Raw genomic sequence first — 135,592 nt, 5'->3', positions numbered from 1 at the left:
GAGGGTGACCTCTCCACCCACATGGGCTTCACCCAAGGAGGGTTAGTACACCCCTAGTAAAGGGAAGTTACATCAAGGAGTAGTGGATAATTTTGTAACTGTAGGGACAGTTATAACTATCCCTAACAGCCAGTAGTAGTGGCCTTATCCACCACATCATGTTTTGAACTATCTTTTGTTTTTGACTGCTACCCAACTGAAGTTATAAGCTTATATTCACCTCTTGTATGAGGGTTGTTGTAATCTACTGGAATACAAACTACCAATAACATTTCTACTACACACATAGCAATCTCAGTTCTCTTTATGTTTCAAGTTATCTTTGCATCTTTCTGAATTAAGTTCGTCGACCCTACCATTGCTAGGTGTGGATATGTCGATTGTTGCTACATGGAAATTCTGCAAAAAGAGAGCAAATAGTAAGATTTACAACACCACACAAAAAATAGACTAGCAGATGTAACAACTTCCATGAAAATCAAGCGTACAACGAAGCATTATTGCAGTGACAACTTTGCGCAAAGCAGTAAGCCACAAAACCACATTCAACAAAAGAAATATATCAAAAATCACCTGAAGGCAGACTACGGTCAAAATTCCTTCAAGGCTTCTATTATCGACTTCATTCGAAGAAAATCAACTGGATAGTTGCCACAGACTCTGGACAAGTGCATACACTGTGATGAGTGGGGTGCCTACCAAGTTGTAGCTCGAAATCTGCAATCAGTGCCAAGCAAAGCCTGGTCTGCCGATAATATAAGGGAAGAACAAGCAGACATACATAATATTGCATTGCACAAAGCACAATCAACTACTGAAGACTGAAAGATCGAGAAAGTGCCAGCAAACTACTCATGAAAATGCACTAGATGCAACTCTACAATAGCCAATGATTAAAGTGCTCTAATTTTCTCTTACATGGCGAGTGCCTTGGTCCATGGCGGATAACTCTCAAGAGCAAACATCACCTCACAAAACTGGGTACGCCTACTTCACCAGAAACCGTGCTAGACTAGAAGCGAGCACACAGATGGATGATTAGGACGACATTTTTCACGATCCAGATTACACACCGAGTGGAACAAGTTTGTCTGACAATTCTGTGCATGGCATAGAAGTAAGTAGAGTATAGCTCAAACTTACCCAATTAACGGTGCAATCACCTGCTGAAGAATTAATCAAGAGGAGTATTGCGACAAATTTTACACCACACTTATTTGTACGAGATCAAAGGAAACTCGACTTCAATCCACTGCCTCCACTTCCAAAAAGAAGACAACAAGTTCCACCTCAAAGACAACAACAACAGCCAAGAATGTAGAATCCCTTGATGAAATCAGCTAAATTCACTGGCAAGAAAGGACAAGATCTCGACAATCATGTCGGACAGTTTGAGACAAGATGGGCTGCAAGCAAATTTGGAAAATTGTCAGACTTCACCAAAAAAGAGCAGTTTGCAGCAACATTTAATGGTAAGGCAATAAATTTTCTTATGCAATACGATGTAGCTCATTTTCAATCTTATGATGAATTGAAAACTGCCATTTTAGGTCATTTTTGTAAAGAAAAAACTCTGGAAGATATACTCAAGAAGCTTCGAAATATGAGGCAAAAACATATGTTAGTTGAAGACTATGCACGGATGTTCAGAATTCTGAATAGGAGGTTGACAAACAATCAACAACCCACTGATGAGCAGCTGGGAGATTATTTTTGTAAAGGAATCAACAAGGAATTATGGACAACAGTAGTTGGTAGAGATTAGCTTAGAGGAGTAAATGATTTCAACAACATGGTTGATGTTGGATAAGGAGCAGAAAGAAGACTTGGCACTAAGTCAAGGTCCAAAAAACAAAAGAAGAAAAGACATTCCAACTCTGAAACAGAAACAATAGATACTGATGCAGAAGAAGAAAGTGATGCAATAGTAGATGACACATCAGATGAAGAGAGTGATGAGGAAGAGACCTCAAAGAAGAACAAAAGACAGACAAAGGACAAAGACAAATCAAAAGGCAAGAAGAAAATAGACAAGCTCTCTAAGTTAGAGCAAATGATCAATGAGCAACTGGAAACTTTGAAAACGCCCCCACCTTCACCTAAAATTACTTGTGCATTTTGTGGGAAGGACAATCATGAGAAAGAAAGATGCTGGTATAATCCAAATTACAACGGGAGAGTTACTCATCATGTACAAAACTCAAACAACCAAGCCCCACCAATGGTAGCCAATCGAATTGCAGTAGGCAGCCAAGGACAACAAAGATTCAACAACCCACAACCAAGAAGACCCAATCAGCAAAATTGGGGAAATCAACAAGGACAAAACCAGAATCAACCATGCACATACTGTGGCATGGAAGGATAGGGTCCTCAGTGTGAACTTTGGTGCAAGCACTAAGGAGAAAGAGGAATCCCCATTATCAACTATAATGCATGAGGTAATCAGAATCAACAACGGCAGCCACCACCAGGCATGCATATGGTGTACTTGGATCCTATCAATGAGGATTACAATAAACAAACTCAAAGAATTCAGAGTAATATACAAGCACTGCAGATCTAAAGGTACAAAGCCCATGCCCGGCCTTGGAGATGCACCAAGAATGACAGCAAAGCCAATGAACTGGCCTAATCAGGCACAAGTCAGAAATCAAGCTCTATAGCAAATATTAGAGAATAATGCAGCATCAAAAGCACGAAGATCACAACTCCAAAATAAGGGTAAGGCTAAGCTCAAACTCAAACAACTCCAAACATAGTCCAACAGTCTTCTGACATCAAGCTACAGCTATAGTCAACTTTAGCATGGCAACATGCAACAATTTAACAAGCCTCTTGACACACAAACAAGAATACAAGCATCCTCCAATCAAAGATATATTCCAAAAGATAGACAAGATTTGGTGGCCGAACTCGGGCTCAAGTCAATAGCAAAACACTGGTGACAAAATCAAGATAATAGAAATCAAAGAGGAATAGACAGTTTCGATTCCAGACACCATGCTCAAAAACAAAAGTCAGATATAGTAAAAGGACAAGCATAAACATGAAGATCCCACAATCTTCTTTCAAGAGCTTTTGGAGTCCAAAGTGCAAATAACATTGGATCAACTTCTAAATCTTGTTCTAGCCTTTAAGCATCAATTATGTAAGAATTTGCATTTTACAGACCATCCTATACCCACAAATCAACCACAGAGTGACGATGAAGAGGAAACCCCCAACATCTATACATCCAATATTGAAGATGTGAATTATCCAAGTCCCACTCATAGATGTGGATTATAAAAGGCAAAGGATCCCTGAGGTACTAGTAGATGGAGGGTCAAGAGTGAACATCCTCTCCGAGGATCTCTTTAAAAAAATTTGTTGCAATGAACTTGCACTAGCACCACTTTAGGTCAGAATGGCTAACCAAAGGAGGATACAACCTCTTGGAATACTACAAGGATAAGAAATTACTATTATGGGAATCTCCTTCATAGTTACATTTGTGGTACTCGGGATGGAGGAAAGAGATTATGCATATTCCATGTTATTGGGCAGGCCATGGTTGAGAGTTACCAAAGTAAAACAAGACGGGGGTTCAAAAAGAATTACAATCAAGAAAGGCAAAAAGAAATTCAAAATCAATCTCTCTTCAAGGAGAATCTACCAAATGTGCATTTGCTATAAGTAGAGGAATTCTACTAGGGCACATGATCTCCCAAGATGGAATGGAAATAGATCCAAACAAAGTTCCAGCCATTCAACATGCTAAACCCTCCAAAAACATCAAGCAGCTTCAAAGATTTATAGGCCAAATTAAATGGCACTGCAGATTTCTTAGATACCTTGCTGGCATATGCTATCCTCTCACTCCCTGTTTGGGTGGAGCTTCCTGACCTACCTCTTTATTTATGCAACCAACTTCCCTTTTTATGCAGTGGGTTGGGAGAAGTCCTTGGACTAGAGCAAGAAAATTTTATCAATCCCAGGGGCAATCCTCAGATTGGCATCAAAATGGACATAGCTGAGGAGAAGCCTAAGACTCTTACCATTCTTAATAGAAATGGTAGTGTTTTAGAGAACAACCCATTACTTATAAAAATATCCCTCATTCCTATTTTCTGTGTGGACTGTCCACTCATGTGGTTAAAATCTATCCTCTAAAGAGATCCAAAGTCGAGCCAAAAGCCAATGTTGCCAAACAACCCTCTCCCACTGAAAAGTGGGTACCTAAAACCTAGAACCCTCCGACTAAAATCCAACCCACTGGGTAGAATCTCACTAAAAGTAGTGAAAAAGATATCAGATAGTCAAAAACAGTCAATAAGAACTTTTTTTATCTTCTAAAGGAACAAGAGGAGAGTCTGGAGAAGAGGGACAATGTCAATCAAGATGATAACATGGTTATACAGGCTAGTTGGTCCAAAGAATTTGAGGAGGATGTCAATAGGGAAGATGCAATGGGAAGAGGTAGAAGCTAGTGATGAAGAGTCAGAAGATGATCAAGGAAAGGCCACTCAAAACACTATACCTTCTCAGGAAGACACTAGTCAAGGCAAGACATTCACAGTAGTTCACAGTGCAAGTGAATAGCCCTAACCCCAGGTCTAAAAAGGGGCAAAAGAAGAATGTTAGATAAAACCATGACCTTCTTGACTCTCAATGTTAGAGGAATTATGGACCCTGGCAGAAGTGAAGAATTAGCCTTCTGGCTAAGAGCTAATTCTCTATCACCTCTCTTTTTAGCATTGCAAGAGGTCAAGGCAAGTAGGTATACCCTTAAGGATAGACTAAGAGTAATAGATAGAATAAGAATTTGGTCCTACGCTGCTCATGAGGATGGCAACGGAGGCACAAATTTAGGAATCTTGTCTCACCATAAGGATAGTATTACTCAAGTTATTACAGATGTCCATAATAGATGGTTAATGCTACAGTGTTGTGTGAAAGAAATTGATATCTCTGTCAATTCTGTTTATGCTCCTAACTCAGCTTCAGAAAGGTGGGGGTTATGGGAATCTTTACAGTGTTCAGATGGCAATTGCATCATAATGGGTGACTTCAATATGGTAGAGAACAAAACAGATAGGTGGATGGGAAAGGGCACATGCATCAGAGGATCTAAACTACTCTCTTGGGAAGAGTGTAAAGAACACTTGCAGGTGGTTGATGTCAGTAAAAACAAAGAGTTTACTTGGTGCAACAGTCAAGTAGGGGAAACCATAAGAGAGGCTAGACTAGATAGATTCTATGTTTCCCAAAGCTTGTTGAACAGACATCTTTCTTTAAGAGTGGTAACATAATCTTCCTTAAGCTTGTCAGATCACAAGCCTATTTTGTTGAGATGTGATTTTGGATCTGGTAAGAGGAGTCCAACCTGGTTCAAAGCTGACCCCTAACTTTTCTAATTTAAGAGTGTGCAGAACTTAATAAAGATGGCCTGGCATAGTGCTTTTTCAAAGCACACCTCAGCCTCACATGCTTGGGAAATGGCTACCAAGGATACTCAGAATATTCTAAGAGCAACCAGAAAGAAAAGGGCACAGATCAGGCCTCAAAGGATGGATTGCATTCAAGATAATATCAGCACTTTAGAACAAAAATCTAGAGAGGGTGATGAAGAGGCCCATGCAGACTTAAACAAGGCAAAAAAAGAGCTCAGGAAGCAAGAATAGATCAAACTAAATGACTCAAAAGTTTATTATAGAGACTAGTGGGCTGGAAATATTGACAAGCCCACTAAGGAAACCTTCAAAATAATCATAAGAAAAGAGGAGATTTCCCCCCTTAAGAGACCAAATGGCCCCCACCTAAATAACTATGAGGAGAATATTGAATACATCTAGAATCACTTCAAGGATCTACTCTCCAACACTTGCCCTCTAAATGAGGACACTCAAAGAGTAAGATAGCTCTATCAAATAATAAGGGATAAGGCTATTAAATCTTTTTACCTCCCCCACCTAGAGAGACCCTTTAGTCTAGAGGATTTGAAAGAAGCTGTGGCTGTCATTGGCAGATGGGAAGACGATGGTCTACCCATTGAGTTCTACAAAATTTTTTGGGAGCTAATTAGACCATACCTTTTATTGCTATGGCAGGAAAGTGTTATGAATGGTTTTCTTCCCCTTCACATAAATGGAAGCATTATAAAGCTGATTCCTAAGGAGGGCCCTAAGGATGAGATAAAAAATTGGAGACCTCTTACAATGTTGAACTCCAGGTACAAAATATTTGCCAAAGATTTAGCTCTAAGGATTCAAGGCAAAATGAAGGATTGGATTCTATCAGAGCAAAAGGGTTTTATCAAAGGATGTCACCTTCTTGAAGTAATCATCAATATTTGGGAAGGGTGTGAGTTTGCTAAGGAAACCAAGCAAGATATTTGTTTTATTAAGGTTGATTTCAATAAAGCTTATGACAAGTTGGAGTGGGACTTTATAATCCAGTCTTTGTAGGGCATGGGAATGGGCCCCTTTTTTGTCTCAAGTGTCAAGCTTCTGCTCACTAATGCTACAGCTAGGGTCAATGTCAATGGCATTATGAGTGACCCCTTTTTTCTCAAGAGATGAATCAAACAAGGCTGCCCTTTAGCTCCTCTTTTATTTGCCATAGCTACACATTCTCTAAGTTGGCTTCTTAGAAGTCAAATACAAGAGGGATCTTTGAAAGGGGAGTAAAATGAGATCTAAACAAACACAAAAATACGCATATTATCGAATGTAAAACAAGCTGTTGACTATCAAACACAAGTTAGAAATGTGGCACCATGTGACAAATTGTCATTGGGATTGTTCCAAGACAATGTAATGAAGAACTAAATTTCCCTACAATCTGATGTGGCTCTGCAAGATAGGATGCATATAGAAACCTATCATATCAAGACATTATCTAATGGGAGATCATGCACATAAGCTTGATCCGTGCCAAACCTATTTTTCAAAACTATAAAACTCCTAATCCATGTGGGGTACATTTAAGAAAAGGTGTTACAACATAAATATATATGTTGTGTCAAATATAAATGTTTAAGAAAAGGTGTTACAACACTAGAGTCCTACAATAACACATTGGATATGGAGACTTTGAGAACAACTACTAGACAATTTTCATTTTTCATTAAATTGTCATGCGTTGAGCATATGTGACACCCTTAGTCCTTAATTCTCACTTAGTAGACATCAATTAAAAAAGAAACATACATGTGTGACACCCTTAGTCCCCAATTCTCACATAGTATATATCAATTAAAAAAGAAACAAACATGGCAGCAAATGGAACCCCTTTTGTGAGCATTGATGCATTCTAGGACTTACCATCATTCCAAGTCACCTTTTCCTCCCCTCAGACCAAAGTATGGCTCTATTCCTGAAATTTGTAAATATTTCTCTTGGGAAAGGGACTTGGTTGACAAGACTAGCTTTCTGCCTCTAAAAAAGATGAAGGAATTGGACTAATAAGCCTAGAACACAATAGCAAACGTGGATATTCAAGGTGGGCATTGAAGATCAGAAAAAAGCTCTTTCTTCTTTCAAGGTGACCGTGCATGTCGAGGAGGCAGGCCTCCTTACGCACAGCAAAGATGGCTACGAGAGGGTTTTTCTCTCCTCCCCCCAAGTCATGAGCAACCGCTTCTACTAGCTTTGCCTTCCGTGGAGAGGACAAATTCACTCCCAAAGCAAGAGGATCATGTGAAATCTCTAGAGAAGGGCATTGAGCATCGCAAGCAAGAAGAGCAAGTCTTCAAGACTTCTATGGAGGAGGACATAAGGCATCAAAACAACTTGAGCATGGCAGAGGACTATCCACAACTAAATAAAGAACCAAGGAGGCCGCGACCATGCACTAGTTACTCCAAGCATTGAGAGAAGCAGTGTTGCTGCCACCACACCAAAAAGGTCAAAGCTCCTCCATTGACTGAGGAGACAAGATTAAGATAAGACCCAAGATGAAAGCACACCGCCCCCCCTGACTATCCCACTACTGGATCCGCTAATAAGCCCAGAATGAAGGAAAGAAAATAGCAAGTTGCTAAAGAGAGTGAGGACCTATGGGAACATCATCAAAATATGTGTCAGGTACTTGTATCTCACTTTTCCTAGATGATGAGTTATACACGGACTCAATAGACTAGCTGACAACACATTAGAGGGCTTTCTCCCAGGACCCCAACCCCCAGTCTCAATAGTAGAAACCTAGATTGTATTCAATTGGATCAATACATTGAGAATGTTAGATTCCTCAAGAAAGGGTATTTTGTCTTTCTCTTTGAAAAATAAAAAATGGCATAGAGAGCTATAGATCATGGTCTTTAGACCATTAGAAATCAGTCTTCGTACCTTGAGCGGTTGTTTATAGAAAATTTCCCCTAATAATCATAGATCCACCAGAATCCCAATTTGGGTGGAGTTGTTGTCCTTTGTCTCTATGTAACCAACTACCAGCCCTCTGCAGTAGGTTGGGTAAGGTCTTAGGTCTTGAAAAGCAAAACTTATTAATCCCAGGGGTAACTCATAAGTATGCATGCTAATGGGAATGGTTGAGGATCAGCATAACACCCTTGTGATAGTACTAGAAATGGCTCTATCTTTAGTGTACAAAAATCTACCAAATTCCTACTTTTTGTGTGGACTACAAAGTCATTGTGTCAAAAAATGACCTCAAACAAAACCAAAGCAGAAACCCATAGCTTCCAACTCCCCCTAAGGAGAAATGGGCACCCAAGGAAAAGCAATAGGTTACACCTCCTCCTGTATCTCCTAGTGGATCAAAGGATCCGGTAGGTAACTCACAGGCTATTATTAATTGAGGCAAGGGAAAATTTCCTACTAAGAATGCCTTTGATGCCTTGATTGACAAGGAAACTGAGCATTGGATCAGAGAGAATGAGAATAAAGAAGTTGACATGGAACTAGAAGAGGGTTGGTCAAAGAGTTTGAGGATGATGTCAATAGAGGGGATGATATGGTCACAGAGCTACTACAGGAAGAGGAATTTGAAGATGGCAGCCACCACTCAATTCCTGGAGAGAAGGATTTTTCCCTTGAGGTAAAGAATTTACCATTATGAAAAATCAAAGTAGACTATCATAGATTAAGGATGTTGTCCCTTAGATTAATAGACCTAATCCTAGGGCTAAGAAGAGTCAAATAAAGAATGGTAAATAAGCATATTTCTTTTGTGACTCCTTATGTCAAAGGTGTTACTGACCCTGGAAGAGCATATGAACTCTCTAATTGTTTGAGAGCCAACTCCCTTTCTCCCAATTTTTTTGCTTTAGAAGAGGTTAAGGTAATTGGTTACACCTTAGAGGATAGACTCAGACAGATAGATAGAAGAAGAGAATGGTTCTATACAAATCACCAAGAAGGAAGAGGAGAGGCAGTAGTAGGAATCTAATATTTCTTTAAAGAGGGTCTTAAATACACCTTCATGGATCCTGCTAGTCGTTGGATTTCAATATATTGTGAAATCAAAGGGCAAGCCATTAATGTAGCCTCTATATATGCTCCTACTAGTGTTTATGAAAGAGTGCATACTTGGGAGTCCTTGATAGTTTTTTGGAGGAAATAGTGTGGTTTTACAAGATTTTAATATGGTGGAAAATTTGTATGACAAATGGAAAAATAAGGGATCAATTTTAAGGGGTGCAAAAATGTAGGCTTGGTTTGAATTGAAAGACAATTTTCATTTGATAGATGCCTACTCAATAGGAGACTACACTTGGTACAATAATCACCCAGAGGTCAATAGAAGGTAAGCCAAATTGGAGAGAGTATCTCTTTCACAAGATTTGATCAATAAAATAGTTAAAATATCAAGTCAAACCTCCTCTTCCCTTTGCTTATCTGATTCACAAACATGTGGTACTTTTTTGTGATTTTGGTCATGGGAGAAGGGTCTCCTCTTGGTTTAAGGCAGATCCCGTTCTATTTCAATTTAATAGTGTATAGACATGAGTTTCATATATCTGAAGGAGTTGTTTTGCAAAGAGTAGCTCTGCCTTAGAAGCTTGGGACAGGGCTATGACACAGATTCAGAGAGTGCTGAAAACAACAAGAAAAAATAGAGCCAAGATCAGAGCTAGGAGCATGGATGCCATCCAACAATTAATTGTACATCTTCAAGAGAGGGCCAAACAGGGTGACTAGATAGCTCAAGAAGAGTTATTAAATGCCAAAGGGGGTCTGAGAATCTAGGAAAACATAAGACTCACCAAGAGTAAGGTCTATTTCAGAGAACGGTGGGCATGAAAAATGGACAGACCAACAAAGGATACCTTTAAACTTGTTAGAAGAAAGAGAGTGAATAAGGAAATACCTCTTCTAAAGAAAAAGTATGCGACAATGGCAGGGGACTTTGAGGACAACAAGCAAGCTATATATGATCATTACAGAGAACTGATATCTACATTCATTGTCCCTGATGAGGCTACTCAAAGCGCAAGGAAAATATGCTTGGAAGCTAGACAAAAGACTACACAAAATTTTGATAATTTTTACTTGGAGACTCCTCTCACATTGGAAGACCTTAAAGGAGCTGTGGACATAATGGTAGAGGGTAAGACTCCTAGAGAGGATGGTCTATCCCATTGAATTTTACAAGTTCTTTTGGGAGTTGATAGGTCTTTTTCTTCTAGTGCTGTGAAATGAGAGTGTGGAAAATCAACAACTCCTACATCACATTAATGGAGGAATTATCAAAGTGATAACCATGGAGGGGAACAAGGAGGAAATAAGAAATTGGAGACCCCTAACCATACTAAATTGTAGTTATAAAATTATTGCCGAGGCCCTAGCCATTAGAGTTCAAAATAGAATGGAAAGGTGGGTTCCAAAAGAGTAGAAAGGATTCATCAAAGGGAGACACCTTTAAGAGGCCATAATCAATATTTTGGTAGGCTGTGAGTATGCAAGAGAAACTCAACATGACATATGCTTCCTCAAAGTTGACTTTGACAAAGCCTATGATAGACTTGAGTGGGATTTTCTTATACAGTCTCTTTAGGACATGGGGTAAGGTCCTATCTTTTGTCTCTCAGACTCAACTTCTCCTAACTAATTCCTCTGCTAAGGTCTATGTCAACGGTGAAGTGATTGCGATTTCATCTAAAAAGGTCAATAAAACAAGGTTATCCTTTAGCCCCCTTACTTTATGCAATTGCTATTGATGCTCTTGGTTGGTTACTATAGTGAGTATTTGATCGACTTGTAATTTACATCAAAATTCCCTAAGTTGAATTTAAAAAAGTAGTTTCAATATCAATGACAAATATTTTCATGGAATATGATACAAAAGATTCATCATTTAGCCGTATATAAATGAGAAAATTTAGCCATAGATAGGAGAACCTTGTCAAAAATAGATCTTTGTATTTTAAATTGTATTACAAAGAGGCTTCATAGCCTATCTATCTTATTTTCTAATTCTAATACTCGAGTCAGTCTTACCAACTATATTGAATTTTACCAACTTTCAATTCTTGTACCGAAAGTAGGTCTATTCCTCAACACAAACCACTTTATAACATGTCTCTACCCCTCTAACATTCCATGTAATGCATGCAATAGCAAGCCCTTTAACAACACTTCTATTCATGAGCAGTAGAATTATCCCGATCCAACTCTTCATCCAAGGGGGCAACAACATTAACAAATCCTCCTTTCCTTGCTTTACCTTTAGCCATTCACAAAGACTCTTGCTTAGAGGCTCTTTTCCAACACCACCTCCTTTGTCAGGTTCCTTAGGTATAGAAGGCATTTCTTTCGACTTTCCATTATCAGCCTCACTCCGAAGAGGATCCATGTGCTTTTCTCTTGATGATGCCATTCTTCCACTTCCTTCCTAAGCTTACCAAAATTATCAAATACCTTTTATTTCGCAGCCTTCTAAGATCCTCACCTTGCTGACAACTCTTCGAGCTATAGTACTCGGGTAATAATTTGACCTCCTTACTTTCATCCATTGTTTTCTCACTACCTTTGCTCTACATGACTTTTGTCCCTTGCTTATCTTGCATGCACACTTCCTCCAATCCAAGCATCTTTTCAAATACATCTGCATGTCACACAAGACACTCCCTATCAAAATGACCAAAGGACTGGCATATGTAGTAAGCATCTGGAAAAATTCCACACCTAACCTCCACAAAGAGACTCCAGCCGTTAGATAGTGGTTCCTTCCTCCCATCCCACAACAAATAGACATTGGGTGACAATTTCTTTGTTTGAATAGGTGAAATGCACAACACCCTCCTAAGCAGAGATGCAATTCTCCAATTCAGCCACCAGCAGCTCATTAATGTTAGGGAAGATTGGGCACTCATATTGCAATACCTCCTTTGGTGTACAATATGCACTCCAAGGAATAGCATAGACTAGATTCCCCTTGTATCCAACTAAACTAGAGACCAACTAGTCCCACTCACCTGTCGCCTCAATGGGAGCTTGGAAGAATCCTCTGCCTATAAACCAAAAATCAACGAACACATATTTGTTTTGGTACGTGTTATTAAACCATCTCTTAAACTCCTCTCAAGGAAGTCTCCCCAAGAAGCGCATAAGAAAGCCACAGTCCTGAAGCCTATTGCACTCTCTATAAATTGTCTGGGATGGATATCAATAGGACGCTTCAACACTCTCCTAGGCTCCGACTCACCACCTTAAAAGGATTGCCTCTTTTTAAGATTAGTCTTCTACAAATCATTCTCCAAACACACCAAATCAATTGGATCAATACTAGCCAACGCAATCCTCACCACCTTGGGATTGCATATCACTTCACTATCGCATTGCATGTGCTGAGAACTTTGCGAGCCTCAATGTCTTCTTGAGAAAGGCATGTCTTACCTTATAACACCCTATGCTTATCGGCAAGCATCTCTCAACTAACAGTTGGACAACCTGAAAACTCTATCCACCCCTCGTCCCCTCTTAGGCAACTCTTTGATACCATAGTAGCATCGTGCGTCTAGCTCTTAGACCTGTCTTAGAGGCAAATATCAACTCAACACCCTCAACCAAAGCACAACTTAGTGGGATGAATGTTGAAAATCAATGCTCTATTCTCATATAACTACTTGGGTACTGGCTAATTAATCGATCTTTATTTTCAGGAACCAAATGAATTACATTCTAAACTATGAGCCATATTAACATTCTTGAATCAGCACCATCCTTTTTTTTTTTGCAAAGAAAGGAACCTTCTATTAATGCTTGAAAAAACCTCATACAAAACAGCAACCCTGAAGGTGTTGAATATGGGAAAAAACCGGATAAAGACTGAAAGAAGAAACCAGCCTAGAATAAACCAACTCACGGCCTAGGGAATCTTTGGTATAGGGGCTAACAAACTATACAATGAGCGAATCCCTTGTGGAGTGAATGTGTAGAGGCCAAGCATTACGGATGCATGTGCGCCTCGCAACAGTCGCCTTAGAGCTCGAGGTCCTGCACTCCTAGATTGAGTGCAGGGTGTAAATGATATCTTGCCGGATAGCGACCAAGGTAGTCGAGGGTGGAACCATATGCTCGTCCATCACCAAACTACAGTGAGCAACGCAAATGTTCCATGTTGTGACACTGGCTACTACCTCCCACCCACTATCATCCAGAGGGGAATGAGGATCCGTGCATCTGGTAAGCTAGGGAGACCTCATAAATCTAGAATGCTGACCTACCTTAGTCAACTAGGCCACCATCCCCCAAGTGTAGTCCCTCTCAAGGCTTTGCATGCGGGACAAAATCCCAAGGGCTCCCATCCAAATCCTCACTGCGCTACGACGACTCTAAAGGTAGTGGAGGATCATCTCCATAACTCTAGTAGAGTAGCAATGACACTGCCCCTCCACCCGCATCTACTCCAAACCATGGGCCTATGGGCAAGCCTCCATGGGCGGCCAGCTACTAGAAGTATGAGATCTTCCTTAGCCACAAACTAAACCAAAGGCGAGTCCAAAACCTAGAACAAACCTCCTGGGGCACCCTCTGGGCCACCCAATGCCTCTCCCTTGAAGGTGTCCACATCGAAGTGTCCATCTGGAACTCCTGTCAACCTGGGTCGTATAAGAAAAGAAGGGCACCTCGTCCACCCACTCTAGAGGCCGACCTTGGAAGGCAAAAACCACTCTCCTGGACCCCACTGGACCTCCCTCAAGGGCCTACCTTCCCAAAGCTAAAGGCGCCCATCCTACTCTAGAATGCTGTGGGGATCTATTGAGATACATAAATTAGAGGCTAAGGTATGGTGTAGAAAGAATTAAAGTAGCCACCCAAGGATGTGGACTACATGCTGTGAAGATGTGGAGCAAGGATATCCACTAGGAAAGATGTGGATGAGAGGATCGCACAAGTGTTGACTATTCCAAAGGCTCGCTCTATATAAGAGCCTATCTTTGTATTGTTCATATACACATTGCAATAGATTGAGTGTTGCCTACTTTATGTCTCTTTCATGGTGTTTTGATCCTCCTTGATCCCTCACTCTAACATGGTATCAGTGCATGGTTCTGCCTTTCCACTGAGGCACCATCCTTCTCATTGAGAGATTGTGAGTGATCTCTGTGAGAGATTCATATGTTCCATCCATTGTTATTGTGAGAAAGAGATAGGGAAAGAAAGAAAGGTAGGTTGAGAGAGGATCATACTTATTCGGAGAGAATAGTTCTCCATTCATTGTTGTGTGATAGAGAGATATCCTAGATCTTACTCTACTATGAGGGAGAGACAAAAAGGCTCATAAGGTTGAACTACCTATGGCGTCTGAGAGCTAGGCGGCCGTCCACAACAAAGAGGAACCCAACAACGCTTCATCCAAATCCCAACATAGGCGCCTCCACTTTGTTCCAATGACCTACACCACCGACGGACTCTCCAAAATGAGCTCCTACTAATGTTCCGCCAACGATTGCCTTCAAACGAGCTCAAAGCCCATGACTACCAATGACTCCAGCTCCTGAGGCGGAGCTCTTGTTTCATTGTGCGAGGATGCAACCACCCGACTTGCAGCCAACAACGACGACTACACAGTTGACCCAATTGACTAGTAGCAACGACCTTCAAGGGTGACTCAACTAGGCTCTCCAAAACTTAGTGCCTCCTCTGCATCATCTCCCGGCTGCATCTACTACAAGTTGTTGGGGCTCCTTCTGCCAGTACGCAATGTCCACAGTCCATGCACATAGGTGACTTGGCCAATAGCAACACGAGCTTACTATGCCACCCGCGACACCCTTTGTGAATTGCATGGCTCTTAGTTTCTCCAAGGTCTTCTCTCAACAGACTCATGGTAGACACAATGTCCATTGCAACTCTTGCATGCAAACAGCCACTCCAAGCCTCATGGGCTCACACTAGCAGCTTCGACTCCAGCTGCACCAGTAGCTCCTTCCTAAAGCACCAAAACACAGACCCATTGTCGACAGACTCCATCGATATCCGCCTCCATAGCTAGATAAAGGTCTCCTAAGGTTCTCCACAATTGACACGTGGTAATATCATAACTAACCATGGTTCAGTGTCTTTAACCTTGGATGAGTATGTTTGGTTAAGTTAACTCACCACCAGTCAAGTTTTCCACAAGCTGGGTTAGGTCAAGGATTCAGCCAACTCAGTGCCACTTAAGCACATAGCCCCTGCTAGGCACACTTTGTATTCTGCATGTGAATGCATGTGCCACATCATCAAGGGCCATTTTTTGATTTAAACTTTGACAAACCATAACTTGCAATCCAAAAAGAATTTGCACACACTCCAAAAAGGAAAAGTGATCGCCTTTTTGAGCTCTACATGTTTGTCAAGTCAATTTTGTTGTATGCAATTAGACACTGCTAGATATAAAAGTTTCATAAACTGGTAATACCTTTGCAATGGCAATACGCACCCCAACTGTTGAGAAATTCACTGGGGAAGGCTTTCACACTTGGGCTACATAAATGAGGTATCTCTTGATGCATCAAAAGATTTGGAAGACTGTAAAAGAAGACCTACCCACTGCACAAAATGAAGCCTGGAAATAAAAAGATGAAGCAACATTATCACTCATTGGCTTGCACTTAGGTCCAAACATAATTCATCACATAGACTCTAAGGATCATGCTAAAGATGCATGGGATGAGTTGAACACAGTGTTTGGTGCAAAAGCAAAGAACCAATAAATTTTATCTTAAGATTGAATTCTATGGTTTGTACGCGAGCTTCAATAAATCCATGGCATTGTCAAAAAGATCAAAAGCATTGTGACCCAGTTAGAAGGCATAAATGCAAAAGTAGGGGAAAACAATGCACTTGCAATCTTTCTTAAAAGCATGCCTGAAGAGTACAATGCACTAACAACCACCTTGAATCTTCTAGATCCAAAGTTTGAGGAATGTGTATCATCTCTTCTTGAGAAAGAAAGAGAGTTGAAGGCATCCACATCAACATGCATGAACAATCATAAAGAACAAGCATTGTTCGGCAAAGCATGAACAAAGTGTTACCATTGTAAGCCTTCTCAAATCAACACCATCATGAGGACCCTTTGAGGGCTTTGCAAACCATCCTACACATATAGCGCTTGTCCTTTTGGAAGCTGCCCTAGTACAACCCTTTCTCCCCTTTAGGCATCCATTTAGCTCCGTCCTTGATTGTGTTTCATTCATAGCCACTTTCTTTGGAAGCGCCTTGTACCAAAGAAGTTTCCTCTGGAGGAGGCCTTCATCGCGTACCCCAGCCCTTTCTTCTGCGATTTTGTGCGTTCCGAAGCTGCTATAACCGTCGGCCTTGTCGTCACAATTGCTAAGCAAAGTATCGGAGCTTGCTCCTTGATCGTATGTCACCTTCACAGCCTTGAGCTTGAGAATCTTGCGTGTTGCCTGCTAGAGAGAATTTTGTCATGAAATGCGTAAGTTTAATCTTTTGGATGGATCAGGTTATCAAACTTTGTTGATGGGAGACGATTGCAAGCTCGGCTCTGAGCTTCATGAGCTTTCTATTGCTGAAAATGGAGCTATTCAAAACGCAAGTTATTCTAAACGGGTGATTATCAAATCGATTCTTGGGCGCCATGATGGAGGAATTGGGCTTGTAGGTCAGAAGATGACTATTGGAGGGTGGGTTAAGACTGGCCGTGAACAAGGCAAGGGCACATTTGCGTTTCTTGAGGTGGACGATGGTTCATGTTTTGCCAATCTTCAGGTTTATGACTAAACAATGCCTATCTCTCTGACCGAGGATGTAACTGTCTCTACTCATCACGCCAAGCATTTAGAAGCGTGCATATAATAGCGTACTGCGGGATTAATAAGTCATTTACGTGAATTGGAATAAATAAATATTACATCCACATGACCATAAATTGAGAAAGCATTCAGATAAAGCCACATGGCAATCATAGGGATAGGGCATTGGAAATGAAAAGTACACAGAAACGGCTTAGGTGTGAATGAGGGCAGTTGTACCGCGAGATGTTCTGTTTTAGAACTGCTTATTGAACTTTCAAGAATTCAACAAAGTGAATTACATGCAATAAATGTGTCTATTGCTACACGATGCTAGAACTTGACAATTTTATCTAAGAGGGTCCTGCAAATAGCTCAAAGCTCAATATTTAGAGAAATCTTAGGTATATGAAGTAAGCAGGCTGCTGGAAAAGGTCAGACACATGCACACACGTGTCTATTCAAGAAGCTCAGTAAAGTGCAATCTGGAAATCACAATCCGAGAAGGCTGAAAAGCAAGAGGTAGTTGTCTTGTTGCAAGTGGTATTTGAATGGTGGTGATCGAGATGGAGTTATGATCAAAAGTGCAACTGAAGGACGCATGCAGCTGGGCTGGTGCAATTGCGATGCGGGCTGATTCTTGCCCCACGTTCTTTGTTTGCATGTCCTTGCAGGTCTGGGTTGTGCTGGAGGGGGGCCTTTGTTTGCAGGTCCGGGGCGTGCTGGAGGGGGCGCGACAGAGGTACAAAGGCCAGGATGGGCTGGAGCAGGTTCGACAGCCCTTTCAGAAGCCCTGAGGGCAGTGCGCCTTTCACACTCTTCTCAGCAGCAAGGGCGGGGCCTAGGGCTGCTCACAGCTGCAAGGCGTGGCCTGGGGACTGCTCACAGCAGTCCCACAGATAGGCATGCAGCCAAAATGGCCAAGCAGGGCCTAGGCGGGGCAAGCAATTGTCCCGCGACAGTTTCTTTGGAGATGCGACAGCAGGTATGTAGGGGGGGAGGGGCAGGGAGCGGGGGGGGAGGGCTGGGGGCGAGGGAGGGTGGCTGGGGGCTGGGGGCTGAGGGCTGAGAGAGAGAGAAAGAAAGAAAGATATATTAACGACTTCGGGAGGCCTCGTGGGCCTATGAGACAAACTACCCAAAAAAAGAGGGGAACTCTTACAAGCCACTATGGGCTGAGGCGCTAAGGCCCTTGTTGAGTGCTAAATAAATCCTAATACTAATAATCTCAAAACCTCAAAGCCTCTAAAACCTGTCAGCCACTCAAGACTAGTGCCGGGCATACATATCCAATTGCCATGGTGGCTCTCCGATGGATGCGAAAATGACTCATATCTGTGTCCGTCGAGTCGTCTCTCGTTGTGGTGGTGGGGGAGGGCATCGTCTCCGTGATCTGTATATCTGGTGGACCATATCGAGAGTGATCCCTCGGCTTGGGTGGTCCCCTCTGAGTGAGTGGAATGGACTGGACCTCGATCGTGCATTTATGGATTCATCTAGATGTATGTCCTGGTCAGCCCCTATGTCGCATGTGGCCTATGTGTCTCTGGTTCCACCGCTCCGCACCGTTTCTTCCCACTGATCCATGCTGCCCTCATGTTAGCTATCTCCACCTCCTCCACTCCACTCTGTCCTGGAGCTGACTCAAATGCGTAGAAGCTTGTGACATGTCTCTTTGCTCGCTCTTGTATCCTGTGGCACAATGGCTTCATGTTGCCTGATCTACTGCAATAGGGTCTCTCTATGTCGCCACATCTCCATCAGTAGAGGACAACACATACCTGGTCATGAAAGTGGATGAGTTGGGATAGTGGTCCAAAGCCATGCCCCTCTTGAAAGAGACAGTGGTATCGTTCTCAGATCTCATAGTAGACGAGATAGATAATAAGAAATGCTCCTTTGTCTCTACCTCTGCCATTACATAGCTTTTAGACCCGCTGCTCTCTAGATGTGCTTGTGGCTCTGCTGATGTGATGGAACACCGCATCTGTTTGATGGCAATCCTCAATGCATGTGGGACCTGCCTATCCTCCAGGTACTAGGGCGCAATAATCACTCCATCCTTTGATACTCTCAGGAAGTGGTCATGATAAAACTAGGTCTTGATGGGAAACTCTTGGTTCTCCCCCAAGTACGGGGTGTGTAGAGCTGGGGTAGATCCAACCGTATGTTACGATTGATCTCATCTTGCGGAATTTGGAGAGATGGGGCATCCAAGCTGTACTGAAAGGGGGCGAGGCGGTCCATCTGAATACCCTGATTGTGAAACCATTTGGATATGCTTGCATACCAAGCTGTGCTTGTTGGAATGGTCACCTCCCCATCTGTAAGCCCCTAAATGAGGAGAGCGTGGGGGAGGGAGACCTAGGGCAGGATGTGCCCCAAAAGAAGAAAGAAGGGTACCTGGCAAGTCGTGGAGCTCCTGATGTACAGGGCAGACACGTGGACATCAGGGACCTGCAGCAGCCTGATTGCGCAGGGATTTCCATCAAGGACAGATGGCGCAGCAGTACGGAAGGGTACGGTATGCATACGTGGCTGTACGGGGCTGGTGAAGGCCTGGCAGGAGGCAAGGATGCTGCAGCAGGAAGGCGCCTGCATGAAGAAAGATACGCGGCAGATGGCAGAGGCTATGGGCAGGAGTACAGCCTGCAATAGGGTCTCCAGCAGCAGCAAAGGGCAGCCTAGCAGCAGCCCAAAAGGGCCTGGCTAGGGCCCTTATATAGGGCTGGGACCCTGCCTTGATTGGAGGGGCAAAAGCCCTAGAAGTGTGGGCCAAAGGGCCCTAGTTTTGTGAGCCCTTAAAGGGCTGGTTGGGCTGAGCCAACCAGGTTGGTTGGGCCAGCCAACCTGGTCTGTCCAGTCGGCCCAGATTGGGACAGACTGGTCGGTTTTCTCAGCAGGCCTTAGGGCCTATAAAAGGAGAGGCTTGTGGCCTCATTTTACATCCAACTATCCAGCAGTTCAAGGAGCAGACAGGAGCAGCCAGGAGCCACTCCCTTGGGCCTCACACTGGGGGTGAAGGAGAGTTGAAGGTGAGCTGCAGACTGAGTTCCCTAGAGGCTGGACTTTGGCTTGCTGCACCATACCTTCTGGAGTAGCCATTCACAAGCAGGTTGGAGCAGTGGAACAGGGACTTGTGTGCTGTAAACAAAGCTTGGCAGGGGCTGCCCACCTAGGCTGATTCACAGGCAGTAAGTTGGAGAAGAACACACTGGACGGAAAGTCTACAGACGCTCGAGGTGGAGCACGCGGGCTCGAGTCTAGAGATAGCCGGCAGATAGGAGAAGGACCTTGTGGTTAGATCAGAGGACCACACCATTGGTGGGACCCTGGATCTATCTCTTTTGTATTGTGTCCATAGTTTTGGACGGAAATATATATTTTGGTGGTTTCTCTATCTGGCTGGTTCATTGTCTATTGATGAGTCTGCACACCTATTTTATGCACATTAAGTAAAGAAGTTTGTGATTCCACACCCCACACCCACACTGTGTGAGCTCTTGGGCATTACTATAAGTCTTCCGCTGCGTGTACCCTCTGTTGGGTATTTTCCTAACAGTGCTAACCCCGCTCTCGGCTAATTGTCTAGATGACTCTAATGCCACTTTTGGTAGTCTCCAATTGGGCAAGACTGAAACTATTTGAAGGTATGTCACCGTCTAGAAGACGGCATCAATCTGGAGTGGAGTCATAGCAAACTCAGCATGTATGCTCTAGGACCGAGAGCTTACTCTGAATCATCCTAGACCCCATAGTCACCTGCAGCCTCTTGAATCTCTGCCAATCGGTTGCCGATAGGTCTTTCCTCCAGAAAGGTGCTGCATACATGGCTGTCGGCCTCACAAGTGTATCAAAGAGCACTCGCTATCCCAAGCTCTACTGGATCTATTACTGGTACTATGCCCTGAAGTCAAGCAGGCCTACCTATCTACTCTCTATACGTGCATTGAAGTCACCTAGTAGGAGGATCTCTCCTTGCCTGGAGGACTTGTGATATCATCATATATGGGCTGTGACCTTGTGTGTTGACCTCATGTGAGTATGATGATATATCCTTGGGGGGGGAGGGGGAGTAGCATACTGCAATGAAGATAGGGTCGTGTGTTAGGTGGCTGAACTCGCACCCACATGTGGCGTTCGTGGTACTCTTTCGGCATCATAGATATGAAAGTACTGAGGTGTGATCTAAAAAGGGCTCACGTCCCCCTCCATGTGGGAAGCAGGTGAGCCCTTTAGATAACGCTCATTTGAGGAGACCGTTGTATATAATCAAATCATGCATTGCTCCCATGGCCATATCTCGTGACATGTGGTGCATCCTCTGAATGCCTATTGTCTCTCTGAAATGGGCTGACTCCGATGTGTATCCTGTCAGTGTGGGCAATCCCCTCTTGGGCTCTCATGGGTCTCAGTGTAAAAGAAAACATCTCTGTAGGTGTATGCTTCTGAGAAATGTCTTGGGTCAAAGCAGAGGGTACTATTACAATTCCACACAGCCATATGTAATCTGTTTTATACTCTCACCTCCAGGGCCTAACACCGTCATGTGCTATCCACTTTCCCTTCTTCCTTTTTTTATCATCTCTATATGCAGCCCATTCCCTTTCTGCCTTGCTGCGATCACCTTTACTGTTCCCTCCTTTGGTGTTCTTGTTGTAAGAGTCTGAGATCATCGTCCAAGAAAGTCGTGGTTCCCATCAATGTTGCCCTCATGCTCCTAAGGGTAGACCTGTCCGTTATTGTTCGGAATATCACAACCAATGGCCTTGTTGATGTGTCAGCCTTGCCCATCCTCCAAGCTGTCTCGCAAGTGAGGTTGACCCCGACCTTGGTGAACGTTCGCCATAGGGGTATCTCCTACTGTTGGGCCTCTGACCAAGACATTGAAGGATTTGCTGTCCCATCTCTTGTCCTCCTCAAGGGCATCTGATATGATCTCTTTCTTAGGGCCTGATGTGCTTTTTCTGACTACATCCTTTCAAGCCATCATCTTTGCCTCCCCCTTGCTGATTTGCTGTTTGAGTTCAGCGTGTTTCCCCTCCATTGTGGCTTGCAGAGCTGCAATATCTTTTCCAAGATTGGCATTTTCTGTTTTGCAAGTCCCTCTGGAGCCCCTTTTGTATCTTTGGTCTGCTGCAATTCAGTCCCTAATGCATGCATCTTGTCTTGGAGGCTGGTTTTAACAGATTCCCACTCTACTTTTTCCTTCTCCCATTCCTCTTTCTTGGCCTACTCTTTTCTCCAATCTTCCTGCACAATGGCATTCTGTAGTGCTTCATGTGTCTTCCACACACCCGTGTGTAGGCATTGTTCCTGCCCCAATTCCAAGAACAGAAATTCAGCAAGTATTACCTCCTAGGCTCTTGTGAGCACGTAAAAAATTGCAGGTATCTTTCTTGAGGGATTGGCCCTGGGTTCTCGAGTTCTTGTACTGGTTCTTGTGGCTTGTGACAGTCCAAGAGCCTCGAGTATGTGTTCTCAGCTCCCTTTAGTTGGTGCATCACCACCCAACAGCATTACAGGTAGCATTGATTTCTCCTGTGTATGTGTGTAGTCTCTGGCGGTGACTCAATGTCGTGGGGATCTTGAAGGAATGCCGAGGGAACCTCTTCTCGTACTGCTTCTTGTGGGAGCAATGCAAGCACGAACCGTCCTCGATTGTCACTTTCAAGACTCCTAGATTGTTGCAATGTGTTTCCACGAGAGATAAAAGGGGAAGGGGAGATGGAAGAAGAGAGAGGGGAGGACGGAAGAGAAGTAGGAAAACAAAGGGGGATGGATTGGCAAACACAAGGGCACTGCAATGGAAGCAAAGAGAAGACTCAAACACTTTGATGAGAAAGAGAGAGCTCTTATTCCAAACTTGTGCATACAACAATGAAGACCAAAGTCAATCATTTGGTCTTTTATACATTCCATCTTTTGAAGGGAGGACCAACCCTGTTCTTCTCTCTCTCTCTCTCTCTCTCTCTCTCTTTCTCTCTCTCTCTCTCTACAAGTACTTGGGCCCATACGGCTCCAACGTGGATCTCCTATTGTCTACCTCTCATCCTCTCATTCTTCTCTGCTCTATCTTGCAAAACATCCGGTCGCTTCTGCTTGCATAGACTGTTAACCGTGGCAGCTAACATGCCCCTCTTCCTACTCCTGATCCATCTGTGGATCGGACTTGGTGCATGATGTCGGACCTAAAGCCATTGTTCATGATGCAATGGTGGCCAAAGAGTCTGTGGGAGATTCGGCGAAATGGATGGAGAGGCTTCCAAAAATGTGTTTTAAACATATCTTCAAAGGTCTGGATGTGATGACTGTAAAGATTGTGGACACGTAATATAGGCGCATAACCTGCAGACATTGTGGGCCGGGGTTGAGGTCGAAGACTATTTCGGAGTGCAGCCGTTGAAGATTCTCTTTCATAGTGGGCTCTTGAGTAGGAGTGTCTCGCAACAAAATGATAAGTAGGTGGAAAAAGCACATACACTCCAGAATCAAAGCTCCTAGTTAAGCTAGAAACAATGAGCAATGGGTGGATAACGAGAGAAAGCTTATGCATTGCAAAAGCAAACCTTGAACCGGCAATGGTACAAAAAATGTGGTCTCCGGCGGTGACTCATGTGTCGTGGGGATATTGAAGGCGATGACTCGTGTCGTGGGGATATTGAAGGAATGCCGAGGAACCTCTCCTCCTACTCCTTGTGGGAGTCCTCGATTGTCACTTTTGAGACTCTTGGACTGTTGCAATGTGGTTTCCACCACGAGAGAGAAAAGGGGAAGGGGAGATGGAAGAAGGGAGAGGGGAGGAGGGAAGAAAGAAAGAAAGATGTATTAATGTCCGCGGAAGACCTCACGGACCTATGGGACAACGTACAAAGTACACCAAGTGATGATCTCATACAAGCCTCTGTGGGCTGGAGCAAAGGGTGCACTAAGGCCCTCGCTGAGTGCTAAGATTGTTAAACTTTGGAAACAAAACATTGGAAACTGAAAAACTGATAGCTCTACAGAGCTCAATGGCTCGAGCAAAATCAGGTATAACCCAGAGACTAGCAATTATCTGAGAGCTGTAGCATGCTGAGATCTGAGGTTCAGGCTGAGAAGCCAAAGCCTGGCACCATGGTGGATTGCATGTGAGCGGTGAAAATGTCTCAGATCTGCATGTGTCGGGCTGTGCCATGTTGTTGTGGCGGAGGGGGACATGGTCTTCTCGGGATCTCTGAACTGGCTGGACTATGTTCAGAATAACCCCTCGCCTCGGGCGGTCCCCTTTGAGAAAGCTGTGATAGGACGGACCTTAATAGAGCGTGCTTTGGTCACTCTTCGTGTTGCAGGTGGTCTCTGCATCCCTCTCTCGGTAATCTAGGCTACCCGCATGTCAACTATCTCCTCCACCTCCACCCCGATGTGTCCTGGAGTTGACTCAAATGCATAGAAGTGTGTGACGTGGTGCTGTGCTTTATCAGGCTCCCTGTCCTATGGTCTGATTGCCTCCCGTTGCTCTCTGATCTATTGCAGTAGGGTCTCCATGTGTCGGCGCATCTCAAGTAGATATAGCCCAATGCAAACCTGATCCTGGAAATGGATCAATCGTGAGAGTCGGCCGAAGCCGCTCCCCTCCTAGTAGAGGCAATGGTATTGTCCCTTGATCTCATAGTAGGCTGGGCAGATACATAGGAAGTGATCCTCTATCTCAGTCACTTCTAGTGTGCAAAGCATACATAGCCGCTGCTCCTTGGGTATGCTTGTTGCTCTCCCCGTCTCAATCCTCAACTAATGAGATGAAACACGGATCTGTCCAGTGGCAATCCTCAATGTATGTGAGACTTCTCTATCCTCTAGATATTGGGGTTTGATGATGAATCCCTCCTCCGATACTCTCAGGAAGTGGTCGTGGTAGAATTGGGATTTGATGGGGAGCTCCCGTTCTCCTCCCCAAGTCGGAGACGTATGGAGCTGAAGGAGATCTAACCGTATGATACGGTTGTCTTGCAGGATCGACTTAGGGGAGGTGCGTCCATGTTGTACTGGAAAGGGGGGGCCTGGTCCATCTAGATACCATGTTTGGTAAACCGTGTGGAATTGAGGGCTTACTTTGAATCATTTTGGCCCCCATAGTCACCTGTAGCCGCTCAAATTTCCTCCACTTGGTCTTTGGTAAGTCACACCCCCAAAAGGGTGCTGCATACATAGCCGTCGTTTGTACTAGTGTGTCGAAAAGCCAGCTTTTCGTTGGTGGGTCTTGAAAGTGTGCCTGGAAGCAGTCTCTCTCTAATCCGGCCAAACCCGTCCTCGTGTGAGTCATTCCTGGGCTGCGTGTCATTGTGAAAGGTCCTGTGAAGACTGCTCCCAGATATGTATAGGACTGCACTATCTCCTCTAGCTTGTTATAATAGGTGAAGCTGAGTCGACGAGTCACTGCATGTGAGGTATTGAAGACCATAACCTTGGTCTTCCCAAGGTTGACTATCAAGTCTCTCTTTTTGCAAAACCTCTCTAGTGCCTCCAGATGTCTTTGTAGCCCATCCGCTGAGGATGATATGAGGACTATGTCATCAATGTATAACAATATCTGTATCATGAGGTCACCCAAGAGTGAACCTTTGCCTCCTAGGCGATCTATGAAAGATGTGATCTCATTGATGTAGAGTCCGAAGAGGGTCGTGAGAGCGGACAGCCCTGCTTCACTCCAATCGTGCTCTCGACCCAGCCCGATAGACCACCTGGGGCACGTACTCTGCCTTTGACTGACTCATATAAGCTCACCACACCCCAAATCAGCGTCTATGGAATTTGCATCTCCTGTAGTCTCTTGACCATGGGGAACGCGGGACTGTGTCAGAAACCTTCTGAAAGTCTACAAAGCATGTGTAGACTTTCTGGTGTTTGGCTCTCGCCTCCTCAATGATAGCTCTCAGGGTGAATATGTGGTCTAAGGTAGAATGCTGCATCTGGAATCCTGCTTGTCCTAGCGCTCGTTGCCCTCGAATCTCTGTATGACTACTGAGTTCCCTCTCTATAACCGATCCATAAATCCAGAGTATGACCAATCATGAGGGTGTGGTAATTCCTAGTCTGCATATGGTCGCCGGCTTTGTGTATCGGTACAATAGTGGTGGTGGTCCAGGTGGGTGGGAAGCCCTGACGAATAGCCTAGTTGAACATGTGTGCAAGCACCGGAGCTAGGACCTCTTGCCCATGTGCAAAGCGTTCAGTCCGTAGACCCTCATGATCTTGTGCTTTCCGGTTGTGTACTCGACGGAGTGCAGCCCGCACATTCTGTGTGGTAAACAAGCGACAAGTGGTGGGCCTGGGCATAGAGGACATATCTAGTGGTGTCTACATCTTGACATCATAGAGGGAGCATGCATACGTGTGCCAGACATCTGGGTCAGTGATGGGGATAAGTGACTTCCCTTCCGTTAGGAAACCCCCAGTGGTTGGGTCTTCTCCTCGAAAAGATCTAACAATCTCATCCATCCTGTGTGTGAGAAAGGCCCGCCTCTTGCGGCATGTCAATCGTGTCAAAAACCAGACTTTTTGAGAATGCAAATTTGTGCAATGCATGTAGAACTTGAATGCCAATTGGCCCTCCAATGGGAAGAGCGCCCTCGTGAGAGTACTTTTTTCTATTTCGACCTACATGCAAGGTGGGAGAGAGATGGCAGATGAATGCAATGTGGTAGAGAAAATGCTACGTGAGATTCACAATGAAAGGGTGATACCCTTTCGTTAATGTCCCTTGAGATCACTCAAGTTCCATCTTCCCATTTACACGTACCCTTATCCTATGACCCATGCACCTACCATTCAATGCACTCTAATGCACCCCTTCTTTTTCCTATTGCCCCTAGGACCTAGACATGTGTGTGCACATCTTTATTACTAATCATTGGCCAATGTTACATAGTTTTGGCGGTACTATTTACACCGCTTGATCGATCATAAATACAAACATATAACCGCACCATCAAATTGGCGCGTTCTAATGACTATTAATTAACTAAATAATCATTTCTCTTGTCACGACACTCCCTTTTGCTTGAATGAGCAGAAGTCCTCTTTTGGATTATTGCTTGTCTCTTCCTCTTACGTGGACTTTCTCTTGTTACTTCTGCAATTGGATCGCCTCTTCATAATCTGCGAGTATCTGTGGAAAATCTGTAAAGAACTCTTCTTCCATCCATTGTGCATCACTAGCTGGCTGGTTTTTAAACTTCAGTAAATACATATATCTCTTCTTTCCACGAGTACTCTTCTCTTTATGGTACACGATCTGTTCCGGAGTAAGAACTTCAGTCCCATCTTCAAGTTCAGGTTCTTCTTGGTGCTGAGTATCCAAAAACGCAGAAGTATCGCCATGGTATCTCTTCAAATTTCTCACATGAAAGATATTCTTCATACGCCAGTGGGCTGGTAATTTCAGCTCATACGCTCTGGATCCTTCTTTTGGATATAAAGCTGCTGAAATCTGAAATGGACCATAAAACTTCGGTGCTAACTTGACATGTTTTGTACTTCCTCTCACTGACTTGATTCTGCTTTTATCAATCTTCAGTAGAACCCAATCATCCTCCTTGTAATAAACTTCTTTTCTTTTTTAATTGGTTGCCTTGGATTGTTGAACCTGGGCCTTCTTAATATGCTCTTTTACCTGCTCAATAACTTGTGATATATCCTCAGCAAACTGGTCAGCAGCAAAAATTTGCTCCCCCAAGTGTGTTATTGGAGTGGGTAAACATTGCCCATAGATGATTTGAAATGGGGCTTTCTTGATGGAAGTATGTACAGTGTTATTATAAGCAAACTCTAACATGGGTAAGAACTCTGGCCACCTTCTAGGTTGGTCATGGACATAAGCTCGAAGTAAAGTAATTATGGTTTGATTGTCATTCTCGCTTTGTCCATCTCCTTGAGGACGGAGGGCTGTAGTAAATGTCAGTTTGGTTTCGAGATTCTCTAATAGGGCTGTCCAAAAGTTGCTAATGAAACGGCCATCATTATCGAATACAATAGATTTTGGTAACACATGTAACCTAAAGATTTCCCTAATGAATAACTTTGCTGTTTCAGGAGTAGACTACTCCTTTTTACAGGGAATAAAGCTTTGGAGTCTGAAGGATGTACCTAGACGGGAGGCTCATATAAAGACGTGTACGGCACTCTAAACCCTTTTCTTATTTCAGTTCATTACCATGGCCAATAGATGCCAGATCCTACACTTTGGTGAGACAGGCAAGCTCCACTGGACCAACTATTCGTTGCGGAAGATGGAGGTCGGGAGCCACTTAGGGTTGAGGGAGTAGTGGGGGATTGCTACGGGAATGAAGTTGATACCTTGGGCCACCATGACTACTCCAACAACATCAACCTCGGCGGCGGTGACAATGCCTGCAGACCATGCCTTAGTGAGAGCATGGCATATCCAGGATGTGAAAGCCTTGGCTATCATTGTGGGTATGATGGCGGTTGCGGTGTTGCTGCATATCTAGATGGCAGACACTTCTTTCGAGACCTCAATGACTTTGAGGGATATGTACAAGATCGACAATGAGGCGAGAATCTTGGACCTCGAGACAGAGCTGTTTAGCATGAGTATGGATGAAGGGGGGAAATCGGGATGCGTACCTTATATTATTGCTTGGCTCCTATTTTCTAATCCGTACGACGTCCTTGTGAAGGCTCCCCAATCCCAAGAAAGGCCGTACGTACTACAGTCTACGCCCAAATTCCAATCACCGACTCTCTGCCTGCACACCGACCTTGCTACCTCAAGAGACTATTTAGGCAACCGTTTGCCCTCTATTTAGGCAGCCCTTTGCCCTCTTCTTCAACACCTTGCTACCCTCTATTTAGGCAGCCCTTTATAGAGAAACGATAGGGTTTGCAGTGGAGCGATAAAAAACAGACGATACTCAGACACAACTGAAGAACAGAACTCAGAAAACATAGTGCTTGTCGGTAATATGAAAAACTGAATACAAGAACCTCAAGCTGTCGTGTCTCAAGGACCGTGGCTGAGGTGAATCAGATTCCATGTAGAGAAACTGTAGAAAAGATAGCAGCAGAGGGAGCGTAACGCAGTCCTCCGTGTAGCTCGATGATGATGAAGATAAGGAGCAGATCTGGGGCAGAAGGGGCAGATCTGGAGCAGAGGAGCAGAAGAGACAGATCTGGAGTAGGAGGGGACAGATCTGGAGCAGAGGAGCGTGGGGGGCAGATCTGGAGCAGAAGAGACTGCAGCAAAGAATGGAGGAGATGAGGAGCAGCTGCAGGTCCTGTCCTGTACTTAAGAGTGTGGGGGGCTAGTGCCTTTATAGGCCTGACCTAGCTGGTCGGCCAGACCCCTGCTGGCTGACCTTTTGGATGGCCTGCAGACTGGTATGTTTGCCCGAGAAATTGGGGATTGCTAGTTGCTTAACACCCCCTCTCAATTGCCAATTTGGAGGGGCAGACATTGTGTGCTTGGAGCTTCGTGTAGGGATGTCGACGGTGGTGGTGGCTATCTCTGTGAAATGCCCAAGAGATGATCACAAGAGGAGTGCCCTTGCAAGGGAATTGTTCACTTCCTCAAGTGCCTGAGTTACACGTATGATCAGCAGAAATAAGAACACTGTTAAGCTCGAGAGAATAAGCCACCCCCTCTCACCGCCGAAAGGTGGAGGGAAAAACAAAGGTAAAGAACAAATATGTCGTAGCAGCACTGATAATCCAGAGATGGTAGGATTTTACCAAAGGAAGAGGTCGGAGCTGAACAGTGAGCCAGTGTGTGCCCGATCTTGAACCTCGGGAGAGAGGAGTCTATCCCCGCCTCCATGAATGTAGAAGAATTCGAAACAACAGTCATCAAGACACATCTGAACAGAAAGTATCCCGCCTAGGGAGAACTTGTAGATCTTGGAAGTCGACGCCAATGGAGATTTGGTAGAGGTGAAGGATCATGACCTCCTTGTTCGAAGGAATGGGGAGTGTCAAGCCTGAAACCGAAAAGGGAGGGAGGGATGGGTGTAGAAGATGGAGGTAAGAAAGGGAGGGAGGGATGGGAGTAGAAGATGGAGTTCTGAAAGGGAGGGAGGGATGGAGTTCTCTCCCTTAGTGCGCAGCGGAATGAAGAGGAAACTGATATGTTCATAGGAGTGATGCTCCCCGTACCTATGGCCTCCTTGAAGAAGTAGGATCTTTAGCTCACCAGAGATCTGGGGTCTTTAGATCACCATGGCTCTGATACCATATAGAGAAACGATAGGGTTCGTAGTGGAGCGATAAAAAATAGACGATACTCAAACACAACTGAAGAACAGAACTCAGAAAACATAGTGCCTGTTGGTAATATGAAAAACTGAATACAAGAACCTCAAGCTGTCGTGTCTCAAGGACCGTGGCTGAGGTGAATCAGAAAGATGATTCCATGTAGAGAAACTGTAGAAAAGATAGTAGCAGAGGGAGCGTAACGCAGTCCTCCGTGGAGCTCGATGATGATGAAGATAAGGAGCAGATCTGGGGCAGAAGGGGCAGATCTGGAGCAGAGGAGCAGAAGAGACAGATCTGGAGCAGGAGGGGACAGATCTGGAGCAGAGGAGCAGAAGAGACAGATCTGGAGCATGGGGGGCAGATCTGGAGTAGAAGAGACTGCAGCAAAGAATGGAGGAGATGAGGAGCAGCTGCAGGTCCTGTCCTGTACTTAAGAGTGTGGGGGGCTAGTGCCTTTATAGGCCTGACCTAGCTGGTCGGCCAGTTCTGGTCGGCCAGACCCCTGCTGGCTGACCTTTTGGATGGCCTGCAGACTGGTATGTTTGCCCCAGAAATTGGGGATTGCTAGTTGCTTAACACCCTTTGCCCTCTTCTCAAGAGCCTATTTAGGCAGCCCTTTGCCCTCTTCTTCAGTCTTGACTCCTGAGTCCCCTCAGCCCTTCACTCTTCTTCAGTTTGCCCTCTTCTTCAGCACCTTGCTGCCCTCTATTTAGGCAGCCCTTTGCCCTCTTCTACTTGCTTTGGAGGTCAGTGGTCACCGTACAGTTGCAGCCCGCAGCTTGCCTCTACGCTCTACCTACTCCAAGCGTCAAGGTAATTGCAATGGCTGCTCTTTTTCCCTGTTTTGCAGCAAGTGCTCTCTCTTTAGTTGATGCCATCTAACAGGGCAGCCTGCAAGGGCTTCAAGCCCTCTTTGGAAATTGTTCCTTTGCCCAATGCCTTATTTGCCCTCTTTTGCAAATTTGCAGCTTGCAGATCTGCAAATGGGAAGACAAAAAGGACCAGAATGGGAATTTGTAGAATGGGAATTTGTAGAGGCCTTAAAGCCTTTGGGGAAGGGCCAATACACTTGTAAATGTAAATATTGCGCTCATTCATGGGATGGAGGACCGACCTGTATAAGTGCACATTTTCTTGGGCTCGCAGGCTTGTGGGTTGACAAGTGTACCACTCCTCCTGAAAATGTGAAAGATACTTGTCGAAGATTGCAGGCAAAGGCGGCCCTAAAAACTGCTGCAAAACAGCTTATTGAAGATGTGGCTGATTTGGGAGATGCCTTAGTGAGTGGTACTACAAGTGGAAATGCATCTGGCAGTGCATATGAGCCAAAGCAAAAGAAGTTGAAGATGTCAAAGGGAACCTTGGAAAAGGCATGGGAGTCACAAGCACGGAAGGATGCATACATTGCTCTCTGTCATTTTTTCTTTGCAGAGGATATTCCTCATTGGAAGGTGAGGAGCCCTTATTTTTTGGAGATGGTTCGTGCCATTGGCCAAGTTGGGCCTACCTTCAAGCCTCCATCCTACAATGTTTTGCGTACAACGGAGCTAACTAATGAAGCAGTATGCATAGATCAAGAGATGCTACAGTTCCAAGATAAGTGGAAAAATTATGGCTGCACCATAACTTGTGATGGTTGGTCTGACACTCGACGCGGGCCTATAATCAATATTATGGTCTCATGCATATTTGGTTCAGCCTTCTTGAAGTCCGTGGACACAAGTGGGCAGTATAAGTCAGGGGAGTATATCTTTGGGATACTGAAAGATGCCATTCTTGATGTTGGGGCTGAAAATGTGGTGCAGGTGTGTATGGACAATGCATCTAACTGTGTGCGGGCAGGAGAATTGGTGGAGGAAGAGTGGCCTCACATTTTCTATACTAGATGCACATGCCGTTTGGTTGTTTGATTGCACCAGAGTTCAGCTGTTGAGGGCTTTGTCTTGTAGTTGTTCAGCCATGTTTGGCTGGTTGGGCACTTGGATGTGCAATTGTAGGAGTGGTTCAGACAGTGGATGCTATTGGGGTCTCTGTTGCATACTTTGGTCAGCTGAGGATATAGGATTGTCTAGTGATTGGATGTTGTTCACCGTTTGAAGTTGAGCAAGGAAATTACAAGGTGGGCTGGACGGGGAGTTTGAGGGTGTTGGTTTTGCTTCCCAGAGACCTTTGTAATCAGCCGCTTGGCTTCAAATGAATGTTAAATCAATACTGCAAGGGGGGCCAACGTTTGGGGCCAATCGATGTCTTGTTTTTGAGTAGGAGCGCTCTAGCTCCCCTGTGATTTGTTCTATGGTGCATATTTACTTGTCTATTTACTGTGTATGCTGTATTTAAGTGGATCCTACCACCCTTTACGTTGTTGAGGCTGGTTTCACTAGTATACCACGTACATTGGGCCAATGATGCACGACATAGACCACTTCCAGGAATTGCGCATCCGGAACCAAGGTCTAGGGGAATCCATTCTCTTTTTGTCGAAACCACATGACAAAAAGAGCATCCAAAGTACCAGGGAAAACACCATCATGTAGAATCGGATGCCAAAAAGAGTGGCAGACTCTGCCATACAAGATTCTTTTTACAAGTACCTGTATACGGTGCCATACAAAACCAGCCGTAAACAACCCACTGTGGAATTAGGAACTCTTGTCTTTCGGAACATTTCGTGGCTCATCCGTGTCACTAGCCGGCTCCTTCCTCTTACGGTTGGGACAATCTCTAGACCGATGTCCCTCCTCTTTGAAAATAAAACATTTGCCAGCTTCATATAAAGCGCGTCGTTCCTCTGGAGACAAACGATTACGTTCATCTCTTTGACAATTAGCTTTTCTATCAGACTTATCCCCGCGAGATCCATTCTTCCTCTTGTCTTTTGAACCCATAAGTCCTCTTCTGCATCAAAGCATATGCCATGCTAGGATTCTCGATAAGCTAAGACATATTGGAAACTTTAGTCTTTGTGCAGTAGTCTCTCAACTCCTTAGGCAGTCCGCAACAATATTTCTCAACCTGCTCAATGAAAGGCAGTAGTCTCTCAACTCCTTAGGCAGTCCGCAATAATATTTCTCAACCCGCCTCTCCCTACCCCCCCGCTGCCCCTCCCTCCTTACCCCCTGCTCCCCCTATCCCGCCCCCCCTATCCCGCCCCTCCCTCCCTACCCCGCTGCCCTCTCCCCTCCTCTACCTACCCCGCTCTGCCCCTCCTTTCTTCCCCCTACTCCTTCTACCCCCCGCTACTCCTCCCCTCCCTCACTCCTACCTTCTGCCCCTCCCTCTGCCCCTTTCTCAGCCTCTGCATCACTACCTCCCCCCCTCCCCCCCCCCCCCTCTTCAACCCCTGACGGAACAAGAGAGAGATTTTCTCTCTCTGGCATCAGGAGTGTCGGACGGACAGAGCATCTTCGTGTTCGTGTCGGCCATTCCACCTTGATTGACGAATGGGTTCCCATTCAGCCAATCCTCGACCACTTCCTCCAGCCGCAAAAACAGTTACCTTTTCCAAAGACTAGCTTCAGCAGCTTAAGACAGACTCAGAGCAGGACGTGTTGGACGGACAGAGCATCTTCGTGTTTGTGTCGGCCATTCCACCTTGATTGACGAATGGGTTCCCATTCAGCCAATCCTCGACCGCTTCCACCAGCCGCAAAAACAATTACCTTTTCCAAATACTAGCTTCAGCAGCTCAAGACAAACCCAGAGCAGGAGTATGCCACCTCACTTTTTGCTCGCATCCATGGTTCCTACCCTTTCAGGCTACAGGCTAGGGATTGGATGCTTTCGGCTTTACTTGGAGACCTCGCAAGGTACCTCACCGATGTTCGTCTGCTCGGACGAGGGTTCTTCTAGGTGGTATTTGATTGTCCAGAGTCAGCAGGTTCAGTACTCAAGGCTAGTCCTTTGGTATTGAGCTCCAGGAGGATCTTTTTGACACCCTTCACTTTGGGTTTCGATCCAGTAGAGGAAGATAGGAGGGTTACCTCACTTTTCATCAGGTTCCGCGGCCTTCCTCAGGTCTACCATCGACTCTTACCGTCCATAGGAGCTACTTTTGGGTTGGGCACAAAGATCTCCCTCCTACCTGGCATGCCCTCTTCAGCGGCACAGGCTGTCAGATCAGATGGGGTGCCACGTGTCAGGGTCATCGTCTCTGACTCTGATATTACAGATGATCACATTATGCTTTAGCGACCAGATGGTTCCTTTTTTTGACAGAGAGTCGAGGTTGCTGGGAGACAGGATCAGTGCAGGATTTGCAGGACCCTTGGGCACTTCGCCAGGGATTGCCCAAGGAAGAAGAAAAGGCCCAAACGGTTTATTCCACCTTCTCGTCCTACTTCTTCTACACGTGCTACCGGAGCCCCCCCTTCTTGCCTAGGTTCTTCGGGACGAGCCCCTAGACCTGGACCCTCTTCTTCAGAGCACATAGTACGATCAGTACCCTGTTGGATGCCTATGAGGGTTGTTGACACTCCGTCACCTCTACGAGGCATCTCGGATCATTCTTAATTACAGGCAGGTAATATTGCTGCAGGTGTAGATGTGGTTGCCCTAGTCCCCCCACCTGCTCATCAGGATGGGCAACCCATTTTTGTAGGTCCTATCACTGATGTTCCTGATCAGCCCCCTCCCTCGGTTAGTCACACTTGACCTCTTGATAGAGGTGGGTGCAAGGATTCTTCGCACTCCTATGCCAGTTCCCTCCTACAGGAACTCTTTTGCAGTACTGGCAGATTTGGTAGAGTTTGAGACAGAGGAGTTTGTACCCTCTACCTTGGGGGAGCCGGTTATTGGGATTCCGTTAGACAAGGTTTCCTCCTCTGCTGGAGAGGGTTTTCTTTCACGAGTTGATTTCCCTCTGCTTGACAGGAGGACGCTTTCACAGCAGAGGATTTTCTCCACCACCAGGTTGGGTAGGGCCTTTCACCCGGCCTCCTCCTCCCATCGATGAGGATCGTTAGTTGGAACATTCAGGGCCTCGATGGTATACCTCATCGCCACCGAAGGTAGTTGATTCGTAACTAACTCCATCCAGGTGTTTCAGGTGGCCCTATTGATATCCTTATGCTTCAAGAGCATAAGTTGGATGGTAGAGATTGTGCCAAGTCAGGTAAGCTTCTTTCTGGCCATACGTTTTGGTCACCTGCCTTGGGCACCAGGGGAGGCATTTGCATTGCTATCTCTTCTTTGATGCTTCCCTTGGTCATTGGACACGGAGTCATAGTCCCTTCTAGAGCACAGTGGGTTATTTTGATGATTGGTGGGCTAAGGTTGGCTTCCTTAACCTTTATGCACCCAACTTGAGAGGGGATCGTGTCCTCCTTTGGAAGGAGTTGCTCTCTTGGTCACATATTGCAGATTCTTGGATTATTGGGGGCGATTTCAACATGGTTGAGATGCCTTCAGACAAAAGAGGAGGTAGGGAAGGTGGCATTCACTTCCTGGAGAGAGCATCATGGGATGCCTTCCTTTGGCATTCACTCCCTGGAGAGAGCATCATGGGATGCCTTCCTTTTTCAGTTCAGTGGCAGAGATGTTTGGTATGATGATGCTTTTCACACTTAGCCACAATCTCTTTTGTTTTCTTGGTCGAACAAGAGAGTAAGGATGCCTATCCACGCATGGATTGACAGATTTTATGTGGATGATTGGGCACTCGACAGAGGTGGGACAGTATGCATCAGCGCTGGGGTGTCTACTTCAGATCATTTTTCAGTTGTTTTAGTGGTTTTTGAGCCTTGGGCGAGAGGCCGCTCTGCTAGTATAAGGATTCCAGATGCCTTCTACGTAGAGGAGAGCCTCACAGAGGCAGTGCTACGGATTTCGGTTTCTCACCTGTAGGGTGGGCAGTCGTCCCCGTCAGATGTGGCTGCAGCCCTCACTGACATTAGCAGTTTTTATCATTCTGTTGCTAGTATTAGGAGAGATGAGATTCGCAGGAGAGAGATTGCCATTTGACAGCAGCTGGCAGCTCTTCAGAGAGGAGTAGAAACGGCCTACAGATGCTTGGATTCAGGAGCGCCTTGCAACAGCAAGGGCTCATCAGCAGACACTTTTAGATCAGAGAGCAGAGTAAGTTGTCTAGGGTCAAATGGGCTTACACCTTCTTTCTTGATTATTTTTTGGGATCAGATTGGGGATTACATCACCTCAGCCCTGCAGGGCGTTTGGGACTCGGGTGAGATGTCGGAGTCACTCTCAGAAGGTCTCATTCATCTTATTCCAAAAGGAGATTGCAGAAATTTAGTGTCTCAGTGGAGACCGATCATCTTACTGGGCACTTTGTATAAGATCTTGGCAAAAGCCATCAGCCTACGATTGCAGCCCATCCTGCCAGATCTTATACATGACACACAGACAGGCTTTGTCCATGGCATAAGCATTTTTGATAACATATTCTCATTTTGGGAGGCTTCTGAGTGGGCTATGCATGAGGACCATAGAATGGCAATTCTACTCCTAGATTTCGAAAAAGCATATGACAGGCTAGATTGGGGTTTTCTAGAGGGAACTCTTGATCACTTTGGATTTTCAGATTTGTGGATTAGAGGGGTTTCTGCTCTTTACAGGTCAGCCCATAGCCAGGTACTCATTGGTGGAGTCAGGGGAGACAGGTCTCAGATATCCAGATCAGTCCGTCAGGGATGCCCTCTAGCCCCCTTTCTATTCTTATTTGTGGCTGAAGCTATGAGCCTCTATATTAGAGCTCAAGCTGATATTTTTGGGCTGACACTTCTGTTGAGACAGGAAGAGGAGTTGCTGGATAGTGAGCTGGCAGATGACAGCTATTTTTCTAGATGCCACTCCACAGACACTCACCTCTTTCAGGACAGCCTTGGATTTATTTTGCATTGCAGCAAGGGCTCACATTAACTGGAACAAATCCAATGGTTTGTGGATTAGTGATGAAGACACTCCAGATTGGGGTGCTGATATTGGCTTTACTTGGATTCAGAGGGGTGTCTCCGTCAGGTATCTTGGATGCCAGGTTGGGGTGGGCATTTCACCAGCACATCAGTTCACTCCCGTGTTGGAGAGCATCAGGAGGAAACTCCTATTTTGGAGTTCGGCCAGACTTGACCTTGCATCTAGAGTGGTGGTTGTAAACCAAGTACTTTGGCTACAGCCTGGTTTGTTTTCTCTTGTTGGTGCCGATCTACAAGCAGTATCACTCAGCTCAAGAGACTTATCAGGAATTCTTTGTGGAGTGGATTAGACAACACTTCAGACGTGATAGCCAGGGTGGCTTGGGAGACTCTCATTCTACCCACTGAGGAAGGGGGCCTCAATATTATTGATCCAGACTTGCAGTGTAGAGCCTTGCTCTGCAAGATGGTGGTCAGAGTTTTGATGCCTAGTCAGGAGCCTTGGAAGGATTTTTTCTTACGCAGTATAGAGACATGCACACCTTCTTAGGGAGGACATTGGATGGACAGCTCAGATCTCCTACTTCCCCTCTCATGGCTGCCATTCTAAAAGCTTGGGACAGCTTCAGTAGTACTCTTCAGAGAGTTCCACCCTCCTGCCCGTCATGTGGAATGATTGCATACTAGATGAGCATGGCAGATCACTGGGCATGTCACCTTATATGCAGTGGTCTAGATGGGAGTTGGGACCTGCATCCACGGTGGGTGCTTGGAAAGCTTTCGGGATGCCTCCAGAGGATCAGAGAGCTTGTTCAGTTAGTCACCTCAGAGGAAGTGCAGCCAGCAGGATGCAGCAGATAGATGCAGCCATACCAGTGGAGTGGATGGATACAGACTATGCCTATTTCTGAGTCCACCTGGTTGGGGGCTTTTTCAAGGACAGGTATCCCTTTGCAGGTTATAGCCTTGTGGGATGCACATGAGGATACCCTTGTCTTTCAGGTTCATGTAGGAGGCAGACTCCACAAATCTTCAGAGGACATTCTTTTGGAGGCTCCTTTTCAGCCTGTTAGGATTGCAAGATACATGGAGATGGGTAGAGACTCACAGTGGTATTTGGATCCAGACCCCGTTCTCTTGGCTATTGGATCTTGGAGGCTTTGGTTGTATGGAGGTTTCCGTATTAGATCCTTGTAGTGGGATCCAGGGGAATGGGAGTGGATAGTTGCAGGGCACCGAGAGAAGAGCATTCCCTTCTTTCGTTACATGGTCAGAAATTCTAGGAGATTGCAGCTCAGTTGTAGAGGCTGGAGGCCCTCTAGAGCTCCTCATTGGGATACTTTTTAGATTTCTGCAGAGATGCAGAAAAACTTTTGGAGGAGACTTTGGAAATCCCTCAGGAATAGGAAAGTCACGTTATTCATTTGGCTTACTATTCATGGAGTGATTGCAGTGACCCTGTGGAGATCCAGGTTCAGGGTTGACCCTACTTGTCCTCGATGCCACTCAGCAGTTGAGTCAGTGCAGCACTGCCTTTGGGAGTGCACTGAGGCGAGGATGGTTTGGAAGGGTGTTGCTAGGATACTTTGCACTTTTCATAGAGTTGGCGCCCCTTGCGGTATTTATTTAACATTCATTTGAAGCCAAGCGGCTGATTACAAAGGTCTCTTGGAAGCTGCACCACAGGCAAACCAATGCCCGCAGAGTCCCCGTCCAGTCCACCCTGTAATTCCGTGCTCAACTTCAAACGGTGAATGGCATCCAATCACTAGGCAATCCTGTATCCTCAGCCAACCAAAGCATGCAAGAGAGAACCCAATAGCATCCACTGTCTGTGCCACACTTGCAATTGCACAACGAACCCAACCAGCGAGACATAGTTGAACAACTGCAAGACAAAGCCTTCAACAGCCAAACTTTGGTGCAATCAATTGACAAAGCACTCCCAAACAAGTTGCCTTAATCTATAGCCTCTGCGGCCACTGCCCAATAGCATAAATCAACCTTTCTGCGTGAGGAAAGAAACCCAAACACAATAACTAGCCAGCAACCAATCAAGGAACGGCAAAAGCAGGCAAAGACAAGCCTTCTTCTACCCAGTATCCATAGAAGAAAGGTCATCGGGGCTGGAAAACTTGCAGAGAAAAGCTGATTCTGCCCCGGCACAGCGCCAAGAGCAGCTTAGAAGTGAACACCCACGCCAGCCAGACACGGCTGAACAAATGTAGAAAAGCCTCAGATAGTCAAACTCTGGTGCAATCAATCCACCAAGCACTTTCAAACAAGTCGTCTCTATCTGTAGCTCTCCTAGCCACTGCCCAACAGCAAAAACCAACCCTTCTTGGCGAGGAATTAATGTCAAGCGCAATAACCAACCAGCAACGAGTCTGGGAACGGCAAAAGCAAGCAAAAGCTAGCCTTCCTCTGCCCAGAATGCACAGCAATCAGGTCACTTGTGCTGGAAAACCTTGGATCCTGCAAAGAAACGTTGATTTGCCGTGGCTCAGCCCAAAGACAGCTCAGAAGAAGACAACCAAGCCTGGAAAGCTCCGAAATCAGCATCAACAGCCCAAAAAGCAGCAAGAGAACAGGTCGCAATCCCTGTGGTAGCTCCTGCTCAGCTCGAAAACAGCCCCCAGCACCTGCAGCAGCCTCTGTGCATCTTGGAAGTAGCAAAAACGAACCGATCTAGATTCGTTTTTGAGCTTCCGGCAGCCAACAACCCACAGTGAAACCTTTCCCTCTACAATTCTCTATGAAATCTTACTCGTAAAGGACAGCAAAGACACTCTTTTCTCTCTCTCTCTCTCTCCCTCTCTCAACAGATTCACTAGGGCCTAGGACAATCGTCGGGCTGGACCACCCCGAAGGTTTTTATTACTTGAGAGAAAACTGAGTACATGAGTTCAGCGTAGGAGCTGTACATACAAAATTCAAACGTGAATTTCAATTACATGAGCTCTCAGGCTCCCCTTCTTGGCAACAAGCCACTTGTCAATTTCTACTTTACTTTCCTAATTACATGCCACTAAGGGCAACTCTGGAGTCTTTGAAGCACTTGGTCACGCGAACCGCCTCCTAGACTCTTGGTAGGCTCCATTGCGCTTAGGAAAATCACTCTTCCTAGTACTTGCAACAATTAATTAAAGCGCACCACCATGGCACCGATTAATTGTTAGCGCTTTGCATGCAAATAACACATTGTGGACTAATTCTAGTCACGGTGGGCGTCCCCACTGAACACATGTGCACACATAACAAATATAAAAAATATATATTTATATTTATTCTCTGGTTGACCGGAGTCAACACTCTTGATTATAATTAAGAGGCTTTGACCAAGGATCGAGGCTCCTTAATTATAGTCAAGTCTCTCCAATCGAAGTTGGCACAACTCTCTAACCGAAGTTGGCACATCTTTGTTAACCGTAGTTAACCCTCTTGGCAATAAACCAAGTCTCGTTGATTGAAGTCAACACTCTCTCGAAGTCGGGTTTACTTAACCAGAGTCAAGTATCTTTGACTGTAGTCAATTCTCTGACTATTAAAAGAACTCTTTGATCATAATTAACACATATGAAAACTCTTTAATTATGATCAAATAAATGGTCAACTAGGATATTTACTTGATGGTGACATCCCCTCGGCTTCTATTCAGTTGACCTCAACTGAAAAGCTTCCTTGTAAACATCCAAAAGCTGTGGATGATCGGACAACATGTCTTCATCCATCCACTTGGCATCTAATGCCGTATAATTCTTGAATTTTACAAGATACCTATAAAACTCCTTGCCCTGAGGGCCTTTGCGTACAATATGGTACACAATTTTGTTCTGGCTGAAGGACCTCCTCCAGCTCATCCACTTCTGGTGGATCCTCTGATATGGGCTATGTAGGCTCTGGCCCCTGGAATTTCTTTAGAAGACTCACATGGAATGAATTGGGAATCCTCCAATGCTTTGGCAATGTTAGCCTGTATGCAACCTTATTTATTCTTTTTGTAACCCTGAAAGGGCCATAGTACCTGGGAGATAACTTTGCATACACTTTCTGTTTGCCTTTAAACTTACGGAGCCTAGCTTTCTCGAACTTTAAAAGTACCCAATTCCCTGCCTTGAGATCTAACTGTCTCCTATGCTTATCTGCAGCTCTTTTATGCTTCTCTTGAGACCTTTCAATTGCTGTCCGGACTTGGCTATAAGCTGTCTGGAGGTCTCTCACAAACTGATCAGCTGCAAATATTTCATCCTTGGTCCTTAGGATAGGTGGCAGAATCACCTTCCCATAAATGATTTCAAAGGGGGCTTTCCTTGTAGAGCTGTGTACTATATTATTGTAAGCAAACTTTACTAATGGTAGGTACTTTTCCCAGTCTGAACCTTGGTCACCCACGTAGCATTTCAGCATATCCAATGCTGTAGAATTTGCTACTTCACTTTGACCATCTGTTTGGGGATGGAAAGAAGAAGAAAAATTCAGATTCGTCCCCATGTTATCAAATAAAGCTCTCCAGAATAGACTGGTCATTTTGGGATCTCGATCATTGACAATGGACTTAGGCATACCATGGTGCTTAAAGATTTGTGCCATGAAAAGTTTAGCCATATGATCTGCCTTTATGGTTTTGCGAACCGGAGTGAAATGAGCTTGCTTGCTGAACATATCAATGATAGTCCGAATCCCATCATTCCCTGACTTTGATCTTGGCAAATAAAAAATGAAGTCCATTATAATACTTTACCATGTTGCCTGAGGCACGGGAAGAGGCATAAGTAGGCCAGGTGCCTTCTGTCTATCATACTTCACTTTCTGACACGTAAGGCATTCAGTAACAAACTGATGTATATCTTTCCGCATCCCTGGCCAAAAGAAATACCTCTCTAGTGCTAGAGTTGTTGCTGTAATTCCTCTATGTCCAGCATAGGGAGGTGCATGGCATTACTCCAAAATCTTTTTCCTCATCTCCTGGGTGATGCATAGGCAATCATTTTTCATTAGATACCCATCTTTCAGGGAATAGTGACTGGTGGATTGCCCCTCTTGCATTTGCTGTAAAATCTCACCAAAATCTGCATCATTAGCATATTGCTCCCTCATGCCTTCCAGGTCCTGATGATAAGCAATAGTCACATTATTGACCTGGGTCTACAGGACAAGGCATCTGCCACTCTATTCCGAATTCCTGGGGTATGGACAATCTGAAAATGGTACATTGACAGCATATTTGCCCATTTCATATGCTTCTTGGAAAGTTTTGTCTGAGTTAGAAAGTATCTCAGACTTTTGTGATCTATTTTAACAGTACTCTGCACCCAAAAGATAATGCTTCCATGTATGGATGGCATGGATTACAGCCAATGACTCTTTCTCGTAGATTCCCAGATATCTCTTTGCATCCCGGAGTCTCCTGCTCTCATAAGCCACTACATGACCATTCTGATGCAATGCAGCCCCAACACATTCCCCACAAGCATCACAATCCACATCAAATGGTTGATACAAATCTGGAACGATTAAGATTGGCTCTGTAGTCAGCCTCTCCTTCAGTGTGGTGAAAGTTTTTTGAATTCCCCATCTGAAAGCTGCATTTTTCTTAGTAAGATCGTGGAGTGGAGCGGCTATATCCGCAAAATGCCTGATAAATCTTCTGTAGTAAGAACACAGGCCTAGGAAACTTCGAACTTCATGCATAGTTTTCAGCTCTGGCTATTCCTGAATGGCACGGATCTTTGCTGGATCCATTTGTATCCCATTCTTGGATATTATATGCCCCAGATAATGGATTTCTTTCAGGAAGAATTCACTTTTCTTGTTGTTTGCATAGAGCTAATGATTTCTCAGCTCTTGAAACACTATAGCAAGATGTTCCTTGTGCTCTTCTTCGGACTTAGAAAAGACAATTATGTCATCGAAGAAGGTACTAGTGAACTGTCTGTAGGGTCGGAAGATACGATCCATCATCCTATTGAAGGTAGCTGGGGCATTTGTTAATCCAAAAGGCATCACCAGATATTCATACAACCCAAAAGTAGTGCAGAACGCTGTCTTGTGCACATCCTGAGGCTGTATCCTCACTTGGTGATAGCCACTCTTTAGGTCTATCCTGCTGAAAACTGAAGCTCCATTTAACTGATCCAGCACATCATCAATGTGCGGAATAGGGAATCTGTTCTTGATGGTCATTTTGTTCAGTGCGCGGTAATCAACGCACATACGGAATGAACCATCTTTCTTCTATACTAGCAGTATAGGGGAACAAAAAGGAGGAGAACTGGGCTGAATCAACCTCTTGGACAACAAGTCCTGCACTTGAGTCATAATCTCTTCTCGCTGAGTTGCACTAACTCTATATGGGGGCCTGTTGGGTGGCTCGCTTCGAGGAATGAGTTCTATGCTATGATCCTCAGGTCTCTCAGGGGGTAGCTCCCCTGGCAAAGCATCAGAAAAGCAATCTTTGAAATTTTCAATAAACTGAAATTTATTCTGATATGCCTCACTTGTTTCAGCATGCATTTCCACATCTCTTTCTTTTACAAAAATCATATAAGTTGAAGCTGCAGACTTTATTTCTTTTCCAACAGAAGTATTTGATACAATGGGAATAGTTTCCCCTCTATTCCTAGCAACCACACGATATACTTTGCCCCTATGTACAAACTCTAGCACTCTTTCAGGAAGAGTCAACTTCACTGCCTTGCGATGTAACCAAGGCATACCCAAGACTACATCATGATGTTTCAGTGGAGAAATGAAGAAGTCTTCCTGATCCACATAACTTTGTACATGAAGATGGAGCTTCCCTGTCAAGGGAGTGACTGGCACAGGGTTTCCATAGAACATCTGATCGGCATCCAAAGCCCTGCCCAACTCCTCCGTCTTTATTTCCAACCTCAGGGCTAGGTCCTCTGATATAAAATTATCAGTAGCCCCTAGATCAAATAAAATTAGCGCTTGCTGGTCTCTGACTTTGCCCCATGATAGTAGCAATTCTCGTTCTTCTAGGTTTGAAACATGACCCAGTATGTCAGGAATTCCTCCTGCCATTGGCTTTTGCGGTCCCCGTGGCTTCTCTGCCTCTTTTCCCTTCGAAGTTGAAGGCTATTCTAGGCACTGGGCAGCCACATGCCCCTCTTTGCCACACTTAAACCATTTCCCATCTCTGCGAAACTCAGCTATTTGTTTAGGAGTGAATGGGGATTTGCCTTTATAAAGTCTTTGAAAACTGAGTACCCCTCGGCTTGTGAGGCTGAAACCCTTTCTTTTCAACCTTGGGGTACTCTTTCTTTTCCGCATTTGAAAAATCAGTTTTCTTTCTTTTAGCATGTCCTGCATGCAAGGATAGTACCGTAGATGGATCTTGTAACGGCACAAGACTAGCTACTGAAGCTGAATGCATAAGGTCTTGAATATCCTTTGCCCCCAAAGCATTCACTACTGCCTAGATTCTTGGACTGAGACCTGCTCTATACTTTCTCATTTGGGTTCCTTTGGAGATCTTTTTGAAAGGTGCAACCTGCAAATAAGCATCCCAAAACTTTTGGTTGTACACATCCACTGTATCTCTTGCATCCATATGCAAACTGTCCCAATCTTGAAGAACACGGTCTCTAAACTGTTTAGGCATAAATTGTTGGTAGAAGGCTTTCTTGAAGTCCTTCCAGCTCTTTGGGGCTGACCCATCTGTGGTCTGTGCACTCCACCATGCACTAGCTGTCGCTGTCAAGTGTAAACTGACCATTCTTAATTTGGAGGATTCTGAAAACTTTTCTGTACCAAATGCAGCATCAAATTGCCTGATGAACTGCAAGGCTTTGTTTGTATGGCCATATTGTCCATTATAGGTCATAAACTTGACAGATTTACCTCCCTCTTTGAATTCCTTGGTCTCTCTAGAAGACTTAGGCTTCCTAGACTTCTTGTGTTTCCTTCTTTTTCTGGCTGGTCTATCTGATAAAGAAGAAGATACAGAAGTCAAATTCGAGGTAGTCGGTGAAGGATTGGGAGATCGGTGATGATGCTTCGATCTCTTCCTGTTATGAGACCATCCCCTATGAGATCTCTCTTTTTCTGGCTGTACACGAGAGTGTGCCTCTGGCATTGACACATCATAAGCTGCATTGGGCATAGCTTCTACTTGAAACAAATGCTGAGCTCGTGGATCCTTTTTGAGATCTTCCATCTCTTGCATACGAGTGCGTACCATCTGCTCAAATTCTTGCTGAGTTTGCTGCACACTTCTCTGTCTTGGATGTGCATCCCTATCTTGTGAATCCCTCTGGATAGGTGATTGAGCCATTTTCCTTCAACTTGTCTGAAATCTGCAAGTTTCTCACACACACTGTGTATGCAACTGATGCACACTGCCTTTGCTTTTCAAAGAGAAAAATTACCTCAACAAGAGGTGTCTTGCATTCACAATATCTGCCAGTACCGGGCTGTCAACTTAAGGCATATACCCACAAAGTTGCCAAGGCATCAACAACTATGTTGCCCCTTTTCTGGCTGCTGCAAAAAGCACTAAGTATGCATCTGATTCCCTTTTCCTAAGCACAAAGGCATGCATTTTCTCTTTTTCTGCAAATCTCTGATTTTCTCTGATTTCTGCTTTTTCTGACAGTAAATACTCTCTCAGATAAGTGAAAACTGCTAGCAGAAACAGTCTCTACAAGTTTTTTTTTTTTTTTTTTTTTGGGGGGGGGGACAGTAACCAGATGAAGTAACTGGCTGGTTACACTAACAAGACTAGCTGGCTCTGGTTTGGTTAAGCTGTGGCTAGACCTCTTAACCAGATTAACTGGATTCTAAAATAACTGAACCGGACTGAAATCTGGTTAACTGAACCAGTCTAGTCAACTGAACTAGACTCTAACCAGAGTCTAAGTAGGTGAGATTGAGTTCCCTTAACCAGATTGGTCTGGTTAGCTCAAATTGGCTGGACCTTTAATGAAGGTCAACAGAACCATAGTTGACTAATTGTAGTTAATCTTGACAGGGGTTGCTCTGACCCATCTGCCACCTGGCTGCCACGTGTCCTGCCATGTCATCACCCTGCATGTGCTGCCATGTCAGCATTACCTCCCACTGCCACATCAGCATCCACACGTGTCTGCCACGTCATCTTTGTGCATGCCACGTGTACGCTTGTGCCACGTCATCTGCCCTGCTGGCTGCCATGTAAGCCTAAGGTTAAACCTTGGCTGGCAAAATCCAAGGTCGTCACGCATGTCCGTCAGCATCACGCGAATACGAAATTTGGCAAAAGTCTCCGTCTATAGGGTCCGCTCCTTGCACCTTCTCCACGCCTGACCATATATGACGAATCTACGTCACCTAATAATCTATACTCGCAACTTGACGCACAGCATCAGAAGCTCCATGCGATGGACAAAGTCTTCTACTCACAACGAGACCTCCGAATGACATACCCCCCTCTTGAAAGAAGGCAAATGTCCACGATTGCCTGCAAACAAAGACATCAACAAAAGAAAAACAAAACATTAAAGATAAAAACCAAATCTGAAAGGACAGCCAACATTGCTGCCAAAAGATCAACCAAGTGTGAAAGGGTAACCAACCAATAGACCAACCAAATTTGATAGCCAACCATGCCACCATCAGATTAACCAACAATGTATACATATTTGTAGAGCCATGGATAGCAAATACATATAACATCGTACATCAGATGCATCATAACCAAGTGACTAGTACACCAATCATAGAGGTCCCGCAACAAAAATACTATCAACAACCAGTACGTCGGGTGAGACGTACTGTAACACCAAGCGACCTCTAGATACTTGAGCGTGTCTGTACAAAGGGAGTGGAGGTGCTAACCCCCCTCTTGAGCATCAGGCAATGCTCGAGACGCCAACCGCTCTGCTAAACTTGAAGAAGTGCCAACTAGAAAGCCTCAAGGTAAAGCTGCAACACCTGAGGAGTATCTGCCAGTTCCTCCTCCTCCAACTACTTCGCATGCAATGTTGAATAATTAAAAAATTCCACCAAGTAGCGTCGGGTAACTTTACCTTTTACCTTTCTTTCCCTATGCGCTAGAATCTGGTCAGGTACCACAATTTCATCCAACTCTCCCACCTCTGGTTGCATCTCCCAAGGCAGATCCTCAGGCACATCACCCTGAAAAGGCTTAAGAAGGCTCATATGGAAGGTATTGTGAATCCTCCAATGATCAGGCAACTGCAACCGGAATGCTACATCATTGATCTTCTCACTTATCTTAAAAGGCCCATTATACCTCAAAAGCTGAGTACGGCCCTGTGTACTTGCCTTCTGAAAACGCAGCAAGACATAATCACCTTCATTATTAACAACTTCACGACGATGTTTGTCTGTTGCCCTCTTGTGCTTCGTTGAAGTGCTTGCTTTACCTTCTGATAAGCTACATCCAAGCTTTCCACATACTTATCAGCCTAAAAAATTTTATCTTTTGTTTGTAAGATGGGTACTATCTCAAATGGAGCTTTACCTGTAGAAGAATGTAACCTTTATTATATGCATAGAGAACCAACGGTACAAATTTCGTCCATTGTGACTGGTGTTCCGAAACATAGCATTTAAGTAAATAATATGCTGTGGAATTAGCCTCCTTTGATTTCCCATCTGACTGTGGATGTAGCAGGAGATAGACTATTCTCACTCTCTCTCCTGCTCAATACTAACTGCAACTGCAAGATGATGCACTCAATACACAAAGTGAGCTGTGGATGTGAGTGAGAGAATCAGAGGGAGAGAATGTAGTGGACCTTCGAAGAGGAAGATAGATACAACTGAATAATGAATGCCCAAAGGGCTGAATACAACTATATGTAGGGGCTGAATACAACTGTATGAAGGGGCTGAAACCCTTACTGCAAAACTGGAAGACTAGACTTTTTAGAGGAGGTGAATCCTCACTAGATCCCTGAAGAGGCTGAGGCTACCTTGATGGTGTGCTGCAGGGAGGCATGACTCTGCTGCTCTAAAGGCTCGAAGGCATGAGGAGTGGATGAAGAATGAGGGCCAAAGGCTGCCCTTTTGTAGGCTGATAGGTCAGCCTGGCCGACTTGGTCAATGCCGACCATTGACCTTAGTCGGCTGGTCAACTCTGATCGTTGACCAGGTGTCAACGACTTTACCTATCCTCGTTATTATCGGTAGCCTAAACCTCTAGACTTCGTTGAAACACTCACGGGCGATGGCTCACTATTTTTCCACCCAGCCTATTCTCAAGGATAGTAAATCGTCAGATTACGAATTTTCCTTCATACTTATCCATGAGACCCTCAATTCCCTAGATAGTTCTCCTTGCCAAATGTCATCATTATAGCCTCTCCACTTGGTGCACCTTTTTACCCCTCTCTTGGGGCACATTAAAAACCACTTGCCCCTTGGCATTATTGCACATTTAGGTGCACCTAGGCCTTAGCACTCAGAACTATCTGTCAATGCCATCTCGCCCTCACCTAGGACCTTGGCAGTTACTTCTCTTGACCATTTCAATTACGCACATTAACTATTACAAAAGTTGGTCATCTAAGAGAAAATGCCCACCGATCTATCCGAGGTCATGCTATCCCGGCTAGAGTATAACATTCCTTCCCTCTTCAAGCATCAGCGTCCTCGATGATGAAATCTGGGAACGCTCTCCGTAACTGGTATACGGATTCCCAGGTAGCTTCCGATAGAGGCTGACCATGCCATGCAACCAACACCGTGGGTATCTTCCGATTTCGTATTTGCATTGTTCCTCGGTCCAGGATTCTTGTTGGCTGGCGCCTTGCAGTATCCTCTATCTCCTGAAACAAAACCACACCTTCGATTAGTGAGTCACCTGTATGCAAAAATTTCTTTAAGCGCGAAACATGAAAAACCGGGTGCACCTTACACCCCTGTGGCAATTCTAATTTATAGGCTACACTTCCTATTCTCTTTAGAATTAACCACGGCCCACAGTATCGAGGTGATAACTTAGCACACTCTCCTGAAGTCAACGACTTCGAGTGCGAAGGAACTCTGAGAGAAACTTTTTCTCCTTCTTTAAATACTCTTATAGACCGATTTTCATCCGCATACACCTTGGCTCTATCCATAGCCTGGCGGATATTAGCTCTCGCAAGTGCTAGCATCTCCCGCATCTGAACTACAAAGTTCGCGGCACTAGGCACTTTCTGAGGTACTTCAACTATAGTCGGACTGGCTGGTCTATAACCATAGTTCAGCTCAAACGGACTGAACCCAGTAGAGGAATGTTTCCTATCATTGTAGGCAAACTCCAACAATGGCAACCACTTGTCCCATGTATGTTGCCTCAATGACACATATGCTCTCAGCATATCCTCTAAAGTCTGGCTGACTCTCTCCGTCTGACCATCTGTCTCAGGATGATCCCCACTACTCATTCCCAACTCAGTCCTCAGTGTCTCAAATACCGCTGTCCAAAAATGACCGGTAAATCTGACATCTCTGTCTGACACTATGGATCTAGGCAATCCATGCAGACGAAATATATGTCTAATAAACAAATCCGCCACTTGCGGGGCACTAAGAGACTCTCTAGTCAGAATGAAGTGAGCCATCTTGGTTAGACGATCAACCACCACAAGGATAGAATTATACCCTCCTTGTGTTGCAGGTAGCCCTACAATAAAGTCCATGGAAATGCTCTCCCACTTACTTAGTGGTATTTCCAAGGGCTGTAAAAGTCCGGGTGGCTTCACCCGCTCGGCCTTACTTACCTGACACGAGAAACACCGTGTCACATATTCATGAATATGCTTTTTCATCTTTGGCCAAAAGAAATCTCGCTTCACGAGATCATGTCTTCTCGACACCTGGATGTCCCACACACGGGCTATCATGGCATTGTCGAATGACTCTCTGCCTGAGATCATTCTGACTAGGTACTACAACCTTGCCATTTCTAACTAGCATACCATCCCTTATGGTATATCTTGCATAAGTTTGGCCTTTTCTGGATGCCAGGTCATCCTTTTCATTTTCCCCGGGTTTTAACACATGAGCTTTAGGCCATAAGCTCTGGACAAACTCGTCCACCTTTTGAGTTTCTCTGATCTCGGTCATTAGAGCACTCTCTAATACCGTGAAACTCAGGTTGTGCATAATGCGAGACAACGCATCAGCCACCTTATTATCTTTCCCTCTGCGGTACCGAATCGTCAAATTAAACTCCTGCATGAGCTCTGCCGACCTAGCTTGGCGGCCCCTCAAGTCAGGCTGTTTACAAAAATGTCTCAGAGTATCATGATCCACATCCACATAAAACTCTGAACCATACAGATAATGTCTCCATGTTTTCAAGGCATGGATAACAGCATACAACTCCAATTCATGAGTTGGCCAATTCCTTTGAGAGGGAGAAAGCTTCTTGCTTTCAAAGGCTACTGGCCTTCCCTCTTGAAGGAGGACTGCTCCTACCGCAATGCCACTTGCATCGGTTTCTAGGAACAACTGTTTCTGGGGATCAACTATTTTTAACACCGGTCCTGAGACCACAGCTTGTTTTATGGTGTTAAAACTTTCTTGTTGATTCTGTCCCCAAATAAAAGGTATTTTATTTGAGGTCAGATCAGTCAATGGCGATACTATTCCGGAATATCCTTTGATATGCCTTCTATAAAACTGGACAAATTCCAAGAATGATCGCAGCGCGGTCAGACTCTGAGGGATTGGCCAAGTTAGTATCGCAGCCACTTTCTTCGGATCCATTTCTACCCCCTGTGGAGTAATTATGAACCCTAAATACTCAAGCCTAACCATACACAGTATAGTTTTCTTTTTATTCACATAAAGACTGGCTTTCCTCAAAGTACTGAACACTATTCTTAAGTGTTCACGATGCTCAGTAACACTTTTACTGAATATCAGGATGTCGTCAATAAAATGTACTACGAACTTTCCGATATACGGACGTAGTAAATCGTTCATAAGCATGACGAAGGTCGCTGGAGCATTGGTAAGTCCGAAGAGCATTACCAAAAACTCATAATGACCAAACCTGCTTCTAAAAGCGGTTTTATACACATCCTATACACATCCTCGGCTCTAATCCGGATCTGATGGTAGCCACACTTAAGATCTATCTTACTGAAAATCACGGCTCCATGTAATGCATCTAGCAAATCATCAATCCGAGCCATCGGATACCTGTGCTTAACAGTGATATTATTCAATGCTCTGTAATCTATACAGAGGCGAAACGTATCATCCTTTTTCTTCTTTAATATCACTGGCGAAGCAAAAGGTGAGAAACTTGGTTGAATCTGCCCCAACTTGAGGTATTCTTCCAGTTGTCTACGCACCTCCGCCTCTTCCGCAAAACTCATTCTATAGGGAGGTCTATTTACAGGCTCTGCCCCCGGGATCAGTTCAATCTTATGCTGAACTTTTCGCTCTGGAGGTAACCCATAAGGTAGTTCATCCCTAACACATTCAGAGAACTCCTCTGTTATAAGATTAGCCAGCTTGGCCATCTCACCACTTTGCGTAACATCAGTGCTAGCCGAAGAATCACCAACCGGCTCTACCGATGCTGTGCAAAGGAATAAAAACTCTACTTGAGCTTTTCTGATTTCCATCACGGAAACCAACGGTCCCTGAGGTATATCTTTTTTACCTCGCAAGACATAAAGCACATCATTCATCTTGAATTGATATACGTGCTTTTTTCAATCAATGGCTGGATTCTTCTTAGAATGCCATGCCATACCCAGGGCTATATCTGCATGAGCAAGCTTGGTCATTTCAAAATCAAGCTTCTCAGCATAGTCCTGAATCCGAAGCTCCAACTGGGTAACCCTTTGGTCCCATACTTCAGTTGAACTTCCATCTGCCATCCTGACTGTATACGCATAGTCAGATGGACTTGTTTTTAATTTTAGCCTCTTCACGAGCTTGGAGTTAATCACATTGTGAGTTGACGCCGAGTCAAACAACACAATGACATCATGACTGGCCACTTCCCCTTTCATTTTAATTAACTCCGTATCATTAAAGGCCGTATACCCCGTTGCTGCGGGCTTAGATAGGATGTTATCAGGTGCACTCGTCACTAACTTAGCAACAGATACACATAACAAACAAGGTACCAACCTCTGAGAAGGTCCCGCCAGTTGCATCTGCATACGTTCCGCATTGGGACTCTCCTACATTTCTACGTCGCATTCAGATATTATCATATTAGCCGTGCGACGATCTTTATTCAGTGGACAATCCTTGCACTGATGTCGCTGAAGGCAGCTGAAGCACAATCCTTCTTTCCTAGCTTTCTCTTTTTGTTCAGGGGTCAACGAGGACTTTGACCAAGCCCGGGCTGCCATTGGAGTTATTTTCCTTTTCACCCCAACGGTGGTACTTGTTTTTACTGGTCCCTCAACCGGCTTCACCTGCTTGGTTTGGCCACTTGGCTGCGAGACACTTGTCTTTGAAATCCATTTCCTCTGAAATCCCCCTTTTCTCGGGTGTTCATACTGAGTCCCTGCCTGCACAAATCCACCAGATCTGCCTCTGGCATCCTCATAGTTCAGGGCTACTGCTATAGATTCATCTAGTGTAGTCACATATTTAGCCCGAACTTCCATTTTGATTTTGTCATTCAGTCCATAGATATAGTCTTTTAATTGAACCGACATAGGGAGAGGGTCTGTTATTTTCATAACACATTCCCTGAACTTGTCAGTGTACTCTGCCACTGACAGACTCCTCTGACGAAGATTTCTATAAGCATCCCAAGCTCGGGATTCTTCATCAGGTGGGAGAAAGTCTTTCTTGAATTCAGCTTTAAACCCTTCCCAGGTGGTTGGAGCAACTTGATCCTTCTGTTGCTTTATCCACCATCTGTCCGCTGCCTCAATAAACAGGTGGGTGGCCTCGCGGATTTTCTTTAGATCGGATCTAATTTCACAAATGGCGAAGGCTTCTTCCCACTTGTGTAACCAAACCTCGATCACATCAGAGCTGCGCTCGGTCATCCGACCAGCGTACTTCTCCGGTCTATAATTAGCGATATTAGGCACTTTGACCCTTGCGCGTTCTAAGGAATGTATACTGGGCTCTGGCTCTGCTGGAGCTTTGCCCTTATCAGTTCTAGACGGTCTAGCCGACAAGGCTTGCACCATCTCCCTGATCTCATTTTGACCAGCATTCACTTGAAGCTGCTGGTTCATAATCTGCTGTAAAGCATCCTCTAATATCGAAATCCTACCAATCAAAGTAGGTGTTGCATGATGTGACATCTGTTGTGTAGACTGCACTCTAGACTCACTAGGATTCACCCTCGAATTCTGTCCTTCTGCCTCCATAGTTTCACAGTGGAAGATGGGAATTTTTTTTTTCTCTTTGTTCTCTTTTAAAAAATAAAATAAAATAAAAAAACCCAAATAACCAATATATACACCCTTCACTTCTGTCTTGCTTTCCTGGTTTTTTTTTTTTCCTACAGTGCAGAAATAACAGGACCAATTGAAAACAAAAAAAAAAAAACTGCACGGAAAGAAAGGGCTCCCTGGTTGTTTCGCGACGATGCCAGCTACTCTTTCCCAGACGTACAGTTCCCCTTCCAAATAGGCTGTGCAAAGGTCTTAGAATGCCTCGCAGCCGATGCTTCTGTAGAACAGCAAGCAAGATGAAACCAAATATGCGGCTGTTGATCGACGTGACGCCTTCACGTTACGTGAACTACCATCGTGCTCCAAAAATCGGTTTTTTTTGCCAGCTGTATAGCCTAGTTTCGTCAACGGCCACTTTGCGCTACCTTACGTGACACCAATGTTAGGCTCACTATCCCGATTTCAAGTCCAAAAAAAAAACAGTCACGATATCAATCTTCTCGTCGACGTCTGCTCCTTGACCCGTCACCTGCGACAGTTTTTTTTTTCCCCCATGCTAACAGCCACCAACGTTGCGTCACGTCTGATCCTTACTAGACCCTACGCTCCTCTTGGCGTATATCACCTGCTTCCTCGATCTTGAAATCGATTCTCCTCTGCCCACCACTACAGCCACGCTTCTTCCTCACGCCCAGCCTTCCGTCGATCCCTTCGTTGCCTTGAGCACTGATACCAAAATGTCAACGACTTTACCTATCCTCGTTATTATTGGTAGCCTAAACCTCTAGACTTCGTTGAAACACTCACGGGCGATGGCTCACTATTTTTCCACCCAGCCTATTCTCAAGGATAGTAAATCGTCAGATTACGAATTTTCCTTCGTTATTTTCCTTCATACTTATCCATGAGACCCTCAATTCCCTAGATAGTTCTCCTTGCCAAATGTCATCATTATAGCCTCTCCACTTGGTGCACCTTTTTACCCCTCTCTTGGGGCACATTAAAAACCACTTGCCCCTTGGCATTATTGCACATTTAGGTGCACCTAGGCCTTAGCACTCAGAACTATCTAGTCAATGCCATCTCGCCCTCACCTAGGACCTTGGCAGTTACTTCTCTTGACCATTTCAATTACGCACATTAACTATTACAAAAGTTGGTCATCTAAGAGAAAATGCCCACCGATCTATCCGAGGTCATGCTATCCCGGCTAGAGTATAACACCAGGTGGAACTGGTTTTTTAGTGCTGATTTTATATGTGGATGACATGCTAATCCATTGGCAGCCAGTGAAGAGAGTCTTCAGATATCTCAGAGACACTCAGGATTTAGCCCTCTTCTATGGTGATCAGGGTTCACTTACCATGCATGCTTACACAAATAGTGACTGGGCAGGTTGTTTTGACACCAGAGTGTCACATACCGGCAATTGTTTTTTGCTTGGCAATTCATGTATCTCTTGGCTCAGCAAGAAGCAACTAACAGTTGCCACATCCAGCTGTGAGGCTGAGTACAGGGCAGCCTTCACCGCTACAGTAGAGTGTGTCTGGCTTTGACAGTTACTTACAGATCTTGGTATTCGCCAGACATCCTTTACTATGGTCTACAGTGACAGCCATAGTGCTTTGGCCATTGCGCGTAATCCCGTCTTTCATGCGGGTACCAAGCACATTGAGGTTCACTATCATTATGTTCGAGAGCGCTTGTCAGCGGGAGACATAGAGTTGTCCTACATTCGGACTGAGGACAACTTAGCATATCTGTTTACAAAGGCACTTCCTTGCCCCAAGTTCGAAGTCTTTGGACAGGCTTTACACTTGGTTCCCTTTGTTACATGATTTGGCATACCTTGTACATTCATAGGTGGCTATATCCTTTTGGATGAACATGTGCCACCATGACCAGAAAATACCAGGCATTTTGAGACGTTTCCAGAATACTTCAGCCCATACCATGGAGGGGGGTTTGTAGGCCATCTTCTCCCGGTTGTATTGATGCCCTCTGGGCCCTGGTATGTGCCATGTAGCTTTAGTTATTGGCACTTAGGTCACCTAGTACTTTTAGTGTCTTATGACACCTAGTACTAGTGTTACCACTAGGACACTAGGTCCTAGGGTTCTCTTTTATAGTACTTTGTACTTTCATTTTCATACTGCTAGTTGATGTGACGGCTTCCACTTCTTGCTCCACTCTTGTGCATCCTTTTGCTTCCGTGAGCCTAAGAGAGAGAGAGAGAGAGAGAGAGAGAGAGAGAGAGAGAGAGAGAGTAGGTAGGCTGCAAGTAGGAGGAAGGAGGAAGGAGAGTAGATAGGATTAGATGAGGATGAGAGAGAGAGAGAGAAAGAAAGAAAGAAAGAAAGTTTATTAAAGTCTTCGGAAGACCGATGGGTCTATGAGACTATGAGAAACCTGGTACAAACAAGCTGTGGGGGTGGAGCTACTGAACGAGCTTCCACACCAATGGAGAGAGAGAGAGAGAGAGAGAGAGAGAGAGAGAGAGAGAGAGAGAGTAGGTAGGCCTCGGTGATGGAGTTCATGGTTTTCAATCTTATGAGTGACTATCATGAGATTGAAACTGCACTATGTTGTGTTTTTAGAGGATGAGTTTGGGAATGTTTTTGGATTCATGTAGGTATAGGCTGCAAGTAGGAGGAAGGAGGAGGGAGAGTAGGAGAGTAGATAGGATTAGATGAGGATGAGAGAGAGAGAGAGAGAGAGAGAGAGAGAGAGAGATGATATGATATGATTGTATTAACGTCCTCGTGAGACCCTTCAGGATCTATGGGACAGTGATCACTATGAACAAGTAGTGATTGTTTACATCCATTGAAAGAAAATAGCATAAATAAAAGCATAAATGTGCTATGGAGTGAGTACTTCTTGTGCTAGCTTGTGTGCTAGACCAAGTACTTTGTTGCGATATTCTAAAATTTCCTTTATGTAGTTGCCTAGCTCTTTGGCTGGCCACTCCAGTAGGGATTTCAGGTTGCTTCTATTGCCCCCATAACATTCTCTGATTTTCGCATATGCTCGACATGTTAGGAGTACATGCTGCTCATTTTCTACTTCTCCTGCAGGGCAGATTTTACATATTCTTTCCTCTCTTGGTACCCTGGGTCTTGCCCATCTTTCCCTCTCCACCTTGAGATCATGTGAGCTGGTTCTGATTTTGCAGATTAAATGTCTTTTAAATATTGATATGTCTTCCCCGAGGTATTTCTGCATTCCATAGCTGTCCATCGGATTGATTTCCTGCTTATAAAACTGCAATTTTGCCCCCGGTTCTTGCCATAGCTTCTGTAGCATTCTCTACGTCACTAACTCCTTCTGTAGCATTCTCTGTGTCACTAACGCCCTGATTTCACATGCATCTTTGGGGATATCAGCAGTGGTTATACTCCATAATTCCATCCATTTCAGCCCCTCTTTGTGCCATCCAGCGAGAGAGAGAGAGAGAGAGAGAGAGAGAGAGAGATGATCATAACATATCTTCATACGTCTCATATACAGGTTCTTGTTGATGCATCGGTCGCACCTCTTCATCAGCTTACACCTACCGGAACATGTATTCTGGCCAAAGGAGAGCTGAAGAAGACACCTGAAGGAACAAAGCAAAAGGTGGAATTTAAAGTTGAGAAGATATTGGAAATTGGACTAAACGACCCTTCAACGTATCCAATCGCTAAGACTAGGCTTTCTTTGGAATATCTGAGGAACTACTTGCATCTGCGCTCTCGTACAAGCACAGTAAGTAAACCCACTTTGTTGGTTGACAGTGAAGATGCAGGTCAGTGGGGCAGTTCTTGTCTATTTGGCATCACCAAATCATCTCCTAAATTTCTTTAATGGATATATGTATGCAGATTGCAGCTGTTGCCCGCATTCGCAATGCGCTGGCCTTTGCTACACATACTTTCTTCCATCAAAATGGATTTTTATATGTTCACACACCTATCATCACGACCAGTGATTGTGAAGGTGCTGGCGAAATGTTCCAGGTTACTACTCTTTTGAGTGAGTCGGAGAGGAGGGAAAAAGAGGCTAAAGGTAATCCACCCCCCTCAGATGCTGAATTGGTGGAAGCAAAGAACGCTGTCGCTTTGAAAGGTGAGGCTGTGAAGGCATTGAAGAAGCATGGCAGCAAGGAAGCAATTGAAGCCAGCGTCAAAGAGCTCAAACAAGCAAAGGATCTGCTTGCACATCTGGAAGAGCGAGTGAAGGCGAAGCCGGGCATACCACAAAAGGATGGAGCAATTGATTATTCTGCTGATTTTTTTGCAAGACAAGCTTTTTTAACAGTTTCTGGGCAGCTTCAGGTGGAGACGTATGCCTGCGCTCTCAGTAGTGTGTATACATTTGGCCCTACTTTTAGAGCCGAAAACTCTCATACTACTCGTCACCTAGCAGAGTTCTGGATGATTGAGCCAGAGATTGCTTTTGCTGATCTTGAGGTAATATGATTTGAGGTGATTCAAATACCTTATAGCATTGGTATTTTACTAGTGGCATACAATATTGCTAAGCGTTAAAAATATCTTCTGATCGATTGTATCAAATAGAGCAATGTTTTGGAGTAATGCATTCTACACAAGCTGAAATGACTGGGGAAGTCTCTAGATTTGGCTGGTGAGGCAACTGTCACGGCTGGAGGCTGGACTGGGACAGACTGCAGAGAAAATTTATGAACTCAGGTGTACTTATAAAGTGATAACATGAGGGCCAGTAGTTCCCTAGTACTTTGAAATACAATGAACTAAAATAAAGAAAAAGACCCTAAATATACTGGACATGTAGTGACTTATTAAACTAAATAATGTGACCCTAAAAAGGCAAGGAAGGTGGTGAGTAGGAGTCTAGACACATGCGAGTATTTGTCCCATCATTGTAGCATCTCGGTGATAGGCAGCCTCATGCTGCCCTTGAGTACGGCCTACAGACAGTAGTAGAGAATGCCAAAAACATATCTCAGACTATGTTCCGGGGATATGAGGACTTTTGATGGGATGCCGATTAGGCCCACATAGAGCTTAGACTACTGATGAATGACACTTGGGTCATGATACATGTTAGGACATGATATTAACTACTCTTGGCACATGGAGCCCTTCTTGTACTTCCTAGGATTACAAGTAGTTCTTTTTTTGTCTTTTTGGAGGTGTGTGAGACACCTCTATGTTCCCCACTCCCATGTTGATTCCGGTTTCTTGTCTCATAGGTTTCTTTAGCCTCCAGTAGATGTTAATAAACTTACTTCTTTCTTTCTTTCTGCCTTTGGGAACACCAAAGGGCAGTGAAAAGAGAGAAAGCATATGATTATGCTTATGCATGAGCATATGCTCATGCATAAGCATACACAAATGCATATGCTTATGAAAAGAGAGAAAAGAGGATGAAAGATAGGATGAGAGAATGAAAGAGTGGAAGGAAAAGAGAGGAGAAAAGAGAAGAAAAAGAGAGGGGAAAGAGAGGAAAAGAGAGGGGAGGAAGAGGGACGGAAAGAGGGGGGAAAGAGGGAGGAAAAGAAGGAAAGAGGGGAAGAAGAGGAAATAAGAGAAGAGAGGGTTCCTACGCCCATCACTGCAGCTAGCGCTTAAGACGCTAGTTGCAAGCCAATGCAATCACGAAAAGAAAAATAGGAAAAGAGAGGAAGCAGTTTCTCACCTGGAAAAATCCCACTCAGAAGAGGAGGTGTTCCGTGTAGATAACAACCAACAAATACTTAAGCTCTAGCCATCTAGGAAATATTCATAACAACCAAAATAATTCCAAACCCTAAATTCTGGAGCTAGATTGCCCCTCTCTGCCCTAGCTTTCACTCTCTCACTCATGCAGTAACCTTGCATTCCGGTGGACAGCACAAGCCTCTCCCTTGCCTTACAGAAGTGTCCTACATCGTCAGTGTGGACATCATCAAGGTCTCGGTATTGGTCGGCGTTGCCTCTCAGTTCTTTGGGTTTGCTATACGTATGCACAGTGAGCTTTTCAGAAGCACGTTTCTGTGGTCTCTCGAAGAGTGCTCTTTGTATTTCTTAGTTCTCCAAGTATAAAGCAAATTCTCCCCTGATTGGGGGAGGGGGTCCTGAGTGGGTACAGGGACCCAATCAGTTGTCTACTCCGTTCTCTCTCTACCCTCATCTCCTCTCTCTCTCTCTCTCTCTCTCTCTCTCTCTCTCTCTCTCTCTCTCTCTCTGGTGTTAAACGCTAATTCCTCACTAAAGGTTTAAAGAAGGTCTTGTTGTGAATTACACGATCAGATTAGCGTAGCATGTTACATTGGCATCAGAGCTTCGGTCCGTATCTAGCTTGACTACCGCGAGTGTATGGTTGTGTTGAGATCCGGAAAGGACACACAATCAAGCGCCATTGAAGAGTCAAGAAAAGGAGTCATCATTGAAGACTATGAAGAGGAGAAAGACTACCAACAAGATCCGCTTCCGCCAAGTGCTCAAGAAGTGATGGTGAACCTTCTAGAGAAAAATCGGATCCTCCTACAGTAACTCGAAGAACACTCATCCCGGCTAGAAGACAACAGAAGACAGCTGGACCAGATAAAAGAACGTCTAGAGAAAATAGAAGTAGAAAAGCGGCTAGAAGAAAGAGGAACCACATATTTTAAAAAACTGCTCTTGTTGATGCGTGAGGAATGCAAAAATGAGGAGGCACTGCGACACGCAAAGCTTGCCCAGGCAGAGAGGTAACAAAAGCTAGACCAAGAGGTGATGCTTCTCCAACACAAATAGATGTTAGTCACTATGCAGGCAAGTTTGAGCGCAGCAACAGTCACCGCCACAGCTTCATCATCGACAAAGGTAGCATCACTCACTTGGTCCACTCCAAATTTTGTTAAGTATGATGGTAAATGTGACCATTCAACCATTTTGCAATTTATTCATCAATTCGTAGCTCATTTTTTGCTAGCGCGGATTGAAGATGAGCAAGACAAAGTCCACCTCGTAGCCCCTCATCTTACGGGTGAGGCGGTTACTTGGTGGCAACATTGGGCTAGTAAGCATACTGACCCAACAACGTTTAAGAGGATTTTCATTTGGGCAACGTTTGTGACCGACCTCAAAGCCCGTTTTCTCCCACACCAATATATGCTTAACTTGGAGGATGAGTTTTCTCGTCTCTCGCAGAATGGTTTGCCTATGTTGACATACAATAATAAGGTAATCACGGTGGCGCAACAGTTAGGCGTGTCGGAGAGCACCAAGATGAAGCAATTCATTCAAGGATCGGACACCACCATCGGTTATACCATTCGAAACTTCGACCCGCCATATTACGAGTGGGTGTTGACTCTCGCACAGAATCAGGAGATGATGGTGAACGGGGGAAAGCCCAAGCAGGTCCAGAAAGATTCCAAAGCCCTGCAACATTCAAACAACTCAGTGGGCAAGGATCAGAAGAAGAAACTTGTTCCAAAAGAAAGATGGCCAGGCTTCTAGTCAAAAGGAGTCTAAGCCAAAGATGACTCTAGATGAGAAGGCTAGAGCGGGTATTATGGGAGGCTATCTAAAGCCCGACGAGCATAAGTGGTACCTACAAGAACATCGTTGCTTTCATTGCCATCACATCGTTGGGTATGGCAAGAAGGATTGTCCGAAGTGGCTTGCCGAGAAGGCTGGGAAAGCGCCTACTTCGTCCATCGCTAATGTATTGGCTCTTCCAGCCCGCTTCCATCCTCAGCTACGAATGCTGTCTTCCCTGCTTTGAACGCGGTTCCCACGGTGGTCTTTCAAGGTAAGGAGGGTGACTTCTCAGATCAAAAGAAGGCACTCATTCGAGCGTACGACACAGCTAATGGGCATCAGTTTATTGTCCTGTTTGATATGGGGAGTTCAAAAGATGCCATCTCCCCTTAGCTTGCCAAGACAGTGGGGTGCACCTTGGTGCCTCACGAGCTTGCAGTGGATGGGTTCACCCCTGGCTTGCGCACACACATCACGCATAAGGCCATCCATTTCACTTTTTCAGTTCAGAGGCCATGTTTACGCGGGATTTTATTATGACTCCTTTGATGGGGTGCGACATGATCCTTGGGATTCAGTGGTTTGGGGAGCATGTACCGACGCCTGATTGGCGGCAGGACACCTTCATTATTGTGAAAGGTTTACTTGAACCTGCCATGATACGCAGTGATCGGAGCATACCACGGATTCCGTTAATCTCTCATATTCAAGTAGGTCGCGCCGCCCACAAGTGTGTCAAGTGTGCACTTGTCAACGTCCAGTGTTAGATCACTGCAGTTGAAGCCGCTCCTCCAATGGGGCAAGCAATGGTGGATCTACTCCAAGAGTTCCAAGACATCATGCTCCGGGATGATCTACCACCCCAGCTTCCTCCCAACTGGCCGGAAGAGCATACCGGGGATTTTGTTAATCTTTCATATTCAAGCAGGTTGCGCTGCCCGCAAGTGTGCCATGTGTGCACTTGTCAACGTCCAGTGCCAAATCACTGTAGTTCAAGCCGCTCCTCCGGTGGGGCAAGCAATGGTGGATCTACTCCAAGAGTTCCAAGACATCATGCTCCGGGATGATCTGCCACCCCAATTTCCTCCCAACTCATCGGAAGACCGATCTACTTCCGGACTCGACACCTCCAAGTAAGTTTCCGTATTGACTTTTCAAGTCTATGGAGGGGTGGTTAGAGTAACAGTTGTCTCAATTACTGCGCGCAGGCTTTATTAGACCTTCTTCTTCACCTTTCGTTACACCCATTCTATTTGTGGCAAAGAAGGATAAGTCCGCACGACTATGTGTCGACTATAGAGCACTCGACAAGCTTACAGTAAGCAACAAGTTTCCTATGCCTGAATCGAGTACATCTTGGAAAGAATCAATGGTGTAATTTTTTTTCAAAAATTGACCTCAAGAGTGGCTACCACGTCCAGATTTTTGAAGCTGACATCCCAAAGATAGCCTTCCGAACAGAGTGAGCTCATCATGAGTTCGTCGTCATGGCCTTTGGTCTGAAGAATGCACCACCAACATTCAACAAGATGATGTCGTGGGTATTTGCACAGTATATTGGGAAGTGCCTGTTCATCTTTCTCGATGATATCCTTATCTTTTCCGCTATAGCCGAGCAACAAATTAAGGATGTGCGATGTGTCCTACAGTTATTGCGTGATAACTAGCTATACCTCAACGCAATCGGCTTGTTGAAAATTCAATAGTTGGGCTACATCATTAGTGCTCAAGGGATTCGATTGGATGCAGAGAAGATTAAAGCTATAACAAGTCGGGCTGTCCCCATGACAACTCATGAGATCCGATCCTTTGTGGGTTTGTGTCAAGCATACAGCTCGCACATGGATGGTTTCTCGACACACACAACTCCTCTTATAGATTTACTAAGGGGGTAAAGACACACATACAAAAAGCTCAAGTCACAAGCAAAGCTTTGCAGGCCTTCCATGACTTACAATGATTGGCCATGACAACACCAATTATGAAGATCACCTCTTGGGATGATCCATTTCTGGTAATCGCAAAAGCTAGCAATGTTGTCATCGGGGCAATTTTATAGCAAGAAGATAGGGCCGTGGCATATTACAGCAAAAAGCTTAATGATGCCGAAAAGAACTATTCGGTTTATGATAGAGAGCTCCTCGGTGTCATCCGGGCATTAAAACATTGGAAGCCTTTCCTACACGGACGGACTTTCATGGTTAAGACAGATCAACAAGCCCTTAAGTGGCTTCAGATAATGCCTAGTTCACAATGGAGCGATCGGCAATAACGGTGGAGCTAGATATTCCAGCAGTTTGGGAGAATGATCGAGTACGTACCTGACAAAAACAACCCTGTTGTCGACGCTCTTAGTTGGAAAGGTTCCATCTAGACCATGCAGCAGGCCACTGTGCTCGAAATCAAAGGAAAGGACCTTGATAGCATGAAGGCACAATATGCGGAGTCAACAGAGTTTGGCACGCAGTTCCAGCTAGCCACGACACTTGCTCCAAGCCATTACTCTTTAGAGGACAGTTGGCTTTTCTAGAAGAAAAGATTGTGTGTACTCAAAGACAAACGGCAGTTGCTTCTTCATGATGCCCATGACGTCCTTACCGATGGTCACACTGGTATCAACGAGACTTTAGAGAAGTTAGAGCGCTATTTCTATTGGCCAACGATGCAGAAGGACGTATACGACTATGTTCAAAATTGTCAGATATGCCAAAAGGTCAAGGCTTCCCACAAGAAAGCATTGCCAATCCCCGACGGTCCTTTTCAGGACATAGATATGGATTTCGTGGGGCCACATCTAGCATCCGCAGGTACACGTAACACTCAATGTCTTACTATTGTTTGTCGCTTTAGTAAATATTGTATGCTTATTCTGTATGCTTATTCTCTGCAAACAAAGGGCCAGCGTGGAAGATGTAGCTCGTTTGTTTATCAAGTATCGGTATCCTATTGGAGGGTTGCCAAAGACCATCACATCCGGCAGGGACTCCAAGTTTACGTCTAACTTTTGGCGAGCCTTGTTTGATAATGTTGGTACTAAGCTGCAGATGCCCACCGCTTTCCATCCGCAATCGAACGGCGAGACGGAAAATTACAATGGTATGGTGCTTGATATTTTGAAATCATATTGTCATGATGCTCAGGGAAAGTGGGAGCAGTTTCTTCCACTTGTGCAGGCCATTTTGAACGGTACTTATTCTTCATGTATTGGTCGTACACCTTATGAAGCGGCATTTGGATGACTATTTACATCACTCCTCACCCGGATGGTGTCTCCATCTCTTGAAGCCAATAAAACCACCGAATCAACGGCAGAGATTATGGAGTCTGTGAAAAGCCGCATCGCCAAAGCTCAAGCATCGTACACGCGCTAGGCTAACAAATCGAGACGAGATGTCTAGTATAAAGAGGGTCAGTGGGTGTATTTACACATTACTAAGCAAAGATTGAAGCATGTGGGCAAGCGATGCCCTAAGATGTCTTTCAGGAGCTTCGGACCATTCCCTATCATTCAAAAGATCAACGATGTCTCAATGAAGTTACGCCTTCCAGACAGTTGGACTATGCACAATGTGTTACATGTGGCTTGGTTGAAGCCATATTTGGGACCTCCTGTTTTAGAGATTTCCAATGAGCAACAACCTGAAGTTCTTGATGAAGCTAAAGTTTTGCAGCCAAAACAGGTCCTTCATAAATTCCAGCATGGGTCAGGACGCAGGATCCACGATTTTTACACCAAAGTCCATAATCGAGGTACCCATGAAGCAGTATGATTAGACGAAGACTTTCTCCAAGAGTTTCCCAAGATAATTGCGGACTACTTGGAAGCAATGAACCTATTGCGAAGTTAGGGAGGGAATGCCACATGCACCCTTGCATTTGGGTGCAAGCTACATCGACAAGTGTGTAATAGTTTCCTAATAGGAGATTTTGTCATATGTTGTGACCCCTTTGTGAGCACTTGTTCAAGGACAGTCTCTCAGCCTTAGATCAGATCAGTCCTTGTTCATTGGTACCCATTGGAGAATAGTAGGGTAGTGTTTCCATCTTAGGTTTAGTGTTAGATTTAGGTCCAGCCTAGGATAGGAGCCCTTCTGGGCCCCCTCAGGGTTGGAACAAGTGAAGGAATGGCAAGGGAAGGGTTGCCTTTGTAGGCTACCCTGCACCCCTCCTTAGGTTGCCATAATCCATTTATGGGGCCTAGGGCTGCCTTTTATGGAGCCAAGGGACCAGCCATTCAACCAGAAAAACCGATTGAAAAGTCGGCCATCTTGGGCTGGTTGGCTCAGCCCTTCCAGCCCTATAAATAGGGGTCCTCCAGGCCCCCATTTCTCATCGAGTTCTGTAGGCCATCTTCTCCCTGTTCTAGTGATGCCCTATGGGCCATGGTATGTGCCTTGTAGGCATAGTTATAGGCACTTAGTGTTTTAGTGCCTTTTATGCCACATAGGACATTTAGTCCTATGTGACACCTAGGACACTTAGTCCTAGGGTCTACCTTCAAGTACTATGTACCTTTCATTTTATAATAATCTAGTTGACGTGACGGTTCACACCTTTCGACTCCTCTACTTGCTCCTTTGCCCATCGCCCCTACAGTGGTATTAGAGCCAAGACCTGCTTCCTGTCCCCAGACCTTAATTGCTCCCTGCGCTCCCTTCCGTATAGTCCACACGAATGTACGGACGTTCGTACAGATATGTACGGATCCCGCGTCAGATCCCGTACGTCTTCTACCAATTGCTCGTTTTATCCGTACGTACTTGCGTTGTACTTGTGCCGTACGTTGTACTTGTTTCGTACAAGTGTCTGCAAAGTACATGCTTCGTACAATCGTTGCTACGCTGTACCTGCGTCATACAACGATACCTGCATCGTACCTACGTTGTACATCTGTACTTACACAGCAGCTGTTCCGTACAAGATACCCGCTCCTTCAGTGGTATTCGGTATAGTGATATTCTGTACAGGTATAGCTGCAGTGCTGACCATACAGCTTGTACCTGCTCCAGGTGTTCCGTACAGTTTTGCACGTGTGAAACTGTCTTCAGGTTCCGTACTTGTTTTGGCATTGGCTGTGAAGCAGGTACTTGGTTCTTGCTTGCTACACCTTTTCTAGGTCTCACTGCAGTCATTTACATATATTTGCAGTGTTGGGGCTTTTGTAGGACATTGGCAATTTTGGGGCTTTCAGTTCTTTTCACCTCCTTTGGTTGCAATTTCTTGCAAGAACATTGGAGTTTTGGGATTTGGTCTGCAATTTCTTGTTTAGATTGCAGTACATTGGGTCAGATTGCAGGACATTGAGTCACATTCGCAAGACATTGGGTCAGATTACAATACATTGGGTCACATTTGCAAAAATCTCAGCAAAAATTGGGGCTTTTCTGTATTTGCCCTCTTTTTGGCCTATTTGCCCTCATTAGATTTGGGGCTTTTGCCAGATTTGCTGTTTTTTGCAGTGAACATTGCCTGACACAGTCACATTTGGGTCAAATTTGCATTTGCCCTTTGATTTGGGCTGGAAATTTGTAGAAGATTTACTTGTAGACATTTGCTGTCATTTTTGGACAGCCAGCTCTTTGCAGTGATAGCCTTGAGGCTTTTGTGTTTACAGGTCTCTTCTTTTCAGGGTATCCCATTTGCAATGGCTAGCAACAATCATGATCTATTTGGCATTCTTCATGAAGATGATAAGTTGGATGGCACCAACTATCCTATGTGGTCTTATCTCATGAAACATATTCTTGTTGCAAGGCATTTTTGGAATATCGTTTCTGGGATTGATCTAAGGCCAGCCAATGCTACAGTGGCTGCCCCTACTGCTGGTTCCTCTGTAGAGGGTACTCCTCCTGATGCCTGTTAGCACCTATGTATTGGGAGTGTAGGGTGACACGTTAGGTGTAGCCCCGGGGCACTTTTTACTCCAACTAGTGGAGGTTTTTTCCCCCGAGCTTGGCAGGCACACTTCCATGTGACCTGTAGGGTGTGCTTAGCAAGCACAACCCTATCCTTGTATATGATGTGACTTTAGTCACATCCATTTTTGATTCCAATCATTTTGCTCTTGCACTTGCTCTTCTCCTGAGTCGTGTCTCTGCTCCAACAAGTGGTATCAGAGCTCAACCTGTGACACGTGCTGTCGCCATCTCCCATCAGCCTATTGCTGCCTTACAAAGTCGTCCTGCTCGTGGAGGATATTGCTTGAGCACTACTCCGTCGCCCATCTCGTTTTTGGAGGTCGCCCTACCTGTGGGGACAGTCGCCAAGCTCTTCGAAGCTGTTACTGTAGCTGCTCCAACCTCTTGTGGAGAGCTGCCTGCACGAGCGCTCTGCTGCCTTGCACCGTCGCCTGAGCCCTCATTACCCTGGTTGTGCTACGCTGAGCCGTATCTGCTTCCTACGCTAAGCCGACACCTGCTCCGTTGGCGACGTCGTCTTGCTGCCTTGAGCCGTCGCTCAGGCCCGTGGCAGACCTGCTGCCTATTAACTGCTCGTGGAGGCCATCGTGGTGCGCCATCACCTGACCCTTGAGCCGACGCCTGAGAGCCACCTGCACGTAACCTGTACGTTGCTGCTGCATCTACCCCCTCCACAACTGCCTACGCCTTTGCACAGGACGGGCTGCCTACCCCTGTGCCTCAACAGGCCGTCGCCTTGTCAGGGAAGTGTCCCCTGTTGATTGAGGAAGCTGCCGCCTGCTACGAGGAGCTATCCATGAGATGCAGAGAAGCCCAGCCCCGTGGACGTGAACCTTTTGGAGGCCGTGGACCTTAACCTTGTGCAAGCCCCCACTTTAGCCCGTGGACTAAACACTGCCTGTGGTAGCCGATGCCTGCTCATGCAAGCCGTTGCTGACCTGCGTTATCGCCCTGCACGTGAACCTCCACAGCCTGCCTTGCACGTGAAGGTGACCTGCGCTACTGGAAGAACTGCTGTGCGCACAGCACGTGCTGTGGGAAAGCTTATCGTGGAGGTCGTCGCCTCATAGCTGCCCTCCGACTAGCTCAGACCCCTGCTTCTGAGCGTTAAGTTTACCTTTCATTTCTCTGTTTTTGGTACGTGCTGGTGTTTTTTTTTGGCCCGTGTGCCTCAGGGTATTGTTTATTTCAGGTACACACAGAAACTGGGTCAGAAATTTTTGGCACATTTCAGGCAGTGTTACATGCAGGAATAGCCTTGAGGCTACCTTAACTCGGGGAGAGCTGGTTGTGCATTCACTGCTTAAGTAATGGCAGAAAGGGATGTTTTTGGATTGCTCTCTGCAGAAGATAAGTTGGATGGCACCAACTATCCTCTCTGGTCGTACATGATGCGACATGTGCTTGTGGCCAAAGGCTTTTGGGGCATTGTGGATGGCACTCAGTTGCGTCCACATGCACCTGCTCCTTCACCCAGTTCAGAGGGTGAGTCATCTCGGATTACAGAGATATCACATGCACCTACTCCAGAGCAGAGTCAATGGGATGGCCGGGATGCCAATGCACATGCCTTGATTGCATTATCTGTTAAAAGAAGCATTATTCCTCACATCCGGTCATGCAAAACAGCAAGGGCAGCTTGGGAAAATTTGGCAAAGTTGTATCAAGTCAGGAATGAAGCCCGTGTGGCATACTTGAAGAGGAAATTGGAGACTCTTCCTATGCTTGATGGTGATTCCATGGATGATTATCTCACGAAGGTAAAGGATTTACGGGAGCAATCAGCATCTGTGGATGAGATTATTTCGGATGCCTCGTTGGTTTCTACAGTGTTGCAGGCCATCCCCGACACGTATCAGAATGTGTCCACTACTATGCGGCTTATGATGAAGGGTAATCCCAATTCAATTACCTTCGATGAGCTTGTTTCTGTACTCTTGCAAGAGGAGCAGTCCAGACATAACAGGACCGTGATGCGTGTGGCTGATCAGGCTTTTATTGCCAGCCAGAAAGGCAAAGGTAAGGCTGCGTTTCAGGGGGGCAGCAAGCCCAAGAAAGATGCAGGCCAGCCATCTGGCAAGTATGAAAAAGAGGGTGATAAACCCAAGAAAAAGGGGAAGTGCAACTATTGCAGGAAGCCAGGACATTACATTAATGAATGTCGCAAGAGGCTTGAGAAGGAAAAGAGCAAAGAGGCCAGCATGGCAGTGACGGATAATGTCCCCAAGTCGGATAACAAAGAGGCTGCAAATTACACTTATACATCCTCCCATGATGAGGAATGGGCTTTTATAGTGGATTTGTTTACATCTTATGCAGCTAGTTCTCATGGAGGCACGGTGACATGTGCCAACAACTCCTCCCATCCTGTGCAAGGAGTGGGAAAGATTGTACTTACCGCAGCAAATGGTGGTGCATTTACACTCTTTGATGTGCTATGGGTGCCCGGCATCAAAAAGAATTTGCTTTTAGTTTCAGCCATTGCCCGTGGTGGCTTAATGGTAAAGTTTTTGGATGACAGATGCACAGTACATGACATTAGTGATGGTGATACAATTGTGGCTTCTGGAACTTTATGCCATGGTCTTTATAGACTTGATCACTATGAGAGTGCTTTGCATGATGCTTTATTCACCACCACCCCAGCACAGCTGGCAAATGCTGAATTATGGCATGCTCGATTTGGCCATCTCAATTTCAGAAGTTTGCTGCGTTTACACAGCCATGAAATGGTGTCCGAGATGCCACACATACGTACTCCAACTCGCCATGTATGCGAGGGATGTATCTTGGGGAAGATGCATCACACACCGATTCCCAAAGATGGGACTGTCAGAGCTGTCCGGAGATTACAGCTTATACATAGTGATGTTTGTGGTCCTATGAGGACTCCATCTATTGGGGGATATCTGTATTTTGTCACTTTCATTGGTGATTTCTCTCGTTTCACGTGGCTCTACCCATTGAAGGAGAAGTCAGAGGTGTTTACAAAATTCAGACATTTTATTACTCAGGCTGAGAATTATGCCTCAGAAAAAGTGGGGACACTTCGCACTGATCGAGGGGGGGAATACATGTCCAAGGAATTTCATGCATATCTTGCAGAGAGAGGCATCATCCATCAGTGTACCACTCCATACACCCCAGAGCAAAATGGGCTGGCTGAAAGGAAAAACAGGTCGGAAATGGAGATGGGTAGATGTATGCTCAAAGGCAAAGGTTTGCCCAACAGGTTCTGGATGGAAGCTCTCATGTGTGCAAATTATGTGCTTAACAGATGTCCCACAAAGGCCTTGCATAATCTCACCCCGTATGAGGCATGGCATGGTAGAAAGCCTTCTGTTGCTCATCTCAGAGTATTTGGTTGCTTGGCCTATGCACATGTGCCACAGCAACATCGTACTAAACTTGATGATAAGGCTCTCAAATGCATTTTCGTGGGGTACAGTGTTGAAAGCAAAGGGTATCGGTTGTATCATCCCTCCAGCAAGAGGGTTATTACAAGCAGAGATGTCATTTTTGCTGAGTATTCCACTCAGCCATTGCTGTCCTGTCAAAAACACAGCCTGATGTCTACTCCAGGGATGTGTTTGAACAAATGCTCCCCATAACAACTGAAGGTCCCTCATTTTCAGAACATTCCAGTTTGATTCCCCATGCTGTTACGCAGGCCGGTACAGCACCTAATCAGCCTATTGTGGCTGAACCACATATGCCTATGGATGAGGCAAATATTGACCAAGCAGTTGATGAGGAAAGGACAGCCATTCAGTCATCCAAACGGGTGCCCAGGTGGCTGATTGAAACATTACGGGACAGCAGGTTACATACTCCTTTACCTGCGAGGACTCGTGCAAAATCTCATCATGCATCTGGGTTGTTTACTGATTATGCCTTTTAGAGCACATGCAGTGATGAAGAACCTCTGACATTTGAGGATGCTGCAGAGGACAGTAATTGGATGGCAGCCATGCATTCAGAATATGATTCTATCATGCAAAATGAAACATGGCACTTGGCTGAATTGCCTCCAGGCAAAAAGGCCATTGGTACTAAGTGGGTTTACAAGATTAAGCGGAAGGCTGATGGTTCAGTAGACCGCTTCAAAGCAAGACTCGTTGCGAAAGGGTATGCTCAGCAAAAGGGTATTGATTTTGATGAAACCTTTGCCCCTACCTCTCGCATGACCACTATCAGATGCATGATTGCCATGGCAGCCCATCATGGATGGCAAGTACATCAGTTGGACATCAAAACAGCGTTCCTACATGGAGACTTGCATGAGGAGGTTTATGTTACAGAGCCTCGTGGATTTGTGCAGGATGAACAGGAACACTTGGTGTGCAGGCTTCACAAAGCTCTGTATGGCCTTAAGCAGGCACCTAGAGCTTGGTATGAGAAGATACACACATATTTGGTTGCCCAGGGATTCAGCAACAGTCCAACTGAGAGTACCCTCTATGTTAAGAGGACTCAGGATGTTTTTTTGGTCATTGTTTTATATGTTGATGACATGCTGCTCACAGGTCCCAATGAGCAAAATATTGCAGCCTTTAAGGCTGAATTACATTCTTTATTTGAGATGAGTGATTTGGGCCCTTTGCATTTTTATTTGGGCATTCAGTTTATACAGCGGGATGATGGTATTGTTCTGATACAAACTAAGTACATCCAGAAGTTGCTTCAGCGGTTCTCTTTCCAAGATTGCAAGCCAGTTGCAACTCCTGTGGAGCCTAGGATGAAATTCAGCATTGAAGATTCTGGGGATGCCTTTGATCAGACATTGTACGAGCAGGCTGTGGGCTGTTTGATTTATTTATGCAATACACGGCAAGATATTTGCACGGTACTATGCACCTTGGTTTATTCTTTCCAAAGGGGGCTGATCCACAACTGCATGCTTTCTGCGACTCCGATTGGTTTATGCTTTGACACAAGAGTGTCCACTTCAGGTTTTTGCTTCTACTTTGGTCAGTCATGCATCTCTTGGTTAAGTAAGAAGCAACCCTCCGTGGCCACTTCCACTTGTGAAGTTGAGTACAGGGCAGCTTTCATAACCACCATTGAGTGTGTTTGGCTCAAGCGATTATTTGCTGATTTGGGTATGAGACAGGAGTCTGCTACCTCTATTTTTACAGACAGCCAGAGTGCTTTGGCGGTTGCGAAGAATCCCGTCTTCCATGCTCGCACAAAGCATATTGAGGTCCATTATCATTATGTTAGAGAGAGATTGTCTGCCTCAGAGATCAGCATGATCTATGTGCCTACACATGACAATGTGGCAGATATATTCACCAAAGCATTGTCTCGTGAAAAGTTCGAAGGCTCTCGCAAGCTTCTGAACTTACTTCCTTTTGGTGATTGATATTACATTTGCCTTGTACATTGTCACCACTCCACTCCAGGGGGGTTTGTTAGCACCTATGTATTGGGAGCGTAGGGTGACACGTTAGGTGTAGCCCCGGGGCACTTTTTACTCCAACTAGTGGAGGTTTTTTCCCCCGAGCTTGGCAGGCACACTTCCATGTGACCTGCAGGGTGTGCTTAGCAAGCACAACCCTATCCTTGTATATGACGTGAATTTAGTCACATCCATTTTTGATTCCAATCATTTTGCTCTTGCACTTGCTCTTCTCCTGAGTCTTGTCTCTGCTCCAACAATGCCTTATCTTGTAGCACCCTTGCTGCTGCTCCTCCAACTGAGGAACAATCAAGATGGGATGCAAGAGATGCAAATGCACATTCCTTTATTGCTTTATCATGTAAGAGAATCATTATTCCACACATCCGGTCTTGCAGGACAGCAAAAGGATGCTTGGGATAAATTGGCCTCTCTTTATCAGATTCGCAATGAGGCACGTGTTGCATATTTAAGAAGGCAATTGCAAGAAGTCAGTATGAATGAAGGTGACTCTATGGATGCATACTTGACAAAGGTCAAGGACCCTCATGGAACAACTCGCCAATATTGATGAGGTGGTGCCAAATTCTCAGCTTGTCAATACCACATTGAATGGACTGCTAGATACATATCAAGGGTTTGCTACAACCCTTTGATTAGTGGCCATGGGTAATCTAGACCATTACTCTTTTGATCAGCTAGTCACTTTGCTTTTGCAGGAAGAGCAAAGTTGAGCTAATAGAGACAAGCTATTATTCCTGATCATGCATTTGCTTCACAGCAGACAGGAAGAGGCAAGGCTTCCAAGCCTATGGGCAAGCCTAAATATGGGCCTAATAGTGGCAATTCCTCCAGTGCATCTAAAAATACAGCAGATAAGCGAAAGAAGAAAAGATGCAACTATTATCGCAAGCCTGGGCATGAAATTTCAGAATGTAGGAAGCGCATTGCTTCGGAGAAAAAGAAAGCAGGATTGACAGTTAATGCCTCACATGCAATTGAATCCCACGAGCCAGCAGATGCCTCACATGCACATGCTCTCCAGGATGATTGGGCATGGGCTGTCCATTGCTCCTTTGATCCCTCCCAAGTTGATGCATTCTTTACTGCTTATGATGCTCAGTCTTGGTATTTTGATAGTGGTGCTTCCAAGCACGTCACATCTTGCAGACAGTTGTTTCATTCCTTAGCTAATGCACCTCGTGGGGGAACTGTCACATGTGCTAATAATGCCTCCTATGCTGTAAAAGGAATTGGAGATGTGCAGCTCAGATCCATTTCAAGCCATCCTGTCACTCTGACTAATGTTCTCTTCGTGCCTGGAATAGAAGTCAACTTGATTTCAATTTCAGCAATTGCCACTTCAGGTTTTAGAGTGATTTTTGATGGATACAGATGCCTAGTATATGATCTTTGTGATGACAATGCCATAGTTCTCACTGGCATTTTGAAAAAGGGGCTTTATCACCTTGATGATCACTCAGCTACACTCTCTATTGAAGCATTTGCTATTTCAGATTCACAGCTTGCTGAAACTCATCTTTGGCATGAGAGAATGGGTCATCTCAATTATAGAGCTCTTGCCAAGTTACATTCACAGGACATGGCAAATTATGTACCTCAAATTCACACAGTTTCCAAACATGTGTGTGAGGGTTGTCTTTTGGGTAAGATGCATCGGTTTCCTTTTCAAAAGAATTGTCCAAAACTCTCACAAAGGAAATTGCAGCTAGTGCACAGTGATGTCTGTGGCCCAATGAGGACAAATGCCATTGGGGGGTACAAATATTTCATGACACTCATTGATGACTTCACAAGATATTGCTGGGTATATGCTTTAAAAGCCAAATATGAAGTGTTCTCATGCTTTCAGAGGTGGTTGAATATGGCTGAGAATGAATCAGGATGCAAGCTTGTCAATCTCAACACAGATAGGGGGGGAGAGTATATGTCAAAGGAGTTAGATGCATTTTTGTCTTCATGGGGCATTGTTCACTCATGCACTACTCACACTCCTCAGCATAATCCTGTTCCTGAAAGGAAGAACAGGTCCACTATGGAGATGGCCAGATGCATGCTTAAGGCCAAGTCCTTGCCCAATAAATTTTGGCTTGATGCAGTGATGTGTGCCAACTATGTGCTGAATAGATCACCTACAAGGGCATTGAAGACTGTTACACCTTATGAAGCATGGAAAGGCACGAAGCCTTCATTTTCACACATGAGAGTTTTTGGGTCTCTTGCATATGTTCATGTACCATCTCAGCTGAGACATAAGCTTGATGACAAGGCAATCAAATGTATATTTATTGGTTACAGCCAGGAGAGCAGAGGGTATAGGTTATACCAACCAAATATCGGGAATATTATTGTCAGTAGAGATGTAATCTTTGCTGAATATTCAGCTTCTCCTCTTGTGGACTGCAAAGCTAAGCCAGAAGTTGACATGTTTGATGCCTTTGACTCTTGGTTACCTCTGCCTTCCTCAGAGGGGGACTTTGACCAGCAACATGAGCCTCCTGCAAGCCCTCCAACAAGCAATGATCAGCCAGTACCCCATGCTGATTTGCAGGTTTCTCTTCTACCATAAAATGATCCCACTATTCATGATGCAGTGATTGAAGAAAGAGCTGTCAATAAATAGCAAAGGCAAGCTCCCAGATGGCTTCTTGATACATTGAGGGACAGCAAACAAGATCAACCTTTTGCTGCCCAGACAAGATCAGGGAATAGACAGATGCATGGTCACTTTCTTGAGTTTGCACTCCTTGCTGCAACTTGCAATGAAGAGCCTTTGTGCCATAAAGATGCTTTTGATAGCAAAGAGTGGATGGATGCAATGAGAGCTGAGTTACAATCCATTGCCAAAAATGACACATGGGAATTAGTAGATCTCCCTCCCGGCAAGCATGCCATTGGTACCTGGTGGGTCTACAAATTAAAAAGGAAATCTGATGGCAGTATAGATCGACACAAAGCCCGTCTTGTTGCAAAAGGGTATGCCCAACAACAAGGCATTGACTTTGAGGAGACCTTTGCCCCTACATCCAGGATTACCACTATTAGATGTGTCATTGCCATTGCAGCGCATCACCATTGGTAAGTGCACCAGCTTGACATCAAGACTGCTTTTCTTCATGGGGATCTGCAAGAAGAAGTTTATGTGACACAACCTCCTGGCTTTGAGATTGTTAATTCTGAAAACAAGGTATGCTAGCTTAGAAAAGCCCTTTATGGTTTGAAGCAGGCACCCAGGGCATGGTATGCCAAAATTCATGCACACTTACTATCCCCTGGTTTTCAGAATAGCCTCACAGAGCCCACTCTTTATGTCCGTGGGAGTGGATCTGATTTTTTAGTGCTGATTTTATATGTGGATGATATGCTAATCACAGGCCCAGATACTCAGCATATTGCAGCTTTCAAGGCTGATTTGCAGCAGGCTTTTGAAATGTCAGACATGGGACAACTATACCATTATTTGGGCATTCAGTTTGCTCATGTTGAGGGGGGTATCATGATGTCACGGTCCAAGTATATTGGATAGCTCCTTGATCGTTTTCAGTTCGAGTATTGCAAGCCAATCTCTACTCCAGTGGACCCTGGCTTCAAATTTTCAGCTCCTGATGGGAGCCCACCATGTGATATCACCCTTTACCAGCAGGCTGTTGGATGTCTCATTTACTTATGTCACACCAGACCTGACTTACAGTATGCAGTATCTCAGCTCAGCAGGTTCATGCACATGCCCAGTTCACAGCATTAGCAGGCAGTGAAGAGAGTCTTTAGATATCTGAGAGGCACTCAGGATTTATCCCTCTTCTATGGTGATCAGGGTTCACTTACCATGCATGCTTACACGGATAGTGATGATTGGGCAGGTTGTACCGACACCAGAGTGTCACATACCGGCAATTGTTTTTTGCTTGGCAGTTCATGTATCTCTTGGCTCAGCAAGAAGTAACCAATAGTTGCCACATCTAGCTGTGAGGCTGAGTATAGGGTAGCCTTCACTGCTATAGTAGAGTGTGTCAGTTACTTACAGACCTTGGTATTTGCCTTGGCCATTGTGCGTAATCCAGTGTTTCATGCGTGTACCAAGCACATTGAAGTTCACTATCATTATGTTCGAGAGCGGTTGTTAGCAGGAGACATAGAGTTGTCCTACCTTCCCACAGAGGACAACATAGCAGATATGTTTACAAAGGCACTTCCTCGTCCAAAGTTCGAAGTTTTCAGACAGGCTTTACACTTGGTTCCCTTTGTTACATGATCTGACATGCCTTGTACATTCATAGGTGGCTATATCCTTTTGGATGAACCTGTGCCACCATGACCAGAAAATACCAGGTATTCTGAGACGTTTCCAGAATACTTCAGCCCATACCATGGAGGGGGTTTTGTAGGCCATCTTCTCCCTGTTCTAGTGATGCCCTATGGGTCACCTTGTAGGCATAGTTATAGGCACTTAGTGTTTTAGTGCCTTTTATGCCACATAGGACATTTAGTCCTTTGTGACACCTAGGACACTTAGTCCTAGAGTCTACCTTCAAGTACTATGTACCTTTCATTTTATAATAATCTAGTTGACGTGACAGTTCACACCTTTCGACTCCTGTACTTGCTCCTTTGCCCATCGCCCCTACAAGTTCCACCACTCCTTCAGCCTCCTACAGCTCCTCTCCAGCCCCCTTTGAACAGCCTGACACTCACCCACAATGGCCCTCTGACCAGCCTCAGCCTTTGGCATCAGCCCAGCCCTCTAGGAGGAGTTCACGCAGCGCATCAGACGGGGAGTCGGGACAGCAAACGGAGTAAGGTTTTGATGGAATTAATTGCACTGAAGAACAATTTTAATCAGTTTGAGGCTAGGAAAGTCATCGTAAAATCCTAAAGCTTAGAAATTCAGGTCCCCGTGACAGACCGCCGTCTTGAAACATAGCAAACGTCCTCTTTTGCTGGTTCCACAACAGCAAGTACAAAAATTAGAAAAATCAAGTACTGAGTGGCAGGCTTTGCCAATATTACAGGTACCTGTTCAGATATGTACTTGAACCAGAAAAATATATACAACATATGGCTCGAGATAACGAGCCATACTATAGTGACTAGTACATTGATCCAGAAATTTCATGGCAGATATAGTGTTAGCAAGCGGTACCTTGGGGGAGACATGCAGTGTCACCAAGCGATCTCTAGATATTAGGAGCGGTTCGAACCGAGGGAGTGGAGAAGGTGCTATTCCCCTCTTGAGCATCAGGCAATGCTCCAGAGGTATGCTTTGCTGAGCTTGAATGAGCCCGAACCGAAGTCGGCTCAAGCTGAAATGCCTCCTGGTAGAGCTGCAACAACTGAGGGGAATCTGCCAGTTCACCATCCTGCATCCACTTCGCATTTATTGCTGGATAATTTCTGAATTTAACCAGATAGTGGCGGATAACTCTACCTCTTACCTTTCGTTCCTTGTGTGGCAGAATCTGTTCTGGAATCAAGATTTCATCCAATTCTTAAACTTCAGGCTCTTCTTCACGAGGCATATCTTTTGGTACATCTCCGTGAAACGGTTTCAAAAGACTCACATGGAATGCATTGTGAATCTTCCAATGACGTGGTAGCTTCAGCCCGTAAGCTACATCATTTATCTTTTTCAAAATCTGAAAGGGACCATAATATCTCATAGCAAGCTTAACATACAACCCCACCCTGGCCCACTTTGTATCCGGCCCCCGGCATGGACTGCCATACATCCCTGTTGGGCGGACCAAGGAGTCAAAAAGCAACCCTTTGGTCCGTGGATCCTGAAAGTGAGAGCGGAAGCACTCCCTCTCTAGTCTAGCCAATGAAGCATATCCTCTGCTCAGACGTGCATGCATCGCAGGTCTCATAGTGAAGATGGGTCTGGAAAAGACGACCCCAAGATAAGTGTGTGATGAAAGTATCTCAACAGGGGACCCATCAAATGCGAACTGCTCCTCGCGCATGACGGCTCGAGATGTGTTGAAGATCATAACCTTGGTTTTACCCAAGTTGACCTTCAAATCATGAGACTCACAGAAGGACCGTAGTGCGTCAAGGTGTCTCTGGAGCTTCTCTGCTGAGGAAGACAAGAGAGCCACGTCATCTGCGTAAAGCAATATTTGGATCAGCTTGCCCGCGAGAGAGCAACCGACCCCTTCCTGTGTCTGCATCACTGTCTCGAGCTCGTCAATGTAGAGGCCAATTAAGGTAGGTGATAAACTATTATAAACCAATGATTTTATTCACCGGGCGGGTTTAGGACAACCACATGAGCATGAGACAACCTAGCTTTGAACACCCTTGTTTGACCGCGACAGTGCTCATGATCTCGTTTGTCCATCGAGATCCTGTCCGGACTTTGCCTGAAACTCGCTCATAAAGTGCCATGACAGCCCATATGATCTCCCGGTCGTAACCCAAATCCTGTAGGCGTTGTATGAGGTGGACTCTCGGAACGGTATCAAATGCCTTGCGGAAATCCACAAAGCAACAATAAACCCTCTGCTTCCGTGCCCTCGCCTCCTCAATGATAGATTTGAGTGCGAAATGTGGTCCATGGTCCCATGATCCTGCCTGAAACCGACCTGTCCCGTTGCTCTGAGTCCTCGACACTCCGCAAATCTGCTGACCTTAGAATTAAGTACTGATGCATAGATCCTCGACAGGACATGTCCAATCATAATGGTCCTGTAGTTCTCCGAGCTCATGGGATCCCTGCCTTGTGAATGGGTGAGATAGTGTTAATGGTCCAGGTGCGTGGGAACCCCAAGCAAATTGCTTCATTAAATAGCTTTGCTAAGATCGGGGCTAGGAGGTTAATCCCATATGCAATGAACTCAGTGCATAGTCCCTCATGATCCTTCGCTTGGCCATTATGAAGTTTCATTACGACACCCTTTAACCCCCCCCCCCCCCCCCCAGTGAAGAGGGTGCAGGATGTGGGGTGTGGCATATGTGATAGGTTAGGGATTGGCTGATTTGGGATATCATAGAGACAGTTATAGTGGGGAAGGTACACACCTTCATGCTCATGTGCGTGCTGGTAAGCAGGGGAGCTGGGGGGCAGGGGACATGGTTTAGCAGGGTTATAATTTGCAAAGGACAGGCTGAAGGTACCTTTGCTTTGTGGGTTGTTTGGGGGGTTGATGCAAGGAAGTGACACGTATTGGATTTGAGAATTTCTGTTCAGTAAAACTTTTGGAATATGGTCCATGCTTTATCCGTGCTCTCATTTGGATTAAGGCTGTGTATCACCTATATAGAATGCAGTCATGCAGAATATATGGCTAATCTCCTGAAAACAGTAGGGGTTCCCCTTTGGCATGCCAGGTGGTATGTAAGACATATTTAAGGTATCAGAATAAGTGAAAGCTATGAAGCTAACTACCTTATGAGCTAGTTTTGAGTAAGGAAGTCATGTCATGTGACACTAAATGTATTGATGACATTGTCCCACAAGAAACTCACATTTATGCCCATTTTTGAAGGCATGCAGAATACTTGATTGTAGTAAGCAGAGCATATGGATGAGATATAAAAGGAAGTGGCCGAGTTAGGCTTTCATTCTGCAATTGGCTGTTTGCAATTTCTACATATGCACAATGAATACTCTCCACTTTACCACCCCTCGTTCTGAGTGCCCAAAAATAAAAAGTTTTCCCTGCATCCCCCTTTTCTTTCATCTCCCACCTATTTCCTAATAGTGTGATTCCGTGGAAATGCAGGATGATATGAATTGTGCAGAGGACTATGTGAAGTTCTTGTGCAAATGGTTGCTTGAACATTGTCTAGATGACATGGAGTTCATGACAGAAAGGTTTGATAAAACAGCTCTTGCTCGTCTTCGCCTTGTAGCAACATCACCCTTTGCACGCATTTCGTATACTGAGGCGATTGAAATCCTTGAGAAGGTGTGCATGTTTCCCATGATTCCATAATTTTTTGCACTTCAATGCCAATGTGGAGCTCTGATGGGAATGGGAGGAAACGATCCAACATATGAGTCTTAATTTGAGCTCTTTATTGGTTGTGTTTCATTGTAAATTACAACTGCGTTAACGACTCCTTTTTAAAGCATTGCAAACTTTCAAAGGAGTCTGAACAGAAGGCTTCAGCCTTACAAATGTAACACAATTAAGCAACTCTTACAAATTAAAGAGGAAGTTTGGAGAGTTATGACATTTCTTGTACCTTGGTCACATTGTGGTCTAATTGTTGGTCTACCAGGAGTTGTTCCCCTTCCTTGTAATCATCTAATGCTTAGGCTACTGCTTCTTGCGAGGACATTTTCAGTTCTATTCTATGTTCTGCCCTCAGCCTCAGCCTCAGTATGCCCCTCCAGTCCGAGCCCTTCTATATAGTGCCTCTTTATTCCCCACAGATTTCTACCTTCCTGTCCCCTCTTCCCCTCAGCCAGCCTCCTTTCTTGCCTACCACCGGGCTTACCTCAGCCCCCCCTCAGATATCTCCTCTTCCCCCCCAGCTTTCTGCCCTGCCCTTCTGCCTCTCTGCCTCTATCCCCTATACCCCTTACCAAACCTACTTTCGTGACCTCCCTACCCATGTCCAGATTGTCTTCCTCTCACACCGAGCCTTCTGCTCCCTTCCTCTACACCTACCAGCCACAAGCACCTTTTGGAGCAGATTCTCATGGAGATGTACCATCTCCCCGTGCGAGAGCATGGATGAGGATCTCTTTGTAGGTAGAGCAGAGATGCGCGCTTCTATAGCAGTGGAATGTAGTGGGCAGTAATCTGAGAGGGGCGTGTCTTGACAAGGCCCGAAGAGACATCCAGTGGGGACATGGCCTATGAGACTCAGATGGCTGAGACCCCGAATTGCACTGTTTGGAACTGTAATGTTACCTTATGGTTATACCTAGGGAACTTTTTGGAGATATTGTCATTCCCAAGACGAGACATTGTTTTTACCCAGACATCCATTAAAGTGCAGAGCGCCTTTTGTCCCTATTTTGTGGCTACACATGGGAAGTCGATATATCGTGATGAGACTAGAGAGACCAAGTAAGTTCGTGAAAGGGGAGGAGTGACAATTTAATATAGACTGTCTCTCATGGGGATGATCTCATCGAGAGGTGTGACACACATGCTAGCTTTCTTTGGATTCAGGTTTGACACATCTCTCAACATGATCTTTTCATTGTAGTGCTTTCCTTTTGAGGCCTCACATTTGACTAGGGATCTGTGTGAGGAGGCTGAGATCTCGCTGTATGTAGTCTTCTATCCCCACATCATGGATTTTTTGAGCCGTGGAGAAGTCCTTAACACAAGGAATGCTGCTTGATAGGTACCATTCATCGACTTTTAGGATGATTCTATTTTGCTATTTGAGATGATGCATGGGTATTGTAATATGTTACGCTCAAGTTGAGGTAACATGACCTCGGAAGGGTCAGTGGACGTTTTCCTTTAATGGATCAATGTTTGTATTATATTTATTTGGGCTTCATGTAAATGGTCAAAAGGATTAATGTCAAGGTCCTTGATGAGGGTGACGAGGCACTGACTAGATGGGTCTAAGGCTGTGGGTCTTAAATGCATTAAATGTGCAATGTGTCTAGGGGCAAGTGAATAAATGGGTATCCCAAGAGAGGGGTATATGGTGCATTTAAGAGGTACCCTAGAATGACGACATGTGGCAGGCTTGATCCATCTAGGGATTTGTGGGCTCTGTAGTGGTTATTATTGAAAAAACTCTGTTGTTCATGTTACGTAGAGGTTGGCTAGGAGGATAATCTGTGTGTCTGCACCCGTGATTGACATTGATTTTACTATACTAGGAATCTGTTGTATGTTCCTTGACGTTACATTTGGTATCAGAGTGCTGGTTATCGGAAAGGAGGGATGAAGGTGGACGAACGTTGTGTGGAAGCAGGCTACGTTAAATTTTGATAGCGAGGCTGTTGCTCAGCTTTTATTGTCTGACCTTCGCGAGCTACTACTATGGGAGCAAGTCGAGGTTTATTACAGGCCTTTCACTTACGTGGACTACGTCGTCAGAGTTATCTGATGCGCTGGCTTCGTGGTCTGCAGCCGTAGAGCATGGACGACGAGTAGAGACAAGCGGGGGATTTGTGATGTCTATGAGTTTCTTCGCAGAAGCCCCCACGCCCAAAGCTAGGCATACGATCGGCACTGATCGTGGAGGTGACGGGTGATTTCATGTTGGGACCAGATTCTGAGTCGTTCTAATCTGGAGATCTGTTCCTGTTGTAAACCACGTCCATCTGCAGATATTGATTTGCTACTTTAGCCTTGTCGATGGTCTTCCTTGATTAAGAAATTTCCGTTGATCATTGACAGAATCCCATTTTTTCCGTCCGTATATTGACGGAACTGGACGGAAAACCAGTTTGAAGGTGCTTTTGAGTGGATTTGAATATATCGAGGTGGCATGGTGTCGAATAGAGGCAATCAAGGGCATGAACACTTAAGTTTGGACTAGGGAGCTTTCTATTTCTTCATGCCTTGGAGTTGTTTGAGTTTTAAAATTTTATTGTGGGGTTGGTTATCTCCCGTTGCTAAAGATTGCAGATATTTCCCTAGTATAGGAAAAGCGTGTTTGTTTCAATTGCGAAGTTGTAGTTGTCTGGATTGCAAGCATTCACGAGCATAAGGAAATTGTGACAATTTGCATGTAAGTTAATATAGTTTGTGGGAAAAAAAAAAAAAAAACCCCCAATCGACTTAAATGGAAGTTGAAGATGAAGCTTCTAGGGTGGAGTCCGGACGACCCCACAGGTGTCGCGCCCAGGAGGCCATACACTGTCTGGTAGAATTGCATTATTGGAGGATTCCTTGCAACAGATTTTAGCTCAACAATTGCAAGCAAATGTAGGGCAATCTGAGCTCAGAAAAATGGTTCATAGTATGTCTACTAGACCATCTCATGAAGAGGAAGGTAAAGCTCCAATGGAGCCTAAAACCAGTGTTCAACCTACTTGTACTTCACCCTAGAGGTCCTTGGGTATTATTTCACGCTGGATTATACCACCACATCAGAGAATCTTAAATGTAACATACCTTAGTGTCCCATACCACCAAAGTATACTGCAAATAAAAAACTCGATGGACAATATGAGTAAATCAGGTAGCCAATCCCTCTTCTACTCAGATGATCCCAGATTAAGTCAGGGTGGCAAATCTGTTCTCAATCCTTTTCTTAATGTGATTATATCACCCCCTTGTGTTACAATACCCCAACCAATAGGTCAAAGAAGAAAACCTAGTAGGTAGCATCCCTAACAACTCTTGAATCTTGACTATCCATGACCTCGGGCTAAAAGAGTGAGAATCAGAATGACCCCGCCTTTGGACATGATTCAAAGAAAGTATCCAACAAGACTCATCCTGGTCTAATCAATAAGAACCTTCATATGTCCAAACGGTAACTCGAAGAAACGCCATAACTCACAATCACATCGAAATCAAAACTTCAAATAGAAACCAAACAGGAATCTATGCACCAAGATTCGAGAAAGGGAAATTCAATTGCCTTTGTTAAATCCGGGCTAATATGTAACAAATACACGGGCACCATCAATGTACCATATATCTAAAAAACTTCAAGATATATGGAACAAAAGTACACGTTATATAATTTGAACCCATCAAATTATAGATGCCACTAGTTACAAATCATAACCAAATTAACCAAAACCTGGTCAATTTAATAACAAGACAGTTTCCCCGACACCACGGCCTCCCTTGTCAAGTAGAGCCCTATCCTACTAGGCCCTCATGTCGTCTACCTCCTTCCTTGGTACCATGGCTTCATAGTCGAGGACATGGATTCGACTCATCACGTGCCACGATTCCCAGTGACGCTTGGGGCTTTCGAAGGAGTACAGATCTATTCTTCCTTCCATAGGGAATTGTTTTGGACAGTTCTAGCATCTTCGCCATAGACAACGGCTTCAGTAGTGCCAGACGATGGGGTGCCAGACGAGGGGGTATCGCAGAGCATACAGAGTCCCTCCTAGAGGAGATCCTCCTAGAGACCTTAGATGGAGGCGAGTTCAGACAACGTGTGAAGATCTTTGGCTTGCCCGGGCAGTGTCTTCGGTGTAGACAGATGGATCACCTGGCACGGGATTGTTTGGTAGGTAGGGCCCCTCACCAGAGACAAGAGCATAGGGAGCTCAGAGCCGTTTGTCGGCCACGCCCTAGCAGGTGAGGCAGCAGCAGACTCAGACACCTTGGGTTGAGCCCTCCCAAGGTACTTGGACCAAGGTGGAGAAAAAGAAGCCCTCCAAATCAGCTCGGAAAAACAAAAGGAGAGTCAGACTTAACGAGTGCAAGAAGGCGCAAACTTCTTCTTCCCAGAACACAGGGAAGGGAAAGGGGAAGGTGCCAGCGGAGTCCCTGGACCGAACACAGATGGAGGAGGAGAAGATCTTTTTCGATCTCCTCTTGAACCCGTAGGTGACAGCATAGCAGAGTACCAAGGTTCCCGTTCAGCGGGAGTCTGGAACCCCAGCAAAGTCGGCTCTAGAGGTCCCTTCGCCTGCCCCGCCCCCTCCTTCCGATGTGGCCCCCCCGACATGTGTGTGTGAAATCAAATCATGTGCTATCTGTCCACTGATCAGTTGGCAATGCCTCTGAACACTCTGAAATCTGCTCATTGAACTGATGAATGCCAGGTTTCATGTAATGTGATGATGTGAGCATAGGGACTGACTCCGAGTAGGAACTAGTCAGGAATTTTGGGCATGGCTTAGATTGGCAACTAGGAGAAATTCAAAGCGTCTCCTCTATGGTGATCTAGTCTACTTTGATCTAGATCTATACCAACCGTCGATCGATGAAACTTTTCTTTGGTTCTTTTTATGTGATGGGTCAGATGCGTTGATGTAGAGGCTAATGTGCGTGTAGGAAGTGGATTTGTCAGCGAGGCTCAAAAGTGAGTGATACTTGTGCCAAAATGTGCGCATGATGTGATGAGTACGTAGAGCACAAAAAATCGAGCGATTTTTCTTTTTGGAGCACTCTCAAATTCTTCCTTGATTAAGAGATACGACTTGATCTAGGTGGAGGGGCAAAACAAGATGCAAAGTGCTCAATGATGATGTGGCACTCATGGTCACATGCAGGGATGTGCCAGTGGAGCAGTGATGATGTGGCAACTGGGTGCACATGCAGTGACTATGTGTGCCCGCAGGAAGTAACTGTGTCTGAAAGGAGACTGTGCTGACTAGGCAGCTGAGGTGGACAGTCCACATGGCAGTTTGACTGGTTAAAGGATGATGTGGCACTTTGATCGATCACTGTTAACTGGGATGATGATGTGTCAGTCGTGATGATGTGGTAGATGATTTGTATGATGACATGGCACTTGCTGAGGTATCGGTGACACGTGGCATATGACGTGGTAGTGCAGACTAGGATGTTGATGTGGCAGTTGACTATTCCTTCACTTGACCAATGTTGACCTTGGGTTCGGTTGACCTGACTAGGGTTAACCCTTATCTACACGTGGCATAAGGCTGACCAAGCCTGGGTGAGGTTAGATGTATGCCACATAGCAGTGTGTGAACCAACCTTTGATTGGAGATAAGGTGACGTGGCACACATGCCACGTGTTAGAAGCTAGGGAGAGCTTGAGATAGACGGAGATGTGATAGAATCAACAAGATTCCGTTCGACTCTCTTTACTGCTCTGGATGGCGATGGAGCTCGAGTTGATGGAGCTTTGCATGCAGTCGGGAGGTGCCAGCAGCCTTTCCAGTTTGGATTTGGACGTGCTCGTTGTCGGTTGATGCCGCCTTGTGGAGAGGCTGAGCCGTGCGTTGTTAGACGAAGACCCGAGGTTGTAGCTAGTATGCAACTCATGGAGTCGGCTGTTGTTGGTAGCTCTGAGAGGAGCTGTTGGTTGTGGACCTTGGAGATCCCGTATGTAGCGTCTATAGAGAAGGCATCGTTGTTGCCTAGTCGCTCGTCATTGAAGCCGGCGTTTGGAGGTGGTCGAGGCATTGAAGACTGCACGTCGCGAGGACGTGGAGGTTTGCAACGAGGCTAAAGCTCAATGAAGCCCGGGTGCCTAAGGAGCAGTCGGCAGGCCCGTGTAGCTTAGGAGCAGTCAGGTGGAATAATATGAAAAACTCTCTCTCTTTCTCTCCCTAAGAAGAAGAGATGAACGGAAATCTCTCATGAAAGTGTAGATGAAAATTCTCTCAATGCGGAAGTTCTCTCAACGGAAGAGACACTCAAGAACTCTCAATCTCTCTCTCTCTCTCTCTCTCTCTCTCTCACAATGATCTCAATGCCTCAGCGGAAGGCAAGGGAGCTCTGATACCATGACAAAATATGAAGAGGGGAGAGGAGAAGAGTGGAGATGAGGAGAGAGGGCACAGCTAGAGAGCACACCACAAATGACTAACTGTAGAGTAGATTTAGTTAAAAATGTAGAATATATACAAACCCATTTAGGGTTAGGGTTAGGGCATCTAACCCTTTCCTTTATAGCACTCTATATGTGTTAGTGCTATGCACATTTAATCACAGGATGTTGAGCGGGTCTCTCAATAGACCTTTGCTCCCACCTCACGCATTACTACTATCAGTTGTGTTATTGCTATGGCATCTTATCGGCATTGGGAGGTTCATCAGCTGGACACCAAGACTGCCTTCCTTCTTGGTGATCTTCAGGAAGAGGTCTATGTCACACAGCCACCTGGTTTTGAACAATTAGGTTCTGAAAATATGGTTTGCCGGCTCAGAAAATCCCTCTATGGCTTGAAGCAGGCACCCCGGGCATGGTATGCGAAGATACATGCATTTTTGACAGCCCATGGCTTTTAGAATAGCCCAACCGAAGCCACTCTTTATGTCCGAAAGAGTGCATCAGAATTTTTAATTCTGATTTTATATGTGGATGACATGCTTTTCATTGGGCCAGATATGGAACAAATTTCAGATTTCAAGGCTGATTTACAGCAGTCTTTTGCCATGACAGATATGGGCCGGTTGTACTATTATTTGGGCATACAATTTGCATATGTTGAGGGGGCTATAATGATGAGTCAGTCCAAGTATATTGGACAGCTCCTTGATTGCTTCTAGTTTGAGGATTGCAAGCCAGTTTCTACTTCATTGGAGCCTGGCTTTCATTTCTCCTCCGAGGATGGAAGTCCGCCATTTGATGTATCCCTTTATCAGCAGGCTGTTGTTGCCTCATATACCTTTGTCATACCCTGCCTGATCTTCAGTATGCCATTTTCCAGCTCAGCAGAGACATGCACAAGCCTAGTACGCAGCATTGGCAAGCAGTGAAGCGGGTCTTTCGATACTTGAAGGCCATGCAGCATTTGCGTTTACTCTATGGTTCAAAGGCCCCACTTGTTTGCATATGTCGAGGGGGGTATAATGATGAGTCAGTCCAAGTATATTGGACAGCTTCTTGATTGCTTCCAGTTCGAGGATTGCAAGCCAGTTTCTACTCCATTGGAGCCTAGCTTTCATTTCTCCTCCGAGGATGGATGTCCGCCATTTGATGCATCCCTTTATCAGCAGGCTGTTGGTTGCCTCATATACCTTTGTCATACCCGGCGTGATCTTCAGTATGCCATTTCCGAGCTCAGCAGGTACATGCACAAACCTAGTACGCAGCATTGGCAAGCAATGAAGCGGGTCTTTAGATACTTAAAGGCCACACAACATTTGGGTTTACTCTATGTTCCCACCGAGGACAACTTGGCTGATCTTTTCACGAAAGCTTTACCGCGGCCCAAGTTTGAGGCATTTTGACATGCTTTACACTTGGCTCTTTTTGTTACATGAGGGATCACTCTGTACATATCATAGGTTGATATATCCCTCTGGGACGAATATGTGCAACCATGACGTAGTTTCCAGGTATTCCTGAGATATTTCTAGGATACTTCAGCCACACCATGGAGGGGGGTTTGTTAGCACTTAGCCTTGGTATGAGCCTTGTCGGTCACGTCAACTCTGAGTTGACTTCTTTGGTCAACCATATGGTTGACTTGGAGGCCATATAGGACACCCTTTGTATTTTCCTCTTATCCATTTGAGCAGTACTATGTTTTGCTCCAGCTTGTTGTTTGGTTCCCACCCGTTCCATTGCTTCCTGCACCCAACACCTCTATGTTCACTGGCTTGGTGTAACATGCGGGGACTAGCCGAGCGCAAACATAGATGAAATGTAGAAAGAGAACTCAAGCATGAGAGACACCAGAGATCTTCATAACTATAGTACACTGCTTTATTCATACGGATGGAGAGAAATGCTTGCAGCGTGAGGGGAAAGTTTGTTTCGAGAATTTAGGAGGTTCAGGCCAGTGAGGGACAGCCCCATTGTTTATGGTCCAGACAAGATCCGGTAACATGAACACATGAAACCGGCCTTTAGTAAACTAAAGTTAGTAAACCGTAACTAGCTTAGCATGCATGTCATTTACAGCCACATTGCATATCTTTCAACCACTTCATTAAGTACAAAACCACTTAGAAACAACTTTGAAAAGAAACTGGATCGAGGCTAGAGTGCCCCCGCTCAATGAAATCAAACACGAGACACCACACCGGCCCCAAATACCTTGGCGCCCCTTTTGGTATTTATTTAATTCCTTTGGCAATGGAAAATAGTGTTCTTACACCAAGGGCTCACCCTTGCTCTCTGCTACACTAGTAGTCCACTGCACAAGCCACCAATTGGCCTTAAAATGCATCCAATTCCAGTGCACCCACTAACTTCCAACTACTAGGAAAGGCTAAGGCATTTCCTCACAAGTGTGTCCTACCAAGAGTGGCAATGCATTCCAGAAGTCCAAAACAAATGCTCAAACAGCCTCTAGGCTTGAAATGCATCCAAACTATACCTCTAAGGGTATGGCAAACCCACAACCCACTAACCGGCCTCTCGGGGCGACAATGTATCAATATAGTGCTCACACTAAGTAAATGACCTCAAAATAGGAAGAATTCCACACTGCTCCTCTGGCTCCAATCTGGTTACACCCTCTATAACTGGGTGTCCTTTCACAACCTGAATGGCCAAGAGGGCCTTCCAACAACAAAGAGTAGTAATAAACTTCAAAAAGGATAAATAAACTCTAAAAGGAAGTCATAAAATCCATAAATCCTCTGTCCACGCCCCAGGGGTGTAGAAATGGATTCCAATCGAGGGGAAAAGAGAGAGAAATTGAGGATATAGATTCTGAGAGCTGAAAAGAGAGGGAAGAGCAAGGCTCATGGGTGTAGAAGCCAGAAACCAGTAGAGAGAAGCTGTTCTGCAAAGGAGGGAACCCAAGAATGCAAGTAGGAAGTCTGGAGCAGCTCTGGAAACCTGCCTTGAAGTGTGTGCCAGTTCCAAGACAATCCAGCAGCAGCCCCAATCGGTACAATGAGGAGAAATCCTTACAGTCCGCCTTGGATAGCGTGCAACGACCGCACAAGGCCGCACCTTAGCAATAAATGCTCTTGTATAGTCGGAAACCTTAGCAATGGACCTTAGAGACAAAGGTGAAGGCAAAAAGACAAGAAAAATCCAATGCATGAGGGGCTGCCACGTGGCCCCCTCATTAATGCTCTACCCCACCACAACCAATGAAAGAGTTGGTTTGCCCCCACATTAAAGTCGTAACCCCTCTTAACCAATGAATAATTGGCTTTCCTTGGCCCAACTTTTGGACCCCTCTTAGCCTTGCCTCGCCTTGCCCTAGCACTTGGGCCCCAGTGGGTGCTCTAGAAATCGAAATCAGGACTTCCAGGAAGTTGACGCTTCCTCTAGGCCAGTCCGCGCGGCCAGTAGGAAATTCTAGGAAGTAGACACTTTCTCTACGCCAATCCCTCGCAGCCAAAAATCCATGGGTGTAGCCACGGGTTTAGATGCACATGAAATTCACGTCCCCGTAATAGCACCGGTGAGTAGTCCAACACAGGGGGGGAGGGTTCAATGCCTCCACCCCCACACCCACCCCCACCACAGAATCGTGCAGACACTTCCATGTCTGCCATGATAACAGTCCGAGGCTCTCTTCACCCACATGTCCCAGCTTTAGGAGATGCGGGAAGATTGTGAGCTGGCCGCCAAAGAGCGCAAAAGGCTAGCTCGAGAGGCAAAAGAAGAACACGAGAGGCAAAGAAGAACATGATTGAGAGGCTCGAGAAGCCAAAAGGACAGCTCAGGAAGCAAAAAATGAACGCAATATCGAGAGGCTTGAGAAGCCAAGGAACTTCGAGACCGTGTGGCTCAGGAGGCCAAGGAGCTCTGAGAACGTATCGCTCGAGAAGAGAAAGAAGAACGGAACCGGCAGCTTCTCATTTCTCTACTCCAACCAGCGGGGGGAGAAACAAAGAGACTTCCACCTCCAGCCAAGCCCTCCTTTTCGGGGAAACTCAACTTCATGTGGTACAATGGTAAGAAGGAACCCTTAGTGTTGACTTCGTGGCTCAATTAGTTTGAAAGCTATTTTTCAGTGATGCCAACGAAGGACTACGAGCGGTGCATCCTAGCATCTATGCACCTGACAGGCGAGGCGGTCACTTGGTGGCTCAAGTGGCAGAAGGACCACTATGATGCAGACGAGGAGACACCTCTCTATAGCGGGACGGGTTCGTGAAAGATCTTCGATCACGATTCCTGCCATCGCAGTACCTGGACAGGCTCTAGAGTCAATTCTACAAGCTACGCTAGGGGGACACTGAGTCAGTGAATAATTATGCCGATAAATTCACGCAGGTGTTTGTACCGTTGCAGCTAGAGGAGAATCAGAAGCTGAGCAAACTCCTTCATGGGCTGCGATCAAACATCCAGTAGTACGTCCGTAGTTTTCGGCCATGGGACTATGAGTGTGCATTCAAGCTTGCTTAGAACTTTGAGCTCATGCACAAGGGTGAAGGACCCAAGCAGTTCTACAGTAAGAAGCCTCCGGATTCCTTCGCCATAGATGGAGGAAAGAAGGCGAGCACGGGGTAACAGAAGAACTGGCCAGCAAAAGACAACAACGGCTATGGAGGGTACTTGAATGCAGCCACCCGAATGACCTATGCCAAAGAGAACCGCTGCTTCTTTTGCCATGAGCAGGGGCACGAAAAGGAGGATTGCCCGCATTTCAAAAAGCAGCAAGCCGATGGATCCAAATCCAGTGGTTAGTGGTTCTTCTACAGCTTTGACTCTGGCCAAGACAATCTCAGTGGTTATAGAGGAGATCGAAGAAGATCAGTAGAAGGGCCATGTTCCAGTTTTGCGGACCGATCGGCAATCGGAAAGTACTCATCCTCGCAGATTTAGGGAGGTTCGAGGACATCATTTCTACCAAAGTTGCTCAGTGAGCCAGGTTGAGTCTCACCCCGTCTGATACCATCGCGGCATTCATAGGACAGTAGGCGGAGAGCAACAAGGTGGCCTTAGGCGCCACTCTAAAGATAGGAGGATGAGCAGTCACCTGTACTTTTAGGGTCGCACCAACTCAAGCAACGGACATCATCTTGGGAGCCCAATGGTGGCACCGGTTTGAAGTTTGCCCAGGTTTGGACCTCAAAATTCCAAACCATGGGGGTATCGCTTGGCTTAAAGATATTTTACCTCGCCCGTTGATTTTCGCAATCCAGATGGCACGCGAGATTCGCAAGGGAGGAGAAGCATGCATTGTCTATCAATGCGACCAATACAGAAGTTCCAACTAGGACCCTGAGCATGAAGCTTTGCTTCAACAGTACCAGGACATTTTCCTCACCCTTACTACCCAATCGGCTAGAGGACCATCGTATTGAGCTTTTGCTTGGATCATTACCTCCCAACTAGCATCCTTACTGTCTCAGCAAGACGATGGACGAGGACCTTGAGCAGTAGTTATAGTAGTTGTTATGCAATCGCTCGGATGTGTGTGGATTACCGCACACTGAATAAGCTGACCATCAAGAGTAGGTTCCCCATGCCAAGGATCGACTGCATCTTGGAGCGCCTTAACGGAGCCAAGATGTTCTCAAAAATTGATCTGAAGAGTGAGTACCATTAGATCTGGATTCATGACCTGATATTCATAAAACGGCACTCCGCAGAGAGAAAGCCCATCATGAGTTTGTGGTGATGCCCTTTGGACTCACAGGGGCACCCGCATCCTTCAACTGTATGATGCTTCGAATCTTCTTTGTGTTTCTTTTTCTCCAAGGATCCAGCGTTCATCAGGTTCTTCAACTTTTGAAGGACCAGTTGTACATCAACGCAAGGAAAGCAAATTTTTCTTAGAGGAGGTACATTACTTGGGCTACATCATCACTCCGACAGGTGTTCGCTTGGACCCAGCCAAGGTGAAAGATATTGTGGAGTGGGAGGTGCCTACCACAGCATAGGAGATTCGGATGTTTATGGGCATTTGCTAGGCCTATTGGAAGCATATCAAGGATTTGGCAAAAATTGCACTTCCCATCACCAATCTTTTACAGGGAGTAAAAACCAAGAAACAGCCTATCACCTTACTCCAGCAGCTCTTTTTTTTCTTTGCCCAGCTGAAGGAGGTAGTTACTCCAGCACCGTGCCTAGCATTGGCACAATGGGATCAACCCTTCAATGTATGGACTGATGCCAATGACTATCCATTGGAGCGGTTCTGGAGTTGAACGGTCACCCTGTCACATTCGAGGGATGCAAGTTTCTTCCATCAGAGACCAGATACTTAGTCTATGACAAGGAGTTATGTGCAGTCCTCCATGCTCTCAAGACATGGAAACACTTTCTCTATGGTCAGGATTTCACAGTTGTTAGAATTATTATTATATTCTAGGCAGTGGCCAATGTAATGCAATAAGTGAGTTAGGGGCTCTTTTCCCTCTTAGAGGTTTTTCCCCCTAACCATGGTCTAATCTCTAACTACGGTTAGTGATTAGATAGGGTTTTGTCACTTAGACAAAACCCTTATCTCTTTCTTTGTACTTCACTTCAGTCACTTCAGTTCATTACACTTTGGGAGTGAACTACGTTCAGCTCACTCTCCATCTTGATCACTCTTGCTCTCTTGCATTTTCTCACATTTGGTATCAGAGCACTTCCTTCCCGGACCTGCTCCTTGCTCCTTGCTCTTCTCTTCCATGTTATGCTCTAGCCGAGATAGCATGACCTCGGAAAGATCGGTAGGCATTTTCTCTTAGATGACCAACTTTTGTAATAGTTAATGTGCGTAAATGAAATGGTCAAGAGAAGTAACTGCCAAGGTCCTAGGTGAGGGTGAAATGGCATTGACTAGGTAGTTCTGAGTGCTAAGGCCTAGGTGCACCTAAATGTGCAATAATGCCAGGGGGCAAGTGGTTTTAAATGTGCCCCAAGAGAGGGGTAAAAGGTGCACTAAGTGGAGAGGCTAAAATGATGACATTTGGCAAGGAGAACTATCTAGGGAATTGAGGGTCTCGTGGATAAGCATGAAAAAACAAAGGAACGAATTAATTTGAATATCTGTGATCCACGAGAGTAGGCTGGGTGGAACAATTGAATGCCATCGCCCGTGATCTGTGTCAACGTAGAAATAGAGATTCGAGAGGAAGAGATAGAGTCTTGATAGTTGGTATCAGAGCCAAGGCTATGACGGAGAGGGAAGCGGGGTCGTCGAATGACCTCAGCGCCAAATTGACGAACTGACGGGGGTGCAACGTGGGGACGACGGATAATTGACCTTCGACGAATTTGGACTTAGCTACGATGCACGGGGCTTCTGTTTCGTGGCTGGACTTAGGGACCACGTAAGGCAGCGGCTGGTAGCAGGTGGAGCGCAGAGGTGACGTGACGTTCGTTTGCGAAGGAGTAGGATCGACGCACCTTTGCTGCAGGAACGTGATCCGTCAACGAGTTGCGGGACCTCCTCTAGTCAGCGCATATTCTACCTCGTGGGATGTTGACGGACGACTCCGTTTAGATTTAGGAGGTGGGACGTAACGAAGACGGTACGGGACGAGATCCTGGGTGATTGACGGTGTAACAAGAAGAACAGGAAGAGTCGTCATCGACATTGTCTGCCAGTTTGTCATACTTAATTGATATTACAGGTCCAGAAGGTTGCAGGTGAACCGACGCGCATTAGAAGCGCTTTGGTATCTTTAACGGTGGATGAAGAGAGGACCAATCGAAATTTCGAGGAGAAATCAGGGAGCACCTTCTTTCGATACAGTTTTTACATATGGTCCTGTTACTTCTGCACTGCAAAAGGGATGTTCAGAGTGTTTTATAACTGAGAGTTTAGGGCGCAGGAAAAAGAAAAAAACAGGAAAGCAGAATAGAAAAGAAGTGTATATATATCTTTTATTTGGGTTCTAGAAAAGACTTTAAAAAAAAAAAAAAAAACCCATCTTCCATTGTGAACCTATGGAGACAGAAGGGCAGAATTCTAGGGTGAATCCTAGTGAGTCTAGAGTACAGTCTACACAACAGATGTCACATCATGCAGCACCTACTTTGATCGGTAGAATTTCGATATTAGAAGATGCTTTACAGCAGATTATGAACCAGCAGCTTCAAGTGAATGCTGGTCAGAATGAGATTAGGGAGATGGTACAAGCCTTGTCGGCTAGACCGTCTAGAATTGATAAGGGCAAAGCTCCAGCAGAGCCAGAGCCCAGTATACATTCATTAGAGTGCGCAAGGGTCAAAGTGCCTAATATCGCTAATTATAGACCGGAGAAGTACGCTGGTCGGATGACCGAGCGCAGCTCTGATGTGATCGAGGTTTGGTTACACAAGTGGGAAGAAGCCTTCGCCATTTGTGAAATTAGATCCGATCTAAAGAAAATACGTGAGGCCACACACCTGTTTATTGAGGCAGCGGATAGATGGTGGATAAAGCAACAGAAGGATCAAGTTGCTCCTACCACCTGGGAAGGGTTTAAAGCTGAGTTTAAGAAACACTTTCTCCCACGTGATGAAGAGTCCCGAGCTTGGGATGCTTATAGAAATCTTCGTCAGAGGAGTCTATCAGTGGCAGAGTACACTGACAAATTCAGGGAATGTGTCATGAAAATAACAGACCCTCTCCCTATGTCGGTTCAGTTAAAAGACTATATCTATGGACTGAACGACAAAATCAAAATGGAAGTTCGGGCTAAGTATGTGACTACATTAGATGAATCTATTGCAGTAGCCCTAAACTATGAGGATGCCAGCGGTAGATCTGGTGGATTTGTGCAGGCAGGGACTCAATATGAGTAACCGAAAAAAGGGGGAGTTTAGAGGAAATGGATTTCAAAGACAAGTGTCTCGCAGCCAAGTGGCCAAACCAAGCAGGTGAAGCCGGTTGAGGGACCAGTAAAAACAAGTACCACCGATGGGGTGAAAAGGAAAATAACTCCAATGGCAGCCCGGGCTTGGTCAAAGTCCTCGTTGACCCCTGAACAAAAAGAGAAAGCTAGAAAAGAAGGATTGTGCTTCGGCTGCCTTCAGCGACATCAGTGGAAGGATTGTCCACTGAATAAAGACCGTCGCACGGCTAATATGATAATATCTGAATGCGACGTGGAAATGCAGGAGAGTCCCAATGCGGAACATATGCAGATGCAACTGGCGGGACCTTCTCAGAGGTTCGTACCTTTTATTTGGGGACAGAATCAACAAGAAAGTTTTAACACCATAAAAGAAGCTGTGGTCTCAGGACCGGTGTTAAAAATAGTTGATCCCCAGAAACCGTTGTTCTTAGAAACCGATGCAAGTGGCATTGCGGTAGGAGCAGTTCTCCTTCAAGAGGGAAGGCGAGTAGCCTTTGAAAGCAAGAAGCTTTCTCCCTCTCAAAGGAATTGGCCAACTCATGAATTGGAGTTGTATGCTGTTATCCATGCTTTGAAAACATGGAGGCATTATTTGTATGGTTCAGAATTTTATGTGGATGTAGATCATGATACTCTGAAACATTTTTGTAAACAGCCTGACTTGAGGAGCCGCCAAGCTAGGTGGGCAGAGCTCATGCAGGAGTTTAATTTAACGATTCGGTACCGAAGAGGAAAAGACAATAAGGTTGCTGATGCGTTGTCTCGCATTATGCACAACCTGAGTTTCACGGTATTAGAGAGTGCTCTAATGACCGAGATCAGAGAAACTCAAAAGGTGGACGAGTTTGTCCAGAGCTTATGGCCTAAGGCTCATGTGTTAAAACCCGGGGAAAATGAAAAGGATGACCTGGCATCCAGAAAAGGCCAAACTTATGCAAGATATACCATAAGGGATGGTATGCTAGTTAGAAATGGTAAGGTTGTAGTACCAGGTCAGAATGATCTCAGGCAGAGAGTCATTCGACAGTGCCATGATAGCCCGTGTGTGGGACATCCAGGTGTCGAGAAGACATATGATCTCGTGAAGCGAGATTTCTTTTGGCCAAAGATGAAAAAGCATATTCATGAGTATGTGACACGGTGTTTCTCGTGTCAGGTAAGCAAGGCCGAGCGGGTGAAGCCACCCAGACTTTTACAGCCCTTGGAAATACCACTAAGTAAGTGGGAGAGCATTTCCATGGACTTTATTGTAGGACTGCCTACGACACAAGGAGGGTATGATTCTATCCTTGTGGTGGTTGATCGTCTAACCAAGATGGCTCACTTCATTCCGACTAGAGAGTCTGTTAGTGCCCCGCAAGTGGCGGATTTGTTTATTAGACATATATTTCATTTGCATGGATTGCCTAGATCCATAGTGTCAGACAGAGATGTTAGATTTACCGGTCATTTTTGGACAGCGGTATTTGAGACACTAAGGACTGAGTTGGGAATGAGTAGTGGGGATCATCCTGAGACGGATGGTCAGACGGAGAGAGTCAACCAGACTTTAGAGGACATGTTGAGGGCATATGTGTCATTGAGGAAACATACGTGGGACAAGTGGTTGCCATTGTTGCAGTTTGCCTACAATGATAGAAAACATTCATCTACCGGGTTCAGTCCGTTTGAGCTGAACTATGGTTATAAACCAGCCAATCCGACTATAGTTGGAGTACCTCAGAATGTGCCTAGTGCCGCGAACTTTGTAGTTCAGATGCGGGAGATGCTAGCACTTGCGAGAGCTAATATCCGCCAGGCTATGGATAGAGCCAAGGTGTATGCGGATGAAAATCGGTCTATACGAGTATTTAAGGAAGGAGAAAAAGTTTTTCTCAGAGTTCCTTCGCACTCGAAGTCGTTGACTTCAGGAGAGTGTGCTAAGTTATCACCTCGATACTGTGGGCCGTGGTTAATTCTAAAGAGAATAGGCAGTGTGGCCTATAAATTAGAATTGCCACAGGGGTGTAAGGTGCACCCGGTTTTTCATGTTTCGCGCTTAAAGAAATTTTTGCATACAGGTGACTCACTAATCGAAGGTGTGGTTTTGTTTCAGGAGATAGAGGATATTGCAAGGTGCAAGCCAACAAGAATCCTGGACCGAGGAACAATGCAAATACGAAATCGGAAGATACCCACGGTGTTGGTTGCATGGCATGGTCAGCCTCTATCGGAAGCTACGTGGGAATCCGTATACCAGTTACGGAGAGTGTTCCCAGATTTCATCATCGAGAACGCGGATGCTTGAAGAGGGAAGGAATGTTATGCTCTAGCCGAGATAGCATGACCTCGGAAAGATCGGTGGGCATTTTCTCTTAGATGACCAACTTTTGTAATAGTTAATGTGCGTAAATGAAATGGTCAAGAGAAGTAATTGCCAAGGTCCTAGGTGAGGGTGAAATGGCATTGACTAGGTAGTTCTGAGTGCTAAGGCCTAGGTGCACCTAAATGTGCAATAATGCCAAGGGGCAAGTGGTTTTAAATGTGCCCCAAGAGAGGGGTAAAAGGTGCACTAAGTGGAGAGGCTAAAATGATGACATTTGGCAAGGAGAACTATCTAGGGAATTGAGGGTCTCGTGGATAAGCATGAAAAAACAAAGGAACAAATTAATTTGAATATCTGTGATCCATGAGAGTAGGCTAGGTGAAACAATTGAATGCCATCGCCCGTGATCTGTGTCAACGTAGAAATAGAGATTCGAGAGGAAGAGATAGAGTCTTGATATTCCAGCTCTCGCATTTCAGCTCCATCGCCAAGCTCCATCTCCCGCTTGTCCGTACAGCTTCATCACGACTTGCCGTCTGTACAACTGTACGGATTTCGTACCAACGCCTGCTCTCGTCTGTACACACGCGCAGAATGTACGGATTTTCGTACCTGCATGTCAGTTCCGTACGACCATCCGCACAGTTCATCAGTACAGTTCGGCGCCTGTGTGTCAGTTCCATCCGTACAGTTGTTCCGTACCAGTAGATTTTTGTAGGTTGTAGGTGTCCGGTTTTCGTCATTCGTTGGCAGGGTTCATTTGCAGGTTCAATAGTGCATTCAGCCATTGTTTGGCTTCACTTTTGAGAGCACATTTGAAGCTTTATCAGACATTGCAATAGGTTTGCAAGTTTTGGAGAATTTTGGGGCTTTTGCAATTGCACTGCAATCTGGTAGTGAAATTTGGGGCTTTTACAGGCAAAGTGCAATTAGTGCAACATTTGGGGCTTTCAGAGCATTTGCCCTCTTTTGTATGCAATTTCCTGCAAGAAATTGGGGCTTTTGCATTTGGGTTGCAATTTTGGAGGTAAAAGAGGATTTTGGAAGTTTGCAAGCAGTTTTGGACTCAGTACGAGTCAATTTGCAGACTTGGCCACTTTTTGCAAATTTTTGGGCATTAAGCAGAGCATTTTGCTGCATTTTGAGCCTTTGATAGGCTGTGATAGTATTTGTCACTGTGGGCAGATTTTACTTGTGCATTTGGCATCCCTGAAAGGGATTTTACTTTGTCAGTTTGCTGTGCTTTTTTGAGTTTATATGGCAAAAAGGGCTTAGAACAACCCCAATGAGGTGTTCGGAGTTCTCACACAGGAGGATAAGTTGGATGGCACCAACTACTCTTTGTGGAGTTTCACGGTTCACAATATCTTGGTTGGCAGACATCTTTGGGATTATGTCAATGGAGATGAAGCAAGACCGGATACAGTGGCTACACCTGTCACTCCTACAGCTAGAGGTAGGGGTAGAGGTGCAAATGCAGCACAAGTAGTTGGAGCAGCCGCTCCAAGAGCTCCCACAGTAGAGCAAAAAAGATGGGACTCTAAAGATGCACAAGCTCTTTCAGTGACTTCTCTCTCTGTCAAGAGGTTCGTTATATCTTACATTCGGTCATGCAAGACATCTATGGCAGCTTGGGAGATACTAGAGAGTATGTTTGCACTAAGAAATGATGCCAGAATTTCCTTTCTGAAGCGAGAGCTTTCCCATAAGCGTATCGATGAGGGAGATTCCATGAATTCTCACCTCACAAAGCTTCAGGATTTGAGGGAACAATTGCTAGAAGTCATTTCGGATTCAGAGATGATCACCACCACTCTGAATTCTCTTGAGTCCTATCTTGGTTTCCACACCTCGCTGAATTTATCATTGAGGGGGGGCAGCAATCCTCTCTCTTTCGACGAGTTGGTGGGACTTCTGTTGCAAGAGGAGCATACTCGAAGAAATATGGCAACCCGAGCTGGCGAGCATGCCATGCTTTCCAAGTTCAAGCCCAAGGGTAAAGGGCAGCAAAAGCCACATGCCAATCAGCCCACACATCAGCATAAAGCTGATTCAGGATAGCCCTCTTATAAGGCAAAGGGTGATGCAGAGAAGTAGAAAAAGAAGGGCATTTGTCATTATTGCAAGAAGCCAGGTCATTATATTGGAGAATGCAAGAAGGGCATAGCCAAAGAGAAGCAAAGGGATTCAGGTATGGCTGTGTCAGATGCATCAACTCCTCATTCTCATGATGGGGGAGATGTTGCAGCCAACTTTGTGGAAGAGCACTATGCTTCTGTCTTGCACTTCAGATTTTTCAGTCGGTAGCTCAAATGCTACAACCACTAATGATGATGGCCCTTATGCTTTTCTGACTTGCAGCTATGATCCTTCAAAGGATGCATGCTCTCTCAGTGTCAATGAGACACTGAATACTTGGTATTTTAATAGCGGTGCTTCAAAGCGCATCACTTCCAAGAAGAGTCTGTACCCACCACCTACAAAAAAAGAAGGTGACTTGTGCAAATAATTCTTCTTATTTTGTGTGTGGAGTGGGAGACATTATTCTCACATCCACTGATGGCACAGACTTCAGAATTTCAGATGTTCTCTCTGTGCCAGGCATAAAAAAGAATTTGCTTTCAGTGTCCTCACTCAATAGAGGAGGATTTCAGGTTGTTTTCGATGATGATAAGTGCGTAGTCAGAGACAAAGAGAATGACTATGCTTTGATGTTGTCTGGCACTTTGTATCGGGGTCTTTTTCAGCTTGATTTATATGAAAAAAGATCCGATCTTGCATTATCAGTGCGCACTCTCACTGCTGCAATGCATAATGCAGAGTTATGGCATGCCAGGTATGGGCACATGAGCTATGGCAGCTTAATGACACTTTAGACTCATGATATGGTTGATACATTGCCTCCTTTAGAGTCGTCTCCTCCTCATGCATGTGAAGGTTGCATCCTTGGTAAGATGCATAGACTTTCCTTCAAAAAGGATGGTGCAGTGAAAGCTACATGGAAATTACAGCTTATTCACAGTGATGTCCGCAGTCCCATGAGGACACCTGCTTTTGGGGGTTATCTCTATTTTGTTATATTCATAGATGACTTCCACCAACTACACTTGGGTCTATGGTCTCAAGGCAAAATAAGAAGTGTTTATGCATTTCAAACACTTTGTGGCTATGGTTGAGAATGAGACAGGACTCAAGGCGCTGACACTTCGCACAGATCGAGGGGGAGAGTATATGTCTCATGAATTTGAGGCATTTTTTAAGGAGAAAGGTATCTCGCATCAGCTTACAGTGAGGCTTACACCTCAACAGAATGGCAAAGCTGAGCGGAAGAATCGCATTGCCATGGAGATGGATGGATAGATGCATGCTTACAAGTAAGAAGTTGCCTAACAGGTTTTGGCTTGAAGGCCTCATGTGTGCAAACTATATTTTGAATCGGGCTTCCACAAAGGCTTTAAAGGCAGTCACTCCCTATGAGGCATGGCATGGGAGAAAGCCTTTGGTGGACCATTTCAGAGTTTTTGGTTGTGTTGCATATGCCCACGTGCCTGTGGAGTGTCGACACAAGTTGTCAGATAAGGCACTTAAATGCATTTTTGTGGGATATAGTTCACAAAGCAAAGGCTATCGTCTTTACAATCCTACTATACGCAAGATTTTTGGTAGTAGAGATGTTATATTCTCTGAAAATTCAGCACATACACATGCTGAATTTCAGATTCCAGCTTCTTCAGATGATGTGTTTGAGGTGATGCTTCCTATAGCATTTGGTTCCCTCGCTGAAAATCTTACAGCAACCTCCTCTTGATCCACATGCCCCGATTCAACCACCAGCTGATTTTGTATATCCACAGGGTGTGGATGAAGTTGTCAGGCAAGAGATTCAAGAGATACATGCAGCCAAAATAGTCCCGAATTGGTTGTTACAGATTCTCAAGGAGAGTGGCAGGACTCCTAGTGCAGTAAGGCACGCAGGGGGGGCTCTTTCAGTTGAGACAGCTTATGCAGGGACTCTTCTTGATGAAGAGGAGCCTGACTCTTTTGAAGAAGCAAAGGATAATGTGCATTGGATGCATGCCATGCACAATGAGTTGTAGTCCATAGAGAAAAATCAGACTTGGGATGTCGTGGATTTGTCACCAGGTAAGCATGCCATTGGTACTTAGTGGGTTTTCAAGGTGGAAAGGAAGCTAGATGGGTCTATTGACAGGTACAAGGCAAGGCTGGTTGCCAAAGGCTATGCACAGAAGAAGGGCATAGATTATGAGGAGACTTTTGCTTCTACATCCCGGATGACCACCATACCTTCTACATCCCGAATGACCACCATACGGTCAGTTATTGCAATGGCTGCAAATTTTGTGTGGAATGTCCATCAATTGGACATAAAAACAGCTTTCCTTAATGGGGACTTGCAGGAAGAGGTTTATGTCAAGCAACCTCCTAGATTTGAACTTTCTGGCAATGCACTTCAGGTTTGCAAGCTTAACAAAGCTTTATATGGGCTGAAACAAGCCCCACATGCATGGTATGCCAAGATAGATGCATTCCTGGCAAGTGGGATTACACAATAGTCCTACGGAAAACACCCTCTACATCAAGAAGGATGGGGGGGATATTTTGGTGATCATTCTTTATGTAGATGACATGTTGCTCATGGGGTCAAATGAGGATATAATTGCAGATTTGAAAGCTGAATTTGACATGACAGATTTGGGCATGTTAAATTTTTATTTGGGGATCTAGTTTATAGAAAAGAAGCGTGGCATCGTCATGTCTCAATCCAAGTATGTGCAGAAGCTCTTGGATAGGTTCAACATGCATGATTGTAAGCCTATTGCCACTCCCATGGATCCGGGGCTGAAGCTTACTATGTATGATGCTGGTGAATCAGTGGATGTCACACTTTATAGCCAGGCTATTGGATGCCTCATCTACTTGTGCAATACACGGCCCGATATTCAGTATGCAGTATCTCAGGTGAGCAGATATATGCACAGCCCAAAGACAACACATTGGCAGGCTGTAAAACACATCTTCATATATTTGCAAGGCACAAAGTCTTTTGGCTTGATGTTTCCCGGGGGGGTGACTTGCAGATGCATGCTTACAGTGATTCAGATTGGGCTGGAGACTATGATACCAGACAGTCCACTAGTGGTGATTGTTTCTTTTTGGGCAACACTTGTATTTCTTGGCTGAGCAAGAAGCAATCTACAGTGGCTACTTCCTCGTGTGAAGCTGAGTACAAGGCAGCTTTCACATCGACAATTGAGTGTGTTTGGCTGCGACGTTTGTTCGCTGATCTTCGTCTCATATTGGAGCATGAAGCACATTGAGGTTCATTATCATTATGTCAGAGAGAAGTTGCATGCAGGGGAGATCAGTATGATCTATGTGTCAACACATGACAATGTTGCAGACATCTTCACCAAAGCACTTCCACGCGAGAAGTTTGAGGCGTTTCGCAGTGCCCTAAACTTATCTCCTTTTGGACGCGAGAAGTTTGAGGCGTTTCGCAGTGCCCTAAACTTATCTCCTTTTGGTGATTGATCACTACCTTGTAAACCACATTTGTACTGTAGGGGGGTGTTAGAATTATTATTATATTCTAGGCAGTGGCCAATCTAATGTAATAAGTGATGTTTCAGTGGACACCTCTTGGGAGATTTTGGCTAGCATTTCCTCTTGGCACATTTGGAGAGCCAGATGTACTGAGGCCTTGGATGGCACCCAGATACACCCATTACAGGTGTTCACGGGTATTTGGACTGACACGGTTCACACCTTGATAGCCATATGGGCTAGCATGCAGGGTTCTTCACGGGCAGCCTCTTCTAGAAGGACTATTTTTCTTCGAGTTTGGAGGGGTTCTCCCTTTTTCTCGGAGGCTTCTACCGGATTGAGATGGCACTTTCAGCCTCAATCCTTTCTTTTTGGCTCTTGAGCTTTTCGTGCATTGCATGATGTATCCCGTATGGAGCTTGCTCTAACGGTTTTTCTTTAATACTTAATAGAAGTCTCTTTTTGCAAAAAAAAAAAAAAAATGTAATAAGTGAGTTAGGACAGTTTTCCCTCTTAGAGGTTTTTCCCCCTGACCATGGTCTAATCTCCAACTACGGTTAGTGATTAGATAGGGTTTTGTCACTTAGACAAAACCCTTATCTCTTTCTTTGTACTTCACTTCAGTCACTTCAGTTCAGTACACTTTGGGAGTGAACTATGTTCAGCTCACTCTCCATCTTGCTCACTCTTGCTCTCTTGCATTTTCTCACAATAGTTCGCACAGATCATCAGGCCTTGCGGTGGATTCAGAACATGCCCGCCGCTCAGTGGTCTGATCGACAAACTAGATGGAGCCAGACTTTTCAGCAGTTTGGCGGCATGATCGAGTATTAGCCCGAATCAGAGAACGTTGTGGCAAATGCTCTTAGCAGAAGAGGAGGAATGATCACCTCTACTTCCATAGTCCAGAAGTCTTCTATCAAGGAGATGCGCAACCAGTACCACATGGATGCAGATTTCCAGACACCTTGGTACAAAGTAATGCTCGACGAACGCCCAGGCGACTATGCGATACATAACGGGTGGTTATTCTTCAAAAGACGACTTGGTGTGTTGCCCTCATACTGTGCTACCATCCATGATATGCACGATTCTCCAGCAGGCGAACAAAGAGGCGTTGCGGTTACTCTCAAGAATATAGACAGTAAGTTTTTCTGGCCTCATTTACGCAGTGATGTTCATCAATATGTGTCTCATTGCCAGGTGTGCCAGCAAGGGAAGGGATCTCACGGGAAGCTACCAGGATTACTCCTACCCCTTGAGATTCCAAACCAACCCTTTGAGCAAATTAGCATGGATTTTGTTATAGACCTTCCACTAGCGTGACCATCATGAATAGGTTTAGCAAGTTTGTCATGCTGATTCCATGCAAAGGTACCATTGACGCACAGGACACAGCTCATTTATTTCTCAGATGGTGGTATCCGATGTGTGGCATGCCCCGTATCATTGTGTCCGACAGGGATTCCAAGTTTATCAGTCATTTTTGGAGAGCCCTGTTCGACAACTTTGGTACCAAGCTCAGTTTCTCCAGCATTTTTCATCCGCAGTCAGAAGCCGACAACAAGTTAGCATTTGATATTCAGAAATGCTATGTTGCGGATGCTCAGTTCTGCTGGGAACAGTACTTACCCCTAGTTCAAGGGATGCTGAATGAGACACATTCTTCCGGACTCCGAGTACACTCTATTGAGGTCTGACCAATCACAGCTTTTCTCAGAGGAGACTGACAAAGACGAGGGATGACTCTAGACATAGCCTAGAGAGTCCAAAGAGCGAGGAGACTGCGCCCCCCGCCACAGCTCGAGACAGCTCAACAGACGCAGATACGAGATATTTTCGCAGCCCACCAGGGAGCCATCACTGTACCAGGCTTCGATTTCGTCCCAGCCCCTGGATAGATTGATTGATATGATATGATTATGATTATGATTCTGTTAGCATAGATTAGTACTCAGCAAGGGTCCTAGCATACCCTTTGCTTCAGCTCACTGAGGCTTGTATGAGTTCGCTTTTCTGTGCGCTTTGTCCCATAGGCCCACGAGGTCTCCCGTGGACGTTAATGTATCTTTCTTTCTTTCTCAAGCCTCTCCATTGACATCTGGACACAATATCAGCCTCATCATCGACCGTTATCTTGAGCCACTCCTTTGACATTAGAGCAGCAGGTTTGTCAGATTGGTACCTTCCTGCAAGGGAGCTAGCCTAGTGCCTTGCAGGCCATGGAAAGTCATTCTCTGCAGAACAAAGGCCTATGCAGCCCATGCATGAGAGTCAATGTAGATAATGCAAACATGTGTTCGGTCAGTGCGCAGCATGGATAGGAGACATGCAAAAAGGGTTCTTGACAGAGATGCAAACAAATGAGATGACATTCTACGCTGAAAGTAGAGATACCAATGCCATAGAGCAGCCAACTATAATCAGCAGTCCATGGCTATAATCAGCAGTAGTTTGTGAGGTAAGAATGGTATATTTGGAAGGTACTTTAACACGGTCTTTAAATAGTAGTTTGAAGTCAGAAACTTAAATCATGGTAAACATAATGTATCCTGTATAGACTTAAATATAGACGCATGGATTCTTCTGGTATTTCTGTGATTGGGGGAATATGTATGTCTGAGAAGACATGCTTTTAGAGTGTATCAATGGTACTCGTATTGAATGAAACTATGAGTGAATTTGTTATGATTAGATCTCGATGATTGATTTCATGCAAAGATTTCATATTTCTCTTTTGGTTGTTTAAAATGTGATTGAACCATTTTTTGTCTTTGTAAATTATCATAAATTATATGTGTTGGGTTAGATTTTTGGAGTGCAGGTTTGTTTGTTTCATCTTTTCAGAACTGACTGCCAAGCCTTCTCTGATATTTTAGGTGACCGATCAAAAGTTTGAGAATGAGGTGAATTGGGGAATCGATCTTGCATCTGAACATGAAAGGTAATTGTTTTGTAGGTCAAATTGTTTTGTAATTGGCTGTTTCTTTTGCCTTTTAGGAATTTGTTAATATATCCAAAAGAAACAAATTGTTAATATCTCCAACAAGACATACTTGGAGGGTGTCCTCTGGATTCTTGCTAGCTCACTCGGGCTCACAAGGAGAGGCTTATCATATGATTCCCAAAAAAGTGATCATTAGTTTGCTTATATTGCCCTAGTCCGCTTTGTCTGTGTGGTCACTAATGAGATTGAGGCCTCACTTCTTGTTTGTGTGTAGAGGATGAGTTCTGGCTGGTTCCTAGCTTTATCTAGTTGTATCTTTCATGGTATGAGCAGACATGCAAACCCTACCTCAGTTTTTGTCCAAATGGCAGCTTGATGATATTGAATATGTTCTTGTTTCTTTTATTGGTGTGTTGCCCTATCAGCTATCAGACTATACTCTCAATGGTAGCCTAGGGTGAGTGAGTCGTTGCACTAGAGTTGTCATGTTATCAATCACACTGCATTATTTTTAAAGCAACGACTAGCATCACCACTCCTACTCGCCTCACCACCCCTTCCACCACTTCATCTACTGCTGTAGCTCTGCCTTCTTCTGCCACTCTAGCTTCATCAACTAATCCCATTTTTATCTCTTCCCCTACTAGGCCCCATTATAGAACAAGACCTCAATCTTGAGCCCAAGCCCTAGTCACAACTATAGGAATCAGGCCAACAATCCACCATGAGGCCAACCAAAAGAAGAAAAACAATAGTTGCAGCAATACCTCTCTACACAGAGCATGTGGTGACCATTGACAACACACCCCCCCTCGAAAAACAATGGCTGGATATATTAGTTGCTTATAGATACCAAGGGTCACCACTTGTCGGGTGCATCCCTTCATATCCATGCATGAGCGACGTATCAATGTGTGTGATGATTGTAGACTACTTTTGGATTAGTCTTCTCGTTCCATCTCTTAACAGTTTGTCTTTGGTGCTTTGAAAGAACACCAGTACAAAGACCCTTGTATGAGTGGATGCTCACAACCATTGAGTGTAGCTGATGTTAATGGGGATATCATAGTAGGTAGTATTAGAGTTCTTGTATTTTCTTATGGGTGACTCCCATGAGGTTGAAATTGCCCTATCTTTTTGCTATTAGAGGATGAGTTCGGGCATGATCTTTAATTCATGTAGACATATATAAAATATGGAGACATACATTTTATATGGTAGGTTGAAGAATGGTGAGAATATAAACACAACCATTGAAGGAATTCAAGATTGAATTGCACATGCTGATGAACAAAGAAATGTAGGGTTTTGGTAATGAAGTCCTAGGCTTTGCTAAGACTAAATCCTAGTCTCTAGAATGATATGTGGCATGTCGCATATATGATGTTAAGCTTTTGCATTGCACCATAAGCTAGCATAGATTATTAGTGTGGTTAGTTTCCTTCGTAGAGGATATATTCCTTGATAGGTTTCAGCCTTTGGTATGGCCTTTGTAGGTTAGTTCCTGTGATATTGCGCATGTCGCATTAGCAGAAAGTCAATCTTATAAATTAAAAATTTGCCCCATGGCTTGACCGCGCTAGAGCTTTAGGGTTAGACCAAAAAGTGATGTGCCATCACTTCACTTATACTTCTGTTGCACTCTTGTGCTGCTGCAATAACATACACAACTCACTTTTTGCTCTCTAGCTCAGTTTTTCCTGCTCCATTGCTTCCCAGCAAACTAACAGTGGTATGAGAGCAGAGCTGAGGTTCTGCCCTGTGCATTCCAGTTTGTCCTGGAGCATACCTGTCACGAGAAAAGGAGAGTAACTGCTGTAGTTCATTCCTGCAGGTGCAGTTGCCACCTGCAGCAGCTGTTTTGCACGCTTGTGACCTGTTTTGGAGCCTCCTGCAGTTTTTTCCTCCAAATGGTTGTTGTTTTGGATCCTCCTGCAGTCCTGCAACACGAGAGTGACTATTGATCAAAGCTATAATGGTTGGGGTTGCCCATATCTTTGGTGATCAGGCTTTTGCTACCCATCATAAGGGTAATGGAAAAATAGCAAAGCCTAGTGGTAAACACAAGCACATGGTGGTACTTCGGATGCCAACAAAAATGTAGAGAAGAAAAAGAAGAGATGCAATTGAAACCAGGTCATGATATCTTTGAAAGCCAAAAGTGCATTGAGTCGAGAAGAATTGCAATTACAGATGCTTCCTCTTCTCCTGAGGATGAGCCAATGTGGCTCATCATGTTGGGATTTTGTGGTTCCATTCCAGTATAGTCCTTCCATTCAAGAAGCTTGCATGGTAGTTTCTGATGAACTCAGCACATGGTACTTTGGCGGTGGTGCTTCTAAGCACATCAGTTCTTGCAAGAAGCTGTTTCTTTCTCTGCATGATGCATTGAAGGGGGGCACAATGACTTGTCTTAATAATGCATCTTATGCCCTGAAGGGCATTGGGTAAGTTGAACTTACTACAGCATCAAGTGATCCTGTCTCTCTACAATATGTTTTGTATGTTCCAGGGATCAAGAAAATCTCATATCCATTTCAGCTATAGCTCCTAGATATAGAGTTATCTTTGACAGTTACATTGTGCGGTCTATGATTTTAGCAGCATTGTTATCACTAGGACATTGACACGGGTCTGTATAGACTAGATTTTTATTATAGAGAGATAGACACTACGGCACTTTAGTAGAGGGTTCTATGCTTTTAGATACTCATTTGTGGCATGAGCGCTTTTGACATTTCAGCTTGGTAGGATTGCTTTCACAGGATATGGTTGTCGATCTTCCAAAGATGCATGCATTGTCCAAACACGCTTGTCAAGGGCGCCTACTTGGAAAATGCACCACTCTTCTTTTTCAAAAGGTGGGAGTGTTGGTGTATCTCATAAGTTGCACTTGGTTCACAGTGATGTGTGTGGACCAACGCCGACAACATCTATCGGGGGATATCCTTATGTTGTTACTCTTTGTGGATGAGTTCACCAAGCATATTTGGGTTTACCCTTAGAAATCCAAGTCAGATGTTTTTGCATGCTTTAAGCATTTTCTTGCCATAGTCGAGAATGAGAGCATACACAAGCTACACACTCTGCACTGAGTGAGTACATGTCCCATGACTTTGCTGATTTTTAGCATCTCCACATCATTGTATAGTGCCATATATACCACAACAGAATGGTGTTGCAGAACGAAAGAATAGAACTTTGATGGAGATGGCTTGGTGTATGATAGGGAAGTTGTTGGACTCTCTCATGTGTGGTGTTGAAGTCACCAACTAGGGCATTAAAGTATATCACACCTTATGAGGCGTGGGCAGGTCGTAAGCAGGTTGTCTTTCATGTGACTGTGTTCAAATGTCTAGCATTTGCACATGTTCTGTCGACATGCTGTGTTCATTGGGTACAGCTCAGAAAGCGAAGGGTTTAGGTTATATCAGCCTAGTACAGGCAAAGTTATCATTAGGAGAGATATTGTCTTTGCTGAAAACTGTGTCATGCCTTTGTGGGACTGTCAAAAGTAGCCAACTATTGTTGCTTCTAACATATTTGACACATCATTGCCTTTGTTCAAGTCTGCATCAGATTTTGATGAGCCCATGGAGGCTTCACTCAGCCACAAGTAGGTCCTTTACAGCCACATACTGAATCTGATTAATAGCCTGACATGCCTACTATTGAGCACACCACCATGGATCAAGATGTGATTGAAGAGAGGGCTGCCATAAGACGAGAGAAAGTAGATGGCTGTTAGATACCTTAAAGAACAGCAAACAAGCTGAGCCATTGCCAGGCCGCACGAGGGTCGTCTCTCATCATGAGCAAGGATGGGATGGGATGCTATGAAGTCGGAGTTGGATTCGATACATCTGAATGATACTTTGGAGTTGTGTGACTTGCCTAAAGGCAAGCATGCTATAGGCAATAAGTGGCTTTATAAACTCAAAATGAAGGCTGATGGCAGTGTGGACCGCTATAAGGCCTGCCTTGTTGCAAAAGACTATGCTCAATAGCTGGGAATCGACTTTGAGGAAACTTTGCACCCACGTCATGCATTGTGCTGATTAGGTGCACCCATCATTGCCATAGCAACCCATCATCATTGGCAAGTGCATCAGCTTGACATCAAAACTGTCAGCCTTCATAGAGATTTGCAAGAGGTGGTCTATGTCTCTGAACCTCCTGGTTATGAAGTCAGGGGTGTTAAAATCAGGTATGCCGATTGCACAAAGCATTATATGGTTTGAAGCAAGCACTGTAGGCTTGTTATGGCAAAATTTATGCACATTTGATCTCAGAATAGCCCTACAGAGAGCACTCTCTATGTTCACATGCGTGACGCTGACTTGCTGATCCTGATTTTGTATGTGGATGATATGCTCTTGATTGGACCCTTCACAGAGCATATTGCAGCCTTTAAGGCTGATTTGCAGCAGTCATTCACTATGACAGATTTGGGCCAGCTGCACTATTATGTTGGCATTCAGTTTGCTCAGGTTGAGAAGGTTATTATGATGAGTCAGTTCAAGGACATTGGACAGCTCTTACAGAGATTTCAATATGAGGACTGGAAACCAGTTTCTACACCTATTGAGCCTAGTTTCTGTTTCTCCATGGATGCTATTGTTGAGCCATTTGATACTACTGTTGAGCAGATTCATGCATAGTCCCAATACACGGCATTGGCAGGCTGTGAGGCGTGTCTTCTAATACTTGAAAGGTACTCTAAGGTTTGGGTGTTATCTATGGCCATGATTCTTCACTTATCTTGCATGCTTTCACAGATAGTGATTGGGCCGGATGCTATGACTCTAGAGTGTCACACAATGGCAACTGTTTTATACCTGGAGCTTCATGGATATCTTGTTCAACAAAAGCAGTCTATAGTTGCTACTTCTATCTGTGAAGTTGAGTATAGGGCAGCTTTTATAGTCACGGTGGAATGATCTATTATGACAGTTAGAGTGCTTTAGCCATTGCACATAACCCAATGTTTCATGCGGGTACTAAGCACATTGAGGTTCATTATCACTATGTCAAAGAGAGATTGTCAGTAAGGGATATTTACTTGCCTTATGTTTCGACACAAGACAATGTGGTAGATGTGTTCACCAAGGCAATTCCATGATACTAAGTTTGAAGCTTTTCGACAAGCTTTACACTTGATTCCATTTGTTATGTGATTCTGCCATCCTTCTACTCCCATAAGTTGCTATATCAATTAGAACGGTCCTGAAACAACCAAGTCTACCTTTTGTACTCCATGATCATGCAAAAGGACTGAGGCTGCCATCTTGTGGGGGGGTCCAAGACAACACCAAGCTTCATACCAATTAAACAAAGGACGACCTCTACTGTTGTGGCAAACCCGAGAATCAAAGGGTCACTAGGAATCTAGGGATCTGATGGCGCGTCTCCATGTTGTCAATCATAAAACCATGGTACCATGGAACAAAGAAAACAAAATGTGGGCGCAAGTAGATCAGGGACCCTAGTAGCAGTTTTTGGACGGTCTCTATGTTTCCTAATTGTATTAGGAAGACTCCATGTCCATAGATCATGAACAGGACCTAATGCAAGGCTCATTCGTACCCAATCACGGTGAGTAGGGTGATGATGTTCTTTGTCATCTAGCACTTGTATTGCTTGCTTAACTTGCTTCTTGTGCCGAGGAGAAAACGAGATACAATAGGGAGTCGAATTCGAGGTTGCTTCCATAAGAGCTCCTTTGGCCAGACATAAGGGGTCACTATGAAACCATGTGGAACTTCTCAGGTGGTTCTTGCTAACTGCTCACAGAGGGAAGGGATGAAGGAGAAAGGGGAGGGCAGGGGCTGGTGAAAGACGACGGAAGAAGAGAGACAAGGGGGGCTGAAGGGACTGGCAGAGAAGAGGGGACTTCTTGGCACAAACAAATCCCACAGAAGAGGTTCGACTCCAGCAGCTGGCTGGCCCAAATGGCAGTGACAAATAGCCTCTACAGCTGAACATGAGCCCCTAACCAAAGCTGTTCTGCGAACAGCTCTGAGGGGGCTCTGAATGAAGGTGGGCAGAGCGTGGCCTTGAGGATGGCCTGAATGTCCCATGTGGCAGCAGAAGCCAGCCAAAGCTGGTCTAGCGGGATGTGAACAGCCTCAGCACCTATTGGAGGCTGGGCAGGGGGAAAGAAATTTAGAAGGGGCATTCAAAGGCCCAAAAAATCCAGTGGAAGACTCTAAAGCAGAGTCTAGGGCAGAGGAGGGGAAGAACGTAGGAAAATGTCTGCAGAAGAGGGGCGGGATGGCTGGCGAGGCCAGCTGGGAGGGGGAAGCAGGGAGCTCAGTTCACTTGCCTGACTGTTTTTCAAGGATAGGAAGAGTAATCTAGTGTCTGACATACAACCAAAAGAAAATGATTACAACCAATGAGGACATTGTCCCAGCTTTCCTTTGTCCCCCATAATGTAAAATGGTTGCAATGATATAGAATCAAATACTAGGATGAGTTTATACATATATTCGTTATCAACCTCCTGTCAACAAGTAACCTATCTTGAATATCCAGAAGGTACCCATAAAGAAAGAACTTATGCTGTGAGCTGGGGTCCTGAGAAGTAGGTTGCATGGAAGCCAGAGCTGCCCCTTTGGATTGGTCAAGTGTCCCATGGATTGCTGATATGAAAAAAAAGAGAAGGAACTTGTCCTTCGGTAATGCCTTGGTGAACATGCTTTCTTCATTGTCCTTTGTGGAACAATATATCATTTTGGGGCTGGCCATCTTGCACTTGGATTAAGTGGTACTTGATGTCAATATGCTCATGCTTGAATGAGCCATAACAATTCATTTATGAGGCAATGCAGGCTTGGTTATTACATTAGATAAAAACTCAACCCCTACTATGATGTGCCAAGATAATCGGTTAACCTGTAAAGATGAATACCCATGGTGGAAGATGAAGCAACTTTTTTTTTCTTTTGGGGTTGTACACCCATAAAATAATTGTAATAATGAGTAAAAATCAGGCTAACAGCATCGATTGTGGGGGCTTGGGTTTGAGGGGACAATCCATACAATAATGGCCATTGCCACAATCCTGACAGATTGGTTGGAAAGTAGTGGGGTTGCCACAATGAGGGCATTCTACAGTCTGATGATTCCTTCTACGTCCGAAACACTTGATTGGTGTTCGGTATGTTTACAGTAATACATGTAATAAGTGTGCTTAAAAGATGCTGAACTTTCACACTTATTATGTGTTCTAAGCTGTGGGCTGGATAGAAGCTCAATTGTTTTTGAACATTGATGCAGGTATCTCACTGAGGAAGTCTACAAGAAGCCGGTTATAGTTTACAATTACCCAAAAGAGATAAAAGCGTTTTACATGCGCCTCAATGATGATGGTAGAACAGTGGCTGCTATGGATGTGCTTGTCCCTAAGGTCAGTTTGTTTCCATTCTTGTTCAGACATCAATACTCTGGGTAAAAGCAAGAGGAAATATAGGCTAAATCTTTTGATTTTATGGATATGTTACTCGTAATGCTTAAAGAACCAGGATTTCAAACACTAGGCAATTTTAGTGAGACTGTTTAAAGTAGCACTGACTGATGCTAACAAAGGGGAAGGGAGTAAAACATTTATATGGAGAGGCTATTCTGGGTATGCAGAATTTACGTAATAGAAATTTGTAGGAGTATTGAAGTCGGCAAATCAGGTGCCTTTGATGGCAGTGTTGATAAAGATGTTAACATTGTCTCATTCTGTGAAGGTGGGGGAATTGGTGGGCGGAAGTCAGAGGGAGGAGCGGCTTGACGTGCTGGAGAAAAGGTAATGTGTGTGTGAGAGAGAGTGAGGTCTGCTTGGAATTTTGTGCAATGCTCTCTCTCTCTCTCTCTCTCTCTCTCTCTCTCTCTCTCTCTACCTACCGAGGCCCCGTGTCTCATAGGCCATTTTGGTCTTCTGAAGACATTAATAAGATTTCCATCTCTCTCTCTCTCTCTCTCTCTCTCTCTCACACACACACACACACACACACAGAGTTGTGTGTAGGTGTACAGCTTGCTTGTACTTGTGTTAGGACATGCACACAAAGGCTGACGTGACACCTGCATGTACAATTTTACAGATTGTCTGAGTTAGGACTACCAAAGGAACCTTATGATTGGTATCTTCAGCTACGCAAGTTTGGTACAGTAAAACATGCAGGATTTGGCCTTGGATTTGAGCGAATGATACTTTTTGCAACAGGAATAGAAAATATAAGAGACTGCATTCCCTTCCCTAGATATCCTGGCAAAGCAGAGTTTTAAATGTCCAAACTTATGAGGGATGCCAAGACTGGGGGCTGCAGAAGAGGATTCACACATATTCTGAATTTTGCACATTCTGATTATGGAGTATCTATTCGTTCCCTCTCTTGTGCAGTGATGAGATGAAATTAAATTCATGCACATATTCTATTACCCAGTCAAATCAGTGAATATAGTCTGCATATGATATTTTTGTACAGGACTCCAAAATAATTCGATATAAGCTGCTAAGAGTGAATTTAGATAGCATCTCCTTGCAATGCTCCTTACGTTCTGGTAGCTAGCAGTGTTTCAAAGTGATGGTTTTGATGTCATCGTGAATTTTTGTGAAGACGATTTTGTATGCCAATATGTACCTTGCTTTCTTGATGGCTGTTACCTCCTATTGCTCTGAGCATTGCACGTTGGGCTTTGCAGTTGCCTTTCTAATCAATAGGACATTGCACTTTTCTCGTGCTAGAAGGTGCATGCTTATGGCCCCTGTTTTCTGAGTGTTCTCCACCTGTCTTTCTGTAAAGATGTGGCTATACAAAAAGGTGCTCAGCGTTGAGCTATACACAAAGGAATGACTCAAAAGCTAATACTAGTAGGAACTGAACTCCAGGGGCACCTCAATCCGCAGGGAAGATGCCTGCATAATCACGACCTCATCTCACATTAGTTGCATGTGCCACATCCCTATAAAAAGGAAAATTTCAATGCAAAATCTCTATAAAAGGGAAAATTTCAATGCGAAAAATATACTGCAACCCTCCCTCCGCCACTTTGTAGTATCTGCAATTAAGCGACCCAGAGTCTACTTGATGAATTGTACCCTGAGTGGAACTCACGTCAGAGAGAACTGTCCAGACCAACAGTGTAGAGTTCAGGTGGTGCTCAAACCCGCCCACCAAGAGTTTGAGATCGCTGCCTCTATCTTTGTTGCCCTGGACCCCGCTCCTCTCATGTGCAAGAGTGTGGTCTTTGTCCTCATCCTCCATAGGCAGCTACCTCCAAGTCCCAAAGGATCTCGTAGGGCCAATGTCCCATTGTGTTCAGTTGATATGCATTCGCTGACCAAGCATGCGTCCCTCCGGATCCCGAATGGACGTACCTAGATATACATGTATATTATTGTAACATGGATTAGGCTATTGTGTCCAACACTCACTCATGGATTACTTTTGGCAATGAAAGACTTGCATATGTGCAAAACTGTTATAAGCAAACGTTACCAAGAAAAATGTGATATTCAAGGATTATAAGTGGATATGGCATTAGAAGTATAGTATATTGTGCTTAGGGCCCAAGGTTGAGGTGGTAGGGCATGTCCATGTGCCACCCTTCCAAGTAAGAGGGGCCATATGTGTGTTGTGTGCATAGGTCCATAGTAATAACAATATAATATGTAAATGGTGGTTGAGGTGATAAGGCATGTCCATGTGCCATCCCTCCACCTAGGCCGTCCCATGCAAGCATTAAATGGGATATGGCCCAAGGTCAAAGAAATATACTACATAAAATATATATGAGGTAGAGGTCTTGTTGAATCCCTCCCATTCTAGTTTTGCATCTTTGATCCTTGCAATGTGATGCATGACCTTATCTCCTAGACCTTGGGCTATTATGCCAAGTGCCATGAGATCATTTGTTGTGCTTGGTTTGCTCTCACTTTTCCCACTCGGCTCGATTACTTTCAATAATCCCTTTCTTATTAAGCTATACATGATTTTCATTTGCCATGTATAGAACCCATCCCCATTGAATTTTTACATGAGGGGTCTCACCAAGTACTACTCTGTAGTGTCTACCTCATTTACAACTTTGGATATGATAGATGTGTAGATCTTAAAAATTTGAGAACTTTTGTCTTTTGGACCAAGTACAAAAACTTCCTAGATCAAAAGTTATAACATGCCAAAGGTTTCATGTTTGTTTCACATGATGCTTATTAACTATGCTTAGCAAGGGGCATGTGTGGTTGGCACTGTTGACATGACAGGGTGTTTTCATATGTAGAATACAAAGTGTGCTTAACAAGAGATTATGTGCCTTGTGTCAATGTCGAGGTCATAGATAAGGTGCCACATGGAAAAATTTAAACCACAAGCCACAAGCGAGACCAAACCTATTTGTAGGTAACCTAACTTATGAATATTTCCAGAGGCGATGGTGATGACATGAGAATGAACTACTGTTGAGCAAGATTTGGAGTTACGATTGGGGGAACAGACACAAATCTAACGAGAGGAAGAAAGCGAGGATAGCCAAAAACATGGATGTGCTGCTCTTTGCTCATGACTTCAAAGTATTTATGGCTCTTATCCACTAGACTCGTGTGAGTGCAAATAGTAAGCAAAACAGAGAATGGGAGGCTTTATCCCTTTCCCCCTCATTCCCTCAAGCATTTGTAAACAATTCGACTTTCTCCTAGCTAGGTAGCCATTAGCACATTCCTAAAGACCACGTCTCAAACTAGCAGCTTATCTTTGCAAGCAAGCACATTGAGCATACATGTCCACCAAGGTGTTACTAATAAAGAAATATATTTCTAGCCCCTTTCAGGCAATCCCAACATGTATTTCTCAACCCTCGCCTATGGCTCCTATGCAACCACAAGCTTTCAAGCTCCAAATAAATGTGAAGTATTCGGGGAGAGTTTAAGACAGTCCTGCACATCCTCATCAAGTCCATGATCGACATATTTTGACATTAGTGCATTGTAGGGAATTGGAAGCATGCTCAACATATTCTGGCTTTAGTGCATTCCATGAGACCTTGTCTGGAATTAGTGCATTCCATGAGACCATGTCTGGAATTGGCATCATATAAAATTGTTTCCATTTGTTAGTCGTATTGCCTGGCCAGTCGTGTGTTGTAGAAGTGACTTGCTTGTGTCGAGTTGCAGTCCATTGAGATTGAGTCAGGTGGCTTTGTGTCGCTTGTATGTTGCTTTGTATTGTTGAGCGTCCAATTTTGTGTGCTAGTTGTCTTCGATGTCCTTCCTTGCGGTTGCTTGCGAGTCTATCATTGCTTGCTTCTCTTTTACCAGCGTTTGTTGTAGGAGTAAAGCTCTATGGGCTCGGAAGGCTGAACATCAACAAGGTTAAGATTTAGAATGGCAGTAAGAATAGAAGAAGTGGTAAATAAAAGAAAATGGCGACTAGTTTTAGGGAGGTGATAGAGTGCGAAAGGCGAGTAAATTTGGAGTAAGCATGAGAGAAGAGAAGAAGAGCTCTTGGAAAGGATATGGGGGCTCTGATACCACAAGAAGAGAATGAGGTAGGCTATGGGGGCTCAAAATAGACGATCATGGTGAGAAAGAAAGAAAGAAAGATCTATTAATGTCTGTAGAAGACCTCACGGGTCTATGAGAGAGTACCAGCACCAAAAAATGACTTACTACATCTGGATGGCCAGAGAATTGAGGAAGTGGACAAGGCCAAGTCCTCCCTAGTTATTATAGTTTTATAGCCCCAAGGCCTTATCCTTCATCCATTCCTAGGTCCACATGTCATTATATTTTTGATACAATCCACATTCTCTAATCATATATTTCCTACTCTTCTACCACACTCTAGTGCTCCATGGCACCACAATTCTCAACAACGGGTACTTTGGATACCACACGAAGAGAATGACGTAGGCTATGGGGGCTCAAAATAGATAATCATGGTGAGAGAGAAGAAAATGATACATAGTTTTATAGCCCCAAGGCCTTATCCTTCATCCACTCCTAGGTCCACATGTCATCATATTATTGATACAATCCACATTCTCTAATCATATATTTTCTACTCTTCTACCACTCTAGTGCTCCATGGCACCACAATCCTCAACAACGGGTACTTTGGTTAGTACATTCTATAAGAACACAAACTATGGGTCACGAGTACCTTTAATAGCACAACTTTTTTTAAAGTAATGTTATCTCTTCTTTTTAAATCTAAACATAAATACAATTTCTATAAGCTAAATAGCCCAAAGTACCTTAAGTTGGAAATAAAGGCTAAAAGCAAGCTACTTTTTGGAGCTAAATCCTTATTCACACTATTGTTTCTATACTTAATCTATAGTCAATCTGTCTCAAAACTATCGCAATGGGAACGGCTTGAGGTTGGAGTGATATACAATCCTTCTCTTGACCCCCCTCCCCCCCTCGCTCTCTCTCTCTCTCTCTCTCTCTCTCTCTCTCTATATATATATATATATATATATATATATATAGACCTAGAGGACACCTTCCTCTTCCCTGAAGTGGGGGTTGAGAAAATTGAAAAGCATGGATAAATGAGCCATGAAAAAGTAAGGAACGAAGACCATTGTAAACATAGGCACACATCCAATCTTCTTGGGTATTGATGTGGTTGTAAAGACAGGCCATGTAAAATAGAGAAAATGAAAAAGGAGTATAAGTAGTGATTGAGCGTATGATGAATTCAATCCAATATACATGCAAAACATTTTAAATTTTAGGTAGATAGCAGTAACTTACAACTACCTCAGCTTTGGTGAAATGCAAACTAAATGAGATTTTCATCTCTTCAAGTGGATCGGCCAATTGGCCATTATGGCACATGGTAAGTTCGAGAAGAGACATGAACGAATAGATAGTGCATGAAGAGACCTTTTTAACATGATTGAGAGTAAGGTAAATCTACATCCCTGCATATCCACACCAATCCATAATTTCATAGCATTGTGAGGCATGCAACTGGAAATTCATCGAACTTCACATTTTATACATGCTACTCAACATAGTCCTAATTGTATTGAGCATATGTTAAAAGGATTTTCATGGAGTAATGTTAGATCCAATCCTATTTGTGGCTTCATGAATGGTGTCGCCCCCTCTGATTAGGAGGATTACCAAACATCGATACACACAAGAGTGTTTATATGAGCACATATGCTATAGTGTATGCATAGGATTTTTCTATGTATACATAAACATGCTCTTATGTGAAGATAGTGGGAGAGAAGGAAGGAGTTTCACTTGCGGCTTTCTCACATACACAATGGGGGAATACACACAAAGGTGGAGGCTGAAAACAATTTTCCTCTTCTTAGTTGTGAACGCCAAAAGAACTCTAGTACAAAGAAAAATAGAAGAACCCTATATGTGGGTCTCAAACCAAACTCAGCTAACTAAGGTGGCATACTAACTGAGCCACAAACTAGAGTATATAAGGATAGTTGTCATCCAGCTATTATTCATGGGCGGTGTACCAACTGCATCTGCAGCAAACAAGTCAGTGACATAAATGCACAATGGTCACCCTGGCATATCATGAGTGGAGCTCGATATCTCAACACTCCCCCTCGAGCTCAATCCCAATTCCTGCACACCAAGCAGGTCTCTGAACTTGCGCAGCTTCTCTGCGCCCAATGCCTTCGTGAATATGTCAGCTACCTAATCCTATGTGTTGACATAAACTAGATCAATAAGACCTAGTAAAACCTTCTCCCACACATAGTGATAATGCACCTCAATGTGCTTTGTTCTAGCATGATAGACTGGGTTCTTTGCCAAGTGTATACTGCTCATGTTGTCACAATAAATGACAACTGGCCCATCTTTAGACTGATGTATATCATAAAGTAGCTTATGCAACCAAGCTACCTCACATGCAGCCATTGCTACACCCCTGTACTCAGCCTCTGTGCTCGACAAGGCAACTGTAGGCTATTTCTTGTTGCTCCAAGTGACTGCAGCACTCCCAAAAGAGAACACATATCCACTGGTAGATCGTCTATCATAAATACTACTAGCCCAATCAACATCAGTGTATCCATGCAACTCTGAACCCCAGCCTCATAAAATAGTCCATACTGCAATGTGGACTTCACATACTTGAGTATGCGTCTAGCCGCATCCAAATGCAGTTTCCTTGGAGCCTGCATAAACTGACTTACCAATCCAACAGCATAGCTCAAATCTGGCGTGGTAATAGTCATATAAATCAAACTTCCTACTATGCATCTGTACATAGTAGGGTCTTCCAGAAGCTCACCTGCATCTGCGCTCAGCTTCACATTCTGCTCCAAAGGAACTGAAATAGGCTTACAACCTGTCATCCCATATTTGGACAGCATGTCCAATCCATACTACCTCTGCAAGAGCCGTATCCCACTTGGTGATCTAATCACATCAATGCCCAAGAAATAACGCAGCTCTCCCAAATCCTTCATCTCAAACTTCTGCTTCAATAGCATTTTCACATGAAGGATATCTTCATCACTATCACCTGTGATTATCAAATCATCAACATAAATAACAAGCAGCATAATACCTTTCTCTGTTTTTCTCACATAAAGTGAGAAATCTGCCTTGGAAATCTGAAAGCCAATAGTGACAAGATACTATCCTATCTTATCAGACCATGCTCTAGGTCCTTGCTTCAAGCCATACAAGGCTTTCTTCAACCTGCAAACTCAGGATGAACTGCATGAACATAACCTGGTGGCTGCTCCATAAAGACCTCTTCTTGCAAATCACCATGCAAGAAGGCATTCTTTACATCCATCTGATGTAAAGACCATCCCTTTGATGTAGCCATAGCAATGACTGCTCTTACGGTTGCCATCTTTGCAACTGGACTGAATGTTTCTTCATAATCAATGCCATATGTCTGTGCATACCCCTTGACAACTAATAGGCAAAGGCACCAATTCCCATGTAGCATTTGCTTCCAAGGCATCCATTTCTTCATCCATGGCTTTCTCCCATTTTTCTTTTCCCATGGCTTGCTCAAAAGAAGTGGGTTTTGGTTCCTGTATCACTTTGACCATATAGGCATAGTGAATGGCTATAAATCCATCATATTTCAGCCTATCCACAGGATACCTAGCTTTGGTAGACCTGCGCAAAATAGGCTCACTCCCAGGTGCTCTGAAAACATCCCTGGTCTTCCTTACTCCAGGTGTAATAACAGAAGGAATACCCAACTCATCATCAATGCTCTGTTCTGAGCCACTGGATTCACCATCCACATAAGAGTGACCTGCATTCACATCAAACATGGGCTGATCTACCTTCTCGTGTCCTTTTCGTGATACGTGCATACCACTATCTGCATTGCTCTGAGGAGATTCTCCTGATCTCAATTTGCCTGTCCATGGCAAAGTATGTGAACCACTGCTAGAGGACACTGCAGGTCCACTAATATTTTGTGATTGCTGGTGTGAATCCTGTGCAACATTACCATTTTGTGCATCTACATAATCAATCACATTTACTGGTTTATACCAGATGCTCATCTCATCTCATCAAAAACAACATCTCTGCTCACTGTAAACTTATGAGTAGAAGGGTTATAGCATCTATACCCTTTCTGTTGCAAAGAATAACTAATAAAGATGCACTTCTCAGCTTTTGGATCCAACTTGGACCTCAACTCATCTGGCACATGAACATAGGCAACGCAACCAAATATTTTCAAATGAGAAATATCTGGTTTCCTACCAGTATACATCTCCTCTGGCGTCATGCTATGTATTGCTACAGTGGGAGTCCTGTTCATTATATAAACTGCTGTAGCAACTGCTTCAGCCCAATAATAATCTGGTAGGACTTTTTCATTTAGCATGGCCCGAGATACCTCTCCAATATGCCTGTTTTTCCTTTCTACAAGTCCATTTTGCTATGGGGTATGATTGCATGAATATTGTTGCTTTATGCCATGCTCCTATAGGAACCTTGCAAACTCATTTGAGAGGTACTCTCCCCCTCCATCTGACCTTAGGCATTTTATTTGCAAGCCTGTTTCTTTTTCAACCATAGCTTTAAAAGCTTTGAAATGCCCAAACACTTCACTTTTATTTTTCATAAAATGCACCCAAACTTTTCTGCTGTAGTCATCAATAAAAGTGACAAAATAATAATAGCCTCCAATGGATGCAGCTTTAGTAGTCCACACATCAGAGTGGATTAATTCCAATGGCTTCTACTCTTGAACATGTCTAGGAAATGGTTTCCTTGCCCGTTTTCCAAATTGACAGGCTTCACATACGTTATGCATTTCTACAACCTTGAATTTAGGCAATCCTGCAATAATATTTTGGGCCTGCATTGATTTAAGTCGCTGTACATTAACATGACCAATGCGTTTATGCCAGATATCAATATCTGCAACTACATCGATCCCATGTGCAAACATTGCTACACTCAATTCAGGCATGTCCGCATCCAATGTAAACATCCTACCATTCTTCTTTCCTTTTGCTATCAAGCGACCGTTATTTTTCATATCCTCAACAAAGCATCCATGAGGATTAAATCTGACCTACAAGCCCTGCTCAACCATTTGACCAACAGAAACTAGGTTCTTGGTGATATTCGGGACATGAAATACATCAGACAGGTATTTCTTTTTCCCATCCTGCATAGACAAAGGAATTTTACCAATCTGCACAATAGGATGAGCAGTATCATCACCAGTCTCCACAAATCCTAGTCTTTCCATTTTCCTTGCATCCTGCATCCATTCTGCATGACCTGTCATGTGGTTTGACGCACCTGAGTCAACATACCACACATCATTACTTTCTTCTGCACTTGTCACAGAATTGGTCATGTGCTGCACCATAAACAAATGCTCATTTCTGTCATCACCCTGTCTACTAGAGGATGCATAATTGCCTTGTTGTAATTTTCCATTCACAATGTCATTCTGCTTTTTGTAGCAATCTTTAGCCATATGACCCATTTTACCACAATAGTAGCATTCAACATTGCTGTTTGCATTTTGGCCTCTCTGCCATCCACTGCGACCTCTTTGGCTCCCCCTGCCTCTAGAGTTACCACGTCCTCCTCCAAAGGACTAGTTTTCTTGAGTTTGCTGCATATTTTGATTTCTACCACGACCTCCAGATCGGCCTCCTCTACCTCTGCCTCTACTGAGAGTGCTCTCAACGGAAGCAAGAACGGAAGAAGGAGAGAGAGAGAGAGAGAGGGAGACAGAGAGCCACACAAGTTTTGGTGGGTGCAGAACCACCCTAATCTTCTTTTTTCATTCATTTATATATGTGTTTGAGTATTGTACATAACCAGGGTAAAGGCACAGTGACCTTTAACCCCCACAACCTCCCACTTAAACGACAATGTGCCTTTAAGGGAGAACAACCAATGGGCATACTATCCAATGCCCATCAATACACGACAATACTCAAACCGCTGACTAGGTAGACTCTTCGTCAGCATATCTGTAGGGTTATCATTTGTATGCACCTTGACAAGCTCTATGCGCTTGTCCTCAAGTACCTCCCTGATGAAATGGTACCTGACCTCAATGTGTTTGGTCTTTGCATGAAAGACCGGATTTCGTGCTAGCTGAATAGCACTCATGGAATCACTATGCAATGTCGGTACACCTGTATGAATCCCCAAATCTCCCACTAGCCGATCAAGCCATACAGCCTCCTTGCAACCCTCTGTGGCTGCAACATACTCAGCCTCTGTGGTAGACAAAGCAATGCACTTCTGTGCACGAGACATCCACGACACTGCACCACCTGCAAAGGTGAACACATAACCAGAAGTGGATCTCCTACTATCCACATGCCCTGCATAGTCTGAATCTGTGTACCCAAGTACACGCATGTCTCCTCTACCAAAGCAGATGCACATCTCCTTGGTACCCTTCATGTACCTCATGATGCACTTAACTGCCTCCCAATGCCTCTTTCGTGGATTAGCCATATATCGGCTAACAACTCCCACTGCAAATGCAATGTTTGGTCTAGTACCTATCATAGCATACATAAGACTCCCAACTGCTGATGCATAAGGAACCTTGGCCATCATGGCCCTTTCCTCATCTGATTTGGGACTATCTATATGACTCAGTTTCACATATGGAGGCAATGGAGTACTCACTGCCTTCCCCCCCTCCATATTGAAACGCTGCAATTATTTTGTAACATACTCTTTTTGTGAAAGCCAAAGGAGTTTCCTACTATGATCACGCGTGATGCGCATACCAAGAATATGACCTGCAAATCCCAAATCCTTCATATCAAAGGCCTCATGCAACTTGGCCTTTAATGCATCTAGCTCATAAGTATTCTTGCTAGCCAATAGCATATCATCCACATATAGTGCCAGGATTATCAGGCTACTATCCTTAGCCCTTTTAGTGTAGAGGCAGTGTTGAGATATCGAGCTCCACTCGCGATATGCCAGGGTGACTGTTGTGCATTTATGTCACCGACTTGTTAGCTGGAGATGCGGCTGGAGATGCGGTTGGTACACCGCCCACGAATAATAGCTGGATGACAGCTATCCTTATCTACACTAGTTCGTGGCTCAGTTAGTATGCCACCTTAGTTAGTTGAGTTTGGTTTGAGACCCACATATAGGGTTCTTCTATTTCTTTGTACTAGAGTTCTTTTGGCTTTCATAACTAAGAAGAGGAAAAACTGTTTTCAGCCTCCACCTTTGTGTGTATTCCCCCATTGTGATTGTGAGAAAGCCTCAATTGAGACTCCTTCCCTCTCTCCCACTATCTTCACATGGTATCAGAGCCTTGTTCGTGGTAAGGAGCTCAAGAAAGCAAGCCAAGTTCGTGGTGTCCTAGTAAGAGGACCAGTGTTGCTTTCCTATTTCGAGTTTGGGAGCAAATCTCTGCAGGTAGCACAGCCAGAAGTGCAGGAGTGCACTGTTTCAGATTGAGACGCCCTTCGCGGTGTGGCGAGAGCGCAGTATATGCTGCGGGACAGGGCGAGGCCCTGAGTTACTTTATTTTTTTGATTTGAGGCCGTTTCGGGGCCCGTTTTGAAGGCGGAAGTTCTTCGCAGACACTCAGAGAAAGGCCCTGTTTTTTGTTGTGCGACCACTGCTGCGCGGCTAGTCGGTGGAAAGGTGCCGCAGAAATTGCATCTTATGCCTGTGTGCAGAGATATTGGGAGTTGCAGATTCATGCCTATTGCCTGTTGATGCAAAATCGTCACTAGGAAGTGACTGTGTGGTGAAATACCACTCTTGTCGGTTTTGCAGATCTGCCTGTGTGAGGCAAAAGCTGTGTTTTTTGCAGTGACAGAATATTTTGCAGTGTTCTGTAATGGCATCTGATTCTCTTTCACAGATTGTCACTGAAAAGCTTGACAAGAACAACTTCCAGGCATGGAAGTTTAGAATGACTAATTTCTTGATGGGAAAAGGCTATTGGGAATTCATTACAGGAAATGAAGAAGAACCTGTTCTTCCTAATGTTCCCAGTCAACAGGAAATGCAGGCATTCAAAGGATGGCATGAGAGAGCCAGGAAAGTTATGTACTGGCTGTCTATCAGTATTTCAGACTCCATGATTGTGCATATTCAGGATGCAAATACGCCAAAGGAGGCATGGGATACTTTGGCAAAAATGTACAGCACAAATACGCAAGCCAGGAAAATGCAACTCAAACAGGAGTTGCACAATGTGCAGAGAGAAAATTTGAGCATAAATGACTACCACATGAAAGTGAAGAAAATTGCAGATGCACTTGCTTCCATTGGGTCGCCAGTGGATGATGATGATTTGGTTTCTGTGACCTTGAATGGTCTAGGAAAGGATTATGCACAGTTCCGGACATCCATTGCCGTCCGTGAAAACTTTCCTGATTTTGAGGAGTTGATTGCTCTTCTAATTTCTGAAGAGCAGAGAAATGGGGGTGCATCTTCTTCAGCAGGAACTTCAAAAGAAACTGTCTTCTACTCAAATGCTGGCAGAGGTAGAGGCAGAGGTAGAGGAGGCCGATCTGCAGGCCATGGTAGAAATCAGAATATGCAGCAAACGCAAGAAAACCAGTCCTATGCAGGAGGACGTGGTAACTCTAGAGGCAGGGGGAGCCAAAGAGGCCGTGGTGGATGGCAGAGAAGCCAAAATGCAAACAGCAATGTTGAATGCTACTACTGTGGCAAAATGGGGCATATGGCTAAAGACTGCTACAAAAAGCAGAATGACATTATGAATGGAAAATTGCAGCAAGGCAATTATGCATCCTCTAGTAGATAGGGTGATGACAGAAATGAGCACTTGTTTATGGTGCAGCATATGACAAATTCTGTGACAAGTGCAGAAGAAAGCAATGATGTGTGGTATGTTGACTCAGGTGCGTCAAACCACATGGCAGGTCATGCTGAATGGATGCAGGATGCAAGGAAAACGGAAAAACCAGGATTTGTGGAGACTGGTGATGATACTGCACATCCTATTGTGCAGATTGGCAAAATTCCTTTGTCTATGCAGGATGGGAAAAAGAAATACTTGTCTGATGTATTTCATGTCCCGAACATCACCAAGAACCTGGTTTCTGTTGGTCAGATGGTTAAGCAGGGCTGAGAACAAGAACAATTTCTTTTTATTATGTTGCTCTTGCAGAACTATTGATTCTATTCGCTTTAGGTATGTTGAGGATATGAAAAATAATGGTCGCTTGATAGCAAAAGGAAAGAAGAAGGGCAGGATGTTTACGTTGGATGCGGACATGCCTGAATTGAGTGCAGCAATGTTTGCACATGGGACCGGTGTAGTTGCAGATATTGATATCTGGCACAAACGCATTGGTCATGTTAATATACAACGACTTAAATCAATGCAAGCCCAAAATATTGTTGCAGGATTGCCTAAATTCAAGGTTGCAGAAATGCACAAGGTTTGTGAAGCCTGTCAATTTGGGAAACAGGCAAGGAAACCTTTTCCTAGGCATGCTCAAGAGAGTAAAAAGCCATTGGAATTAATCCACTCTAATGTGTGGACTACTAAAGCTGCATCTATTGGTGGCTGTCACTATTTTGTCACATTTATTGATGACTTCAGCAGAAAACTGTGGGTGTATTTTATGAAAAAGAAAAGTGAAGTGTTTGGGCACTTCAAAGCTTTCAAAGCTATGGTTGAAAAAGAAACAGGCCTGCAAATAAAATGCCTAAGGTCAGATGGAGGGGGAGAGTACCTCTCAAATGAGTTTGCAAGGTTCTTGCAGGAGCATGGTATAAAGCAGCAATATTCATGCAGTCATACCCCACAGCAAAATGGAATTGCAGAAAGAAAAAACAGGCATATTGGAGAGGTATCTCGGGCTATGCTAAATGAAAAAGATCTACCAGATTATTATTGGGCTGAAGCAGTTGCTACAGCAGTATATATAATGAACAGGACTCCCACTGCAGCAATACATGGCATGACGCCAGAAGAGATGTATACTGGTAGGAAACCAGATATTTCTCATTTGAAAATTTTTGGTTGCATTGCCTATGTCCATGTGCCAGATGAGTTGAGGTCCAAGTTGGATCCAAAAGCTGAGAAGTGCATCTTTATTGGTTATTCTCTGCAGCAGAAAGGGTATAGATGCTATAACCCTTCTACTCGTAAGTTTACAGTGAGTAGAGATGTTGTGTTTGATGAGATGAGCAGCTGGTATAAACCAGTAAATGTGATGATTGATGTAGATGCACAAAATGGTAATGCTGCACAGAATTCACAGCAGCAATCACAAAATATCAGTGGACCTGCAGTGTCATCTAGCAGTGGTTCGCATACTTCGCCATGGACAGGCAGATTGAGATCAGGAGAATCTCCTCAAAGCAATGCAGATAGTGGTACGCAGGTATCACGAAAAGGAAAAGAGAAGGTAGATCAGCCCATGTTTGATGTGAATGCAGGTCACTCTTATGTGGATGGTGAATCCAGTGGCTCAGAACAGAGCATCGATGATGAGTTGGGTATTCCTTCTGTTGTTACACCTGGAGTAAGGAAGACCAGGGATATTTTGAGAGCACCTGGAAGTGAGTCTATTTTGCGCAGGTCTACCAGGGTTAGGTATCCTGTGGATAGGCTGAAATATGATGGATTTACAGCCATTCACTATGCCTATATGGTCAAAGTGATACAGGAACCAGAACCCACTTCTTTTGAGCAAGCCATGGGAAATGAAAAATGGGAGAAAGCCATGGATGAAGAAATGGATGCCTTGGATGCTAATGCTACGTGGGAATTGGTGCCTTTGCCTAAAGGCAAGAATGCAATTGGTTGTAAGTGGGTTTATAAGATCAAGCACAATGCAGATGGTTCTGTGAATAGATACAAGGCAAGATTAGTTGTCAAGGGGTATGCACAGACATATGGCATTGATTATGAAGAAACTTTCAGCCCGGTTGCAAGGATGGCAACCATAAGAGCAGCCATTGCTATGGCTGCATCAAAGGGATGGTCTTTACATCAGATGGATGTAAAGAATGCCTTCTTGCATGGTGATTTGCAAGAAGAGGTCTTTATGGAGCAGCCAGCAGGTTATGTTCATGCTACTCATCCTGATTTTGTTTGCAGGTTGAAGAAAGCCTTGTATGGCTTGAAGCAAGCACCTAGAGCATGGTCTGACAAGATAGGATAGTATCTTGTCACTATTGGCTTTCAGATTTCCAAGGCAGATTTCTCACTCTATGTGAGAAAAACAGAGAAAGGGATTATGCTGCTGGTCATTTATGTTGATGATTTGATCATCACAGGTGATAGTGATGAAGATATCCTTCATGTGAAAATGCTATTGAGGCAGAAGTTTGAGATGAAGGATTTGGGAGAGCTGCGTTATTTCTTGGGCATTGAGGTGATTAGATCACCAAGTGGGATACAGCTCTTGCAGAGGCAGTATGGATTGGACATGCTGTCCAAATATGGGATGACAGGCTGTAAGCCTATTTCAGTTCCTTTGGAGTAGAATGTGAAGATGAGCACAGATGCAGGTGAGCTTCTAGAAGACCCTACTATGTACAGACGCATAGTAGGAAGTTTGATTTACATGACTATTACCAGGCCAGATTTGAGCTATGCTGTTGGGTTGGTAAGTCAGTTTATGCAGGCTCCAAGGAAACCGCATTTGGATGCGGCTAGACGCATACTCAGGTATGTGAAGTCCACATTGCAGTATGGACTATTTTATGAGGCTGGGGTTCAGATACAGTTGCATGGATACACTGATGCTGATTGGGTTGGTAGCATTTCTGATAGACGATCTACCAGTGGATATGTGTTCTCTTTTGGGAGTGCTGCAGTCACTTGGAGCAGCAAGAAACAGCCTACAGTTGCCTTGTCAAGCACAGAGGCTGAGTACAGGGGTGCAGCAATGGCTGCATGTGAGGTAGCTTGGTTGCATAAGCTACTCTATGATATGCATCGGTCTACAAATGGGCCGGTTGTCATTTATTGTGACAACATGAGCAGTATACACTTGGCAAAGAACCCAGTCTTTCATGCTAGAACAAAGCACATTGAGGTGCATTATCACTATGTGCGGGAGAAGGTTTTACTAGGTCTTATTGATCTAGTTTATGTCAGCACAGAGGATCAGGTAGCTGACATATTCACGAAAGCATTGGGTGCAGAGAAGCTGCACAAGTTCAGAGACCTGCTTGGTGTGCAGGATTTGGGATTGAGCTCGAGGGGGAGTGTTGAGATATCGAGCTCCACTCGCGATATCCCAGGGTGACTGTTGTGCATTTATGTCAGCTGGAGATGCGGCGGGAGATGCGGTTGGTACACCGCCCACGAATAATAGCTGGATGACAGCTATCCTTATCTACACTAGTTCGTGGCTCAGTTAGTATGCCACCTTAGTTAGTTGAGTTTGGTTTGAGACCCACATATAGGGTTCTTCTATTTCTTTGTACTAGAGTTCTTTTGGCTTTCATAACTAAGAAGAGGAAAAACTGTTTTCAGCCTCCACCTTTGTGTGTATTCCCCCATTGTGATTGTGAGAAAGCCTCAATTGAGACTCCTTCCCTCTCTCCCACTATCTTCACAGGAAGTGATCAATTTCACTCCTTTTAAAACCCTGGGGCCAAATGAAAGCATCAAACTTCTGATACCATTCTCTAGGCGCTTGCTTATACCATTCTCTAGGTGCTTGCTTAAGACCATAGAGACTCTTCTTTAGCTTGCAAACTAAATGCTCTTTGCCCTTTTCTTCAAAGCCTTCCGGCTGCACCATGTAAATTTCCTCATGCAAATCCCCATGCAAGAAAGCTATCTTGACATCCATCTGCATAAGCTCCATATCCTCTACTGCCACTAGTCCAAGCATGCATCTAAGTGTGGTCATCTTCACAACCAGAGAGAATATCTCATCAAAGTCCACACCCTTCTCTTGCTTGAACCCTTTAGCGACCAAACAGGCCTTGTACCTAGGCACATCATCACCTGTGACTATCTTGTAGACCCATTTACATGGCAATGCTTTCTTTCCATGTGGCAAAGAAACCAAGTCCCAAGTCTTATTCTTCATAAGTGAACTCATCTCTGATTGCATAGCATACTCCCACTTGCATTGATCCTCACGCGTCATAGCCTCTCTGTAGCAAGAAGGCTCCCTGCAATCAGTAAGCATCACATAGTCTACCCCTGGAACAAACTTATCAGGTGGTCTAGACACTCTAGAAGATCTTCTCAAGAGCATTTGAGCTTGCTGTCCCACCTGCATATCAGCCACATTTGGCTCATCATTTCCACCAATAGATGATCCATCCCTTGATTGTATACCTGTGGGAGTACTTGGTGGTACCATTTCTTGCACATTTGGTGCATGGACAGCTTGCTGTCTATCAACATATGTAGGTGGATTCACATCCTGGAAAGTGATTCTCCTCATTTCCACATCCCTCATGGGTGCCTTATGCATCTTCTTCTCATTGAAGACCACATCTTCTTTGCTTCTGGATCCTAGAGACGATAGCCCATCTCTCCACTTTCACCATAACCCAGAAAGATGCATTTCCTAGACTTAGGATCTAGCTTCTTTTGAAGCTCTTTTGGCACATGTGCATATGCCTCACACCCAAATATACGCAAATGAGAGTAAGAGGGCTTCTTGCCACTCCATGCCTCTTCAGGAATACCACCATCATAACTCTTACTAGGTAATCTATTGATCACATGCATTGCAGTCTTCATTGCCTCAGCCCAAAAACCACCAGAAAGACTTGCATTGGAAAGCATGCATTGCAACCTTTCTTGAATGGTACGGTTCATCTTTTCTGCAACTAGATTTTGCTCTAGAGTATTAGGGGATGTGAGCTCCCTCTTAATCCCACGTGTATCACAAAAATGCTGAAAGTCATGAGAGAGATACTCTCAACCATTGCCAGTCCGTAGGCATTTAAGCGTTCTACCTAATTGATTCTCAACCAAGGCTAGCCATTTCTGAAATACTTGGAACACATCACTCTTCCGAGCTATAGCATAAGCCCACACTTTCCTAGTTGCATCATTAATGAATGTCACATAGTATTCAGCCCCGCCTAATGACCGTGTAGGCATGGGACCACATACGTCTGATTGCACCAAATCAAGCATTTCAAACTCTTTCTTTCCCCTTCTTTTATGGGCTGATTTAGTCTGCTTCCCATAGAGACAATGCTCACAAAATTCAAAATCAGAGAAACTTAAATGCGGTACATAACCCAAACGATATAAGAGTTTCATTCCATTTTGGCTCATGTGCCCCAACCTGCAATGCCACAAAGAAGTGCTTGGTTGCTCGGTTATTGCAATAACATGATCAAATACCCCTGATACATGTAAGGGATACAAAGTCCCACACTTGGCACCCCTGGCCAAAAGCATAGAGCCCTTCTGAATTTTCCAACTCTGAAAGCCAAAAGTGGTATGAAAACCAGCATCATCTAGCTGACCCACTGAAATAAGACTCTTGGTTAGCTTAGGCACATGTCTCACATGTTTCAAAACAAATGCAGACCCATTTGCAAAAGAAAACTTTATGTCACCTGCTCCCACTATGTCACATGCTCTTTCTTGGGACTTCCCCCTGAACTGTGATCTGCCCCTTTGCACATTTAAGGCTGCATCTTGCTTGTTGCCATCCATAGACTTCCGTCTAATCTCCTCGGCCAACAAGCTACCCACAACATCATCAAATTTCAGTACTCCACCAGGTGCAGAGTTACTGACAGTTGTATGGAAGGTATCCCATGAGGATGGCAATGAACATAAGAGAAATATTGCCTTAGTCTCTGCATCAAAATTCATCTTCTGAGCTTGAATCTGGCTGAAAATGATATTGAATTCATTCAAGTGAGAAGCAATGGAGACCCCTTCCTTCATCTGCAGCTCAAACAACCTCTTCATGAGGTAAACTTTATTAGAGGCAGTTTCCTTTTCATAAGTAGCACATAGTTTCTTCCACAAATCTTCCGTAGTCTGCTCATTTACTACTGTGAAATAAACTGACTCTGCAAGATGAAGTCTAATAGTAGACTTTTCTAATGCATCCAACTCATTCCAATCATCCTCAGACATATTTGCAGGCTTAGCTTCAATCCCTGCCAAGGGTTTAATCTGCTTCTTTTGAATAAGCACATCCCTTATTTGTTCTTTCCACAAAGAAAAGTTTGTCCCAATCAAACTTTTTAATGCTGAAAATCTCCTTTTCAGACATGGAAGAGGATGCCATGATGCAAATGAAACAAAATCCCAAATGCTAGTGCTTGCAAGAGAGAATCACACCAAATACCAGGTGCACCCAAATGTGTATGCCACAATAGACTGAAATATCACCAAAACTCAAAGCTCAAAGCATTAAAAGATGCATCTGACTCATGTGCATATACTATGCATCCATATGAGCAAATCTGGCCCAAAAGAAAATGCCAATAAGTGCCAAATGACTCAAGCATAAACACCGTCCACTGGCATATGCATCAATAATATCTCATCCAAGAGAGCATAGCACTATCAATGCATCACCTACAATAAGTCAAAGCTGTCCCTCAGCATAAAATAGCATCCATGTGCAAAGTGTCCATAAAAATAGCATCCCACAAGGCAATTTGGGCCTATCAGCGCATCTAATAAGGACCGCAATGCATCCAAATGGCCTATAAATCTCCACTACAACCCAATGCATACCACAAATGAGCGCACACTACTCAAACTGCAACCAGAGTGATCTGCATAAGGTATGCTCAAGAAGTGAGAAAAAGGAGTCAAAACTTATCCACTGCCATGTGGCATAAATCTAAGGTTTCAAAACCTTAGAATGAAAAATGCATAACAGAGAGACGAAATCGAATACACAGAGATCTATAACTTTGAAAATCCTCCACCGAATCGCGCAAGAACTGATAGGTAGGGGTTTTTGGGCATCCGGAATGCAATGGGACAGACGGTTTTGGAAACCGTGGTCTCAATCACTGGGTCCAACACACGGACTGAAAAACGTTTTTGGAAACAGAGCTATTTGTAAACTCCACCGGAGTGCAAATGATGAGCAACATAGAAGTTTTAGGACCTCCTGAGTCCACCGGAACTGACAGATCTGCAAATGGTTGCTCCAAACTTGAGTTCCAACACCTGGGCAAAAAAAGCAGGAACTGACACAATGAGTCAGAAATACAATGAAATGATCCCAGATTCAAGAATGAAGGTGTTTCCAAGCTCTTGAAGTGAAATGGATACCAAAAGCAAGCAATAGTTGCCTCTACAAGTCAATACGGAGTCTCTGTCATCGAACGGAACAGGGAAAAGCTCAAAAAACGACTTTTTCTTTGAAAACACTTAAGAGGCTCTCAAAACCACTTCGCAAAACCAAAGTGACTTTTCAAAGGTTCCTCCAAGGTCTTTCACACTCGGATGCAAGTAAAGTCACCCACAAAGCTTCCCACAGAGCTTCTCCTTCCTCCCACAAAGCTGCTGAGCTTCAAGCATTCACGCACGCTCAGCTAGATCACCTAGGCTCTGATACCAATTGAGAGTGCTCTCAACGGAAGCAAGAACGGAAGAAGGAGAGAGAGAGAGAGAGAGAGAGGGAGACAGAGAGCCACACAAGTTTTGGTGGGTGCAGAACCACCCTAATCTTTTTTTTTCATTCATTTATATATGTGTTTGAGTATTGTACATAACCGGGGTAAAGGCACAGTGACCTTTAACCCCCACATCTACCTCTTCCAGCATTTGAGTAGAAGACAGTTTCTTTTGAAGTTCCTCCTGAAGAAGATGCAGCACCATTTCTCTGCTCTTCAGAAATTAGAAGAGCAAACAACTCCTCAAAATCAGGGAATTTTTCATGGATGGCAATGGATGCCTGGAACTATGCATAATCCTTTCCTAGACCATTCAAGGTCACAGAAACTAAATCATCATCTTCCACTCGCGACCCAATGGAAGCAAGTGCATCTACAATTTTCTTCACTTTCATGTGGTAGTCATTGATGCTCATATTTTCTCTCTGCACATTGTGCAACTCCTGCTTGAGCTGCATTTTCCTGGCTTGCGTATTTGTGCTGTACATTTTTGCCAAAGTATCCCATGCCTCTTTTGGCGTACTTGCATCCTAAATATGCACAATCATAGAATCTGAAATACTGATAGATAGCCAGTACATAACTTTTCTGGCTCTCTCATGCCATCCTTTAAATGCCTGCATTTCCTGTTGATTGGGAACATTAGGAAGAACTGGTTCTTCTTCATTTCCTGTAATGAACTCCCAATAGCATTTTCCCATAAGGAAATTTGTCATTCTAAACTTCCATGCTTGGAAGTTATTCTTGTCAAGCTTTTCAGTGACAATTTGTGAAAGAGAATCAGACGCCATTACAGAACACTGCAAAATATTCTGTCACTACAAAAAACATAGCTTCTGCCTCACAAGGGCAAATCTGCAAAACTGAAGAAAGTGGTATTTGACCACACAGTCACTTCCTAGTGACGATTTTGCATCAACGGGAAATAAGGATGATTCTGTAACTCCCAATATCTCTGCGCACAAGCATATGATGCAATTTCTATGGCAACTTTTCACTGACCTGTAGAGCAGTGGTCGCACAGTAAAAACAAGGCCTTTTTCTCAGT

At 44.6% G+C, this 135,592-nt stretch overlaps 1 protein-coding gene across 5 annotated transcripts; it reads left to right on the top strand.

The window, feature by feature from the left end:
• The first annotated feature begins 16,343 nt into the window (after window positions 1–16,343).
• LOC147905201 (asparagine--tRNA ligase, cytoplasmic 1-like) lies at window positions 16,344–115,014 on the top strand. Of its 5 annotated transcripts, none has more exons than XM_087391036.1 (10): window positions 16,479–16,798; window positions 16,900–17,165; window positions 57,156–57,392; window positions 57,509–57,859; window positions 57,956–58,096; window positions 80,179–80,364; window positions 106,429–106,493; window positions 113,778–113,907; window positions 114,236–114,294; window positions 114,593–115,014. In XM_087391036.1, the coding sequence occupies exons 2-10, from the start codon at window positions 16,917–16,919 to the stop codon at window positions 114,774–114,776; spliced, it is 1,602 nt and encodes a 533-aa protein (XP_087247162.1). In that variant the 5' UTR covers window positions 16,479–16,798; window positions 16,900–16,916; the 3' UTR covers window positions 114,777–115,014. The 5 variants fall into 5 exon arrangements, with proteins under 5 accessions (XP_087247154.1, XP_087247162.1, XP_087247158.1 ...); XM_087391032.1 differs by having other exon boundaries at window positions 57,509–57,865; XM_087391028.1 differs by lacking the exon at window positions 16,479–16,798 and adding an exon at window positions 16,344–16,472 and having other exon boundaries at window positions 57,509–58,096.
• The last annotated feature ends 20,578 nt before the right edge of the window (window positions 115,015–135,592 follow it).

Source organism: Dipteris shenzhenensis, chromosome 2 (genome assembly GCF_047967505.1).
Source record: "Dipteris shenzhenensis isolate YYH24624 ecotype China chromosome 2, Dip_SZ_1.0, whole genome shotgun sequence".
Classification (NCBI taxonomy): Eukaryota; Viridiplantae; Streptophyta; class Polypodiopsida; order Gleicheniales; family Dipteridaceae; genus Dipteris; species Dipteris shenzhenensis.
Note: the sequence above shows the minus strand (reverse complement) of the source record. Positions and strands in the feature narration are given on the sequence as shown.

Excerpts from the sequence above, each read along its gene's own strand:
- LOC147905201 (XM_087391028.1), top strand. The coding sequence starts at position 16,917 with ATGGGAGACGATTGCAAGCTCGGCTCTGAGCTTCATGAGCTTTCTATT. Across the intron at positions 57,393-57,508 it reads TGCGCTCTCGTACAAGCACA|ATTGCAGCTGTTGCCCGCAT; the intron begins GTAAGTAAACCC and ends ATATGTATGCAG. Across the intron at positions 113,908-114,235 it reads TGGATGTGCTTGTCCCTAAG|GTGGGGGAATTGGTGGGCGG; the intron begins GTCAGTTTGTTT and ends CATTCTGTGAAG.